The 119355-nt window shown below is 39.0% G+C and overlaps 6 protein-coding genes across 6 annotated transcripts; 2 read left to right on the top strand and 4 right to left on the bottom strand.

The window, feature by feature from the left end:
• Positions 1-1259: 1259 nt before the first annotated feature.
• HOPX (HOP homeobox) lies at positions 1260-18150 on the top strand. Its single transcript, XM_007427023.4, has 3 exons — positions 1260-1585; positions 13526-13698; positions 15665-18150. The coding sequence occupies exons 2-3, from the start codon at positions 13561-13563 to the stop codon at positions 15740-15742; spliced, it is 216 nt and encodes a 71-aa protein (XP_007427085.1). The 5' UTR covers positions 1260-1585; positions 13526-13560; the 3' UTR covers positions 15743-18150.
• A 4393-nt stretch (positions 18151-22543) lies between these two features.
• SPMAP2L (sperm microtubule associated protein 2 like) lies at positions 22544-50911 on the bottom strand. The gene is made up of 9 exons (XM_088147456.1): positions 50801-50911; positions 48724-48754; positions 45167-45220; positions 43358-43480; positions 40521-40658; positions 37151-37271; positions 25266-25397; positions 24077-24249; positions 22544-22917 (listed from the first exon to the last, which is right to left on the bottom strand). The coding sequence occupies exons 1-9, from the start codon at positions 50817-50819 to the stop codon at positions 22803-22805; spliced, it is 906 nt and encodes a 301-aa protein (XP_088003582.1). The 5' UTR covers positions 50820-50911; the 3' UTR covers positions 22544-22802.
• A 5642-nt stretch (positions 50912-56553) lies between these two features.
• On the bottom strand, positions 56554-64024 carry ARL9 (ARF like GTPase 9). Its single transcript, XM_025165932.2, has 4 exons — positions 63708-64024; positions 59971-60139; positions 59060-59235; positions 56554-57788 (listed from the first exon to the last, which is right to left on the bottom strand). The coding sequence occupies exons 1-4, from the start codon at positions 63885-63887 to the stop codon at positions 57609-57611; spliced, it is 705 nt and encodes a 234-aa protein (XP_025021700.2). The 5' UTR covers positions 63888-64024; the 3' UTR covers positions 56554-57608.
• Positions 64025-66670: 2646 nt separating this feature from the next.
• On the bottom strand, positions 66671-94837 carry SRP72 (signal recognition particle 72). Its single transcript, XM_007427019.4, has 19 exons — positions 94680-94837; positions 92600-92720; positions 89524-89647; positions 88025-88168; positions 84447-84558; positions 81903-81934; positions 79878-80002; positions 79730-79787; positions 79416-79547; positions 77528-77656; positions 74424-74496; positions 73710-73774; positions 72904-72999; positions 71763-71866; positions 70229-70306; positions 69862-69999; positions 69617-69654; positions 68879-69038; positions 66671-66945 (listed from the first exon to the last, which is right to left on the bottom strand). The coding sequence occupies exons 1-19, from the start codon at positions 94810-94812 to the stop codon at positions 66765-66767; spliced, it is 2043 nt and encodes a 680-aa protein (XP_007427081.1). The 5' UTR covers positions 94813-94837; the 3' UTR covers positions 66671-66764.
• A 2501-nt stretch (positions 94838-97338) lies between these two features.
• LEPROTL1 (leptin receptor overlapping transcript like 1) lies at positions 97339-104914 on the bottom strand. The gene is made up of 4 exons (XM_007427018.4): positions 104802-104914; positions 101930-102005; positions 100886-101072; positions 97339-100413 (listed from the first exon to the last, which is right to left on the bottom strand). Exons 1-4 carry the CDS (start codon positions 104815-104817, stop codon positions 100297-100299), a joined length of 396 nt encoding a protein of 131 aa, XP_007427080.1. The 5' UTR covers positions 104818-104914; the 3' UTR covers positions 97339-100296.
• Positions 104915-108564: 3650 nt separating this feature from the next.
• Positions 108565-117572, top strand: SARAF (store-operated calcium entry associated regulatory factor). Its single transcript, XM_007427016.4, has 6 exons — positions 108565-108827; positions 109915-110093; positions 110572-110992; positions 111754-111853; positions 113303-113433; positions 116499-117572. Exons 1-6 carry the CDS (start codon positions 108743-108745, stop codon positions 116522-116524), a joined length of 942 nt encoding a protein of 313 aa, XP_007427078.1. The 5' UTR covers positions 108565-108742; the 3' UTR covers positions 116525-117572.
• Positions 117573-119355: the final 1783 nt, after the last annotated feature.

Raw genomic sequence — 119355 nt, 5'->3', positions numbered from 1 at the left:
AGTGACTTCCTCCTTCCTTCTGAACCCCTTTAAGTTCTGTGTTGCTTCAAAGTTCAGCAATATACAAAAATGTTTGCATGTAACTCCGCTGGAAAAGGGAAAGGCATCAACTCTCCAGAAGGAGATGGAAGCAAAGGAGTTCTTTTCTGCAACCCTGGGAAAGTCCATCCATGGCATCAATGAGGCAATTTGATCATAGTTGCCACCCCTTCCCACATAATAGTGCAGAACATTTGACTGATTTGAATATGTGGAAAATCAGTTCTATGGATCCCCTTGACCCACATTTAAGGATCCCCTTGACCATTTTCCTGAGTCAGAAATCTTGGACTTCAGCCTATCCCAGATAAATTAAAAAGAAAGGTGTTCCCTTGCATAATACTGTCTATGTGAAATAAGTGGCTTGAATAGATATGCACTATTTGACTATAATCATTTGACCTCCTGATACATAATTCACAGTTCAGCTGCCCAAAATCTCAACCCTAAGGGCTGTAGCTCAGTAGGAGAGTTCCTGTTTGCAGAGAGAAGGTAGAGGTTTAATCCTTCAACATCTCCAAGTAGGTCTGCAGAAGATCCATGTCTGAAACCTTGAAGGACTCCCCCAGGCAGGACACACAATGCCGGGTTAGAGGCACCAATGTCTGGGATGAAATAACTTTTGAAAGTGTGGAATAAAAAGTGTGGAATAAAATAATTTTCCAGATGTCTGGCAAAGCCTCCAGACTCTGTATCAAAATGCCTCTTTTAAGTTGTCTCCTGGAAGTGTTACTCCATCCCGCTTGGAACTGAACCCTGTGCCCTGAAGCAGCCCACTTTCCACCTTGCTTGGCCTTCCTCTGCCTCGGGGGAGTGGGAAGGGTCTTCCCCTGCCCAGTGTGGAAGGGCCTTCATACATTCTGAGCAAACCCCTTCGCAACAGCTCTGCCCAGATAGTGAGTGTGGAGCAAGCAAGTCGTTTTTGTGTCGGAATTGAAGTTGCAACAGACCTACCTCCCCTCGGCGTTTGGCAAGCAAATGCTGCATCCCCAAAGGGAAGTGACTTGTGGTTTCATGAGGCAACTGGCAGGATGACACTGACAGTGGCAAAAGCCCAGCTCCCGAAACTGACTTCATTGGCAGCAGGACACTCTTGGAAGGACTGCAGCATTTCTGCTTTCGGGGAGGGAGGCCCAAAATTTGCCCCCACCCCCTTTGTACTTGCTCTTTCGTCCGCTCCAAAGCAAGCTTGCCTCATTGTAGGGAAGGAGTGAGGGAACTGCAGCTCAGAGGAGTTCAACAGACCGATTTGGAGATCTTTTTTTTTTTTTTCCAACACAGGCAAGCTGACTGCCAAACCTGAATTGCCAGCAGGGAAAGGGACTGAACAACTAAGCAACTGCTTTAAGTTTCAGCCTGTCTGTGGTGCAGGTTTTTCAAGTCACACACACCTGCCTGTCATACAGACTTTCTCTCTCTCTCTCTCTCTCCTTCATTCATACACACTCACACACCTCTAGGGATAAAGGTGCTGTCTGAGGTTCCTGCCTCTGTAGGTACATTCGTCTAGAACCTTGGCTGCTCAGAGAAGATCTCCTTGGCCCAGGTAAGTGCCAGATTGAACAGCAGACCTTGATGACCTGAAGCCTGGAAGAGTGTCTATGCTCCTGCTTCTCCAGTGCGGTGAGGCCTGGGCACCTTGTCTCAGGAAGGGAAGCGAGTTCAGAGTTCTCAAATTATCTATTCCAAGAAGAGGGGTTGTTTCCTCTCAACTTTGGCTGCTACTGCTGCTGCTGCCAGTGTTGGTCTATTTAAAATAAAACCTCACAGAGCAGCGCAAACAAGAAGGAAACCAATGCAGGTTTTATCTCGAGATCTTTGCCAGTTCAATTTTGACAATGGGCGAAGCAATGCGGGGAAGGATAGCAAACAGCAGAGAAAGGGAGAGGCGTGGGACACATTTGTGGATGTTTTTATAAACGTAGGGGTAGGAGTTACTCCAATAGAGTCTTTCCATTGTGCATGTGTATCCACGTTTAGTGTCTAATGTATTTGAGGGCTGATGTGCAAAGGCATTAATGTGATTCTTTACATTAGAAAATGTTGTATATTTGATGTTTGCAAAGACAAACAATTTCAAAGCATTCCCATTTGAAGAAGGAAATGTCCATTTCAAAATAGGGATTTCAATTTTCAGTTCAAAATGTCAAGGGTCTTCTTTTCAACCAGTTATATTTGAGTGGCAAAATTGGAGCTCTGCCATTATGCAGTTGAGAATTCAGGTCAGTTCCAGAATTCTGCTTGGTGTTATCTATTTCCCTGGCGACGTAAGGGCAGCCTTTCATCCTGGGGAAAAGAACCTGTAAACATTGTGGGATCGTTGGTCAAACAGGGTTCCTTTATGAGGAATCGGTTGAGGTGGGCGCTGGGTTAGGAAGCAAACAGCCATGATAATCTCAAAGCTTCCATTTTGTATTATAGTTTTCTGTCGGAGGTACAACTTGCCCTGACCTTGCTGACCTTTGCTTAAACAGAGCTGTTCTGGAGGACTTTTTTTAACGAGCTAGGATAATGCCATTGTGATTTTTAATTACTATAATTATATTTTCCCAATGTTAAATTAATGATTATGCTGTGTTATGATCATCTTACATTTTTTAGTATATTACTGTAAAGGCCATTTCACCTTGTACATTGCACTGACAGTCTTAAGATTGTGATGATCTAAAACTCATATGAGTCCTGCCTCCACCCATCCCAGTGCAGGAATTGTCAACCACAACTTCTTTCCAAAGGTTTCTTTGCAAAACTTAAACTTCTTTCTCTAGCTACGTAGTTGTGGCATCGAACACATTTTACTTATGAGTAGCCACCAGCCGTCAAATGCCATAAGTAAGTAAGCACCTTCATGTTGCAGGCGATTCAAAACCTTGAGTTGAGATCATTCGGCACACACAAAGAGCATCCTTTTGCCACCCTAGTCAGTGCTGTTGTAGAGAAAAGAGGGATTCCCCCATAGGCTGTGTGGTAAGAAGGGCCACGCAGGTAGAAGTTGATGTATTTCTGTTATAAAGCTTCTCATAATGATGGTGCTGGCCAGAAGCTTGTTCTGTCGAGAGTAACAGTGCAAGAAATAAACAGAGGCTAAGAATAGAGCTGGAGCAATGAGTTACAGCCTGATCCACAGACCACTGAAAGATTGTGATGATTGCTGCAAGGTAGCAGACGTTAGAGAAGGTTGTTTTATTCAGGCATGCCTGTGTCCACTTCTGATTCTGGGAAGAAGAAGACGAAAGAGAACATCTCAGGTTGGTTTTGCTTCCTGGGGAAATTAGAATCCTACCATTGTTTCTGCTAAACAGGAGCTGACTAAATACATGCTGATCAAATGGGTTTTTTGACCATCAATCTTATTCCTGCCCCATGGGCAGCCTCCTCAAGCTGTGACCATAAAGAGAAACTTAAGAAGTAGCTTTCTGAGGAAAGTGGAGGGCAGCAGAGCAGTACGCAGAGATTTCTGCAAATATAATTGAGAGGATTAGAAGTCTTTTTTCAAAATTGCCAATCTCTGCTGGGTGGATATGATAGGACAACAGATTGGGGCTGCAAAACTCCACTATCTGGCAATAAGAGTTGGAGGTTTTTTGTATTTTTTTGCTGTCCCCCTAGTTATCATCCAGATTTTGGCAGCTCAGATCAGGGAGCCCTAGCCTGTGCAGATTGCAGCTGGAGAGCCAGTTTCAGAGCCCTGTTCAGAGTTGCCACTAACAAATATATCTGGAAAATAAGAAGGTCTCCGGATATGCTCACCCTTCCTTTTTCCTTTCCTTCATAATCTGACATAAGTGTTGTTTGTAATCATGGCATTACTAGGGCTGAAACACTTCCCATAGTGGGGGAGGGCAATTATTGTACACCACGGAGAGTGAAGAGCATTTGTAGGAATGAATCAATGGCTAGTTCTAAGCCATTCCCCCCCCCCCCACACACACACACATACAGCCATGGGCTATTTTCTTCAACCAGTTCTAAAACGAATAGTATGCCTATCTCAGGGGAGCTGGACAATTGTCTGGAAAAAGGCATTTTCAGGAGGAGCCAGCAGGTCCCACTGCCTGCCTGCATTTCCCTTCAAGGACCTTGAGTTCTTGCTTTCCCCCAAAATTCAGTAAACATGAAGATCACCTTCTAGTCTAGATAATGATTGACCTTCAGTGGTTAAAGCCAATAATTTGGTTTAAGATTTGGCTGCTTTTCAGGAATCTTCTAAAACTCTTGTGTGTATGTGGGTGCTTGAGAAGATAGACAGACAGAGAGAGAGAGAGATGTCTCCCCATGCTGTCTCATTGGTTGGTCTCTGTGACCATTGCTGTAGTTGATGGAGATATTATGCCACCTGAACTGAATAGAATGTTACCATTGAAACCAGTTGCTATGTGTCTGTGTGTGAAATCCAGCAAAGCTCTTTTCCCCTGTAAGGAGTCCTCAAACAAGACTCATATTGCTCATATAAGCTGAAGGGCAGCTGCAGTGCAGCTGCACGCTGGGAGAAGGCTTTGGGTTGTGCGAACAATTGTATCCTGCAGTACCATGTTCCACCTCTTCCCGTATGGGTGACGGAAAGATGCCTGTTTTTAGGATGAATTGCTCTTGCTTGCAGCCACCCTGCCAGCCAGCTTACTAGTCAAGATCCTCACCTGCCAGCCCCAGCTGTGTGGCTTCTTGCTGGTTCATCCTCAGCCACCTTTTAGGCAAGCAAACACCTGTGGGGGCATCCCACACTGGAAAACAAGGCTGAGGATGAGTTGCAGAAAACCAGATTGTTGATGTCCCTTTATCAGCAGTTTGATCTGCTGTAATTACTAGGTTACTAGCTTAATGCCACAACAAGCTTCATTTAGCCCAGTGTTGTAACATAAAAAGGTTTGTTCTATAACTCTGCTTAACAAAAAGGGACAGAAGGCAGTCACACCATGTTTTTTTCTGGCAAAGCCCATTTTCCTCCTTCGGTTTCTCCTGAAACCTCCTTGGAATTCATTTCATGGGGCTGATTATTTATTTATTTATTAAGCAAACTTATATAGTTGCCAATCTACCAAAAGGAACTCTGGGTGGCAAGTAGAATAAAAACACAATATACTAAAAAGGACTATTTAAAACAATAAATAATATTGAGGCCCTGATAAAACTTGCATTCATCCACAACCACCCCATGCCAGTGCCATCAACATCCTGGCCCCAGTGCCTGGAGGAAAACCCAGATCTTCACTGCTTTCCTGAAGGTCAACAGGTTCAGAGCCATCTGTATCTCCAGGGGAGGGTGTTCCATAAGGCAGGCGCCATGACAGAGGAGGCACGCTTCTGAGACCCCTTTAGAGAACATTGTTTCACCGAGGGAACCCAGAACATGTCCACCTTGCCAGATCAAGTAGGACAGGCAGAAACCATAGGGGATAGGCGGTCCTGCAAGTAACCTTGCCCATGCTACGTAGGGCTTTAAAGTTGATGACCAGCATCTTGAATTGCACCCAGAAGCCTCCTGGGTGCCAGTGCAGTACATGCAGCGGTGGTGTTATATGGTCATACCGAGGTGCGCCCACTACTGCCCATGCTGCTGCATTTTGAACCAGCTGAAGCTTCTAAATGGGCAGCCCCATGTAGAGGACATTGCAATAATTCAGTTGGGAGGTGACTTTGACATGAGTGTTCACGAGCAGTGTCACCCAAGTCTAGGCAAGGGTGCAACTGGCACATAAGATGTATTTGTGCAAAGGCCCTCCTGGCCACAGCTGCCTCCTCTCTTCAAGTAGGATCTGTGAGTTCAGGACAACCCCTATATTGCACACCAGCTCTGACTGGGACAGTGTCACCCCAGCCAGAGTTAAAGATGGCAAATCACTGCATATGGGGGAACCCCAAAATCCACAGCCACTTGGTCTTGTCATAGTAGAGGTGAAGCCAATTCTTCCCTGTATAGGCCCGAACAGCCTTCAGGCACTGGGAAAGTACCTCTATTACATCACTTGGGCAGCCTAGGGCAGAGATGTACAGCTGAGTAGCATCAGCATGCTGTTGGGACTTAACCTTGTGCTGGTGGATGACCTCACCCAGCAGTTTCATGTAGATGTTAAATAAAAGTGGGGAGAGTTAAGCCTTGTGGCACCCCACTAAAATCCCACAACCAACACCAACTGCAACCATCCTTGGAGAAAGGAGGAGAATCACTGAAGAACAGTGTCTCCCATTCCTAACCCCCTCAACCATCTTAGAAGGATACTATAACTGATAGTATCAAAAGCTGCTGAGAGATCAAGTAGGGCCAGAATGGATACAACATCCACATCCTGGGTCCACCAGAGGTCATCCACAAATGTAATCAATTCCGTCTTGGTACCACACTATATCCTGGCCTGAAACCAACTGTAATAGGTCCAGATAATCCTCTTCCTCCAAAGCACTTTGAAGGTGTAGCCTCCCATCTTCTCAACAATCTTGTCCAAGAAGAGAAGATTGGAAACTGGACATTGTTCAGCGCTGTACTCTCTCTTTTGCCCCATCACTCTCCCCAGTCACTCCAGGAAGGAAAAATAATTAAATATATTTTATTTAATTAATTATGTACTATGTTACATTCAAGTATGGACAACAAAATTGAAAGCCATGGTGTCAGAGGAAGCTGGTTTGGTCTTGGCCCATAAATTAATACATAATAATAGGGCTACCAGATCTGGGCTACAAAAATTGGGTGGCTTCTAGAAGTCAGCAAAAAGATACAGAAAACCTAACTCTTTTTGCCATGTCAGGATTTTTGTAATCCTACCTTCTGATAATAATATCTAAAACAGGCTGCTTTACCCTCCACACGCCTCCCAGTCTTTCATTGCAAACTAAGCCGATCTCTGAGTTAGCTTTATTGAAAGAAGCCTTGACTGATTTCCAGGGCCCTTTTCGCAGGCACCACTCAACAAATTAATATGCAGAGCCCAACTTGGCCTAGTCATGTTTTTAAGTGGGGGTGAGGGGTGCTGTTAGTATAGCAAAGCACCCATTCTTTACCCAGGACACAAGGGCTGCCAACAACGCAAACAAGAGCAAGCCTCAGAGTTGTGTTCCATCAAAGACAAGTTGGACTAGGATTACATTTCTATTCAAAACTGGGACAGAACAACCCCAAAGCAGCATCTGGTGAATGGGCCCTGTGTACTTTCCGGCTCCGTCCCCAGGAGTGCCAAGGCAACTGGTTTCTGTGACAGGGAGCTGAGGATCATTGGCTGGGACTCAGAAGCCAGCAAAAGGTTATGTAAGACCGTCCGCATTTTGATTGGCCTTTGCTTGAAAGCAGAATAGCTGCAGAGGGAAGCTAAAATAGACATGGCATTAAGTCGTGTTTGCCTTTGATGTGCACTTTTTTTTTAACTGCAAATACCACCAAGAGAGGGGGCAGTGATTGATGATGGTAGTAAATGTAGCAAGTGGGGGGATGTGTCCACTTCCTTGCAGTCTTGGGAAAAATCATGTTTAGGTCTTTGTAAGGGGGAGGGCATCTCTCCTAGTGCAGATAATACCTTCCAACAGTTTTAGGATTGCACTAGAGGGCAAAAAACTAAGGCTCCTTCTTGCTTTAATCTGTTGGCTTATTTTAAAACTGTAAAGCTGTTTGGCTTTGTAAACACCTGTATCTTAAATGCAAAGATCATCAGATTTACTTTGGCCATGATAAGCTTGTCACACAGAACTATCTGATTCTAAGTTCCCTGTAGTCATGACCTGATGATTATGCCATGTCCCAATCTCCCTACTACTTCTTCAGATGGGGACATTATTATCCACCTGTACAGTACCAGTTATGAAAGAAGGTGGAGGAGGGAACATTGAGGGAAACGGTTAGCCTATAGACATCTTCCATAGGAAGGGATTCCTTCAGTAAAACTGGCTCCAAGTAGTGGTATCTCACTGAAGCCTTTAGAAGCCTTTAAGCTACCAGGACATTTGTATAGAAATAGGCACAGGAAGGACAACCCCCTCCAGCCCTCTTTTCTAGATCCATTTTGAAGCCACCATTTGGTGGCACATGTAGTGGGAGATTCTCAGCTTCCTGCATCTCTGTGGGCCAATGCTCTTGTATCTCTCTTGATTCAAATAGCTACTTCAACAGGAATCTGGAATTGTGATGAAATTACATAGGAATTGTAATGCTTTGGTAGTTACAACCTCTTATCTGGTGATATTTTGAACATTTCCCATTCTACGGATTTCCTATCGAGCTGTTTCCTGTAGTGGTTTCAATAGGGGTTCATATTTGGAATGCATAATAATGTCAAAATGTATTGATATGGTTAGCCCTGCAAGGTAGTCCAGACAAGAAGCACAACCAGGAGTACCAGCTCTATCTTTATAGTAGGGTTGCATTAACAGAATCTTGCAAGACTGAAAATATTTCTCCCTCCTTTCCTAGGAGGGAAACTAGGGAGGGCCCCTTCTGAAACGCTTCCCACGCCCTCCCTCCTTCTGTGGCCTGAGACATGTTTTACACACCGGTTGTCCCGTCTGCGTCTCTCCCTCCTGTCTCCCAAGGTTATTCCCACATACCATTACAGATGTGAACCTGGATGACCAATCTACCCAGGCAGGCAGATTGCTACAATAAATGAATGATGCTGATATAAAGTGAAGCATGAGGGGGTAGCTGGAGAGAGCCAAAGCTTACCAGCTGGCACTTTTCCTCCCCAAATGGCTTTTTCAAAAGGATATCTTTCTCCTGGTAGAAGAATTGGTTAAAAACGAGTACAATAAAAATTTTAGGTGGAAAAGGCCAAATAGGGTTGCTTCGCCATGCTGCAGTTTAAAGAGGGCCAGGCCCAGACACTTGCTGCTTGATGTATTTTGGACGGCATGGCGCCCCCCCCCTTCGCCTAGTCCATGTTGAAGTTCGAACCTGACTAAACCAGGGTTGCACAATACACTGCATTACCACTACCATCACCACCACCAATTTGTAACCTAGTGTGTAATGCAAACCCAACCACTGGGGCTAATTCATGATTCAGTATGTTGTTTAAATCTCGGAAAGTGGGTTACTTGTATTCAGACATGTATGGTCCAAGTATGTGTGGGCTAGTGTGTCATGTGCATGTGGTCTATATGGCTTTGGTGTTGGGTATAACACTGGAGGGCAAACATAGGATCAGAGAATTGGAAATCCAGCCTCCAGTTCCATTTAGTAATCCCATTTAAAATCTCCCTAAGCACTGTAGGCTATCCTACAGAGGCATGCAAAATTTTTCAAATTCAAATTTGAAAGGACAGCTTTGAGTTTGAGACTGCCTTCTACGACCTTACTGGAAATGTTTCAACATTTACAAAGTGTGCCGAGCAAAAAACTCCTGTCTCAAATTTGGAAGAGGTGGTTCAAACTTGAAATGAGGCCATTTCAAGCTCAGAACATTTGCAGAATGGTTAGAACTTTGCTAGAACGTTTCTAGCACAATTAGAATACCTGTTCCAAATTCAAAACAGGTTTGAAATGGGAAGCGTCCAGTTGAAATGTTTTGAATTGAAAATGTTTTGCACACCTCTGCTATCCTACCTCTGCTCAAGAGCATTCAGGGAAGGGAGCTCAACAGCCTTCTCTGTAATTGGATGGAAGGTAGAATCAGGAGGAACCACCAGCTGTACCACCTCTATGGCACCCAACATTTGTGGTCTGGGGCAAACTCTATCTATACTATTTAGAGCACAGCCCTGCTCTAAATTTCCCCTTTTTGCAGAAAAAGAGCTCAGCTATGTCCCCCTCTTGTGGTATCCCACATCTCAAATCAGGTGTAAGTCAGGCAGGTCACATAACACGCATTAACACCAACATTTCTCTTAGCACTATGCCACAAGGTGTGCCTGTGTTGGGGGCTGAGGTCAATGGCATCCATAACAAACTGTGATGCTAAAATGAGATCATATGCGTGTTCATGTCATCATGCAAATGCCACAAAGTCTTTGCCTCGCGACATCTCATACAAGTATGTAACTCATGACATTTGCCCGGTGATCTTATGTCACAGGTGTCACCATTTCTTCCCGAGGGATGTGAAGTCCCTTTTCAATGGCACCAAGATGTTTCCATAGCATTATTTTCATCACAATCTTTCTGCGGTGGGTCGGATATTGCTAAGTTGCATTCAGTCTGGTGATTTAGATGGAGACAACAGAAATAATTGATCTCTTTCTTTTTGTGGCTTGTTCCTCTCTAAAAGTTTCTTTGCATTTCTGCAGTGTAATTTTGTTGGGTCTGAAATACAATAAGTGTGCAGCAATACCTGCAGTAGCGCTTCCCGGTATTTATAGCCTCCTTTAAAGATCATGTACTGAGGGAGGGAGAGAGAGAGCCAGCAATGGCAAGCACTGATCACTCTTACCACTCTTATTCCATTTTCCAGCTGCTGCTCATCAGCACAGACTGTTTGATAAGTTCAGATTGCTAATTTGTGTATTTATTTATATATCAAATTTATATCACCGCCCAACTCCCCCACAAGGAGGGACTCTGGGTGGTTCACAACACAACAATTTAAAATCAGTAAAACCATAAATAATACAAATATTAAATACAATATTAAATACAATCAAATCCAAGAGATGGTGATATTATTTCAGCCTGTGACCAGATCATATCGGTCAAAGGGAAGACTAGGGAACCAGCCAACCCCAAAACTGACTATTCCCATCCCCACCCATGCGTGATGACAAAACCAGGTCTTCAGTTTCTTTCTGAAGTCTGAGAGGGAGGGGGCCAACCTCATTTCTGGGGGAAGAGTGTTCCAAAGGGCAGGGGCTGCTGCAGAGAAGGCTCACCTCCTGGGCCCCGTCAGATGAAATTCTCTTGCAGACGGAGTCCGTAGCATGGCCTCTCTGCTGAATTTCCTTTGAAATCTGGTATTTAACCATGTCAAGCATAATACAGGCAACGAGTGTATATGTTTTAAACCATCCATATAACAAGAATTTACTTACCCTCCCCTTCCCCCTCACCTCCCAGAAATATTTTGCTAACTTTACTAGCAAGTTTAATCCACCCACAGGCACTGCTTCCAATGCAAAGCAAAAGATCCCCCCTCCCTGATTGGCAGGCTTTGATTCTTTTTTTTTTTTTTCCTGAACGCATACCCTCTAAACCAGTGTCTCTCAACTGCAACACCTTTAAGATGTGTGGATTTCAATTCCCAGAATTCCCCCGCCAGCATGCTGGTGGGGGAATTCTGGGAGTTGAAGTCCACACATCTTAAAGTTGCTGAGGTTGAGAAACACTGCTCTAAACTGAAAGACCTTCTAATCTCTGATGAGTAGGCATGGGCATCTGCTGGGGGGGGAGTGTCTCAAAAAGGTCAAGAAAGTGGCTACAACTATGCAAATGAAGCCCCACCCCTTATGAAAAGGGGTGGGGCTTCCGTTGTGCCCTGATGGCCATCACCTTGACTTTTTCAGACTCCCCTCCCTCCACAGATGCCCATGTAAGTAGTGATTTTCTTGCTTGCAGACTTGGTTTGAATATGCATTTGACAGACCGTTTTGGTGCAGCTTTATGGAGAGCTGGCAGGAAACTCCTCTAGCATCAGGCCCTCCAGTTCAGGAGCTCAGATGTAGCTGCTTTCTTAAGGAATCATGGATGTAGTTAAGAACAAAGCTTTCCTGTGTGCTGATTAGTGGCCAGTTAAGACATCTGAAGAGCATTGACAGAGAAGAAAATATGAGATGATTCAGACTGTTCCATCCCATTACCTGTGCCTTCCTTTGGCCATTCTGAACGGCACTTTCCAGGCTATAACATCTCTACATTTTCTGTACGTCCCTCAATAATAGGCAAGCCTTTTCTTTGATCTGGGAAATCTCCTTTCCCAAGTACCTAATATTTATGGTTGTTTTTTTTTCCAGTGCTAGTTCTATTTCTTTTTAATCTGGCTGCCTGGTCTCATGGCTGAGATTGATGTGACTAATGGATGGATCCAGAACTGTATTAAGAGAGAGAGAGAAGCTTAGCTCTAACTATTTGGCCATGTGCTGCACATCCTTTTTCAAAATCTGAAATTTCTATCTGAGACTTTTTAAAAAAGACAACTACCACGCACCCAGTACTGAAATAGTCTGAGAAGCACCCACTTCAAAATATCAGGAGAATGAGAATAAGAAGTGGTGAGTGAATAAGGGACAATATTAGCTCTTTCACTACGTCATGTCAACCATGTGGTCAGACCACAGGAAATTCACACAGCAAAAACAAGGCACTAGTTCTCCACAGTTTATCACGGACAATGTGCGATTGCCCTGGGGCCTTCTAGCTGGAATTATTCTGTATTATAAACTTTATACAGTTTTATATCTATTTTATTTTCCCAAAGAATCTTGGAGATTTAAACTTTTTGAAGATGCTGAAACAGTATAGAACTTCTGAGATAGAGATACTTGTTCAGACAGCATGATCTACTGCAAGGGAAATTATTAATGAATAATTAATACTATGAAAATTAATAAAATGTCTTGATTTGATTTGTCTTTTGCACAGTTTGAAACAATTCACTAAAGTTCAGTAACTAAGGTTTTTCTGGAAATGCCCATTTTAGAGGTTTGTATAAATATTCTTGTAAACACAAACCCCTTTTACAATCCTTATGAACCTTGTAAGAAGATGTTAGGGTTATGATCTCCTAAGTATAGTCCTAATGTCAGATCAATCTATGATGAATTCCATCCCAACTACATTGCAAAATTCCTCAGAATTAATTTTAATGGATCTTTGCTGGAAGATCTGAAAGGCCAGGTTGGAGACAGGTCATCCTGGAGAAGGTCTATCTGGTCACTAAGCGTTGATGCTGATTTGATGGCACATAATCAATAAAAAAATCATTACACTATGAATATTCACAGGGCATTTAATATTAGTATTTGCACTTTCAATATTTAACCTTTGAGAATTGAATGTGGCAGCATTTGATAGTCGGCACCTAAAACTAATTAGCTTTTGACTGTATTTCAGAGTATGGCAGATATGCAATCTTATTTAGTAGTTCAATGCATTTGATCATTGGCATAAAATGATAGATTGCATTTCACAATGGACAGTTTGTCAGGTTTCTTATTTGACCACTGACAAAAGAAACCTCCCCCTCCTTTCTTTTTTTTTTGGTGCCCTCGAGTCAGTTTTTGACCACGAGTCCCTGCAGTTTTCTTGGCAAGATTTTCAGAAGTGGTTTGCCCTTGGCTGCTTCCTAGGGCTGAGAGAGAGGGGCTGGCCCACCCAGTTGGCTTTGTGCTTAAGGTGGGACTAGAACTCTTGTCTCCTAGTTTCTAGCCTGGTGCCTTAACCACCACACCAAACTGGCTCTCTTACTTGCTAGTAAATCTCTACATGGACTACATGGAAATGGTGATGGAAGGATTGTATATTTAAAATACAAACAGATCTTTTGCCAAGGATATTTGTTGTGATTGTATCAAAGAGGTCAGACGAGTAGTAACTTCTGCACAGAATCTAATGCTTTATGTTGATATGCCTTCCTAGCTCTCTGTTTGCTACCAAACGTGTACAAAGTGAAAATGTCCATGGAAAAGGCTATCAGAGAAGACCAGGTGGAGATTTTGGAGTACAACTTCACCAGAATCAGCAAGAACCCTGACCGTGCCACCCTTGACCTCATTGCTGCCGAGGCAGGGCTATCAGTAGAAGAGGTGCTAGTGAGTAACCATGTCTTTGGCCTCAAATGCAATCATTTGCATCTTGAGGAGATTCATTCATTTCTGGACCACCAATCTGTGAGAAATTGCATGAGATAAAGCCTACCCAGCAGAATGTGATACCTCTGTGGTGGAATTTTCTACTCACAGCCATTTCTTTCAGTAAAATGAACCCTACTTTCCATATCATTTCTGATTTCTCTAGTGCTGGTGTTGACTGTGATTTAGAGGATTTTATGTGATGGGCAGAAATCTAAGCAATAAGCAAATAATTTGGCCAGGGGGATGAGGGCAGGGATGAAACACAAAGGTGCTATACTGACTATAGATCCCAGGCTCTCTTCCAGATTTTGACTTCTAAGATTTCTAACAATACCTGTGAGGGTGGTGCCCTGAGATGGAGCCTCCTAAATGTCGAAAAGCTTCTAATGGCCAGTATTACTCTTATGATCCATTGCAGTGGCCCAGGAAGATTAGAAGATAATGGGTCAAGAAGACTCACCTTTGTCTCCCCCTCTCTCCTGATGTTATTTGAAAAAGAGAGAGGAAGCCAGATCCATATTTATAGCAAGAGAATATTGCTGGTACTAGGTTTGAAGAAGTAGAAGGTTAAAAAGGTGGTGTTAACTAGTGCTGCACACTTTCAATTTATATTTTACCTATATACATGTGGAGGTGGAATTGCTATCAGTGAGCTCCTTCAGAAGAAACTGAACCCAGGATAAGCAGTGGGATCAAGGTGACTTGATGCACTTTGATACTTTAGCCAGTGTTTTCACTGGCATCTCTAACTTTTCAGTGCTTCAAAGTAGGGATCATAGGTATAAACAGAACTATGCTCTTCAGCATTATTAGTGAAGTTCCAGATTTTTTTTCATCAGCCTTCATAGTTCATAATTATGACTATCTGAAATATACAAAATGTTGAGCTATATTGCATTTATTTTCTTTAGCTCTGCATCTAGATTGCTATCCTTTCCCCCTTTTGCACTTTTCTCCCACTTTTCTAAATAACCCACTGTTTCCAGTTGCCTCAATATTAATTTTCTAAAAACAAAACCTGCTGGCTTAATAGCCAATGAGCAATTTTCCTTTTCAACCTTCCACAACATTACTTTCAGGAAATCATAGATGTTATGGAATCATGGAGGCATTTGTAATATTAAAAGCAGTACAAGAAGAAAGGATTAACACCTCTCTCCCATGTGCCACTTTTCCAATTAATCATTCCTGCTCTTCTCCTCCCAGCATTTGCTAGGGCTAACGGGTGCCTAGCCTTCCAGAACATATTGGGGGGGGGGAGTGGGAATCAATCTATAATCCCCTCTGTGAATCAGAATCTTCTTACAGATGGAAAGAGACCATCTGTCTGTAGGGTGTTTATGATGGGACTAACCCTCTACGCAGTTTTACTCTCCTGATCCACAGTACAATGGAACGAAGTGGTAGAATGCTGCTGAGATGGTAGAATGAATCACAGCACTTTGGGCTACAGGTAAGAGACCTCAGTCTTGTTGGGTTTTTCTTTCTTTCTTCCTTCCTTCCTTCCTTCCTTCCTTCCTTCCTTCCTTCCTTCCTTCCTTCCTTCCTTCCTTCCTTCCTTCCTTCCTTTCTTTCTTTCTTTCTTTCTTTCTTTTAAAAAAAACCCTAACGAATCCTCCCTGAATACAAAAAACAAGCAGAGGAGAGAATGAACTGAGGAAGCATTTTTCTCTTTGGCTGCAAGCTTTTTTCTTCCTTTTTACTATGGATTCAAAACTTTTCTCTTTTACCTGTAGGTCAAAATGATAAGGTCCATTCCACACACATACTTTACCCAGATGGAATGACCATATTTTTTTAATGAAAGTTACACTCTCAGCAGCTCACCACTGGTTTTATCATTGCCTGCCAAAGTCTCAATGTCTTGTGTCAGGTAGCCCACTTTCCTCTTTATTCATTGAGCAACATTCCTTTGTTTCTCCAGGAGTGGTTCAAGAAGCGCCTGGGAGAGTGGAGGAGATCGGAGGGGCTCCCTTCAGAATGTAGGTCTGTCAGAGATTGACTAAAGCCCCCTTTTGGACACAGCTCTGGAAAATGGACAGCAGCTCAGTTCTTGCTTTCTCCGTGGAATATTATTGTCAAAAATATTTTTTCCTATTATTTAACCTGATGCTTATTTAAAATATATATAACTAGAGGTGGAAAATAAGTACATAAAATCATGCATACTAGTTATAATGTAATATTTTATGAAACTTACAAAGAGAAAGCTACAAACCATGCCTATAGCAGACACACTGATAACATAATGGTTAAATGTTTCCATTAATTCCAGCAAAATTAATAGGAAGGAGCAGAAGCAGGCTGACTATGTTTTTCTTGTCTACTATGAGAAATGGGTTCAGCACCAGAGCCCAGGAAAGCAATATCTAGAGTCAGCTGCATCCATTAACATCCTATGGGAACTTGATAAACAAAAGAAGTTGGGGCATGATCCATCTTGTGGTGTTATGAAGGCCTTGATGTATACACAAACAAGAGAACAAGTTACAACTTGTCTGAGTCGACACTCAGCAACTATGTACACAGAAAAATCACACAACCCATTGCGAATTCAGGGCAGATACACCAATGCATACTGTGAAACATCCTTCTGCAATCTTGAGCAGAGTACAATATCTTGAGTCCCACTACTGTGGCTTGCTAATAGTCAGATCATGTAAAGATCCAACTAGCCAACCCGGGAAGTACATAAAAATGCTAGGAATAAAAATATGCCAGCACAGCTTGCTTCTTTCTCCTTGCCTTTCCTCTACCTCATGTACTGCTGTCCATAATGCTTAGAAAAATCCCCCTGTCTTGGATACCTGGTGGAAAGCATTCAACATACATGTAGAGACTACCCAAATCCACCAAAAGGACTGGCTTATGTCCATAGTTCATTAGGTGTCAGCATAATTAAATGAATACAAGGGGCATACAGGTGAAACTCAAAAAATTAGAATATCGTGCAAATGTTCATTTATGTCAGTAAGGCAACTCAAAAGGTGAAACCAATATATGAGATAGACGCATTACATGCAAAGCGAGATATGTCAAGCCTTACTTTGGTATAATTGTGATGATTATGGCATACAGCTTATGAAAACCCCAAATTCACAATCTCAGAAAATTAGAATAGTGTGAAGAGGTTCAATATTCTAGGCTCAAAGTGTCCCACTCTAATCAGCTAATGAATCCATAACACGTGCAAAGGGTTCCTGAGCCTTTAAATGGTCTCTCAGGCTGGTTCAGTAGGAATCACAAGCATGGGAAAGACTGCTGACCTGACAGTTGTGCAGAAAACCATCATTGACACCCTCCATAAGGAGGGAAAGCCCCAAAAGGTAATTGCAAAAGAAGTTGGATGTTCCCAAAGTGCTGTATCAAAGCACACCAATAGAAGGTTATGCGGAAGGGAAAAGTGTGGTAGACAAAGGTGCACAAGCAGCAGGGATGACCGCAGGCTGGAGAGGATTGTCAGGAAAAGGCCATTCAAAAGTGTTGGGGACTTTCACAAGGAGTGGACTGAGGCTGGAGTTAGTGCATCAAGAGCCACCACACACAGACGGATCCCGAACACGGGCTTCAAATGTCGTATTCCTCTTGTCAAGCCGCTCCTGAACAACAAATGTCAGAAGCGTCTTACCTGGGCTACAGAAAAAAAGAACTAGTCTGTTGCCCAGTGGTCCAAAGTCCTCTTTTCTGATGAGAGCAACTTTTCCATCTCATTTGGGAACCAAGGACCCAGAGTCTGGAGGAAGAATGGAGAGGCACACAATGCACGATGCTTGAAGTCCAGTGTGAAATTTCCACAGTCTGTGTTGATTTGGGGAGCCATGTCATCTGCTGGTGTTGGTCCACTGTGCTTCATTAAGTCCAGGGTCAACGCAGCCGTCTACCAGGAGATTTTGGAGCACTTCATGCTTCCTTCCGCAGACGAGCTTTATGGGGATGCTGACTTCATTTTCCAGCTGGACTTGGCACCTGCCCACACTGCCAAAAGTACCAAAACCTGGTTCAATGACCATGGGATTACTGTGCTTGATTGGCCAGCAAACTTGCCTGACCTGAACCCCATAGAGAATCTATGGGGCATTGCCAAGAGAAAGATGAGGGACATGAGACCGAACAATGCAGCGGAGCTGAAGGCCGCTATTGAAGCATCCTGGTCTTCCATAACACCTCAGCAGGCTGATAGCATCCATGCCACGCCGCATTGCGGCAGTCATTGCTGCAAAAGGGGCCCAAACCAAGTACCGAGTACATATGCATGGTTATACTTTGCAGAGGTCCAATATTGTTCTATTTCCAATCCTTGTGTTATTGATGTCATGTAATATTCTAATTTTCTGAGATTGTGAATTTGGGGTTTTCATAAGCTGTACGCCATAATCATCACAATTATACCAAAGTAAGGCTTGACATATCTCGCTTTGCATGTAATGCATCTATCTCATATATTGGTTTCACCTTTTGAGTTGCCTTACTGACATAAATGAACATTTGCATGATATTCTAATTTTTCAAGTTTCACCTGTATTTCTAATAGTTCTAATGCTGTGTATGAAAAAGAGTATTTTCTCTGGATATGTTAATGAAGCACACATTTTACTAAAACTTGATGTGTGTATCTGACTGATTTCATTACTCTATTTATCTCTGAAAAAGCCAGTTCCAAGGAAAGGCCTACATATGATCTGTAGAAATAAGAACTTGTTTCTTTATCACAGTTGCACAATGCATTCAATTCTATGTACGGGATCTATCTGAATCACAACTACATGTGGCAAATAGGCCCTTTTTTCAAATGTAGCATGGAAGCAAGTACATCAGGTTCTACACATGGAAGGCCAGTTTGAAATACAGGTCAGTATATGAAGTGATCTTAGGAATTAGTGCTTAATCATTCAAGGCAGCAAAACTAACCAGTTAAAATAGAACCTCAAGATTTCTTTTAGTAATTTATTTTCCTACCTACTTACATTCCTGAGTGATTGATTTCAGTGGACAATACAATGGGGAAAGAAGGGGGAAGTAAAGCAAGAGGTGGGTGCTCAAGAGAAGCATTCTGTGCTGACAGCAGATGTATCATTATAATTCACTGAGAAGTCAATGGAGTTCAAGTATTCAGAGGTGCACAGCAGTTCTGATGAATAGCTTAAATCTGGTATGCTGAAATGGGTGGAGTGAGGGTCTGACCCATCCTTCCAGCCAAAATGAGAACATTGGGTAATAAATTATTTCAACATGTATACTGAAGAAGTATCTAATTTAGAAACACACATTTTAGTTGTGAATTCTTTTGGGGAAAGAATCTAAAAAGGGCAGTGACTTTTAGATTTAGTTTGACTGACTAAAAAAGTCAATCAGTTATGGAAAACCAGCAAACCATGTAACAGAGAACAGAATTAGAACAGTGCATGGGAAGGTCTATAGTTCAGCGGAGAAGGTCTCTGTGTATGCCCAAGGTCTCTCGGTTGGAAGGCTGCTGACATCTCCAGATAAATCCATTTACCATTTTGGAGAACTGCTGCTGTTTATTTTAGATAGGAAATGGTTAGATAAATCAGCAGTTTGACTTTGTATGTCCACTGCTATTCTGCAAGAACAGGAAAAACATAGAACAATTTTGACATTTCTTCACAACCTATGATTTTTATAAGGATATGATGTTTTACCCAAATAAAGCAATTTGTTTGGACATTATGAAACTCTTGGTGAAACAAAGTCATTCAGTGAAGAAACTTTCACGTTAGGTCATGAGTACCTCTAATATTGCTTGCTGTCTGGATGTAATAGATCTGAGTCAAAGTTCAGAAGTAGCCTCCTTTTAGTTGAACTCGGCTACTTCTGACCTCACGGGTGCAGCTCTGCAGCTTCCCTGACAGAAAAGGGTTGCCACTGCCTTTGTCCAAAACCCTTTTTGACCTCCAAATCTAATCTACAGCCTGAGGATTTCTTTCACAAGGCCACCTATGAGATGGTCATATAATTTCCAAGTATGAATAGGTCCAGACCTGCTTAGCTGTTGGAGATCAGCCAAGGCCAGTGAGTCTGTTGCAAGGTGTATTGTTTTAAACTAACCTTCCTTAGTCAGGTGTTGGCCAGATGAATTGAATGTAACTCTCATCTTTTGGACATTCCCTAGAGAATATGAATACTAATACTAAGGCATTACTTCATTCACATAACAAGGAACACGCACTAACAAATTCTTAGGAAGTGGTGTAATTGGGCTAGAAAGTGGTCTTCTTGCTTTCATCATGGTTAGTTCCTTCAAGTGAGCCCTGTAAAACCTGGCTTGTTTTCCCAGGCCTTGGGCTAGAGTGGTGCGGGTGTGTCCACTATGGGATTAGTTTTGCACATTTATGGTATATGTATGTTCTCCATTCGGGACATCTTTTTGGGAGATGGGGGTGGGGGTGTTATTCTATTGTATCGGATTGTTGTTTTAAACCTTGTATGCCACACAGAGTCATTGATGACGAGTTGGGCCATTTATAAATAAACTAATAAATAACAATACAACCTTCAGTGTTGTTGTTTGATCTTATGAAAAGTGGTAGGAGCTCCATAATGCATGTTTTTTCTTCCACATTATGATTCACCCCAAGGCCCTGGGTTATTATTAGCTGTTTGAGGTAGACCAAACTTGAACACTAAAGTCATGGATGCTAATACTACTTTTATTATAGGGTTATAGTAATAGAATCTTGCAATTCTGAATGTGCCTTTATCCTAAAGAGCATGAGGGAGGGTCAAATCTGAGATGCCTTCTCAAATTCCATGCCTGCTTTGGGCTCAGATCTCTCTTATCTGACCATTGCCACGGCGGCAGCTCTTCCTTCTGTTCCTCAAGGTTATTCTCATATCCCATTACAGTTATCTTTCTCTAAGGCACTCCCTCCAGCATCAGTTTCACTTCTCCTGAACTACATTCTTTTCCTGGAAATTTCCCAGATTTTAGGTTTTTCCTTCATCATATTGCTCACAATCCTACCAAGACAAAAACTTTTATTTCTCTGCCACTGACCTGAAATCTCCTGTCCAACTGCATTAGCTGTTCATGTATTTCATGTAACTTTTTAGCAGTCCTAATCTGGGTATTCTGTAGTTTGGCTTCTGTGTCAGCCTTGAGCCCTCTGAGTGGCTGAAGATGCAAAGTTCTCTCCTCCTCACACTAAAACTTTGCCTTCTGTATCTGTTTCTTGGGAAAGCATTTGCTTTTCTGACTCCAGATCTCATGTTTCTTCTTCAAGTCTTTTGGCTTGGAGTATTATAATACAATCTGCTGTTCATATTAGATTGCAGGTCCCCTTTTGACTGCTGTTGCAAGGCATCCATGTTTGCTTCAAGCCTGCCAGCTGATAGAAATCTGGGGTGTCAACTTGAATTGCTCCAGGATTGTTGCCACATATATATTCCATCCCAACATGGTTGAAGACCATAAGGTTGGGAAATTAATGTAGTATACAATTTCACAAAACACAGTGCAGAAAAATAATTAATTGGATGTCAGGAACTCTTCTCTCTATTCTGCAAGAATCACCTATTGTGTAGGCAAATCTTCCGTTCTTTCCATTCACCAGCGCAAACCTGGTAATTATTTAAACCTGGTAATTATGGTTTCAGCAACATCACAGCTACATTTCCCATCTCCACAGCACGTGAGAAATTGTTAATAGTCTTGCAAACACTGGGAAATGTAGATAACCTAATTCCATTCCATATATGGATGAGATGGAAAGGGAGATACTTTTCTATACTGCTGCTGTTGCCTCATTCAGAGGCAATTCAGCAGGGATGAGTGAGAGGGAAGGGCACCTTTGGGGAAATGATGCAGTCCAGAGTACAGGATAACATTACCAGCATGCTAAATCAGTATTCCAAACCAGGAGATTGCAGGGACAGAGAACATTAAATGTCAAACCTGCTTTGTGTCTTCCAGATTGTCCTGTGTGTGGTAGTTGCCTGATCAGCACTTGAGTGTGGTGAAGGAGGCAAGGAGTTTCCAAAGGTTGTGTATTATTTTGATTGCACCACACTGATGTAATGCAGATATCAGACATTACATGCAGCTGGTGTAGTGAGTTCATAGGTATGTACTCTTAATCAAACGAATACACATAATATTAAACAGAATGTGTTACTGTAGAAGAAAGTCAACAGTTTGGAATGTCAAGTTCAGTACCAATGAGATCATGTGGAAAATGACAGAGCACCACTTGGAACTTTGGAGATGCCTAGAATCTTTTGCTTCTACACAGACAACTTGTTTTGCTTCAGATTCCCTTCTTCAGTGCATACGTTTAGTAATGAACCTCTCTTTGTAAGGAGGAAACTGAATTACATGCATTTACAATGATTTAATTGCCTTACAGTTTATACAATACTTCTGAACTAAATCCTACCACTTTTTCCATCCTTGTGGTGAATTATCTTGCTAATGTATCCAGAAGCTCACGCTATCCAAAACCCTTCGGTTGTGAATGTTACTGGATTGATATTGATTGAAATCTATCTCTAGATGTCTCCAGAATTGGCGTCCATCCTTTTTTCTTGAGCAGAATATGTTAATTCCATATAGGCCTAAAGCAAGGGCAAGCTTTTTGGAGTTCTTGCATGGGCTCTAAATATTTAGGTTTAACTTTTTATTGTACTGTCTCATTATCTCTGTTATAAGGATATTACCATTTTGATGATAAATGTATTGGCTTCTATGGTACTATTTTTATTTCTGTTTATCTTTTATTGTTGCTTTTTTTTTTTTTTTGCTTTCCTATTTGCTTGCCCTAATTTTTATCTAGGTTTAAATTCTGCTATCAGCTGTTGTGAAAGCTACGTAATAAACATTGGATCAGGAGGAAATACAGATCAAACTTTAATATTTAAGAAGTCAGGCTCCCGCTTACATGGGAATAACCATGTTGTTGGTTCAGCTCACGATACTGTTCAGATGTTACTAAGCCCTTGTGGAAGTCAATACACGCCAGTGGAAAGAAGCAGACCAGGCAAGCCACTGTAGGTCTCTTAATTTATTGAAAATGCCACAGAAAGTTAGATGTGGGTGATCAATGTGATCAACGAGTAATTGGTTGTGCTAAGCGCTTGGTTCTTTCTGTACAGAATGCTTTCTTAGCAGACTCCTTTACAATAAAGGCATCTGGATTAAACTGCACAAGGTTGGTTGGGGCCCTGACAAAAGAAATTTTAAAAGAATTGTTAGCCTCGATGCTGCTCCTTTTTATAAAGCTGTCTGCAAGACTAACAAAGGAATTCAACTCCAGAGTTTCACATGCTGGATGGGAAAAAAAGCCACTACTAAAGTCTATGCTGTTTTTGCGGTGGAGAATTGCTCTGTCGTTAGGGTAATAACCTTCCTGGATCCCAGGAAGGTTATTAGCCTATCGACAGAGCAATTCTCTAACCAAAACCTGGCATGTGTTCTGTCTAATGGTTAGCAGAAACTAGGTTAGTTTCTGCTAACCATTAGACGAAACACATGCCACGCTGTCAACAACATAAACCGCATCTTTCTGCAGTTGTGTCCTGACGTTGTATGTAAGTCATGGGGTTTGCATTGTAAAATCATAATGTATATTTTGTTACTAGCTTCTTGCCCCTATCACCATGATACCACTGTGATGCCACAGTTTCTGTTTTCTGCCATTTTTGTCCCATTGGATTCAGCAGAAGGGAAACAATAGAAACGGAGATCTTCTATGGTAAAACAGAAAAAAAGCAATCTGTCTCTCCTCCCCTATATGCAATGAAGGCATATACTTGTCAGATGGTAGACCTTCCATCCACAATCCAACTCAGGAGGGCTCTTTGTTCTTAGTTTGCTGAATGGTTCCCACTGAAGTCAATGGGATGAGTGTTATTTATTCACCTGCCAACCAGATAACTGGAGAGGTTGCAGAAAGAAACATCCAGCACAGGCCACTGTGGGCAATACGAAGCAAAAAAATCAGGAACGCAGGGCATTGATGAGAAGTGAGCAATGGCAGCTATTGCCATGGGCTCCATATATAGAGGGGGGTCCATTCCAAAGGATTGCTGAGTTTTTCAAGTGAAGGCAATGTAACAAATATATTTTCACAACTTTCCACACACATTCCTCTTTACTGGGTCACTAATTTCAATGGATAAAAAACATGGAAAAAAATAAGACACTGTCATGAAATACAATGAAAAGTAGGATCTCTGCATGCTCAGAGGACCCTTCTGCCCTTAGATCTCTCACAGTCTTTAAAAGTTATCTTCAGGCCAAGGTAACTCAAAGACCCTTTCCCTCAATTGGAGAGTTGTTCAGACCACAAACACAGCCATCAAAACTTCTGGGAAACCCCACCTGCTGGGAGGCTGAGCGAGTTCATTGAGTCGAGGGGAAGCTACCGCTTGCTTGGCTGCCAATGACACAGGCCACTCAGGGGAACGGTCAATATTTTCAGAAGGGAATACTTTTGGTTTAGCCAGCTCAAGTAGCCTTGGACTTGCGACTACTTGCAGGGCAGTCAGGGGTACCTGCAGAAGAACAGAAGTGCTGGTTTTTGAACATGGGATTAATTCCAGAATATTTCTGAAAAAGCTAAGCTACAAAATATGTCCATCCCCAAAGGATTAGGACCTCTGAACTCTCCCCTCCTCTCAATAATGTCTGAAAGCAAAGTAGAGGCTAAGGTACAGAGCACCATACAAACCTTCTGGCAGGATTCTGAACCTTTTTTGCAATCTCTCTTCAAATTACACTCAATACAATAAACACTTTTATGGTGATGGTAGCAAAGTGGGACAGATAGGTTGATCTGATTGTTTTGGGGGGGGTGTTCTGTTGGCCATTGTCTGTAGTGCTGTGATAATCCCAAAGAGAGAAAGGACTAAGAAAGGAAGAGTGTAAATTGGGTGGCAAGCAATTATCCTCACCACACAGATGAAGTTACTGAATATCATCTCTTCCAGCAGTTATAGAAGTAACACAGCAAATCCATATATCTTAAAGTTGCCAAGGTTGAGAAACACTGATGTAGAGGTTTTAACAAAGTTTTCCTGTGTACACAATGACAACAATTCATCCCTAGCTAACCCAGATATTAAAAGATCTCTCCAGCTGTCAGGCTTCATACGTGAGCTCAGCAGTAAATCATAGTTCTCTAGACTTTTGACACTTTATTCAGCCCTTGGCTTGACTTGGCAGAAGATTCCCAGACTCAGCTCAGCTAAATTAGAAACTTTTATTGCAAACAAAAATAAGACTTAAACACAACAGTAGACTGCCCACCACAGTAGCAAGGAAAAAAAAAAGTCAGGGCCTTTATATACTGTAGATCTATGCTCTGATCTTTAAGGATTTCCCTCCCACCCTTCCAGTCAACAGATACTCAGCCAGTCTCTTGATGGCTTGGGAGGCTATTGAGATCTATTTACATAATGGTTCTCTCCAGCCTAGTAACTACTTGATCCTACCTTGCAGTCTCAGCCTTTACACCAACACAAAGGTATCAAAGTAAAAAAATAAAAAAAAAAATAAAATAAAAAATTACTTGGCGGATTGGGACCTCCTTGTATATGTTTTCATAGAACTGCATTTGTTTCTTAACTGCTGGCTGGGAAATCTGCTGTAGCCTTGGGCTGGCCTCAGCTCTTCTTGCAGCCCTTGAAATCTCTCTTTCAGGCTAGATAGGAAAAATAAACCAACAATAAGGTAAATTTGATTTTTTTATAAGATTTTTTACAAAACAAATAAACAAATAAATCCAAGTATGATCAGATGCCAAGAAAAAGACATTTCTTTCTCCCCCAGTAATATTTCCCAAGGTTCCCTTGAAAGAGGTAAGATCAGGCTGGATGTAAACTTCTTATCTAATCTCAACTCAAGCTGATACATCTTTATCTATACACAGCAGAACAGTAAGGATCTGTATCGACAAAAGTAGTACCAGTAGTTATGATACACAAGAAAATCTGCTTATTTGCACATTCTAATTTTGGGAGGAATATGTGAAAATGTGTTCTTATCAGTGATAGCATTTCTTCTTGAGTACATTACAGGCCAAACTCTGATGCCCATATGAGAGTACAGTAAACAGTCCAACCTTAGGAACCAAGACTTTGAAACCTGGATGTCAAAACTGCATGGTTCTGTTTCATCTCCCCACCTCTGAAAATGGAAATTTAGAGATCAGCAAATTTTTATTTTACCTCAAGGGCTGGTCAACTGGGAAACGGCCCATCTGGAAAATACAAAATGCTAGCATACAGCCAAAAATCAGTAGGTCATAGGCAAAGGTATCCACATGTCTGGTGTAATGTGTTTCCCAGGGAGATAATTGTGTCAGCCCTGGACAAGGATTATCTTCAGCTTTCCTCCCTCCCTCTCCCAGCCCCATGATTAGTTTTGCAATTTGCAGAGTTATGTGATTTGGGCAGAAAAGCAAAATAACAATTGTAACTGGCCCTACTGCTCCAAGCTTTCTTAGCAATGCCAACAGAAAGTTGTGAAATGCTCCAATAATCTCATGTTTTGTTCCCAATATTCTTTCTAGTTCAAGCATCCAGTGCAGATTCTTAGCCTTCAATTTCTTCTTCAACCTTCTTCTACCTTTCATCAGGTCATTCCCTCTACCATCATTCTAATTTAGGTCTCTTTCTGGAAGAAAAAAAAATCCTTTTCTAGGAAAAATTAATCAAGGGTGATGGGTAAATATAGGACAAGACTAGACTCATCATAATAGCAGGAGCTACTCAGACCAAAATCTCTCTAGCCTCTTCCTCTCTTATTCACAATCATTTCATCTCAGAGCTTCAGAGTTAAACCATTCTTTCACTGTTCATCTTATCATCCCACTGAGCAGTTTTGGCTCCAACTGGTGTATTTGGTTAGAGATTTGCTATGCTGCATATTAAAATTGTGCAAGGGTAGAGGTTTTGAAAACAATATTGCCTTTCCAAAAGAGAGCCAACAAATGTTATAGTACAAACTGGCACCAACATATCATCTGCCATGATATTACACACAAGAAGAATTTGAAAAATCCTTTTTTAAAATATAAACTACACAAGGACAGAGCCAAAGGCAGAAGGCTAAAGTAATATGAAAGGTTTTTTCAGCTTGCTGAAACGGCAGGTTCTTTAGTGTAAACAGGAGAGCAGGAGTGTTCAACAAAGTCAGCACAGACCAAGGACAGAGAACCTTTGGCCTGCAGGCACAATCTGAATTGCAGACGAACTTCATCTGGTGCTTCATCCATCCTGGGTATGGGAGGATCCCTGGGAGTCTGTGCTTAAAAACACTGACTCTTTGTCTTCCTCTCTTCTGAGGGAGAAGCTTTGGAGGTCAGATTTCAATCCTGTCTCTGTCACATCTTCTAGGGATCAACTTCCAATCAGTGGCCTGCAAACCTACTCTGCCAACAGATAGTACTCCTGATCTTGAATCTCTTATTTTTTGTCTTTGAAAGAAATGGTTACATATCACAATGATACCCAACTTTAAAATTGATTTCTTACAACCTGCAGCTTTGGCTTTTAAATTATTTATAAAGCTTCTAGTACTTATGGTATTTTAAGGGCTCTCTGCTTGGCAATGTTTCCTGAAAGGAAAACTATGTTTGACCAGACTTTTATGAAGTACATAATGTAGGTAACAGAAATAGATACTGAAAACAAAGCTGGCTTCCAAAGTAAGCCATAGAATGTTGGAGAAAAAAGCATTTTAAATATTTTGTTTGCCTTCTTTTCTACAGTCTGCAGATAATAATTCAAGCTATCGACCACTGAGCTCAAGTTAGAAAAAAGTAAAGGTACCCTGGACACTTCTAGAGAGCTGTATTAATTTCCCAGCAAAATGCTCTAACTGATGTTGGGTTTTCAGGGTGCTGTACTCCTTCCATCTGTAATATATTTATATGGCTCTCCCTTCCTTTGCCACTGCCCATAAAGAAGGAAAACCATCCCCACCTTTAACATTTGCTCACTGACAGCATGGCTCTCAATATCAAGAAGCTCAGCAGCCAATGGAAGAGCCCCATTTTCCACTGGAAGGAACTCTTGCTCCTTCTCCAATGCCTCCTGTTAGACCAGTGATGGCGAACTTATGACACGTGTGTCAAAGATGACATGCCACGATGTTTTGGGTCATATGCCAGCGTTCACCAACACCCGACAACAACTATTCTTCCTATTTGAGTTACCAAAGAAATGGAGTTTGTTTTATTTGTATTTCATTTTCGTAATTATTTGACATTTCTTTATATAATACATAGCACTACACATGATTGGATTGTATTTTTTTTAAATAAATGTATATATAAAGAATTGTTTCTTTTTTGTTTGGGTGTGTGTGTATGTGAGACACGCCAGCAGAGTCAAGTTAGGCATTTTCTGAATTTTTGACACACTGAGCCCAAAAGGTTTGCCATCACTGAGCTACACTGAAGAGCTCGTAGTCTAGGAAAACCTTTTGGCTGCAATGATGAGTGCTTTGGGACTGTAGGATCTAAGGTGCTGTGTATTCCCAAGTGGAAAAGAGAGGCAAAAAAAGCCATTTTAAAAATTGGTGCCTACCTCAATAAAATATTTTTTCCAGCCTTAGGAATAGGTGAAAGTTTCTAGGTCTATGAGCAATAGCTTGTTTCTTTAATGCCATGGATGGGGAAAAAAGAGCTGCCTTTGCCACACTTGGTGCCTCAGGCATTGCCAACTCTCAACACAATGGGAAATGGCTCTTCCCAGTTCCTTTTCTCTCATTATATCCTCTTTTTTTTTCAAGAGAAAAAGAAAGGCCCAGCAATGTGCTTTCTTGTCATTCTTGAGACACCAGTTCAAAAAACCCTGCATCCTTTTTGCCACACCTCCATGATGAGGCCAGCAAATGTGTGCGCGTGGTGCGGGAGCGGGGGACTGAAGCTGTTGGAGGCTGCTTTGGAGGAAGCACAGGTGCAAGGAAAGGGAGCAGAGAGGGCAAAGGATTCCTGTGTCTCTGGGTTTCTCTTTTCTCCAGCAAGTATGGAACCTTGATGGAGAAGAGAAAAATCAGGCAACTCTGGGGAACCGCATCTTTGTGGAATATCTTCCATGAGGTCACTCTTCCTACTTGAGTCTAACAAGAAAAAAAGAAAATGTTGGTTGTCCAGGAGATTCTGGTCTCTCTGGCAGCCCAAGCAGAAATGGCCATGGACAGGGATGATCTTGTAGCTGGTTAACTGGGGCCCGCACATTGCTGCCCTCCCTGAAGATCCTCCTCCTTGAAAATCAGAATCTCTGCATAGGAAGTTTTATTGAGTTTCCTCCAGAAAAACCACTTGCCTGTTAGATCATTTTAATCCAGCTTCAGCCTGCCTCAGTGGCAGGTTGCCACTGAGATGGAAGCTCGGTTGTGAGGACAGGTCCTCAATAAATGGTTAGCAGGCTACCTCACACTGGGGCAAGGAGGGAGGGTGGGTGGGTGAGACTTAAGCATGCTTGCAATAGAAAGGATGGAACTTTGGTAATCCATTTTGTAATATTTTAATCTTTTTTTAACATATGGGTGTTTATAAGTAAAAATCCATCTCTAGCTAAGTAACAACAAGCAAGTGCAATAAATCTTACCTAACAGATTAGGTAAGATCTAACTGACAGGATGCTAGTCATTACTACAGAACAGGCAATGGTTATGAGTCAATGAACAAAAGTGGGACTTTTTATGAAGACTCTGTGGGAGACATGTCATATAACTTTCACTGATGCCGAAACACTACTGGTTAGCAATCAGCTGACAACAGAATTGAAAAGGAAGTCCCATACAACATTCAATGCAACAACACAGCAGTCATCATGAGTGTTAATACAGTAAAGGGGAAGGAATGCCAGATTTTGAAACATAATGGTGGTGAGGTAGATGAGAAGGTCAAAGTTTCAGGAATGCAATTCTGTTTTCATATACCAATCCAAACAGAAAACAGAAACATTAGCAGCAAGGTAAGGATATGCAGGCTGGGCATAGAAGTTATCAGCTTGGCTTCTGAGCTTCTTCTTTCTTTATGACCAGTTGAAGCCAGTATTCTATAAACCTTCAGTTGGCTGTCCCCAATTTTACGACCTTTTTTTGCCATGGTCGTTAAGCGAATCACATGGTCATTAGACAAATCCGGCTTCCGCCATTGACTTTGCTTGTTGGAAGCCAGCTGGGAAGGTCACAAATGGCAATCATGTGACCCTGGGATGCTACAACCATTGTAAATAAATGCTGGTTGCCAAACACCCGAATTTTATCACATGGTCACAGGGATGCTGTGATGGTCTTAAGTGTGAGGACTGCTTGTAAGTCACTTTTTCAGCACCGTTGTAACTTTGAACAGTTGCTAAACAAAAGGTCGTAAGTCAAGGACTACTTGTACTGCATTTTGAGTAACCTCTGTTGTATATGCATAGCCAACAGACAAATCCTAGCAACATAATTGGTAACCTCCATATATTACTTTAAAAGGATATAGGTAATACATGCTTCCTCTGTTCTTCCTCCCAAGATCTCTATAAAAGAAGTTATACAAATTGGCCAAGGTTTTTTTTTTTTTTAACAACCAGGCATTGCAATAGCAGCTCTGTATAAGCTCTTATTTCATCTGGTTTTTCTTACGGTTTACTCTTTCTAACCCTTTATTTTATTTTATTTTATTTTATTTTATTTTATTTTATTTTATTTTATTTTATTTTATTTTATTTATTATTTTGCTTTTTTTTATGAATTTGAATTTCTGACCTGAAATATAATGTTCTTGTTGCTATGGTCAGGAAAAAAAAACACAGAATCCACCCTAGAACCTTGAAATCAGCAAAGGCAGCAAAAAAACTGAAAATAATATCCTCACCTCAAAGGCTTCTACCGAGGATCTAATTTCCTGGAACTCTGTGAATTCTGTGAACAGATCTGAAGTGTTATCCCAGCAATTAGATGATACACCAAACTCTACCCTCCCAAGTGAAGAGGATTGATTCCTATAGATTGATGGCTTCTAAGAAAAGCTTGTTTCTAATAGATGCACATGCTGGCTGGGGCATTCTGGGAGTTGAAGTCCAAGCATCTTAAAGTTGCCAAGGTTGAGAAACACTGTTCTAACTGTAAAACACTGTTGATCAACTAATAATTATTTCTGTAAAAATTGATGACCTGAGGGAAATATTGATTCCTGGCCCGGGCAGGGGTTGGACTGGAAGACCTCCAAATTCTCTTCCAACTCTATGGTTTTATGGTTCTATGATTTGATGCCCATAACGGATCCTTCTGAGAGAAACAGAAAGCACATCACCTTGAGGAAGATTCTCAGTCAGATACTTTACTAACTATTAAGCAAATGAAAATGATAATGATTGTGCTCCTTCATGTCCAGATAACAAAAAGAACTCTGCTCTCACACACCAACATGAAGAATTAGTTCTCTCTGTTCTTAATAACAGCATCAATGCAGGACGATGGGGTTCTAGAGCCTCTGTTTGCTTTTCTGTAAGCCAACTACTTCAATGCCAGCTGCATGCTATTGACCTTGTTCATATTGCTGGCTTTGCAATAGGAATGGCGGAAACAGGATTCAGCTGTTCTTCAGCAACTCAATAATACCACCCATACTCCTAAAAATGAGGATCTTCCTGAATGCTTTGGAATTTTCTCCATCCAAGTATTTATTGATGAAAACATGAGGTCTCTCCTAAATAATATTACATGAGCTCACGTATTTCAAAATGCTGTGCATCAAGTTTTCATCTCTGTCTTTGGCCATGGGAAGATTAACTAAACACTCCCCCAGAATAAGACCACCACTTGGTTCTTTTGAAAGTGAACTAACTCTTACAGCAAATTGGCTAAAGCTGAACAGTCAGAGGTATTATCCAAAGCTGAAGGTCTTGCATAAGTGGTGAAGTTGATCCAAGAGACAGCACAGATCCTTGCTGCATCAGTGTCCCTTAATGAAGTCATTAAATTTAGTCATTTACTACACCTAAATGACTAAATTAAAGCCAAAAAGGAAATGGCCAGGCCTCCATGGCACTCTCTCTCCATCAGTGAAAAACAACCCTGACCTTTGGATGGACAGCAAAAATCCTGGGGAAGAATCTCAAATGGACATCTTCTCTAACAACTGTGCACAAGCTGCCTGCCTCTCCCCAACTGATGTCCTTGAAATATAATTTATTTAAAAGAATTTCAATTAAAAAAAAATACAAGTAAAACAAATACAGGGAAAACAATATACAAAACAAATTAATTATTGTTTAGAAAAACAATAATATCCAACACATTAGTTACAAAATTGTAATACCAAAACAAACAAAAATAGAAAAAAATAAAATAAGCAGAAAAAAACCCTAAAAAGTAATATACTAAATTGATATAAATCACCTAAATATTACATCATTTAATTGTTTAATATTAAATTGGGCATACAAATTTTGTAAAATATTATGAAATCTTTCCCAAAGGAAAATATTGTGTCATTTTTTTATTAGTAGAAAAAAATAGCCTTTTAAAAAATAGATAAAATACAAATTTTTGAATCCAGTCTTTGATATCTGGAGTAATATTGCTTTTCCAATCTTTCAATATAATTTTCTTGGCTATTTCCCACAGATGATATAACCAATAATCCTCAAAAACAGTCAGATTTCACAATTTTGGAATGTATTTCAACACAACATTGACATCAATAATTTGGAAATGTTTGTTTATACATCTACTTATACATGTGACAATATTCTTCCAAAAGAAAACCAAAACCGGACATGACCAAATCACATGAGTTAGTGTACCCTCAGATTTCTTACATCACCAGCAGAGAAAATCTACAATCCATCCTTTTTGATATGTTCTTTGAGGAGTCCAATAGACTTTTGATGGATTAATTTCAATTTCAAGAAACAATCTTTTAAAACCTTGGATTAATGCTGGAATACTACCCTGTCAAGAATAAAAGATGGTAACTTTCTAGATCTAGGAGACCCCAAAACTCTATCATTCTATCTTGCTAAGGTTGAGTCACAGCCAATTCCTCCCCATCCAGATCCTCACAGCCTCCAGGGACTGGGTAAGTTTCTTCTAGGGCCCTTTGGAGCTGAGCGATTCCTACCCTCTCAACAATCTACTGTACCTTAAAAAGGGAAGGTCCAAGGACGGCCTCTTGAGAAAGGGAGTCTTGAGAACATTTAACATATTCGGTGCATAAGACAAATCCCAACATCTTAAGATTTATTGGTATCTCAGATCCCAAAGGAAACAATTTAGATACTTCCCAATTAAACTTATAACCTGAGTATTTTCCAAATTGTTGAACCACCCATTTCAAATTAGGCAATGATGTAGAAGAATTATCCAGTATTGCCAGGATATCATTAGCATAGAAAAAAAAGTTTATACCCAGTCCACCATTGTAATTCCAGTGATATTGCAAGATTGCCTAACAATAATTGCTAATGGTTCAAGAATTAAATCAAATAACAACCAAAAAACAATCAAGAAATCCCTGACAGGTGCCACTCTGTAACTCAATTGGTACAGAAATTAAATGATTTATTACTCTTGTTAATGGTTGCGAGTAATACAATCCAAAAGAAGACAGGAGACCATACCTAGACATAACTCGCTTTAAACAATTCATGTGAACTATGTCAAAAGTTTTTCCAGCATCCAAAGATACTAATTCAACAGAATCCAAACTACCTTGGAGAAATATCTAGAATTAATTTTTGAACTGGAAACTTTGTCAATTAAAGAAGAAGAAATAAAAACATAATCCATTCTAAAATAGGTCCTGTGAGCATAGGAAATAAAAGGATACTCTCTTTTTACAGGATACCTGCCAAATATCCTTCAGGTTAACTTCTTGCATGTAAGCTTGCATCAAACATGATTACAAATACATTGAAAATCTATAACAAGATTTTCTTTGTTGTTTGTTTCTACAGCAACAACTAAATGATCAAAAGACATGGTAAACAATTTTGAAAACTTTGACATGCTTCTAGATTATTTTTGTAGGGCCATAAAAATTTACCATAGGAATGAGACAATCAAATATCTTCAAACAAAGATAATAAAATATGCTTCATTATCTAAGCATTCTTGAACCATATCTATATTTATAGATATATTAAATAAAACCTTGACCCAATGGTCTTATTGCTATTACTACCAATATATGATAAATCCAGTCAACCAATATCAAACAAGAGATTTTTCATCATGTAGAATATGGGTCCCCTGCAAAAACATATTGCCACTATATAGTTTTCAAAAGAAATTTCTATGCTTAAAGATATTATGCATACCTTTAACATTCCAGGTTAGTAAGCATTGAAGTGTAATAAAAATGAATCCAAGAAGCATAAATCATACTGAAACCTTCCCTTGATGGCAAAATATAAAACAACCATAAATATAAACTTTCTGATCAATCTAACCATTACAACAGATACACTTAGGTGAATTTAATAACATGTAAATATAAAATTTCAAAAAAATATATAAAGAAAAAACATAAAACAAGAACAAAGCAAATGACTTCCAAGACTTATTCACCACTTAAACACCCACCCTCCTTCCCTAGCTTCATTAGGCAAACAACTAGAGACTGAGGCTGATCTGAATGTGGATCTGAAAATGGATTTAAAAATCCCAGACTACAAGAGTGATATGGAAAAAGATGCCACATGGGATTTACAAATAAAACTGGCTGATGTCTTAACAATTAAAGGGGACGTACAAATAATAATCAACCCTGATTGCTCATTGGAAGGATCGATAATGAAGCTCAAGCTCAGATATTTTGGCCACCTAATGCGAAGAGAGATCTCTTTGGAGAAGACCCTGATGCTGGGAAAGATTGAAGGCAAAAGGAGAAGAGGACGGCAGAGGATGAGATGGTTAGATAGCATCACTGAAGCAATGAGCATGAAACTGAGCAAACTCAGGGAGGCAGTGAAGGACAGGAAGGCCTGGCGCAGTATGGTTCATGGGGTCACGAAGAGTCGGACACGACTTAACGACTAAACAACAACAAATAATAAACCAGAAGAGTGACTTGGATAGCTTTCTTATCTTGGATTTACAAAAGAAATGTGTTAAACTAGTGAAGGAGTTTCTGAGAGAAGACAAAGAGAAAATGATAAGAAATCAACTTGTCGGACATTATTTGAAGGGATTAAAGGTCAAGCTTTTAAAAAGTAAACCGAAGGAATATAAAGTGGATTTATTTGATCAGGGTTAAAATATATACGTTGTGGTTTCTGGTAGCTCTTAATGGTACTTTTCTTTTATTAGGACTGAATGACGAGACTTTGAAGATTAGTTTATAGATAACAGATAAGATATGGGGAGAGATTTCTTTTGCTTTATATTTCAAAGAAAGTGATAAGCTTGAATATAAAATGGATTTATTTGATTAAGGTTAAAATATATATGTTACTATTTCTGGTAGCTCTTAATAGATTTTTGCTGATTAGGACTGAATGACAAGTTTTTACAATTTGTTTATTGATAAGGGATGAGATATGGGAAGAAGAGATTTTTTCATTGCAATATTAGAGGAGGTGTTAAGTTACTGAAGTTGTTTATACTTGTCTGGAGGGATGTGGAGTCACTTTTTTATATGTTTGTTTTTTCTTATTCTTTTCTTTTTCTCTGTATCTTTTTCCTTTTTTCCTTTTTATATTCTTCTTAGTTTGTATTAGTTTTTTTATCTTTGTATTTGTAAACTTTAATACAATTATTATAAAAAAACAAAGGTTAAAATGAAAAACGTTAATAGAGAGAACAAGAAAAAAAAAAGGAAAGGAAAGGATTAATCTTAACAGAGGATGTCTATACACCAATAAAAAAAAAAGTGAAAAACTATATAAACCATCCACTATATGTATATATGTATGTATGTATGTATGATAGGCATTGAACCCAGCATCTGCCCACCATTGAAAAAAATAATTATTACCTTATAGCTGCTGTGCAAAAGAATGGCAAGATTTGGAAAAAAAAACTAAGCATCTGCGGGAAAGAAGACAAGAAAAACAGTAAAAAAGATGGTGATTTATTGCATAGTAAAACATTCCAGAGCCTCTTCAGGAATTATACAGTGCTTGATTTGGCCAGAAATTAAAAGGCAAAAAATTGCAGGAGGAAAAAAAAACTTAGTAGATTTCTCTTTGGCTAAAATATATGTTGGATCAAACTGTTTCCTTAAAGACACTACAGAAGGTGGTATATCTGTGAGGATTTGAAAGCTATGATTCTTGAATTTCAGAAATTTCCCATGCTTTTCTTAAAATCAAGTCTCAGATGGTCAGTTTTGAAAAGTGAATGAGAGGAGCAGCACTTCCTACAACATTAACTCAAGTACATCTCAGATCTCTAAATCAAGGGATTTGAGCCTTCAATATCAGGGGGTAAATCAATTATTTTTCAAAAGCCTATACTGTAGGTTAAATCTTGTATTTTTATAAGCTTTCTCTTACTCTGATCAATACTCTTTGTGTATTTTTGAATTTTAGATTTAGTTGTTTTTATTCTTGACTCACAGTGTACTATGATCAGATCCTGGAATCTAAGACTCAAGCTTCACTTCAGTGTTTTATCATTTTTTTTCACAGAGTAGTTTTATAATTTAGTCAATTAGTTTTAAGTATTTAGATTTTTTTAGTATTTAGTATTTTTTAGTATTCTACAAGTAGTATTTATAGAGTTTTATAGTGTGAACCACTTTATTCCTATTAGTCATCCAGGAAATCTATTTGAGTCTTGTAACCTTTTTATATAAATTATATAAAATGACAGTAAAAAAATGTAGGAAAAAAAAGAGAGAAATTGTCTGGAATATCCTGTAGAACATGGAGGTATGACATGATCCACCAAATCTACTTTACCTAGAATGGGCCTAAGATTTTGATCACTTAGGTTATTATCCAATTTCCCCTCCAGTAGGGCTAAAGCACTGAACTGTGCTATAGTAACCTGTGAAGTTAAATAAAAGCTGGCCAGTAATACAGGTAGTCCTTGTTTAGTGACTGCCTCATTTAGCGACCATTCTCAGTTATGACAGTAATGAAAAAGTAACTTTGCAACCAATCCTCACATTTACGACCTTTGCAAGGTTGAAGCTGAAGTAAGATCATAAGCATAGCTGTGGTTTCACTTAGTAACCGCTTCACTTAATGACAGAGTTGCCAGTCCCAATTATGGTTGTTAAACAAGGACTACCTGTAGATGTCTCTGCTCCACACACTTCTTACAGATGAGGGGCTTAGATCAAGAACTAAGAGAACTCGCAGTTATGCATATCCCCTTCTATTGCTTTTCCCCTCTGGATGAATTAAAAGTATTAAATTAAATTAACACAGTCCTCTGCATCATACATGCAGAAGAATGTACTCAAAACATTGTTGTTGTCTGATTTTGTTTCACAATTACCTTTTCTGGAAAGCTAAACTGTGGATGTATACTTCTTGCTTGAGCAAGCGTCAAAATCCGTTCGGAAGCTGTACAACGAAGTGCCGAGGAGCTGACAGGCCACATAGGGGAAATTCGTGGCCTGCAAAGGAACAGAAGAAGGGCCAGTGAGATTTTTATGTTTCCTACTGGCCATGTTCATGATGCTGAAGAGGTCTCAGATCTGATTTATATGCTTCTACCATCCATTGTCTCTGCAGACAGGGTAAATATGATTTTTTTTGAACTGGGATGATCCAGCTTTGGTCAGGAAGCTCTTGCTGTGGTTTTGCAATACATGGGGCAGTCCACTTTCCTAACTGAGAGAACTGCCTCTTCCCTCATCCTGGGATCGAGTTCACTTATCACTCAGCAGCTTCAGTAAGCTTCACTCCCAGACCTCCCTGTCCATAGAGCAGTGTTTCTCAACCTTGACGACTTTAAGATGTGTGGACTTCAATTCTGGGGGTTGAAGTTCACACATCTTAAAATCGCCAAGGTTGAGAAACACTGCTATAGAGATTCCATTGTCTCTGAAACTTCTACTGGGCACGCATTAGAACTTATCTTTCTTTACTCTCTCCCTTTACTCAACAAAGTTGCCCAATACGATACTGCCAGCATGCCACTTTTGTAGACGGCAAGGTTTTAGCATCTGAGACAGGACTGGCCTTGGTGACTGAAAGATTGGAGAAGAAATATCAGATGAAGAAGCTTGCTTTTAATACTCATTGTTAGAAATCAACATTTAGCATTACTGAATGTATATGGTCCAGCCAGTGATGTGTCGAAAACCATACACAATTGTTTTCAATTTATGAATGCTAAATCAGTGGATTAAATAATAATTAGAATGGATCTAAATCAAACTTCTTTTGGCCATTTTGTAGATTGTAATAGACCACATCCAAATTATATACTCAAATTCACAATATTTTCCAAGACTATATGTGCAAATCTAATCAAATACCTCTCTGGTGAAAACACTTTCTTCTCTTTAGCATGTGAAACTGTTTTTTGGGGGATTATTTCCTATTCATCTCATTCTCAAGTATTTAAAATTAAAATATATGATATAGATACTGTAAATATTTCAGACCACATGCCTGGGAAGTTAAGTTTTGTCTGACAGTAATTTACACACATTTTTCAAACAGTCTTTGAATGTATCTTTTTATTGAGCATGTAGAGACAGATGATATTAGAGGCTGCAGATCACTTCTTGATTTTGTGATGGGGCCAAGAGCATGTTGGCTTGCATGAAAATTTTTAGAGATCTGAAGCTTACGCAGAACAGCCTGAGCATGCTTGGGGTAAAATATGGCTAAAATGTGCCAAAATACTTGGTACTATCCTCAAAGCTAGACTTAACATTTTTAAATATTCTCACAGTGTACTTATTCATATTGCATATCATTTTTTTTTCTTGAATGCTCGCATTGAAAGCATTCATTGCGATTCCATTCTTCAACCTATCACTATCATTCCCATGCATATCTCTGAAACTCTACTTCCAACATTCCTTCACTTCAGTTTCATCCCAAATCATCACTTTTATTTTTTACTTGATTTCAGCGTTCTTTGTTTAGCCTTTTCACCCATTTCCAAATTAAAAAAAAAAAAATTCTACCAAAATTTTCATTGCTTTTTTCATCTTAACCTTTTCTTGGGTTCTGTTATGACCACATTCTTTGCAGTTATCATTTTTCTCTCTGCATATGTTATACAATAGCTTTTTCATCCTCGTTTTTTAGAACAATCATTCTCTGATATTATTTTGTTTTCTCATCCACAGCCTTTTTCACTTCATAATTTCACCAAATGTCCTTTTTCGTATTTTCACATTAGTGTAGTTCCACGTGCTTCCATAGTAGTTTGTAATGTAATTTTGTATCAGTGATGTGCTGGACCTGGCTCATACCGGCTCGCGGGAGCTGACTGTTAAATTTGCAAGCCGGCTGAGAGCAGAGCTAAGCCACCACGCCTAGTGCACTGATCACCTGTTCCACAGCTAGTGGCACAGTGTGGCGGCAGCAATGGAACCAGCAGAGCCGGTTCATAAACCTTTACCAGCACACACTGCTCCATATCCTCTTTCTTTACATCAACTTTCCATTCATTCTATTTGGAAATTAATCTATATCTAAATATGTTTTTATACAAGCCTTGCATTCTCTTTACGTGCTATTTTCTCTAGTTTCTTTCACCATTTTTCTTCTTTTCTTCCACATGTGTTTTCCTCAAGATCCACTCTTGACACTCCCAAATAGCAATCTGTTCCACATTCAGAATCTCCCAAGATGCTTCTAACCTTTGCTAGTTCTTTCAATCTTTCATCATAAAGAATCAAACCAGTAACACTTTTTTTATTCATTTATTTACCAAATGTATGTATAGCTTAAACCACATATTCTAAAGAAGCAGATCCTTTTCTAAGCAGATATTCATCAAAAATCACCATTCACATTCAGTTTTGGGGCTCTCAGTAACTTTTTCTCTATTCTTTCATTTCATTCCCACCTCTCCATTTCATGTCACCAATTAGATTTTCTTTCTCCTGAATGTTGAAGAAAGAATGTTGAAGAATTTTTCAAAAAAATCATCCTTGGTTCTTCCATTATCACCATCTCCATAGACCCATTCACACATAGATAGTAATGTGAGAAACACCACTGTAGCACAACCTTTACAACTAATTACATAGCTTCTTCCCATTCAAATTTTGCCCAGCTGGAAAATTGGCTGCACTCTTCATATTAAGGAATCATATACCTGGAATCTCTCACATGGTATTTTCAGAAGCAGATTATTAATGTCCTATGTGACCATGTAATTCTTCAAGAAAATGCAGAAATTTTGCAGATTTCTAACACTTCATGAAATGTCTAATTTAGCTTTATTTACATTCATTGACCAGCTCTCAGAGAATATGCATACCAGATGAAGACAGTACAGAGAGTAACAGCAATAAACATTTGCACAATTAAAGAGTTTTAAAGAATGTAAAGTTCACAAGGTGATATTAAACAATAGTCAGATGTAGACTGTTCCAGTCTAGATCCAGCTTGCTGCTTAGCAAAACCCTTGTAATCATCCAATCAATTAATTCAGGTGTTTAGCATACACTTTACTAACTATACTAAAGGGATGAATTGGGCAGGAATTTGCTGGATCATATCTTTTTAAAGATTGGAACTGTTACTAAGACCAGACCTCAGGAATATGGAGAGCTGAATTGATCCTATGTTAGAATAGCAGCCCACTTTTCAAAGGCTTTCTTGCCTGAATTCTATATTGAAAATCCCACTGGAACGCGGCAATTAGAAAAAGCTCATTACTGTTAGGGCCTTACCTTTGTTTCAGATACGTTGTTGAAATTGGCCTAGGTTCTGCTAGCTTCAGCAATCGCTTTGTTGGCATTACAGAATATACTGCTGAAGAACGTTGCCAAATCTCAGACATTTGACCACAGCTGTACAAGAAGAGGGACCTTTGGAAAAACCACAAGGATGGATGAGACAGTAACACAAACAGTGAGTGAAAGTAGAAATGCCATTTTATGTTCTTCTTGGGTCTACTGCTGCCTTCTTCAACATGGAGCTTTAAAAAATAAAATGCTTTTCAACCAACATATCCATGCTGCACTTTAATTACAGGTGTGCTGCTTTTAATGTTTCTTCCATCTTTTATTCAATCGTCCCAAAGAACCTGAATTTGGGCTTATTAAGGTTTGCTGCATTTTTATGCTATTCTTCTGAATTGTGGCAAGTACCTTGCCATGTATATAGTTGATGTTATATACATACATATGCATATATTTCACATTTCTGCCCCCTAATGTAAACAGGATATTTAGAAGAAAGTCCAAGACTAAATAAATAAATAAATGTATTTCACAGAGCTGTGTTTAAATCATTTCAGGAATTGTTCCATTGTTGCTACTTGTATTGGTACTCGAAAGTATTCAGCGTCAGACCTAGAATTCAAATTAAAACATCCAGCCATTCCAGAATAAACAGATGATTATTCGATGAGTCAATCTTGTTGGCATTGGCAAACAAGACAAATGCTACACCCTTTTTGTTAAAAATAATAAATGTTATTGTTATGGTCCGAAACTAGCCTACACCCTTTTCACTTATCCTTCCTGCTGCCTGTCAATTGCTTCTCCAAAACTGAATTGTATATTGAACTAATTCATTATTATTAATCAAAGCTAATATTCTCCCAACCTTTTGCACTTGGTAGTTGAAACTATATCAGATATTAATAAGCTGCCACATGATAAGCATAAACTTTTTTAGCAATATCTACACTGGTAAGGGATTTTAGTCTTTCCCCAAAGAATGTGAGGACTTCAACTTCAGGTACGTTTGCCCTTTAAATTAGTAGTGCTGATGCATCCTGAAAAAACAGATGCTGATTTGAGCACAAAAGCAATGGCAGGGGAATCTGCTTAGGATCAAACACGGTGTTTACTGAATGGAAGCAACAGTAAGCAAAGCTACCAACATCTCCAATGTCCATAACAAGAGTGAACACCAAAGGATGGTTTGCTCCCAATGACTGGAGTGGGCGAGTGGTTATTTCATGTTTAAACTGCTCATTCACTGAAATCAGTGTGACTTCAGCACTAAACCTGGCCTATTTATTGAAACCTGGGTGGGGGGTGAAGAAGAGGGAGATCTTCTTTCAGAAATCTGCTCACCCAGATTTCAGGTTTGGCATGGATGGATCCCTCTCTGATTGCCATGGAGCTCTGCAATGGCAACTCCCCTATGCACTGCCTCAGGCCCTCAATAAGTTGGATCAGGTCTATATTTGGATGATCTGTTTACCAGTTGGTGTGGTTCCTGCTGCCCAAGTGCTAAATAACCAGGCTTTCCATCTGCCAATCCTTCTATCATGCTCAAGATGGAGCACTGGGCAGGCAAAAAAGCAGCATGCTAACTGCCATTTCCTAAATGGAGGGACATCCGTTAGTTGAGAAGTTTCACCTTCTGTATCCAACTTAGTATACTGAACTGACAGTGAGTTTTGTTGGTGGCTAAAGTTATGACAGCTGGTTGATATAGCTTATTATTTGATTACCCCTATTCAAGCCTTTCTCATAATAAGGATAAAGTATAAGACAGTGATGAAACATTAACTAATCATTCTGAGTTCCTAACAACTAACTAGTAGTTGTAACTTTGTTTAATTAACAGCTTTATCCTTCTACCAAGACCTTTTAGTCAAGGACCTTTTCTCTAGGACAGTGTTTCTCAACCTCAGCAACTTTAAGATGAGTGGACTTCAACTCCCAGAATTCCCTAGCCAGCATACTGGCTGGGAAATTCTGGGAGTTGAAGTCCACTCATCTTAAAGCTGCTGAGGTTGAGAAACATTGCTCTAGGAAGTAGAAAAGCATTCCCTTTGTATGTGGGATTTTTTTTTTCAAAACTACAAATTAATATGGTCTTTCTGGGAACCTCAAGAGCTATTTCAAACAATCTCTGCTGCCTAGCACCTAAACACTGGACTCCCCCGTGCCCTCTTCTACCTGGTCCTTTCCTGCTGGCTTCCTCTCCTGGCTACTACATGTCATGTTTAGATCTTAGAATGGTTCCACATAAGTCCTCCACAGAATCTCAGGAGTACCAAGATAATGTTGTCTTCCATTTGTTAATAGTACAGTGTTTTTTCCACCTTTTTTGCCAACTCTTTTCCCCCCCCACTTTTCTACACACCAAAGAACTCCATTCAGGAGAGAAAAGTGAAATAAGTGCACAGTGATACACTGATTGCCACAATGGGCAGGAGGTGTGAGAGATGGGCAGCTATATAAATGTGATGTATAAATAAATTACATAAATAAATAAACCAGAGGGGATCAGGTAAGGAAAGTAGCAGCTGCCTTGTGTTCTGCTGCACTGGGACATGGAATGCGAGATCACAATTCTTAAATATTTGACTTTTGTGCAGTCTCCATTCCATAGCACAAGCTGCATTTAAGGAACTTTCCTTGGACAAAAACTTTCCTTGGTCCTTACTGAACCAAAGATAACATTTCCTTGGTTTCTAAAGAAATTTGCGATATAGTATAAGTAGTTACTGTTCAGGAAATGTGGCTAAAGCATTTAACCTTAGTGGCACTGAAGGAGGAAAATTAAGACAGAAAGAGAAACAGAGACGGACATGAAAACAAACCTCTGCTGGTTATCAACTCTCTCCTTGGGTGCTGCTAGAGCCAGAATTCTTGGGTTTGGCCGTCTCAACGAAGACCTTGAGGAAAGGGGCCATAAGGTCTCTTGATTTCCCCAGACTAACTTGCTATTATGAATACAAAATGCAAGTGCCAGTTAAAATGAGTACACAACCATATAACCTGATAACATGTAAATAATAAACAATAATAAAATACTATATTTATTACAGAGCATAAGATCTATGCCTGATACCTACAACTACCTCTCACATTATTAAAAATGTATTATACAGTATATCCTTAGATTGTGCTTATACATACATGCTATTGTATGTATAAATTATGGTAACTATTCCTTTTTAAACTATCTGTAAATTAAAACTATTTGGGCAGAGAATATGACAAAGATATGTATAATGATGAGGTTGGCTTGTTGTGAGCGGTAAATTCACTAACACAGTTCACAATTAATGTAAACTCACCCTCATGAAACCCCCTCACCATACAAGTATTAGCAAAATGAAAACAGACCAAAAATATTATTTTTATAAATTTCTGGCCTCAAGGCAAAATGCCTCACAAAACAAGACTGTCTGGGGAATTCTGGGAGTTGAAGTCCACACATTCTAAAGTTGTCAAGATTGAAAAACACTGCTATAAACGCTAGAGCAGCAACAGTCCCATAAATTGGGAGTTGTTAAATTCTGCCCACACAAAAGCAAACCTGTTAGTAACATTGCAAAATGAAAGGGACTATAGGAAGAGCAACAATTGCCAATAGCACTGTATGATTCATCTCCACATATTAATAAACTAAACAATTCTTGGTATGTTTACACTGGAATAATCTACCTGAACTGATCTTGAAGATGTACTAATAAGGGTGGAGTTTCATTAAGTTAAATTTTAATATACCAAAACCATAATTTTATTTTTCTTTTTTTATACTAATGAGGCCACTGCAAGATGGCAGGGATCTTGAACCAGGCACTTTAGCAGAAAGATTGATATGTCTTACTATCTGCACTAAGATGGTAGCTTGGCATGAGAAGTAGCTACTAGCCTGTTCTCTACTGGTGCTCAGTATTACTAGTGCAAAGAGCCTTTTGTAACTAATTAGTTAATTCACCAGGGAGCAAGTGAGACAACTGAATAAAACATCTGAATTGCTCTGTACTGTACCCACTAAGGGTACAGTAGGGACAGGCAAGTTGGCAACCACAGTCACTCAGGTGCTCACTTATATTCTTTTGATGCCCAAGCTCTCTACTCCATGTGGCTGTATTCTTATTTTTAGATTCTTTTAATTAAAACAAATAGAGTGCAGGCATGCTGCAAAATCAAGCCCCAGTCTCTAATACCATCTGAACTCCATATAGACCAGTGTTTTTCAAACTTAGCAACTTTAAGATATGTGGACTTCAACTCCCAGAATTCCCCAGCCAGCATGTTGGCTAGCTAGGGAATTCTGGGAGTTGAAGTCCATACGTCTTAAAGTTGCCAAGTTTGAGAAACACTGATATAGACCCTAAAGCCACTTTTAGAAAATGGTAATAGTGAATGACAAAGGCCAATGTTTTCTTTGCAAGCGTGCTCTGAAAAAAGGCAGAAGTAAATTGGAGTGGTAAGGAGTAACCTGGAGAGCTAGAAGCATGATTAAGAGCAGGCCACATCTACCCTGTGAATAGGCAACACCCACTGGCAGCCATTTCATTAATGTACTTACACCATAGTTGGAAAATGTCAAATGTTCTGACAACTTCACCTAAACCACACTATAAAGACTATCAATATCTTGATATCCAACTCACCGATGAAAATTCCATACATCTTTTGTTGGCTTTGGTTTTGCAAGCTCTTGTAACCTGGAAAATGCAAATTTTAAAACATTACACACTGTTGGGGAAAACTACTGTGCATGGAAACTCAATTCGGTACAATTTTACAGCTTGACAAACCTCCCCAACTTCACTGAGCAACTTCCAACCATGCACTGCATCTAATTATATCAAGTGCAAATGCCACAGTTACATTCCTCCAGATCTTTAACTTCCATTACTACTGATTTGCCCTGGGAGCACTGAGAGAGAATAGACAAGGAGATTATGTATTATTACTGCAGGTTCATTAAATACAAAAACCCAGGTAATACATTTAGCTAATTACATTTAATCTCCAATATTATTCTATCATGTATAAAACTTGCTTCTAGGCAAAAGCTTCATTGAGAGGCACTAATGCATTGGGGTGGTAGGCCTTCAGTTCAAGCTAAGACATGTTCAAGGACAAAAATTCTTTGCAAGACAAACACCACCCTCAAGTTCATAATAATGTTTTCTTAAAAGAGAAGAGTGTGAGAATAACTATCATGAAAGGAGGAAGAATCTCTCTCCCAGCCAGTGACAGAGACCATGAAAGAGAGAAAGTTCTTCCTCCTTCAGCCATTAGCCACATAGGCAGTGAGTTAGGGCAAGTGAAACATTGCTAGGACTAGGCCAGGACCCAGGGATGTGCTCCATCCTTGGTGACTAGTTTCTAAGGGTGTCTCTCTGTTGACATAACAGCACAAAGGTGTGCAGTTGTGCCAGAAGCATTAATATCAAGCCTAGTCAAGCTTGCAGCTCCAGGTTGTATATCAAATATAGGGAACCCTCTAGTGCCTGAAAGAATTGGATTTGTTGCTCACTTTTAGGGTTCATTTGGACACCTACTTTCCATCCTGGAGTCAGCAGCAAAGCATATTGACATTACTGTACTTCCCCCAGGGATGAGTGTTATTGCACTCCAGGAACAAGGCTAGGCAGTGTTGTAGTCTTACAAATTTTAATATGGGACAGTTTCAGGGCAGCCACCGGTGGGTTCCCCGTTGCCCTTTCCCCTCCCACCCAGCATCACTTCCCAATGGGAAAAACAACCATCCATTGCTATACAAAATGTGTGGCAGGGCAGAATTTAGGGGACTCTGGATACTGCCTCCCAGAGTACCCAGTTAATTTTTTTTTAAAAAAAATTCCCCATACATCTATCCATTCCCTTTGGGATCAACTGTCCTATGTAGAGAAGAAAAAAGGCAAAACCAAAAATGCAAATATTTCTCACCCCACAAGTGCAATTCCATTCACTAAAATGCCTTTATGTATAACAGCCAGGAAAAAAAATAAACTGTATTTATTAAGCTTATCCTGCCCTCTTACAAGACTTTTCCATTGGATTATGGATCTCCTTGATTTAAAAAAAAAAGAGAGAAAAAGGGGAGATCGTCCAGACTGATGGACCTGTCAAAAATAAACAAAGAAAAAGACTGGATAAGTCAGGAAACTGCACTACTCTTCTTCATAGACATGTTTACAAGGGCAGTGGGCCAATCAGGGGGTTAACCCTTGGCCTGGGTAACCATTTAAAAGCCTCTAAGCTGATGAGTTTACATCATTAAATGAGCTAACAGGCCATTTCCTTCCTTCCTTCCTTCCTGCCTGCCTTCCTTCCCTGGACTTACAGGCTGCTCCAATTGTGAATTATTCTCAATAGCATACACCCCACCACCATAAACTGGGTTTAAAATAATACAATAAAAAGAAACACATCAATAATATCATACAACCTACAATACATATAGCACCAGGAAGAATCATCCATATAACCAAGGGTCAAAAAACCCCTCCACTACCAGTGGGAACAGGATCACAACATTCTAGTCTTCAAGGCCTGGTGGAGTAACTGTATTGTAAAGGCCTTCCTGACAACCAGGAGGAAGGGAGGGAGACACAGTAGAGATTTATAAGCAGAGAAGTCCCTTCCGTTACAATAATATTCTTTTATAATGACTGGGTGGAAAGTATGTGGGGACCCTATTGGATTTGCTGAAATGGTTGACACGGGCATCCACAGGAAGCCAACAGGGGGCAAATGATGAAATGCACACTGTGACTTCCCTCTTCTGCATGCATGTTGCGATAGTGTACAAATATATATGAAGACCAGAATTTGCCTTGTGATGTCACTATGCATGCTTCATCATTTTGATGAAACTTCTGGATCCTGCAGAAGTTATGATGCAACTTATTTCTAGGAAGTTACTTCATTAAGATGAGAACATGACCACTAACTTGATTGACTTTTTAGATGGTTAGGCAGTCATACAACACAGGTTTATTAACAGCCCTCAGTTATGATAGCCTGGTAAAACTTTCATGTTTAAAGAAATAGAGTTCTGGGTATCAGATGCTTGGGACAAATTTTTGCCCATCTTGTCAGCCTCCAGGTACTATACTGAACATTATAGCACAATGGCAGTTAGGCCAAACTTTGGCACACACTAGTTGCAAGTGCAGGTAGCGGCTGTCAGCGACTTCTGGTCTTTACAAGAAAAGAGCCAATGTTAACAGACTTCAATTTCCCAGGGGTATCTAGCTGGCTTCTCAAAAGAACAAAATACTGAACTACATTGATCACTGTCTAAACCTGAGAAAGCTCTGGTTTTCTTACGTGCAGCAATTTAACTGTAAAGAGATCACCTATGCAATTAATGTTCAGTCCAAATTTATGTCAAACAGGAACTGTGTCAAAATTCTGACACATCCTTTGCTTTGGCTAATACTGTGAATCCTTCCTTATACACATTATATAGCTGTTATCTCCCAATTAATATTAAAATTGATAGTATTTCTTTGTTCCTGACTCTCCTGCGCAATCTCCCTGCCCCACACGCATAAACTAGCTACAGGAGAGGTAAATATGGATAAGCTGGCAATGATGGAGAATCAGCAGCTCTCTCCAGTTCTGCTTCTGCTACAAGGGCTGATATGTTCCGTTAAGACTGATTGACATCTATGAGGATTTTGTTGAGGAAGAAAAGATTGTGAAGTCATCCTCAACCTCCTTAACCCATATAAATGTCATTACTGTAATATATTAGGGGTAGAGTATATGTTTACTGGTGTCATTGTATTTTATTTTTCTCATTTTTAATTTCTTTTCATAGGATCAAGATAGTCTGCAGGCCAGACACTGCAAAAAGATTTCAAGTGATTGACTAATTATGACCGTTGATGCAAATCATACATATTGGAAAGCCTACTGGCTACCTGAGAAGACAAGATAAGTAAATGTATTCAGTTAGTTTCTCACACCGACAGACTATAGGAAGAGGGAAGATGATTTTTTGTCCTCTCTGGATGGAATTCCTACATATCCTCAAACTCAGTTCCACAGACTCTCTGAAGCAAATATTGGGGAGGAGATCAGAAAAGGAGAGGAATGTCCTGTTTTGCAAACTGAAACCTGGATGTATGACTTTGGATATCACCCTGGATTCCAGAATTTATTTATATAGCTACTCAGAGATGGGGGCTTGATGATTTTATCTTACCTTTCACTTGAATAAAACCCATAGGAAGTAGCTGCAAGAGAAGCAAAATAGAACAGATGGATCTGAAACCTATGTCCACATTCCATGGTTAATTATATATTCTAAGTAGTTCAGTAATGTTTGGAAGTGGGGTGGGGATTAAACCAGCAAGGTGGCACATGGAGTGTCACAATACAATCTCCACCCTTTTTCTACCTGTGTGCGATGTTGCCAAAATGGAAACCAGGAACTGCAGTCCTAGAAATGAAAATTCCTACTTGATAAAGTGCTAAGAGGGCTCAAGATACAAAAATGCCATGAATTACAGCAAAAATGTGGCTTTGCTTAACTGTACAATCTTAAATGTTTTGTATAGTATTGCACACTTTAGAACTTGGCCAGCATGGGAACTTCTGGGTTTGGAGGACCAAAGGGCACAACTAGTTTTCCTTAAACATCTAAGAAACTTGTAGCATCCTGAATGCTAAGAAATATATTCTTGCATAAGCTAAGAAATATATTCTTGCGTAAGATTATAATTTGTTTTTAAGCCTTTTGTTTTGTGCTTTAAAGACTAACATGATCCCCTATACAGTACCTTAAGCAGGACATACTTTACAATGCAAGAAAAGGCATATTACCCCCTATGGATTTATATATATGGCCATGAGAAGTGCCATAGCACTCTGTCCCCTGTAATATGTCCTTTGTACTTTTCTGGCATGGCTACTAGTATTGCAATTTATTTATTGTGTTGTCTACTATGATTGTATTTCTGTTTGTCACACTGATCATTGAATAATAATAATAATATTCTGGGATTCTAGAAATTAGGATCACCTTAAATGTTCAAGTACCCCACATAATGCTGGGATAGTGGTTTTGTTCTGCAAATGATGGATGTATTTTTCTTCTTCTTTCTTCTGGTTTTTACTGTTTTTATTCTTTGAATAATTTTGCAGTGAGCTGTAGCTTGAAAAACCTTATGCCTTTTAATAACATGTGTTAAGTCATAAAAGGTGCTACCAGTCTCCTTCTGATTTTTGGCTACCTCCTATATTGTTTTTGAAATGTGAGGCCCAATAAACTCATATTCTAAAGGGTTTTCTGGGTGATGTCTGCCCCACGGGGGTGGGGGGAACTATTTTATTTAGTTATACCAGCTGGTGGTAAGTGGCAAGGGTAGTTCCATGTGCAATGTGAATTCTAGCTGCTGCAGCAATAAAATAATAATAATAATAATAATAATAATAATAATAATAATAATAATAAATGGGTATAAATAAGACAAAAGAGATAAAAAGACTAGCTGTTATCTCTAGTTTTCAGAGAAGAAGAGCTTGTTCCACAGAAGCATTAGCCATCTTCCTGGCCCTCCTCAGTTCACTAAGAGTAAAATATAAATAACTGAGCATTACATGGGTTGATACGTAAACTATAAAAGGGATTTTTAGAAAGTTACAGAATTGTTTTAAGTACAGCATTAAACACATTAACTGCTTAATTTGTTGCACTTCTTTCGTTCCCAATTTGTAAACACTGAGAAATGGCATCTTCGTTCAAATGGTAAAGCAAAAGATGGATGAAGTCCCCATAAAATCCATCCAGCTGTGCAAACAGCTCCCTTGCAATGGAACTGTTACTGTCTTACTGTCTTAAAACAAAGAAGAAAACATTAAACTGTGTTTCTCAACCTTGGCACTTTAAGATGAGTGGACTTCAACTCCCAGAATTCCCCAGCCAGCATGGCTGGCTGGGGAATTCTGGGAGTTGAAGTCCACTCATCTTAAAGTGCCAAGGTTGAGAAACACTGCATTAAACGATTTCCCCCCTAGAACGATCTATGTCACCTGAGTGACCTATTTAGCCCTTTCCCGGTGGAGGCAAAGCGCACGATCGTGATGATACCTTTTCCTTCAAGCCCTTTTTTCCTGAAATCCAAAGTCAAACTTAACGCCTTGGCTTCCTCCTCCCGCGGACATCCATTCTGTACCTAGCGGGATCTCACTCTGCGAGGTGCCATAACTGCAGTGCACAACTGAGGGCAGGTTCCGCCCGGAAAGAGGGTGGCATTCAGACGGTCTTCCCTTTTACCCACCTGACTGCGGCTCGCCCATCCTGCACGAGGAGGAAGCTGCTTCCCTCAGCTCACGCCGCAGCCTGCAGTGGTAGAAAAGCGGGCGCTCGGGAGCGTCCCTTGCGTTCGTCTTTGTTTCCGTCGCCACGGCAACCTAGGGAATTCCCGCCCCCCCCCTCGGTCTGTTTGTTTCCCTCTCTCTGAACTTCCCGCGCCGCGAGAGGGCGCGTGGGACCTGCGGGTTCCGTTCCTAACAGTGCAAAATTCTCTTCGACTTCATCACTTTCCTATTCAAGAAGATTCTGTGCAGTTGTTAACCCTGACTCTGCTGCCCTGACCTTTGTGACTATATCGCACATGCAGATTCGCTATCCTTCTGTTTGCCGTGCTCTAAAATCTGAAAACCGAGAAAAGGGAGCCAAACATTTCCACCACCTTCCTGAGGGTGCAATCTTCCTTAACTTAGTCCAGAAAACAAGGGATCATCGCAGGGAACCTGGTTCAATATTATGTAAACAAACGCACAATGGAGGAGGATAAAAATATTTTGGTTTAATAAAAAAGGAAGTTTTAACATTCGAGCAGGAAACACTTCTAGAAAAGTTTGGTAGTTTTTGTTCTTACAAAAAGTTTATAAGATATACCTTTTTCTTAACACAAAAAAAGCTGCTTGTGTCGCCTTGTGTGCCACTGTATGTGGTGCTACCACCACCACCAAAGATCTCTTTCTCAAAAATGAGAAAGAAGAATTTTGTTCCATTGATGTAGCTGAAAGTACCTCTATGCTGAAAATTGCAACAATTCTGAATGAAATTAGATCATGGGAGCCACCTTGCCTCTCTAGGCAAAAGCCATCACTCTTAAAAATTGTGAAAAAGGATGTCACGTGGTGAAGCAAAGAACGAGAGGGTAACACCAACACCTTCCTCCACTGTTAACATTTCTCCGGAAACCTTTCTCACCAATTGTCCCTGCCCTCAATTCAGAGCAGTATACTTTTACTCTGAAATATCTAGGCTTTTGTTCTTAGACAGAAAACGAAGTGGAAGAACTGTTTTAGAACGTTACCACCCCATTTTAAAAGATGACAACCCATATTTGAAGGGAGGGTTTTGGCCTCTTGTGTCATTCTGGCTGATGCTTTCAAAGTGAGAGCTGGCTACGTGAAAATCAGCAAAGGGAGGTGCTGGTGGAGGCCCTCGGTATTGCATCTGAACTGGCTGGAAACATGTAAGTACAAAGCCAGATTCTCGCCAGACCACATCTTTTCACAGCAGCTTGTGGCCACAAGTTTTCTGGGTGGACTACAAAGTTATTACAAGAATAAAAACACTAAAAACAAGAAGTACACCATAAGAAGAAACTCACTATCCCAGTGTTATGTGGGATATTTAAACTTTTCAAAATAATCTCAATTCTTCTAGGAATTTATACTAAGACTATTAGTATTATTAAATGACCAATCAATATGACAGAAAGACAAAGACATGAGACAACAAATTATATAGCACATTATAAAATTAGGAGATAAGAGCCATATGAGCTATCTGAAATATATCAACCAGCTAAGGTCTAAAATCAAATTAAATTGTTAATATCGTAGAACTAAAATAAAATAAAACTTCACCAACGGGAGTGTATCTAGGCATACTTGCAGAACCAAATTTGACTGTTACAAATGGAACAAAGCAGGATAATTAGCAGTCTAGTGGACATTACAGGTGGTCCTGGCTTAACCACCACTCGCTCAGTGACTGTTCAAACTTGCAATGGTTTTGAATGAGTGGAACTTGCGCCTGGTCCTCTGAGTTCTGGCCAATGCAATTTCCCGTGGTCATTTGGTTGCCATTTGCAACCTTCTTTGCCAGCTTCTGACAAGCAAAGTCAATAGGGAAGCCAGCAGGAGGTCGCAAATGGCAACTACGATGTCCTTGCTTAATGACCTGCGGTGATTCGCTTTAATGATGGCAACTGGGAGTGCCAGAATTGTCGTTGTTAACCAAGGACTACCTGTATAGATTTGGTGACTGCCTCAGTGTGTTGATGTCAGCCAAGAGCTGATTTTCATACTGTAGTCGCAGAACAAAATTCTTGGCTGCCAATTATGGCTAGGCAACAACTGATATAAAATGACAGTGTCCAGCATTTTCCATGTCATTTTTAGTACATGTCAAAGAAACCTGAGTCATGCAATCAGTCTGTATGAGACTTTAAATACAAGAGGATTTTTTTCTGCTCCTCAGTCTAGAATTGGTAAAAAATTCTGAGTTTTCATCAGCAAATAAACTGCACTATTTCAATTGTCCAGATATCCAGAAATAAAGCAACAGGTCAAATTTTGCAGTGGTTCTTCCTTCTTCCTCTCTTATTGCCTTTTCACTGATGTGACTATCTTTTCCTCTTCCTATCTTCTCAATACAAGTAATTTTCTTATTAGAATCTTTATCTGAATCTTAATGAAGGATATACTTCATTCAGGATTTGAATGCAAAAGCAAAAGTTGTATGAGTTACATAATAATCATGCATTGTATAAATCCTTCAAGAAACACTTTTTTGTATAAGGATTCTTTGGATTAAATTCTGATTAATTATATACCATCAGGTCGGTGTTAATTCTTGGCAATCACGTAAATAGACCTTCAGTAAAACACACACATACAGAATTTAAAACAAACCAATAACATTTAAAATACAGAACAAAGAAACCCTTAAGACAATAACAAGAAGAGGATACCACCTGGCTTCTGCAAGCCATAGCTATTGCAAGAAACTTGGCAACTTTTGTAGTGGTTGTCCAAGTTAGGTCTTCCAGAAAGAAGATAATTTCTTGATCAGAGTTTAATTAAGGCTTTGTCTGGGCCACGAGACCATACCCTCTGGAGTGAAATGCCACAGTATATTAGATCTGAATCAATATGCCTTCTCATAGATGAGGAAAACCTAACCAGTAGAGTGAGGTGAACCAGAGACTCACCCCAATGGATTTGTTTCAGCCAAAACCTGAGACAACAAATTCTCAGGTGGGCCCCAAGAGAAATGCAGCCTAGCCAAGCAAGGGTATTCAAAGTTGAGTGTGGGACACGGACAACAGCTTTCAGAAACTTAGAGTGAATGGCTTCTAAAGTTCAGGCATCCTTAGAAACAGAGAATTGTGCACCGCATAACAGCAAGCACAAGACCTTTGTTTTTTACCGCTGCAGGGACCAGCATATTTTAAGATCGCATTAGAAACTTTTTGAGCTCTAATAGCAAGTTCATTCAGTTGGTTGTTCCAGGGGGTAGAAAGTTAAAAGTGGATGCCTAGGTACTTAAAGTCCTTGACCCGATCAATTGGTTAATTTTCCATTTAACATGGGACTTAAGGTGCATTCTAGAGAGAACTAAAACTTTAGTTTTGGAGTAGTTGATTTCAAGAAATTCCCTAGAACAGGACACTACAGCAGCTAGGCATCTACGAAGGTCCACTTGTGTTACAGGTAAGATGGTTGCATCATCTGCATACAGGAGGATTGAAACAGGATGGTGGGCAAATGTTGGGGGTGGAATTCTGGTCACAACAATGTCATTTATTTAAAAGTTAATTAGGGGGCAAGAATACAGCCGTTTGACCCCTTTGAGGATAGGGATGGTTAAACTGCCATTACAACTGCCTCTAATCTGTTGCAGTATTTTGATGTAGCAAAATTATCAATCTGAGAAGGTGATGATCAATGGATGTTGCAGTTAATTTCCTCATAGACTCTCACGGGGACTTGGTCAAAGGCTGCCTTAAATCAACAAAAGCAGCACTGGGCTAGGAATATTTTTCAGCTAAATGATGCAGAATTGCACACTGATCCATGGTGGAATATCCTGATCTAAAGTGTGCTTGTTTGGGGGCTAAGATATTCTCTGGATACAAGCAGTCTATAAAAGTTTATGGTATAAAAACTGAGCAGTTTACTGATAACTGACATTAAGTTAATTGGGCGATAGCTGATTTTATCTATTACCTTTCTTGTATAATGGAAGTGTAGAATCAACCCATTTGATGGGGAGCGATAGGTTATTAATGGCAGTAAATGGGGGGGGCTAACAGAGGCTTACCAATCAGGATTTGTTTTCAACCATTTTGGCATAATCATATCTTTACCTGGGAAAACTGGAGAAATCGGTTTTTGGATTTCTAATTGTGTGAGACTGGGGGCCGATCTGGGTATGGATCAGATATTTGGGGGGGGGGAAGAGAATTACCACTAAAGGGAGCACTGAATAAGTTACCAAAGTATTTTATCTGGGATTCTAAAGATATTACATCATTAGCACTGGGGCTAGGTTTATCTGAAGAGCATGAAATAAGATGCCATAACAGACAACCATCCTTATTTGTTACTGCCTGTTGAAACCCTATCTCACTAATGAATAGTTTTGCTTTTTTTCTCTCAGGAGCTTTTTATAATTCTTTTTTTTTAGTACCAGAAATGTTTCACAATAGGGAGAATCATTATGGAACTGGGCATTTCCATAAGCTGAGGTTACCATAATCTTGGCTCGAACACAATCCTTATCAAACCAAGGTTTGGAGTGCTTATTTGAACAGTATGAATTGGAGTTTGATTAGACTAAACTGTTCTGAGGTAAGTGTGGGTCTTCCGGGCTGTGTGGCTGTGGTCTTGAAGTCTTGTTTCCTAACGTTTCGCCAGCACCTGTGACCGGCATCTTCAGAGTGCAGGAGCACAGACAGGAGCAGTTCTCTCTGTGCCCAGGGTGAAGTGACCCTTCTGTGGGTATTTATAGAGATCTGGGGGGGGTGTGTGGGGGGGTTGGGTTGGGGTTGAAGATGCCGGTCACAGGTGCTGGCGAAACGTTAGGAAACAAGACTTCAAGACCACGGCCACACAGCCCGGAAGACCCACACCAGCCATCGTATGCCGGCCGTGAAAGCCTTCGACAATACATTGTTCTGAGGTAAACCAGTAACTTTTTTGAAGTGTGGCAAAAATGTCATGAGTATCATTGATTGTACCAATAATTTGTTTCAAATGGTTGACTTATGAAGATTCAAGAAATTAATCTACAGCAGCTAACATTTTACTAGTATTAAACTTTTTACTCTCAGGATCCTTTCCCACTTTTAAAATTATGGAGGACCCCAAAAGAGCTTTCGTTTGTATGGGTTACATTTATTGGTATTTACTTTATTAAAAATTAAAATTGATGCATTTGCTGCCGCTACTGCTTCTCATGGTTTGATGGGATTTTAATATTGTATTATTTTTCAACATAGGCTCGCAAATAATTTTGATTTTGTGGCCATGAGAGGGTCTTGGAAGACCCCTGGGGTCTTCGGATCACACTTTGAGAAACACTGTACTAGGCCATATTGACTGATGTTATCTAACAGATGACGGGCAAGACTGAGGGGCAGTTGACCTCGCTCTGTAGATTTTAGGAAAAGGAGCCTACTAATGGTAAGTGATTACTGTCAAGGTGGAAGCTAATACTAAAATTTAAATAATATGGGACAGAATCAATCTCCATTCTACCTCCACTCCTTTATTAATGCCTTTATCTTTAGATGTCCAATGAACCAACCCAGTTAGAGAAGCCTGGGATGTTAAAATGCTGGAGCAGGGCCCCATTGTTGGTTCCTATCCTAGCATTAAAATCACCTATTATTAATACTGGGCTTGGAAACTTGGTCATTTAATTGAAAAGCCAGTTTTCAAGGCAGTCCCAGTCCTTGCTGATTTAAGAAATAAGATTATGAGGGAGTAGACATTAATGAAGAAATTGGTTGAATCAATTTTTAAAGTGGAAGCTATGTCTAACTGATCACACATTAAAGCTGGTGAAACATGAGCATGCAATTTAGTGGAGATTTAGGTGCTTATCTTCTAAACCTTCTCCAGGATGTTCTGTCCTCAACATTCAGTCCTTCCAATGGTGCGCCCATCACTTCTGTAATCAAATCTATCCACTCTGTTGTTGATCATCCTCTCCTCTTTCCTTCAATGTTTCCCAGCATTATAGACTTTTCAAGAGACTAAGTCTTCATATAATGTTTAAAATACGGTGATTTGAGCCTGGTCATTTGTGCTTCAAGTGAGGTCTCTGGATTTGTTCCATAATCAATTCACTTGGCTAAACATGATATTTTCAGAGGTCTTCTCCAACATCAAAGTTCAACAGTATCAATAATCTATCCTGTTTTTTAAAATTCCAGGATTGGATTCTGCAATACTGAGATAATATCAAGAAAACTGTAGAGTAGTTCTGTTCAATTACTGTTCCTTGGAGTATTCTAAGGAAAGATCAGGAGTAGGTACTCCTCTACATGTCCTCCAAATTTTCACAGTAAGAAATAAGTACCCCTACAGTTATTTGAATATGAAATCTCTAGTCCCTAAAACACTCATTTAAAATAAGATACAGTATTTTCTCTATGCCCTGTATATCAGAGGAAATCATTATTTAACCAGGCCTAGCAACTTTGGCCTCCTCGGAAGTGCTACACAATAGGTTTTTGTTTTAAAGAAAGCTGATGCAGGAATATGTATTTAAATTAAAAGAGTGATTGAATATAAATAATCTCCTAGTAAAAGAAATCAGTTTAAGAGAAATACATATGATTTTTTGAGATGTACCAACTGTGGGCCCCTATAGATGCACTAAATCCAAGAGTGTACTGGCCTTTTTTGCTAAAGCACATTTAAACAAAAAATGATTTCATTTTCAAAATCATTTTCATAGCAATTCTGTATCTGAGGGATGCCACCAAGTTTTGAAGTGATGCTACTCATAGTTGCTACTGTATGTCCTATTATGGTATTCCATTCCAGTTCCCATCACAGAATTTCTGACACCAGCTGTGCAATCAGTTCCCGGGTATCTTTCAAGCTGGAAGAGATCTCTAAGCCATCTTTTGCCACATGTGTACCAATCAGAAATATCTTCCTTTCATCTCCAATTTCAGATAAAGCCAAAGCATCATGAATGTCTGTGATACCATATGCGCCTTCAAGATCCTGTCCAACAACAACAAAACAGAAATGTGTTAATCTACTCAATTCTGTTTTTTCAAAGCAGGGTTGCAATCTCCCTCACAGAGCTGTAAAAGCACCTAGTAATACTGTAAATAAATAATATTATTTGGGGCAAAGAATTAACAGCATTTTATTAAATAAGCTTTTCCTGGGATGGGTCCTTCACCCCACATATAAGTAAATTAAATTAAAAGACCAAAAAAGACCAAATTTACTGTTGACATTTGGGCCAGCCTTGCTATCATGTCCCAGCAACAGCACTCCTCTGTGGTTCATGCACTGGGGCAGATCTATAGGAGGATTGTTGTAGACCTGAAGGAAGACTGCTCCAAACTTTAGCTACCATATCTGTTTCCCATTTAAATAACAGAAGCAATATGCAAACAGTTGTCAATGCCTTTTTCTATTTTTTTTTTCAACCTAGCTTGCAGCTTTGGGATTTCTTGATGGTTTCTCATCCAAGTATTAACCAGATCCAACTCTGCTTAACTTTCCCATATAAGATCAATGTTCGGTACATGGAATCTTTTCATAATGGAATCTTTGTCATTGTTTTTTTCTCCACTGAACTGTAAAAGACAGGCTTGTCAGGGATTGGCAGCCACAGTAATATAGTACCACTATGCTACTATAGAGAGAGCTAGGGTGGTGTAGTGGTTAAGGCACCAGGCTAGAAACCTGGAGACTGTGAGTTCTAGTCCTGCATTAGGCACAAAGCCAGCTGGGTGACCTTGGGCCAGTCACTTTCTCTCAGCCCTAGGAAGGAGGCAATGGCAAACCACTTCCGAAAAACCTTGCCAAGAAAACTGCAGGGACTAGTCCAGGCAGTCGCCACAAGTCAAGACTGACTTAAAGGCACAAAACAGAACAAACAAAAAATACTACTATATACTGCTAGTGCAGCATGATATACATGCATACATACATGCAGCATGATATAGCAGCTAGAGTGCTGACTTGGTTGGAGAACAGTTGGGCTCATATTCTGTTAGAAATGAAACCCAGAAGGTCTTTGTTTTGACCAAACCATTAGTATTGCTTACAAAAAGGCAGCATAAATAGTGATGTCATTAATAAGACAAATGTATTATAATCAATGACCGCTACTGCATGTCACAGGTCCTTTTTTTCCTGCAGTGACCAATTATAGGGATTATTGAATGACACTTTTGTTATAGTGTTAGGATTTCACACACACTCATCAGGAAGCTACCGCTAGCAATTCTGCTCTCGGTCCTATAGCTTATATTTACCTGCTTATTGGCTAGAATCATTACAGGCAAAGTTGAGTTATTCTGGACCAACTGATGAAGATGTTTTTTTGCAACTGGGAAGCGTTCATGATCTGCTGAGTCCACAACGTAGATCAGCAACAGGACTCTTGGCATATACATCTTCCAATACTCTCTTAAAGACTCACTGCCCCCAACTGTAAATCAATAATATAGGAAGACAATGAATCAGCAATTGTCAATTAAAACTCACAACTGCTTACTAAAACTTTCAATAGGAGGCAGCTGGTTTCAAACTGATTTCATGGAAACTCTCAGGAAAGGCCGAAGTACATGATAGAAAATCTTTGCAACAATTATCATCCACAACTGAATATACTGCAGGAAAACACTGAGGTTAAAGCACACATATATAGAATAAAAAAATAATATGGTTAGAGTTCTATTTAATGAGCAATGGGATGGATCTTACAACACAGCAACTTTTAAATTGAACATATATATGTTTCTCCTTGTTGTTTGACCCAAATCATATTTTTCTAAAAAAAATTTTCATTCCATATCTTAATCCTTTAAATGAGAAAAATGAAGTGTAGGAACCAATACCCAACAAGATTATATAATCTACTGAGTTCTGTGTATTCCTGTCTTCATTAGAATGGCTTTATTGCAATAATTATAAAAATGTAACCTGTTATAATACACTTTAAATTATTCCTAGTATTTTGGCTCAATGAAGAAAATAGGTAAATTATGCTAGATATACAGTTTTGACTTATGTAAAGTAGTTATGTTTAGTGGAAACAAAACTTTAACACACCAGTATTTTATCAGGGAAATGGAGGGGGAGATTTTTAACAGCAGTGTTTCCTTGAAAAGACCTAAAATAGAGGATTAAAAAAAAATGTTTCTCATAAGATATATATGCTTACTTTCTAGAAATTCCATCTTTGTTTCTTCTGTATTGACACACACTGCATTGAAGCCTTTGGTGGGAACTGTGTTGTGCTTTACTTGGTTAGTTGCTAGCGAACAGAGAACACTGGTTTTTCCAGCCCCATCTAAGCCTAGAACCAAGATTTGCTTGCTGGATGGTTTATCCTACAAAATATAAGACCACACAATTACCAGTGAAGACAGATACATTAAAAGTAAAACCTCTATGGAGCCATTTTTTAATATTTAGTAGAGGGAACATTTGAACAAATAAAATCATGGAGTTATGAGTGTGGTGGTAAACTTAATTTACTAGTGACTGACCATACATACTATACTGATTGTACATAAACTGGTATAGCAAATCCCACAATTCCAGGTCAGCGTAGTTAACATTATTCAATGTAAATATTGAACCTATTCAAGTTTTTTTTATTAGATTTGTTTTGGCTAATTTAGCATAAAACTATTACAAGTGGCTAAAAGTGTTTAGCAACTGAAACAGCTATTTTTCCAAATGTTGCAATAGCAGTTCTTGAATGGCAGTTGACTGTTTTTGGTCTTGAATTGTGGCTCTTTTTTTTTTTTTTGACAGATGCTCACAGTTCTCAGCAGACAAGTGAAGGCAGAAATGTACTGGAAATCTAAACATTAGAGAACTACACAAAAGGGACTATAATTACAGACGAGTCTATAAACAGCTATCCAAAATATGCGTATTATTCTGAAAATTATACTGATATTATCATATATAATGCTAACAACTTTATAGCTGGGATGGGTACCTTGTGGTCCTCTAGTGCTTATTAAACTTCAAGTCCCAGCAGTCTCAGCCAATATGTCAAGGATGCTATGAGTTATAACTCTGCAAATCCAGAATCTCCTTTGAGTTGGGTTGCCTTAATAAATCCAATAAATTCAGAGGGTCAAATGTTTCCCATTTGAACAACACTATCAGCAGGAATAGCAGGTATGGACAGCCACCTGACGATGGTAAACTCCCCCCCCCCCCCAGAAATCTAGTAGTAAAGCCAAATCCAAAACAGTAGTGGAGACAGGAATAAAGGCAAACTCAGTTACCTAGAGCTGCTCATGAACAATAAACTGAGCTGGTTTACATGCAAATACAAAATTATTTCTTAGTTATTACACAACATGTGGGGAAACAATCTAACAAAGAAGAAAAAATAAATTTGTTTTCACTACTTCTTAAACAACTGAACAACATTGGGTGGAAAACTTTTGGTGATCTGGATTAGATCCCAATCTAGCTTCTATCTATTTCTGAGCTACAGTTGTTATTTATTTTTCCCTAGATAGAAAGAAGGCATGGATACTCTTGAACTGGTAACAAAGAAGCCAGCACTTGCCATTTTATTAAAATTATTAAACTAACAGTCTGATTTCTTATTCAGAAAAATGGTGGATTCAATTTACAATTCCTTTTTATGAAGACTCAATTTAATTATTTAAATTGCAATTTATTTACTAGTCCGGAAGATTCTGTCATCAATTCTAGCAAAAGTGCACTCTTGTGATTGTTATTATCTCAATACACAAGCCTCAATACTCTGGGAAAGATGTAGATTCATTTAGTCAGAATTCATTCATAAAAAAAAAAAAATAGAAGTGATCCAAGAAGTCATTTGGAACTGAATTAGCTCCAGTTCAATACTGCAATTCTTGTGGATATTTGGAAAATATTTTTGCCATTATATCTAAAAAAACAGCCAACCCCAGTTTTTAAATTGTGCTAATATTCTTGTCTATTTTTGATAGAATAAGTGTGTACTTTTTCCATCCAAATAGTAGATCAGTAGGACTTTTGAAGGACAATAGTAGGTCCTTCAAAAGTCATCAACATTTGTTTTATTATATTTTTATCCCATATATAATAAAACATATATATATATGAAGTAACTCAAGAACAGATTTAAAATTATTTAGACGGTCTGAGAAAAATTTGGAGGCAAAGAGAAATAATAATGTCCTGAAACTATTACAACAATAAGGGACTTAACCTCATTAGTCTCTCTGCCAGAACAATACCATTTTGCTCATATCAGAGAATCAAGAAATTCAAAAAGGCTGAAAAGTCACTCTGACTTTAAATGGGCAAAAATGGTAGAGTTCTTAAAAATATCTTGAAGAGTACCAGGTTCTTATTTGTGTGATTTTTTAAAAATAATCTTAAAATAAATGACATAGCTATTAAGCTAAGTTTAATCTTCTGGAGTTTCATTTCATTGAGATAGCTCTCTGTTCCAGTTCTTAAGAACATTACTTACCAAGCGAAGAAAAGGATGTGCGTATACAACAGCAATGAAGCAAACCATTCCAAATGGCTCACCACAAAGTTGGTCTGGCACTCAAATTGCTAAGATACCAAGGTAAAACAAAGGTGGGAGGGCTCGTCCTCTGGAGAGTTTCTATTCTTATCTCTTTCCACTCTGCATTAATAGGATTCTACCTGGTTGATTTTAGTCTAAGCCTTCCATGATCTCAAAGAGCTGAAGAAGTCTGTAATGGTTAAGATTTATGCCTGCCTTCAGATAATTAAAAAGTACCAGGAGGTTAGAAAATCTGGAGTTAGATCCCTGGCTACTTTTCTCCCTCAATGTATTTATTCCCAAAGCTAAGTCTGTATAAACTTACTTAGGCTAGAAAAACTACTAGTCGATGGATAGCTTTTTAGTAGCCCATCTATTCATATAATTTATTCTAATGCAATCAGGTTGTAGCCAAGCCTGCAACAGAAATAGTATCACTGAAAAACAAAGTGCTTACGACCACACTTGGTGGAACATTGAGATGGAAGAATTATTTTTTGGTTTCCAAAGCCTAGGGGGAAAACCACAACAATTCCCAAACAGAGCATGCCCAGCAATAATAGAAAGCAATGTGCCCATTGGGAAAATTTATGGAAAGCCAGAGTTGAGGCGTGACTGCTTGCTTCAGTTTTTGACACCTGTTCTAGAGCTGGACCTAATTGGCAGACATCCTGAACATGAATGCTTCTATTGGGGGCAGTAGTATGTTGCATGTTTGCTGCAATTCCCTAATTAGATCTATAGTAACTATTCCTACTATCTTGAAATCCTTAAAACTGCCAATTACACCTTACAAAACCCTCTAATTGCTCCAAGTGACTGTTGGAACCAAAATCAATTGGCTGATTGTAAGCCTGTGATAAAACAAGATTAATTTCAATTATCCTTTTTTTTAAAACCATGCATCAACAGCGTGGTCTGATTCCACCTGTGTTTACTCAGGAGCAAATGTTCTGACTTCAAGAGTGCTGACTCTCCCAAATTTCAACCCAGCACCTAATTTTAAGCCAACAGCCATCATTAAAACAACAACAGCAACTTTTACCAGGCCTTTCCTTGCTATCGTTGGTGACTTTGGGCCAGTCACTCTCTTATCAGCCCAACCCACCTCACAGGGCTTTTGCCGTGGGTAAAAAAGGAAGAGGAAGGAGTATTATGTATGTTCACCGCCTTGAGTTATTTATAACAAATAATAAAGGCAGGATAAACATCTAATAAATAATAATAATAATCAGAACCACTTTTCCCTGTTTTTAAAAAAAACAGCAAACACTTTACACACCATTTTAAAAAAATCACAGATCGTTCGAGTTTACCCGTTCGACTTGTACTGACAAGAACTGGGCCTCAATGCACGGAACTCTCAGCTGAAGCCTCTGAAGTTAATTCCCACGTGCCCTTACCTGTCCCGCCGGCGGGCCTGCTCCTCTTTCTTGCGCCCCGAGCCGGAGCCGAGACTGCCGATCTTCGCGCCCCGGAGGCCCTTTGGAGGACAAGTAACTCCGCCAAAGAGCGTAGGCGACCCCGCCGGTGACGGCAACCGCAGTGCCCACCAGCGCGAACTGCCGCAGGCTGCCCGCCATGGCCCCAGAGGAGAGAGCTCAGGCGAGCCCGGAGGAAGCCCGACCGGCCCAGCGCCGTTTCGCTCCAGCGCGGGGGCAGAGCCCGGCTCCAGGCCCCGCCCCTTCTCGATGGGGCTCCGCCCCGCTGGGTCCCCAGCGGCCGCTGCCGGAAGGCGGGTTCCTGGTGTTTCTTTCAAGCGGAGTGGTCTTACTTCCGCGTCCACGCGCGTGTAGCTGCTGGAGCCGAAAGCGTTGTTCTCTCTGCTCGTTTGCGGAGCAGTTATCCCCGGTGAAGCCAGCGGGATGGATTTGTGATAAAGTATCTCTGATCTTCTGGGCAGCCAAAGGATCGCAGCTGGCAAGAGATGGCGTTCGGCTTTCAGTCTTTGCAGCAGGTCTGTGCAGTTTGCTTTTTTTTTTTTTTTTTAATTTGGCAAGGAATCTCCTTACGATTTGATTCAAGAGCTCCAGCAATGCCACCGCCTGAGAGAGAATGCAGAACACAGATCTAGCGTCTTTCTGAACACCTTCAGAGTACATTTTCTGCCCACCAAGAAATAGCCATTGCCAATTAGACATTAAAACGTTTTTTAAGTACTTCTGCAAGATTCACCTTGTTTTTTTACTGATGATACAGCAATTGAAGGGTGCATTGGCACTTAACAAACCTCTGTCCATTCAGCTTTCCTCCCCTCCCTTCTTTTTTTGTTTGCTTGGAACTTGCCAGGAGCAACACAGTATTGCTGTAAACTGGATGGATCCCTTATTCGAACATAATTCAACTACTCTTTTAATAGTGTGTAAAAGTAACATTAGGTAATATAGAAACTGATCAAATGCAAAAGCATGATATAGTACTTTAAAATGTTACTGCAGTAAAATGCTGGATGTCAATATTACAGCTGAAAACGACTATTTTTTTTTCATTTTGGTGTCAATTGTTGAATATTTGACCTCTGAACTCAATGTCCAGTTTTGACTCCCGTTTGTATTAATGGTATGCAAGTGGTAGTTTTCAGTATTTTAACAGTATCTAACAACTGATAGCTTGAGATTTGGGTTGCAACTTACCAACATACTTATGGGAAAAATATGATGCCCAAGAGAGCTTGTGTTTTCAGGGAAGTTTTACACCCCAGATAGAAGCTGAATAAGTGGAACTTTGAATTGTTTTACAATTCAAGGAACAGTTCACTAAAACAGTCCAGAAAACAGAAGGGAGCATTACCATATGCCATGGACAGGTCAACCTGTTTTCTCTCATGCTATATATGCTTATATCTCATTCTTAATGCATGCACACACCACTAGTGTAGTGAGCAATGCTTTATAAGTGCTTCATACAAAGATCAACTATAGCCTTGAATATGTGAGAATGTAAACCAATCTATCCTGAAGGTGGGAAACCCCTTTTTCCTTTGGCAGCATTTATCTGTGGTACTCCTGTGTATCTAGCTCTGCAACTTTCTGATTCTAGCTGCAACAATTGTACAGTGCCCCAAAAAACTGGGGGGGGGGGGAGAGAGAAATTTTAAGTTGCAGTGATGGAGCTGACACAGTGCCCAAGCGGTTAATTTGTAAATGGAAAAAAAGAAGATTCAGACAGAACTGGAAGGAGTTGTCATTCCAGATTTCTTCCTTTTCTATAGTTTCTCAGGTTTAAACTGTTAGCACAAGAGAGGAACTGAATGAAGTCTTGCTATGTCTCCACAGGCACAGGCAATATGTAGCGATTTAATGAAATCTATGAACCTAATGAAAAATGCTTTTTGAAAGCCAGAAGATTAGGGAGCAATTATTAGCTTACTAAAAAAGAAGCGAAGAGCAAATACACAAATTTACTCCATTCACATATAAGTATAATGGAAGTATAGTGCAATTCCTCTGGTGGAAAGTGAAATAATGCAGCAGAAATGCTAGCTCCACGTCCAATAAATAAATGAAGAGCTTAAATACACTTCGAACCCTTTCGTTCTTTGAAATCTATGACCTGCAGATTTATGAATCTATACATCATTATCCTAAGATCTTATTTCCCTTTAAAAGTTTGTCCTTTCTTATGATTAACTCTTTGAAAGCAGTAGATGTATAGTTAAATTAGGACTGCCATTTTTAAGTGGTAGATCAACAAATGCTTTACTGGATGAATGATAACATTCTATGAATGTATACTCAGTGGAAGTTATCCCTAGGCAAATGTATTTAACAGTGTAATCTTAGGGAAGCAGAGAAGCAAGAGCACATTTTTTCTATTCTGTGTTACTATAAAACAAAATGGAAAAATGAAATATTAACAAAAATTAGGAGTGCACAAAACAGAAAATATGTTTTGTTTTGTGTGTGGAACAAAACAGTCGCAGTCTAAATCTTCTGTCAGAATGTTGTAAATTGGCTGCATTCAGTGAAATAAAACTTGAAATAGGTCAAAGATATAATCAGAACAAACTCAAACTGTTTTGAGTGTTCTAATCATAGGAAAGAATGGAATTTCAGTATGAGTCCCTTACTTGCTTGTCTTTCATGCAATACCATAAAGGTAGGTGGACAGCAATCTATGCTCATTGCTACTGGCCAACCAACTTGCAGAAAAATCAGCTGAAGAGATTATGTTAAAAACATTTTACGTTAAAAAAAAAAAATCAGAACCCAATCCCCTTCTTAGCATTGCTATACAGTCCTCATTTAGTTAAATGTCTCCTTGAAGTACTCAGTTAACACAAAAATAAATAATGCCACCAGCAATGGGTTCCAATACAAAAACAAAAAAGGAGTTTCCTCTGTAAAATTATAGAAACCAAATACAATTTTGAAAAATTCACCTTGTTTTTGTTTGACCTTTATTATGCTCATAGCTTTCATAAAAAGAAAAAATATAGCAATTTCAGCCGCTTGTCCTGATCACCAGCCTCCTTTCCCACTTTTCTTTTTCTTCTGTTGCTGCTTCTTCTTTGTTGCTGCTGCACCAGGAGGCTTTTGGTGCCTTGGTGGTATCATGTTGCTTGTTGATGCAGATGGCACAGCTGTTATAGTGCCAGGCCGTGGAGATGTAGGTGGGCTACTAGCAGTTTTGCTAGCATCCCTGCAAAAAAAAGGTAAGAAGGATAATTGAGTTCAGATATATAGTGTATTTTTAGTTTACAGCCTATGAATAGACTCCAGCATGTTACATGTAAAGAAACTACAGTATTCTCATATTTAAGATATAAGATATCTTTAAGAACTGAAGAGGGCATCGAAAATGGCCTTGAAGGACAGCAGGAAGAGCTGCTACCAAGGCAACAATCAGACAAGTGGGACTTGAGTCCTTTCCAAGAAACTAACTTGAGAAAATGCTTTAGACAGGCCTCTCCCTAATTCACACAAAGATAAAGCGAGGGAGGAGGGAAGCACATTCAGACTTGCAAAATTCTGTTACTACAGCTGTCATAATAAAAGAGGTTTTAAACCAATATGGCATTGGTTTCTTAGTCTGGTCTACCTTATTGGGCTGACAAGAATATAAGTAGTAGCCACGGCTATTTCCCAAAATTTAAATTCCATCTATCTGCATCCTATTTATACATGAAGCTATCTGGCAACTTACTACCTTTGACAATCTGTATCTGAGTTCCAAATCTAATCAAGCAATCTCTAAATAACTTTGTTATTAAGTTGTAGAATATTTATCTCAGAGACATACAGCAATATATGTCTTGACTAATAATGCCTACCAAGTGGTGGGAAAGTAAACAAGATAGTTATGATGGTCTGCTGCTTGTTATACCAAATTTCTTACAGATCCTTTGCCCCATAATCTGAGGTGGCTAAAGATGGAGATAAGTTCAGGGTATGATGCTACCACTCAATGCATCAAAAACTTTTCAAAGTTTTTTAAAAAGCAACATTTCTCATGCAGTTCCCTGAGGATAGAAAGGTAGTTCTAGATTTCCCCACAGGTAAAATTTATCGGTTTTCCCAAATATAGCTACAACTTTCCATTCTCTCCAACTTCTGCCAGAACTGCTCAGAAGAAAGCAGACATAGCTGCAGAAATGGAAATATAAGGGATGTATGAATAGAAAGTCAGGCTTCAAGGAACAGATCCATCCACAAAGTCAAAATGTTCACAGATCCTGCTTTTTGCAACCTGCTTCACAGGCTCTTACTTTGGGAACAATAGATTCCATAAAGACTTGTCCTCCTGCCTTCCCTGTTCTGACATCGAAAAGGCAATAAGCAAACTCACAAAAGCCTCATCTGCTTCATTATGTGCATTTGTAGACAAAATATCTCCAGGAAGCCATACTACATGATTTCAAACTGGCAGCATCATCTCCCTGAGCAATCTCACGCCACAAAGTGTCAATGGATATTAAGGACAACACCCAGCAGCAACGCTTTTGCCCTACCTCCTGTTTTCAAGGACAGTGCAAAGCAATTTTTGAACAGCATGAATGATAAAATACATAAACAAGTATATCTGCAGATTGGTATGTGTAACAATATTGTGTACACAAGTAGCCATGCAATACTCCATGGCAAACCTATGCATGCAAATGAAGCTCTGTTTCAGGAAGTAATTCGGAACAGCCGCTTGTTGTTTCATTACCTACTTTTCCCCTTCTCTACAACATAAAACTCCTTGCCTTCCTTTCCTCTTCTCAATCCACTGCATATACTATAGCTAGCTATATGCTAACTATATACAACTATATATATCAGTGTTTCTCAACCTTAGCAACTTTAAGATATGTGGACTTCAACTCCCAGAATTCCCCAGCCAGCATGGCTAGCTGGGGAATTCTGGGAGTTGAAGTCCACATATCTTAAAGTTGCTAAGGTTGAGAAACACTGATATACATAATGTAAAACTATTTCTGGTTCCTGTTACCTGTGCCGGTTTTATCAAGGCAAATAATGACTATCTTTTCTCCGAAATGTGAAATATCTACCCTTAGATCTTCCTTTGCTAGATCTTGAATAGTAGGGAGCCCAAAATTGAAGCCCACAAGTTTAGATAACTAGTTACTCACAATTCAGAGGAAGCGGCTGTCATTGCTCCCTGAGTTCCTTTTCCAATTTGGTCCTTCTTCTTGCCTTTTTTCCTCCCGCGATAGTAAGAGCGTTCTCGCATTGGAAGCCACCGTTCAGGATCAGGCGTCATTTTAGGATCATAGTTCTTTGGCAGTTTTCCTGAATAGTATTTGGAATGGAACAATTACTTGTATGCTCCGTTTAAGAATAGCTGCATTGCAAAATTCATATAACCCAAAACCATATGACAGTTTCATGGTATGGGACAATGACCTTTTTGTTACTGTAGGCCATATATACAGATTTTTTTTTTAAATCCCTTTCTGCAGTAATAAAAACAAATACTACTACAACTAATATACTATGCAAAAATGAAACTGGCTTGTGAAAATTAGCTTTGTTTCAAGCATGGAAATCTTTTTAAAAGTTCAGAGGACACATAAAAAACTACCAAAAATCTATCTAATCTTGCCACCAATTGTGGCTAACCAACTGCCTTTGGAAAGCAGGACAGTGGGTCTTCCTTGTTTTATCCAGTATTTAGACTTCAGAAATGTATTATTTTCTAAATAATAATTTGGTCAGGGAGGCTACAGCTAATGCTGCTTTATAAAATTAAATCAAATCTACATTTTAAAATTCTATGTTTAGTTGGCATTTAGATCCTTTATAGCCTTTTTATAGTCCCCAAAAGGACTTTCTGCAAAAAGCTAGTATTGTAGCAATAAGACACTCACCCTTCTTCTTCTTCTTCTTCTTTTTAACATCTCCTTGTCTAAAAAGAGAAAGAAAATGTTTGAAATGAAATGATCAGAAAGGTTGAAGTTAATCGTTGCCAAGAGAAAAAATTTAGGACTCTGATTTAGCATTAGAGCCAGAAAGAGAGAAATGTTTGACCAGTGTATTTATTCTGGTTATGGAACTGCTTTCTTCATATCCCCTTTGCCTGAGATTATAATTCATTTTAGAAAGCTTAACTTACCCTTGTTCTTTTTGCTGATTCTCGGGTGTGGGTTTCCCGCCCTTCTTCCGAATGTATGTCGCTCCATGTGAGTTTTCCAGCGCATCTATATCTACTTTCAAAGACATTGTGTCTGAAGAGGGCAAGTGTTTGCTAAAACTATTCAAGGAAAGAGTTTAGGAACAACAATATAGGTGGATAAAATATATAAAAGCAAAGGGATGATTTAAATCATGAAACAAAGAATGTGAAGGTGAATAATCTGAAAAATAACTTGGCGTGTAGGAAGGAAAATAATAAAAAGCATCACTGTGCAATCAGGCCTACTTGATGGAATGGCCAGAGAACGCCTCTAGTCCCATCTTCCTCAGCCACGTATGAAGGATACACTTTGGCTTTCTCAGCATCAACCAGTGAGTAGGCAGAGATAAGCTGAGCCAAGGTATGGACATCATCTGGATTTTGTCTATGAAAACAAAGAGCTGAATTAATCAAATAATCTTTTCCACCAACACCAGAGGAAGGGTTTCCGCATATCAGCAACCATGAGGTATCCCGCTGCTACAACCCATGGGAGTTACAAGCAATACTTCAAGAATTATGTAGCCTCTTTATTTCTTGTTTCAAGGATAGCTGTAGCTCAGAGCTGCTCCAGTCACCTATCTCCATATCAGGAAAGAGACAGGAGAATCCAGCTGGATTAAGAAGGTTGTTTATAAACTTTATGGCTTTATTATCCCAACCCTCACTTACTTTAAGGCTTGCTGAAGAATCAGTGTGCCTACAAACCTAAGGTTTTGCTGGATGAAACAAGTTTATCCAAGCTACAACTGGAAACCACCTTGAGAAGTCAATATGGTACCCTGAATTGACCGAGGCTGAATACTGACTCAGATTTAAGACCTGTATCAACCACCAACCACTATGGAAAGCACTGTTTCTGCTCTACCAAATATACCGAAATACCTCAACTGGGACCAGTTCCACAGGATTATTGCAAAGATCAAATTTCCCTCAACAATAGCAGATCAGTTAATATAACAAAAGCATGATCATTGTATAATTATACAAAAACAGTAAGATGGAAAATCTAAAATGCATCCAAAAATCTATTTGTTAGAGAGCATTTAGTAAAGTGGCAGTGCCCTAAATCAGACTTTAAAATGTATTCATCAAATGCATGCAGATTAGAAAGAGTCACAGGGCAGCTAATATGCTACACACAATCAACTCTCCAAGAGGAAGATTAAAAGCTTGCCCATTCCCACAAGTTTAGTTTGAAGACAATGACAAAATCCAATGGAGGCTATAGGGATAATGTTTCCATTTTAAATTCAGTAGACTGTCCATTGAAGTACCGAGACACAGATATGAGGCAAGGAGCCATGAGGCTATGTGTTTAACTGAAGAGACAGAATTAATGCACGACCTTCTCTAACAAAAGAATTGCTCTGGGGGAAAAGAGGGAAGGTCTGGAATCTGGATCATAAAACACCAAAGGTAAGGAAGCTTTATCTGAATGTTGGCTAAGAGGTTATATTTGTTACTTGCAAAATTGCTTTTAAAACCTGTCAACAAGCACACAGGCCAAACCCACATTTGTAGAGTATTTTTCTTTCAATATTTACCAAGGGACCCTTGAAATTTCTTTCGTGAATGATCTTTCAGAATGCTTCTAGCCAGGCTCAAATGCTAGGAGAATCATTATTTTTGTCTGTCTGCCTCAACATTGTACACTGTGACTTTAGACCATGTCTTATTTTGATCTGTGCTCCAACCGCTACCATATTTGGATTTAACACACTTTATGTTATTTTTAATACATTTGCTCAGGAGCATACTCCTGAATGCTACTAAAGTTACTGTCAATGACGTCTTTGTTACTTCCTGTAAGCCTCTTTTTTGGGGCTTCTCAGACTTACTTCCACAGTTCCTCAAGGTCACTGATGGCTTCCTTCTTTCGGCCATGCTTTAGCTTGAAATTAGCAGCTTCTCTTATTAGTGACAAAAGAATTGGAGACTTGGGCTGAAAAAATACAGTATTTGTTTACAGTTAACTTGAAAGTAATTAACATGCTGATGTGAAATGGTGCATGCTCTGGCTTTCAGAATTTTAGGGGCCTCCAAAGTCAATGATGTATCTATCTGGGCAGCAAATCTGTAATCCCAACATGAAGCTCATGTCTAATCTTCTTCGGTTATACTTATATTTAACCTTGTTAGATGTCATAAGTTGGCAAGGATTTACGAAGGCTGAATATAATTGTTGTTATACATAAATATTTAATGCAGGAGCCTATAGAACCCTGAAAAGAATTACACCTTTGAAAACTCAAGTTTTTAATTCTGAAGTTCAGGAGATAATTTGGAAGCAGGCAGGAAGTTTCTACTAATGGCTAAGTCAGATGTTAGCAGGTCAAGGAATTATATTATTATTGGATAGGATGGGTATTTTTAAAATAATGCATTGATTTTGGTACCTCCCAATTATCAATAATCTTTTCCCTGAATACACATTTCTGTTCCTCATCAATTCTGTGCCAAATCAACAAAGCTATAGCTATCTCATAGCTATTAATATATATATTTGTGGAATTACTCCAACAGCTAGCAGAGTAATCAGTTGAGATGGGGATATAATCTGCATAATTCTAGGCCATAGAACAGTACTTCTAAGACCTCTGGTAATTGAGGGATATTTTTAACTTAATAATATTAATTTAATCAATGTTTTTTAAATGTTAACTATAACTGGAGGTACACTTCATCTATCTATGCAAAAGAAAGAACAACTGTATATTTCTGCATGCACTTTTTCAATGGCAGGTAATTCTGCTGTTTCTTGGGATTTTCCACATCTCACATTACATTCAACCTGCCCCCAAAGCTTGATGGAATAACCAAGACATTGCAGACTTTTTGTAAGTCAGGAGGGAAGAGGTCATTCAAACACCTGGGGGTTACTATTCTATTGAAATAGTTGGATTTAATTTGAAAGAAGCCCTTCACTCCTATACATTGCACAGCTTATCTCTTGCATCACATCTGCATTCTGCAACTTGCCTGGAATTCTTGATACCACTCAATGGCTTGTGCCAAGACTTCTATGGCACTATCAATATCTTCTTCGTGGCTATACATCGTCACCAGTGCGGAGACCTACAGCCATTCAGAAATGGATGGGTGATAACAGAAATATAACATTTACTTAAGTAGTAAACACTGAAACAAAGAGTATCACTGTATTTTAATTGTAACTTTCTTACTGGGTAAATTGAGTCTAAAAATGAACAGGATCAAGACTAATAGAATCAAATGGCATTTCTCAAGAAGTAAAATAGCCCTCAGAACTACAAATAAAATCAAACAAACTAATAAATAAATGGTATATATTTTATAAACAAAAAAGCAATTCTTGCTAATAATATTCTTGCCAATAATATACCAAGATAGGAGTAGTCCCACTCTCTTAGCTTTCCAGAAGCTTGTAAAAACCTGGCTGATCCAGAAGGCCTTTGGGAGCAGAGTGCTATAGAGTGCTCTGTGCAAGGAATATTATAATTATAATTTTTATTGTAATTGTATATTGTATTTCTATTCTTTGTTATTGCTATTATTGCATTGGCTGCAACTGTTGCTCTTATACACTACTTAGAATCATCCTAACGGTTTATAAATTCATAAATTCATAAATAAATCAAATAAATAAATAAATATAACCTATTGGCCATGATTATCAATGTCGTTGCTTTTAGAAATTAGTTGTTAGTTGTGCTTGAATGACTTCAAAAGCAACTTTCTGAACTTCTTGCTTTATAATGGAATGTATAACTAAGTTCCATATATGCTTAATTTTATCTATAACTCACCATGCCAGGTTTATGCCTTAGCTCATCTATACTCCTCAGGATGATGCATGCTTTCGTGACACTGCCTTTGATTGAGAAAAAGTGGCATAGTTATCAATATTTTTACTCAGCCCTTTACTAGACATTAGTTCTACCAACTAAACAAGAAGAAAGAGCGTGACACCAAGCAAACCTTCAGTTAGGGCGGCAGGTGTGCCACAGTACCACAGAAGCCAGCTTTCTGGAAATATCAGTCATTATTTAAGCAGACAAAAATTAATAAAAAAAAATTAAAAGGCTTCTGGCCTTGAAGAATGCAAAGATAGGAAATGTCTTCTGAAATCTTAGAAGCCCAAGAGGTGGCAGAACACAAAGGTTGTTATCATAGGTGAGGTTTCATATAATTTCCTATAATTCTGTATCTCTCCCCCTGAAAATCAGAACCACTATCAGGCGAAATATTAAAAAATGCACAACTACAAAGAGCATTCAGTTTATAATGCTTCTATAGAGCAAAGAATTCAGCTGACTCTTAAGCACTAAGGAAGCAATTCCTGGCTTAAGTGTTTCCCAAGAGCAGATGCTCAATTAATTGTTTTCTTCTAACACTGGTTTATTCTTACAGGAAAACAACAAGTTTCACAGAAGTAATAATTGAACAAAAACAACATAACATCATAACAGCGCTACTAACGGCATACAAAAAGTTCTTCAAAGAGTCGGGGGGCAGAGTACCTTGAGCAACTTTCAACTGTGCCATGGTCAGCTTAATCTCTGCTGCTTTCTCAGGATGCTGATCAGCAAACTCCTACAGGTCAGAAACAAGAATTCAAATCAGACTTCCAGTTAGCTTCAAAATCTACAGAACAGGAACCTTATAATGAGTGACTATCACATAGGGGAATATTTACTTCCCAATGATCAACTCTTAAATGCGAACACACAGAGAAGTAATCTAACCGTAAAAGCCTAAGAAAGCAGTTCTGCTGATCAAGCTGATTGCTCACCTAGCTAAGCATTTTGTGCCCCACAGTGGCCAATCAAATGCACAGAAGAAGACTCATAATAGATTTATTCCACTGTTTCTCCTAGTAGCGGTATCCAAGACATGTAGCCTATGATCTTAGAGGCTGCAAAGTAGTGTTAAGCCTAGTAGCCACTGATAGCAAATGGTAGCCTTTATAGCATTACTGACAGTTTAACTATGACCTATGCAAAAAGTGCTTCTTTTTATAGGCTTTGAATTTCCCTCAAAGTTCAGATGTTGTGAAGGAGGAACACTTATTTCAATCCCCATTTTCCACACCACAAGTAATGTTACGTATCTTCATCATGTCTTCCTCTATTGCCTATGCTGCAAGTTAAAAAAAAAGAAATCCAGATATAGTAATCTTTTCTTGTAGTGGAGCTGTTGCACCCCTATTAATTCTGTTTGTCCTTCTTTCCACCTTTTGCCACTCCACATGTTTTTTCATTTTGGTGGCCAGATTTAAATGAGAGTATTACAATATTAATTGTGATACTACCAATTCCTTTTCTAATGATCCAAGCATGGAATTTGCTTTTTATAACAGCCAGACACCAAGACAGCATTTACACTGAGTTAACCCCATCATATTCCACTTCTTGAGTGTACTAACATATATGTAGACATTTTATGCCAACGTGCATCAGATGCTACTTCTGAACTACACTTAACATTCTGAGGCCTATTCACTTAGTTTGGAGCTTTTCTCAATCTGTTTTTGATTTCACTACTATGAACAGTTTGGTATCATCACCGAACTTGGCTACCTCACTATTTACTCTTAATTCCAGATTATTTCTAAATAAAAAATACTGGTCTCAACAACAGGGCCTGGGAGAGCCCGCTTTGAACACCTCTATCATTCGCAAATTATTCATTTATTCCTATTCTTTCCTGTTCTTTTGCTATTTTCTAACCCACCTGTTATCATATTGCTACTGAATACCATCAAGACTCTTTGGTGAGGACTGACTGCATTTCTTCTGCCAAAGTTAAGTTTTCTTCTCATCTGGATAAGGGACTTGAGTCTGATTGCTAGCTACGTTGATGTCCATTGTGGCACCTTGAGCATCTATTATTGTAGTTTTGAATAATCTCTAAGGATGCTAGAGAAGCACAATCCTCTTGTTTTTCCTTATAACTTACTGTCAACTTTTCTTTTTTTTAAGTCAAATGTGATCATACTGAAGGGTTTTCTAGCATATGTCCATTAATACGCAAGTGATCATAGCAGCATTATGGTTATTTCCAGTTGGTTCCATATAGTGACTTTTTCTAACCTGGACAAGATCCTGAGATTAAAACTAGATTTCTGATCCTAAACTACAATTTGACAATCTGTACTAAGACACAATTACTTAGGGTATCTAGAAATGTGGTGATTTTATCACATCTAGAACATGGTCCTTCCCAATCTATATGAGTATAATAGAAGTTACCCATTATTACATCTTTTTCTCTTTCAGATACCCCTGCTTACTTTTTCCATTCTCCTTTACTTAGAGGCCAAGTACTACTTTTACGGAAAAATGGTTTGAAATGCAACAAATTAATAAAATAAGCATAATGGAAAGAAAGAAGAAAAAGCCATAAGTTCCAAGAAGTGTCATAAATTTCAGATTGTAGGTTGTCTCCATCCAGAAACATAGGAAGACCTATGATAATGCATTACAACATTTAATAGTTCTAGAAGAAGCAGGTAATAATTTATTTCAGTCATTTACCACTCTTAAATTACAGTACTTTTATGGAGTCCCACTTGATTGTTCTCCATTATGCCCTGAGCTATTTTTATGGATGAAATGCAAACTTGGATCTAAAATCATTGTCTGTGGTTTTGAAATGATGGTTTAACTATGTTTAAGCACTGTGTGCTTATTAACAAAATCATAATTAAAGCATTTATCCTGCCAGTCTTAACCTCTCACTGCTGGCAATACATCAACAGATCTTGCAATTGCTTTCTCAATTGGTGTATATAACTCCTGTGGGAAAGTAAGCTTATAAAGCTCAAATAGTGATTTGATTTGTTCATAATTACATAAACAATGATTTATAGTTACTACTTCAAGCTTTGATTCAGTGAAGATTCAAGCACTTTTTCCTCTTCCTTCTCCTCCTTTCACACAAAGACTAACCTAGGACTTCTAAAACCAACTAAACTAGGACTTCTAAATCAACAAAATATAGTGACCTGGTTCACAGATAATGTTAAGCTCTAAATGGGTGAGTTCACACATCACACTAAGCCAGAAACAATAAAAGCAAATAAAGTGTGAAATAGACCAGCACAAACATTATTTCCCCCTCCTTTTTTGAAGCTAATCAAAGTGCAGAATTACATTTCTGTTAACATTATTGTCAATTAACATTAATCAATACTGTAAATGTTCTGCTAGCTAGCAATTGCTATCAGGTACAGTTTAAAGCTATCCATGAATTTTAAAAGCCACACAAAAAATAGTTCTGACTCATTCTCAGAAAGGAAAAAAGGAATTAAGCAAGGATGGGAGAAAGATGTTAGTTGATAAAGGCCTCTGTGAGACGTTTAACAGCATTAAATCTGTACTAATTCTTCTGAGCCTCTACCAGAAATAAGATTACAAATATAGTTAGTGCTAACAGTAATCACGAATTATGTTTGCACTGGGTCATGATTATTAGAGAATGAAATGATTTTTCAGTGATATACTGAAATATCAAAATAAAAGGTTTTTTTTACAGGAAAGTATTGGGTAAAATTGTATTGGAGTGTTGAGTCATCCCCTTGGAAGAAATTTACTGCACTTTTTTTTCAAGCAGCCAACTGTACCTGTAGGAGCTCTATTGCCTTAGTATGTTGTTTCTCTCGACACAACTGAGCTGCATGGATTAAAACAGGAAGGAGGTGTTCAGGACTTTGCGACTGTAAACTTGATGCCAGTTTGCGGCATTGATCTGCCTAAGGGGTAAGATTAAAAAATTGGCAAGTTCAGAAAACCAACTTAATAGAAAGAAGGCTTAGACATACATGTAACAAGTTAACATCTTGAAAACTACAGCAATAGCACAACCAGCTCGTAGCGACTTCTCACAACTTTTTTCAAAACAAAATATAACATACGCATAGCAATTATAATAAAGAAGCTGGTGAATTTTATGTAGACTCCACATTGTAATTTTCCAAACTAGCATATTAGCAAACTGTTCCCTGATGATGCTTGCCACCTTTGAATACAGTATTGATTATAGCTAGCCAGGATCTGTGGATTCCTGTGGCTCAGTTATTGAGTTCTGCAGCAAGAAAGCAGTTATGGCAAACAGCCATCCTAAAATACAGCTCTCCCATCATTACTGCTGATTTTCCATGTACAGCTGCAGAAACAAAATTTGCAATGGTGATGCCTAGCACAGTGAACAAAGTATTACAAGAGGAATGGAGAATCTGTGGTCTTCAAGATGTTGCTGAAGTTGCCCACTTCACCACTAGCTATGATGGAGTTGTTAGAAACTAGTTCAGCAACATCTGGAAGGCCATAGTTCTGCACTGCTATCTTACAACATGACCCACAACCCTTTGCAATGCATGGAATTGTATGATAGATATTAAAAGCTTTTCTAGGGAAAGAAAAGCCATTGAGAAAATAATTATTTACAGATAGATATTTTAAAATCCACTGGATTGGAAGAACTGCACAGAGGTGCAGAAATGTTTTTATCACGATTTTTTTATAATAGCAGAAGTTAATGTAAAGATATTTTAAGTAGAGATAGCTATTAAATTTCTATAAATGTGAGCAGAAACTTCCAGAAAACTTGAAGACTAGTTAGAAAGTTAACATTGCTATGGTCTTATAATCATGTTCCAAATTGGTGGACAGACTCCAAAAACAGATTAAAGTTTCAAAATTTGAACAGCCTCAATTCCCGTGGAAGGTTACTTCTTTTAATAATTTGCTGAAGCTTGCAATCATTTTGCAAAGTTAAGTTCTCATATGATTGCAATGCACTGGATTTACAATGCTTATCCTTATTTATTTATAAAAATTCTAGCCCATTTTTAAAATTAAAAATGATTCGTAAAAGGATTATTTAGGACAAGCTACATACGTCATAAAATTGTACCACTTCAGCATGGGAAAATAAAAATCTCATCAGTACATTCTTCCTTGTATCACAAGCCTCCTTCTAACATAAGCTCCCTGCTTTTTAGGAAGAAGCTGCTGATCTAGTCTTCCTTTAATGTTATAATAATATAAAATAAATAAATAAATAATATAAAAATAATATAAAAATAATAATATAATAATCTTATGCGCATGGATGTTTACTTTCTTATGTGGGCTAGTCACTGCCTGTATTTTTAAGTTGTATATTCTTCAGAGCATTGTGAAATAACACAAGTGATTTGATTCAAAGCTCAGGCAAGCTATGCATCTATATAATTAAAATCAACACAACACAACACAACACACACACACTGCCTTCAGGTCAGCATTGACTCCCGGCGACTGCCTGGACAAGTCCCTGCAGTTTTCTCATCAAGATTTTGGAAGTGGTCTGTCCTTGCCTGCTTTCTTGGGCTGAGAGAGAGCGACTGGCCCAAGGACACCCAGCTGGCTTTGTGCCCAAGGCAGGACTAGAACTCACAGTCTCCCAGATTCTCCTGGATTCTAGCCTGGTGCCTTAACCACCACGCTAAACTGGCTCAAACACATTACCTGATTGGTATACATGGCCAACAAAGCTTTATTGAATTCTATTGCTTGGAGTTGCTTCTTGGATAGTTTATGTTCAACACCTTCTGCGTTGGTCAGTTTCACTTTTTTCTTTGAATCAAAGACATTTTGGTCCTGTGAAAGGTACAGAATGGAATGCTTCATTAACTGAAAGGTAGTATTTTATAAACCCTTTGTGACAATCTTTTCATCCACTTCTTTGCAAGCAGAGTGCAGATCTTTGCAAAAATGCAGTGTAATTCAAAATAATACCATTTTACAAAGACATCTGAGGTATTGTGAGGAAAATTCTATACCTTGTTAATAGTGATGATGTTATTGGCAATGACAGCAAGCAATCCTACATCTGTGGGTCTGTAGAGAATAGGATATATACACTTCTGTAAGTATACATTATTTTTAAAAGATGCTAAAATCACCATCATAATACGCAGAAACACTTACTTCAGTTTGATTATCTGATTGTAAAGTTGCAGTGCTTCCTCTGTATGACCCTGGAGTTGCAAAATGTAAGCCATTTGTCCATGAATAATGGCCAGTTCTGCCTCAATGTCTTCTTCTGTCACATCCTAAAGCAAATAATATGCCACGCATGATTTATGGTAACTAAATCCTTTTAGCTTGTAATTTCAATACAACAGATATATTTTTGCTACAAATCAATAACTGCAAGTATTTTAAACATGTACTAGGGAATAAATCACATGAAGAGTTATTTCTGAGTAGAAATGCAGTCATTACACTGTTGATCTCATATATCTCAACAGAAGTTACAAAAACATCTATATTTCTCATACCAAATATCAATTTAATTTGACTGTTACGCTTGATACAAGTAATATTTAAATAATTATGGCCTTTTAAGAAAGTAATAAAAGCATGGCAGTTTTTACTATTTATCTATTAAAGACCTTGCTACCAAGCCCATATAGCTAGATTTTGGTGAAGGAGTCATACAAATAAGGCATGTTGCTACTTATAGGCACAACAGAAAGAGTGCTGTTTCAGAACGCCTCAGGAAGGACTCTTATGAACGGCTTATCTCTTTATTAAATTTCTATGCTGCTTCCCATTAAAATAAATGTTGATATGGTTTATAATTCTAAATTAAAATTCAAAATAGGCACAAAATAGTTAATAAAAACATATATTAAAACATGTTATAACAATACAAAACACAAATGACCAGAAATACCCACAATTAAATAAGCATTTAAACAGTTTTAATGGGAGAAGGCCTACTCCTGGCCACATCAGCACTGGGGAGAGCATTCACATCAAACCCTTTGAAAATGACCTTAGGTATAGGTAGGAACATAGGTGTTTTTTCAGATATTGTGATCCTAAACCATGAATGACTTAACAGATTAACAACAGTACTTTGAATTTGCATTGGAAATTAAGTGGGAGCAAGTGAAGGTCATAAAGAATTGACATAATGAGTTTATATTGCCCATTTCCAATCAGTACAAGTTTTGTACTAACTAGTTTTTGAACCTTCTCTGATCGTAGTCTCATGTAGAATGCATGACAATAATTTAAAAGAAAAGTGAGCAGGGCATGAATTACTGTAGCAAGAAGCTCTCTATCTAAATACGGCCATACCTGGTACATGAGCCTGAGCTGGTGAAAGGCATATAATGCCACATTTGTGTCTCTAATATGAAAGATGGAGGAGCACCTCCAGGCTACAGGCAGTCCTCGAGTTACGACTGGAATTGGAACTGGGATTGCTGTCACCAAGTGATGCCATCACATGACGTTGCACTTTACAACTAGATCGCTTAGCGACAGCAATCCAGGCAGTCCCAGTTGTCGTTGTGACTCAAGATGCATGGCTTGATAAGTGGGAAGCGGAGGGAATCCCTGGTAAGGAGCGCGGGGATGCCACAGGGGGGTGGGAGAGGCCGCACACAACTCAGGGAGGGGGAGCTCGGCATGGCGCAAGCTCAGAAAGGCCAGGGAATGAGGGTACAGGGTACATACAATAACAGGGGGCTGAGGAAAGAAGGAGCGGGGTATGTGCATGTGTGCAATCGCAGGGAGGCCATGGAAAGAGAGCGCAGGGTACAGGTATGCATGTGTGTGATCGCAGGGAGGCTGCGAAAAGAAGGCGCAGGGTGCGTGCAAGCTAAGGGGGGAAGGAGGGTCTGGTATCCCAGCGACTTGCAACCTTCTTTGCTGGCTTCCCATTGACTTTGCTTGGAAGAAGCCAGCAACTTTGAGGACTGACAAAGTCTCCTTTTTCAGCACTGTCGTAGCTTTGAACGATCACTGAACAAATGGTTGTAACTCAAGGATTACCACTATAAGTATATCCTCGAAGTGGAGGGCAACTCCATCCAGCACAATGAATGCTTTCAAACAGCATTCAAGTTTTGAGTTTATACATGTCGCAAATATAAATCGCAAATATCCAAACATATTTGGCACAAGAAATATATTGCTCAGTTTGACTGAAACCCTTACCGAGTCTTCAGAGAGAGACTGGCGACACAAATCTATAGGGAAAGTGTAACAAATTAATTTTAGAATAGACAAAACCACAAATCAAACATCAAAGGCAGTGATAGAATGCTAGCAAGTCAAAATGTTACGATCCCCCCCAAACCTCACAACATTTGGATGCAAGATTTGCATGAAACAGAGCTATACTAAAGACTTGTAAATGATTGCATGTTGCTATAAACAAAAATTCCAGAGAATCAGGCTCTGGATATGTGAACAAGATATTGCTGTTTTGCATTCAAACTAGTAACAAGAATAATGAAGAACTAATGAGAAAGTAAACCATCTATACACATCAGAATGCAGTTTATTCATGATAGGCCAGGATTCTAAGGATTTCCTCAAGCTGGTGCTCACTGTATGCTTTGCAGCGGCAGCCTCAACCTGAACATCCAAGACAGTGGTCTGGAAAAATGGAATTATATTAGAAAACATTTGGTGGGTACTGGGCTGGGAAAACTGGTATCATTATTCTCTGTCTAATTACCAGTTTGCCCTGAATATGAATGAATACATATTCATATACTTAAATATGTGTATGTGTATATACAGTCAGATCCAGAAATATTGGGAGATCGACACAATTCTAGCATCTTTGGCTCTATACACCACCACAATGGATTTGGAATGAAACAAACACAATGTGCCTTAACTGCAGACTGTCAGCTTTAATTTGAGGGTACGTACATCCAACTCAGGTGAACGGTGTAGGAATTACAACAGTTTGCATATGTGCCTCCCACTTGGTAAGGGACCAAAGGTAATGGGACAATTGGCTTCTCAGCTGTTCCATGGCCAGGTGTGTGATATCCCCTCAGTACCCCAATTACAATGTGCAGATAAAAGGCCCAGAGTTCATTTCAAGTGTGCTATTTGCATGTGGAATCTGTTGCTGTCAACTCTCAAGATGAGATCCAAAGAGCTGTCACTATCAGTGAAGCAAGCCATCATTAGGCTGAAGAAACAAAACAAACCCATCAGAGAGATAGCAAGAACATTAGGCGTGGCCAAAACCACTGTTTGGAACATTCTCAAAAAGAAGGAACACACCGGTGAGCTCAGCAACACCAAAAGACCTGGGAGACAACGGAAAACAACTGTGGTGGATGACCGAAGAATCCTTTCCCTGGTGAAGAAAACACCCTTCACAACAGTTGGCCAGATCAAGAACACTCTCCAGGAGGTAGGTGTATGTGTGTCAAAGTCAACAATCAAAAGAAGACTTCACCAGAGTGAATACAGAGGGTTCACCACAAGATGTAAACCATTGGTGAGCCTCAAAAACAGGAAGGCCAGATTAGAGTTTGCCAAACGACATCTAAAAAAGCCTTCACAGTTCTGGAACAACATCCTATGGACAGATGAGACCAAGATCAACTTGTACCAGAGTGATGGGAAGAGAAGAGTATGGAGAAGGAAAGGAACTGCTCATGATCCTAAGCATACCACTTCCTCAGTGAAGCATGGTGGTGGTAGTGTCATGGCGTGGGCATGTATGGCTGCCAATGGAACTGGTTCTCTTGTATTTATTGATGATGTGACTGCTGACAAAAGCAGCAGGATGAATTCTGCAGTGTTTCGGGCAATATTATCTGCTCACATTCAGCCAAATGCTGCAGAACTCATTGGATGGCGCTTCACAGTACAGATGGACAATGACCCAAAGCATACTGCAAAAGCTACCAAAGAGTTTTTGAAGGGACAGAAGTGGAATGTTATGCAATGGCCAAGTCAATCACCTGACCTGAATCCCATTGAGCATGCATTTCACTTGCTGAAGACAAAACTGAAGGGAAAATGCCCCAAGAACAAGCAGGAACTGAAGACAGTTGCAGTAGAGGCCTGGCAGAGCATCACCAGGGATGAAACCCAGCGTTTGGTGATGTCTATGCGTTCCAGGCTTCAGGCTGTGATTGACTCCAATGGATTTGCAACCAAGTATTAAAAAGGGAAAGTTTGATGTATGATTATTATTCTGTCCCATTACGTTTGGTCCCTTAACAAGTGGGAGGCACATATGCAAACTGTTGTAATTCCTACACCATTCACCTGAGTTGGATGTACATACCCTCAAATTAAAGCTGACAGTCTGCAGTCAACGCACATTGTGTTTGTTTCATTCCAAATCCATTGTGGTGGTGTATAGAGCCAAAGATGTTAGAATTGTGTCGATGTCCCAATATTTCTGGACCTGACTGTATATAGGTGGCTCTTACAAGTATATTAAATAAGGACTCCTTCCAATTGAGGTCAACACTGGTGAAGTCCTGGAATTTCCTGGTTGTCTCTACCTACCTGTTTTTGAGACTGGCTATGTACTACCATCTAACTAGGCAAAACAGATGGATTAATCAATGAATTGGGAACATAAGAATGATCTTTGTTATGTACTTTCTCTGATTTATTTTTCTAAAGGAATTGAATACCACTACTTCTAAACACAAAACAGGGAAAATACTTTTTTTCTAAATATGGAAAGAATAAATTAAATTTATTAGTCATTACCTTCAGCTTTCTGTAAGGTCTTCATTGCCTCATTCAACCTGCCTTGTCCAATCAAAGCACAGGCAGCATTGTAACACAGCTCATAGGTAGCTTCCTGAAGGCCCAGATCTTCCTGAACAGAGCAAAAATAATTAACAATGAGAAACTTAGTTTGAATAAGTTTAAATAGCATTTGCTTGTTTACTTATTTAAACTAATATGAATGGGTAGTTTCAAAATGCATCTTTTTGATTACCCGAAGGAAAGGGTGAAATCTACCTCATCTAGTTAGGAGATAGTGGTTCTTCCTATCACATGAAGAAAAACCCCTCACTTCAGTTGTTGTTGTTTTTTAGATTTTTTACTCCGTCATTATTATTTTTATAAATAACTCAAGGGGGCGAACATACCTAACACTCCTCCCTCCTCCTATTTTCCCCACAACAATCCTGCGAGGTGAGATGGGCTGAGAGTGTGTGACTGGCCCAAAGTCCCCCAGCCGACTTTCATGCCTAAGGCAGGACTAGAACTCACAGTCTAGCCTTTCTAGCTTGATGCCTTAACCACTAGACGAAACTGGTTCTCTGCATGAACATACTTCACCTAAGTGTGGTCGAACTCCTCCTTTACTGTGTATCCTCTTGTATTCACTTGGAACAACCAAGATATAACTGGTAAGATAGATGGACAATGTCTAACGGCTAGCATAATGCACTAAATAACTGACACCTCAACTTTGGGTCACAGGGATGGTCTCATAAACTACTTCTCTTATACAACGTGGGAGTGTCAGGTCCATCTTCCAGTGACAGAAAGGTGTTTCACAGTAAGTCCAATACCATTCTTTTCACCAATGATGAAGCTGACAGGAGAGGGATATACAGCAGTATTTTAAGGATACATCAGTGTAACTCAGTGTAGCCAAAATCCTAGTCTATACTTATCTATTTTATGATGTTTTATAAAAGTAGGCAACTCCATCTCAGAACTGCCCTATAAATGTATATTAAAAGAACTCCTGCCTTTAAAGCTGCCAGTGTAGTTGGTCCCCTACAGAGTGTTGTGAAAAGGCAGCATCGTGCTGGCTATGAATATCAACATAATGTATTCCCCCACCCTGTTAATTGCAGAATGGGAAACTTGTCTCCTCTGATTCCTATTGATAAGAGGATAACAATCTACCAGCCCTTTGCCTCTCTAATGTATATTTGAGATAGATCTTCAAGGTCTAACACACATTACTTGAGCCACATGTGTTCTCTGGGGTGGAGTGAGTCCAGGCAGAAATTGGGAAGCATAATGTATTGTGCTTGAAGGAATTAGGTAATGACTATGGCCATTAAATGTTGAGGATTAGTGATGTGCCATGTAGTGAAATGGCATAACACTGGGGTTGAGAGAAATGCATCCCTAAAAGATTCATTCATACAAGGCCTGAAAGTGGGGTCCTTTGCTTAACCTTCAAAAAAGCCTAAAGCAGCTGCCTGTCTAAACACTTCTAGCCCCTTCACAAGCCCTGCTTGTAGGAAGCCCAACTGTTCAGAGACTCCTTGTCTTGTCAATGCCACAAGTTCTGTCTGTTGCGCCATTGTTTAAAGAAATATCAGGGCAACTGACAGATTTTGGTAGCTCAGGTCCTTCTGGGGACAAGATGGTCTCTATCATCAAATCTGAAAGATCTGTAGAGAGATTTCTGTATTCAGTTTCCAAGGGCATAGTTGTAGAATCAACTGTGCCTTGACCAGTACCATGTTGATTAGAAGACAGGAATATGTACAGCCATCATTTCAGCCACAGTGCCATCTGGTCATTGATCTCCTCTGCTCTTTGAACTGAAAGAAGTGCTTCACCTATCTGTTGCCTGCTCTCATGAGAAGTTAACAGAGGGGCATCCCTATCTTGTTAAGATCTTGTGAATTTCTTTGAATGCATGAGTTCTCAGGGTGACATTCCCTTTGCCAAGTTGGCTGGGACTAGCCACCAATATAGGGAATGGATAACTTTGCTTGGTGCCATTATGTGCAAAAGGATTCTGCTGATGATCTGATCTGATCCTGAAACAGGAAAAGGAGCTACTGTGGTAGTATACAGTGGAGATGGGTCCATGGGACCAAGTCCAGTGCTGCAATCATTGTGCCTTGTAATTTTGCCAGCTTCATAAAATTGGTCTTCTGGATGTGAGGTTTCTTTGCTTGGTTCCTGAGAGCACTTCTTTTCCTCCTGATGGTGACTTTAAATGCAGAACCTGCTTTGATGGTGCCAATATGCTCTTTGTTAAGTTAACAAAGCCCTGTTCCTGGTAGACAGTTAACTGAGGTAACTGACAGCTTTTCCCACAGAGATAACTTAGATAAGTAGATTGCCTAGGTAGGCATAACCTTGGACCCTCTGCATTCTTAAATGGCTCGCAAGAGCCACCCTCACCCCAGTGAATACTCTGGGTGCTGATGTCAGATTGAAAGACAATGCTCTAAACTGAAACTGATCATTTCTGGATGCAAACCTGAGGGACCAATGATGAGGGGAGGAGTGACTCGATTGGGATGTGTGATAGGCCTCTGACAAATCCACCAAACCTAAGAAGTCGTCCACAGGAAAACTTCCACTAATACAGTATTTCCATTCTAAACTTCAATGCCTGGCAAAAATATTTTGAGGTCTGACAGTCTGCATGGTTTTCCAATCTCCATCTTTCTTCAGCACCATAAAAAGATGCTGTCTCTCCAGCACCCATCTCTTTTGGCAGGTATCTTTCCAGCTTTGGTAGAATTTCTGAACTTGTGTGCTTGCTTGAAAAATAATGGTGTCATGCTAAAGGACATTTGCCTTAGTTCTTTGCTTGGCTATTGGAGTAGTGCTTTGGTTGTTAAAACTAGAATTGATTAAATTAATAAATAAGTCCCAGACTGTGCTTCCTTATCTGCTTCCTGTCTGAAAGAAGGCAGGAGATTTGGACTTTGATATGAAAAAGCAATGCTTAGTCCATGTGCTCATATCTTGAGGCTGTTGATGGTAGAGATGACTGCAGCCTTTATTCTCAAAGTGCACACCTAATGGACTCTCCTTCACCACTAGATTCTGCAAGCATCTCTCCATCTTCTACTGATTTTGAAAGACAGGGCTATCATTGGGTCACTGATGGCTATAACTAGCCATTGCACAGTTCTCTTGGGTAAGAGGTACAACTTGTTTACTACTAATGTAGGTACTCTGGTCTCAGTTGGTTTTGCCACTCCCCTTTGGCTATGCGGATCTGAGATTCATGGATACCACAGTTGGAGAAAAAAATCCTGCTACCCCTTGGGATACAATAGAGACATGGCACTTTTATGCAGCAAAAGGATGTGTTGATGATCTTTGTTTTCTTTTTTAATTTTGCTCCCAAGATGGAGCTGATGAAAAGGCAGAGCTTAAGACTATGGGTCAGGAATAAATCTTAATCCCTCCATTCTCATTTGATCTGATGACTTAATCCTGGTGACTAAGGATCCTGTATGGTTACACACTTTATATAATTAATATATTGCAGAGTGACAGAAATGAGGCATGAAAGGTGGTGATTCACATATTCTATATATCATTACTACAAACTTACTTACTGGCACCACTTTCTCCCAGGTGCTCTGTGCAGCAACTACTGCAGAAAGATTAGTTTTCCGTTCTTCTTCATAATCGTCCTGTGAATTACGGATGAGATCCCGATACACAGCCAAGCAGTCATCATAACGCTCCAATCTATACAACTGAAAAGGAAAAATTAGTATCTTGATAAATCAGGTATGTAAACATATAGTATAAGCACATATAAGATCAAATCACTGGATAAATATGCTGTTACTGTAATTCATTTTATTTAGCATAACATTTTAGCAATTCCAAAAGCATCTGAGAAGGCTTCTACAAGTTTTGGGACAAAGCTAGCTTCTGACTCTGAGCCAAGATAATTCTAGCCAATAGCAGCTAAATTTTTATCTGCTCTGAATTCACAACCTGCAAGATTTTTTAAAGCAAATAGAAGAGTAAAATGTCATTTTTTGCTCTATAGTTAAAAAGAAGGAGTCTACCATATACATATGAATGTGTGATGTTACCCCAAATGAAAAAAAAAATCACTTGGTCATAATGACATTCACAGCGTTTAAATACTCAGGTATAAAAAGCTGTTTCATGAAAAAATCAAAATACCTGTAGGGGAAAAAAGGATTTCTTTAAAATTATGTGCACTAATAATATGAAAAATCCTGTTTCAAAGCAGTTGCCCCAAATTAAAGATGATTTTAAAAACCAGTTAGTGGTTGATAAATTCCTCTTCAGTATCCACAAATTACATGATAATATTTTACACTATTGTAGTTTTATATTGTGCCAAACATTGGCCTAGCCATTGGCTATGTTCATGCACTTTATTAAGCTAAAGAGTAGTTTGTTTGTGTTTAGTGTACTGTGTAAACCTAGCCATTTGACTTACTCAGTTAGCCATAGTTAACACAATGTGTGAACCCACCCAGTATTTTCTAGCCTAGGAAAATGCAGAGCATGTACTCTACTAATGAACTAAGGTTTTCTTCCTTTGCAGCAGCTGAACAAAGGTTCTATTTTTCATTTTGTATTTTCATTATTGTAAATGAGAAACAAAAATAGTTGCAATATAAACTGCATAATTTGGGGTCATAAAGTATACACATGGAAGCATCTCAAACAGAAGTTATGATTTATTTATTTATTTATCCATTTCTTTATTCAAACAATTGTTACAGCTACCCATCTCGACAGTGACTCTGGGTGGTGAATAATAATAAAATAAAACAAACAGATGTACAAAAATTAAAATACACAGCAGCCGAGAAAACAAACCATCATCCACATAGCCAGGAGACAGGTCCCTTCACACACTCAGGGCCCCAGGCCTGAGCAATGGACACATAATGTCCAATAACCTTTTCAGTTTACACCTTCTTATGATATAAGAGGGCTATAATATCAAATTCAGTGCTACATGTGGTACAGTGGTGGCTGACCTCCAGTTCTTTTACTTGCATATTCACTAAATGTATACCAAGCCAACAGGTCTCTGCATTTGAAACAAAGGAGTAATTACCACTTGTCCATAGAGCTCCTTTAGTTTGTCTGTCTGCTGGCTGGCTCCCTGAATGGTCTTCAGCGCATTTTCAATCCTGTTCAGCCTGTACTCACAATAAGCCTTCTCAAAAGCTATCAAGTCACTGCAACACATAAATGAAATACAGAGGTCTTTTCTCACTATTCATTTTCCCCAAAGCATTGATACATATTGTATTGTATTGCTTGACAGTTTCACCTCTTGGGGTACTTACTTTACATTACATTATACAATGGAGAATACAGCTTAAGTTCTAGCAATATATTTTGGAATTGTTCAAAGTTGCAGCATGTAAAGTAACAATAAGTGATTAATTATAATTGATGCAATTTTACATATGAACCTAATATGTTAAAAGTATTCTATGTTGAGCATATTGATTTAATGAAATATGATCACAACATCCTAGAATTGTCACTGGATTATGAATTGAGGTCATTTTACTGCACTTTTAAGTATTTAAAGTTAACAAAATCCATCTGTTTCCCCCCTGAATAGTAAATATATACATTAAAACCTTGCAAAGGATGTTAACAGAGGTTTAAGACTGTCAGTTTAGGGCCTTAACTCAGGTCCATATTTAACACAGCTAAGGCTTAGCAAGAGGATGACTATGTCTACAGTGGGGCAAAAAAGTATTTAGTCAGCCACCAATTGTGCAAGTTCTCCCACTTAAAAAGATGAGAGAGGCCTGTAATTTTCATCATAGGTATACCTCAACTATGAGAGACAAAATGGGGAAAAAAATCCAGAAAATCACATTGTCTGATTTTTAAAGAATTTATTTGCAAATCATGGTGGAAAATAAGTATTTGGTCACCTACAAACAAGCAAGATGTCTGGCTCTCACAGACTTGTAACTACTTCTTTAAGAGGCTCCTCTGTCCTCCACTCGTTACCTGTAGTAATGGCACCTGTTTGACCTTGTTATCAGTATAAAAGACACCTGTCCACAACCTCAAACAGTCACACTCCAAACTCCACTATGGTCAAGGCCAAAGAGCTGTTGAAGGACACCAGAAACAAAATTGTAGACCTGCACCAGGCTGGGAAGACTGAATCTGCAATAGGCAAGCAGCTTGGTGTGAAGAAATCAACTGTGGGAGCAATAATTAGAAAATGGAAGACATATAAGACCACTGATAATCTCCCTCGATCTGGGGCTCCATGCAAGATCTTACCCGTGGGGTCAAAATGATCACAAGAATGGTGAGCAAAAATCCCAGAACCACATGGGGGGACCTAGTGAATGACCTGCACAGAGCTGGGACCAAAGTAACAAAGGCTACCATCAGTAACACACTACGCTGCCAGGGACTCAAATCCTGCAGTGCCAGACGTGTCCCCCTGCTTAAGCCAGTACATGTCTGGGCCTGTCTGAAGTTTGCTAGAGAGCATTTGGATGATCCAGAAGAGGATTGGGAGAATGTCATATGGTCAGATGAAACCAAAGTAGAACGTTTTGGTCTAAACTCAACTTGTCCTATTTGGAGGAGAGAGAATGCTGAGTTGCATCCAAAGAACACCATACCTACTGTAAAGCATGGGGGTGGAAACATCATGCTTTGGGGCTGTTTTTCTGCAAAGGGACCAGGATGACTGATCCATGTAAAGGAAAGAATGAATGGGGCCATGTATTGTGAGATTTTGAGTGAACACCTCCTTCCATCAGCAAGGGCATTGAAGATGAAACGTGGCTGGGTCTTTCAGCATGACAATGATCCCAAACACACCGCCTGGGTAATGAAGGAGTGGCTTCGTAAGAAGCATTTCAAGGTCCTGGAGTGGCCTAGCCAGTCTCCAGATCTCAACCCCATGGAAAACCTTTGGAGGGAGTTGAAAGTCCGTGTTGCCCAGCAACAGCCCCAAAACATCATTGCTCTAGAGGAGATCTGCATGGAGGAATGGGCCAAAATACCAGCAACAGTGTGTGAAAACCTTGTGAAGACTTACAGAAAATGTTTGACCTCTGTCATTGCCAACAAAGGATATATAACAAAGTATTGAGATGAACTTTTGATATTGACCAAATACTTATTTTCCACCATGATTTGCAAATAAATTCTTTATAAATCAGACAATGTGATTTTCTGGATTTTTTTCCCCCATTTTGTCTCTCATAGTTGAGGTATACCTATGATGAAAATTACAGGCCTCTCTCATCTTTTTAAGTGGGTGAACCTGCACAATTGGTGGGTGACTAAATACTTTTTTGCCCCACTGTATCTCTCTAACCTAAGTCCTAATGGGCAGCTGACAGTTCTTCAACTACAAAATAAAGGATTTGAAAGAAAGAGCTCATTATTCCTAAGGCTTATATTACTATATTTGATCTTTAACAAAGGTACCAGTTAGGGAGAGGGGGATTACCATGGATCTGATAGGAAAAAAAACTCCTAAAACAAGCATGCTGTGGCAGTGGGGGAAGCAAACTAAAGCTAATAACATCAGTTATTTCTGTCTCCATGGACAATTTCATATTTTTATGCAACTGAAACTCTGGAATATTTAGCACACTTACTAATGGATACAATACCTTGTTGGATTGATATTAGTAGCATTCTAGAAATCATTTTATATGAGCAGATTTATTTCAAAGCAACTGGACACTCACTTTAGTAGGGTTAGCATATGTCAGAATATCTAGCTGCAGCTGAGTTCTAAGGCACCTTCTTATGTTATAAGAGAATAGGGCTGTCTGTGCTTTGATAATTATGTCTGAGCGAGCCTGAAAAAAGACACGACTGCTTCAACAGTCTCATCAGTAGACTTATTAAGGCAGCCATTTCTTTCTCCAGGCTCACAAAGAAGACCAAGAAAAGATCAGGCTGCTTTAAAAAGTAACAGAGGTACAGTAATTGTGTAAGTTCAGAAATACTTCCTTTAAATCCTTTTTGAAATAGCTGCAGCCCTAGGAAAGAACAGCTATCTTGTTTTCTATAAATGTGCGTGTGTGTTTAAATTTTACACATCCATTTAATTTTTCATATTTCAAAAAATTCAAAAAACATAACAGAGGTATGCTGTCTAATAATATTTAATACTTAATACTTACCTAGTTAATACTTTGACATGGGTGTGAATCACACTCAGGGCTTCTTTAAAGCTTCCATTTTGTATAAGACATACCACTTTGCAGTGTAAAGCAGTCACATCATCCTTACTGATTTGTAGTACTAGAAGCAAATTCAATGCATTAAGCTACAGAATGAACAGTACTGAAAAACTGTACTTGTTACCTATTCACACCTACCATTTTGTAAACTTAGCTGGGTTTATAAGCTGAACGTTCTGAAGAATATATGCTCTTGTACTGGTCAATTTTGTTTTTGGAGAGCAATGTTTTTTTTGGGGTTTTTTTTTTTTGGTGGAAGGTTTTCATTTTGGACAAAAATCACCAACAGCATAATTATTGTCTTTCATGAACTACTATGTCTAACTGAAACAAAGTCTGTCTTGATTTTCTCCAAATAATTTATCTTTAAAATGGAACTGTGTTTTAAATTCACTGAGAATATGATAAAGGGGACAAATGAGTATTTTTCTAATACAGTACTACTAGGAAGTGGGATCATGATAAATATTGGTTAATTTTTCTTTTGCCTAATTACAGATAGGCTGTGCCTGGAAGCATTGCAAACAAGTGGCCATTCAGGGCAATTGTGAGGAAAGGCCAGCTTGTTGCAGTAATTACATATGCATTTTCCATGAAAGGCTGTTACTTTCTATTTTCCCTATGCCTTTAAAAGCTGTACACCAAGGAGCCATTCAACAAAGGAAGCATTTTCTTAATGGAGTGACAAGAAAGACATGTAATGAATTCCTACCTGTCACACAGCTGTTAAAGCCATCAGAACTCTCTTGAGATGAACACACAGAAAGGAGTTTGTGCAAAGCATATGAAATTGATATTTTGCAAAGCATGTTAATAGACTTGAAGCACTCTTTGTTGAAGCATTAGAGTAGTAACAGCTTTTGGAAGCTTCTGTAACCCCATAAAAGGCTATGCCTGGTTGTCCATATACACAAACAAGCAAATAGCTGGGAATTGCCTCTGAAGTGGCTGTGTGAGCCTTCCAAAGGATATTGCTGCTTTAATATTTAGAGGAGAGGTGCTCTGCTTGCACTAATGTAACCCCCCCCCGTTGAGTTTTTCTTAACTTAGGTCAGTGGGCAGGGTGAGGTGGAAAGGAAAAGTTTTGCAAGCTGGCAAGAGACAGATACAGTAAGAATGAATGTTGTGATTTACAGACTCCTGTATTAATAGTCTGACCCTTTGCTTGAGGCCACAGATACTGTGCTTTGGAATTTAACTCCTATACAACAAGGAACATCAATGAATAAACATCTTCAGAGGACCACTCTGTCTGAAAATAGTTATACCAATAACAGCATTCCTAAGAATAAGGAAGAATTTGGACTCTCACCTTGGCGATAGTAAAGATAATAGTTCTTTTTTGTATTAATAGGAAATTTGATGGCTAAATGTGTTTCAAACTATATAGCTAGCTGTTGCTCTGCAAATTCTCTTGTGGCTCTCTGAGCTCACAAAGGTTACACTAACACACTTTGGGCAGTTCCCAATTCAAATGCTTTGCCCAGCTGTCTGAACACTTCAATACTTATACTGTAGAACGTTTTTGAATACAGTAGTGGGAGTCATTCTTTCACACTAGTTTTACAAAATCCCAGAAAGGAAAAACCACTTTATCACTACCATTCCTATGTCACAGATCTTGGGGTGAAAAGAAGCATTGATAATCTAAGACCAAACCAAAGAAGCCAACAACCATTCTCAGCAGTGAGGTTTTTACATGACGAGATCAGCATAAAAGCAGATGCATTATATCTTTAAGCTAATGTAGAGAAGTGGAGCAGCCCAGAATAACAAGCTCGAGTTAAATTTCACCCCAGGCAGGGCAAGCTGTTACTCCCTTGGTGCTGCTCCACCTACGGCAAGGGAAAGACAGGTATCCATCTACGTTACAAAGTCGGAAGAACTCCACTGAAGACAACTGCACCGTCACCGGTGTTGCTGCAACTGTCTACAACGGAGGGTTGCCGGTCCACACTGATCCTCCTCTGCCTCGAGAGAATACAGAATAACCGCAGATGAGGCGGCAAAGCTCACTCACTTTTATTGACGGACTTCAGCGCGCGCCCGAAGTCTCCATTCTGGCCGCAGCGATTCACTTCGCTCCAGAGCGAAGCTACGGAGGCAGCTCCAGCCGCGCCAGAGCCGCTTCCGCTACCCGCACCCGCCGCCATCTTGGCAGAGGTAATCAAGTAACCGAACTTCAGAGGCAGAGGAAACAGCTGAACGTGCCCCTTTGACACCGGAACTAAATCTAGGTCCACGCTGTGTTGTCGTGTACAGTTCTCTATGGTGCGTCGCGATGTCTTACAGCAGTTCTATGGAGCAAGCGTGCTCAATGGAGGCTGGGTGGCGAGCTGGGGGTTGGCTTGTTCACTGTCGGACGTATTTTCTGACGCCTCGAAAATTTTCTGATACGGTGAATGTGTGATCACTTTCTTTTTAGGGCTAGCCTAATCTGGAAACCTCTGAAAGAGTCAGTAGAACTCCAACCTTCAAAGTTTTGGTTCTGGAAGATCTTTTAAAGAGTATGTAAGTACGTATGTATGTATGTGTTTGTTTGTTTGATTTTTATCCCGTCTTTATTATTTTTTATAAATAACTCAAGGCGGTGAACATAACTGATACTCTTTCCTCCTTTTTTCCTCACAACCACCACCCTGTGAGATGGGTTGGGCTGAGAGAGAGTGATTGGCCAAAGTCATTTAGCCGGCTTTCATGCCTAATTTTAATATTAGTGGGGAAATGTAAAGAATTTGGTGCATTAGCAGGTTTCAAGATTAATAAACAAGATGAATATGTTAACAAAAAATATGAAAATAGAAGATCAAACAGAATTGATAAATGAAACAGGTTTTAAGATTGAGGAGAAGGTAAAATATCTGGATATCACTGTGACAAACGTGAACTGTATGTTATTTCAAAATAATTATGTTAAGAGAATGAAGTTTAAAAAGACATGTTAAGATGGGAGAAACTACAACTGTTGCTGGGGAGAATTTCTGTGATAAAAATGAATATCTTGCCTAGGATGTTTTGTTTCAGACAGTACCTGTTTTGACAACTGATGGGGTCACCTTGTGGATTTTTCCTCTTTTGTTTGGAATTCCATCCCAAAATCAAATCCACTAATCCAGGCAAGGAAATTGGGCGAAATGAGGAACAACCTCAGTGACAGTGAGAGGCAGCCTTACAGCAACAAAGCTATTGAGCTGATGGAGAAATATGAGGAGGAAGCTGCAGCCGCCGCAGAAAAAGGTAGAGGAGGAAGAAGACGAAGAGGAGGAGGGGGGAGGAAGACAAACACATGAGAAACTGTGTATAATCCTTGTTTCCATGTGAATACCATAGAGTAGGGAAAACACCATTCAGAAAAGAAAAATCTGGTGCCTCTCACTTCAGATGGTGCCTTACTTGCTCTTTATTAGGATTAATGACGCAAATTTGGATTTTGATCATGATACTGTAACCTTTTTGGAAGTAAATAAAGTAAGTAAATATGTAAAAGTGCTCTAGGAAAATACAATGATTTTTCTTTCCATAACTGGTTTACGTTCAGTAGCTAGGGGCACCTGCCAGTGCCCTGAAACTGTAACAAAGTTGTACATATTTCAACATTTTTAAAACAAAAAGGGAAAAAATGGAAACAGACGCCCTAGTGTTCTCAACTCCCTGCACTTTCCTGTCAGTATAACAAGGCATTTAAAAATGTTTCAAGCATCGTATTTTTTAATTTGTAAGGTGGTATTTAACTGTATGGTTATTGGCTAGAAAATCCTGGGTTATAAACTACGTATCTATAGTTTGTAAAAACTAGACAAATTCTTATAGTTCTTGCTTTGGTGACCCCTGAGAAGGGAAAGGCTTTAGGAAAAAGTCTCATTGTTTTCCCTCGGAAAGGGCTGTCTCAAAGCGTGCACTGCGAAGGTAGATCTAATTTACACTACAGTGAGCGTACATTTAGCTTAAAAGTTATCTTTTTGTATATAGTGAAATAGCATTCTGCGACCATTCTTAGTTGTGAAAGAAGGGATTCCCCCATTCAGGTGGCATGAGAAAAAAGAAATTGTATGGAATCTTTTCTCTTTCTTTTAGTTTAAAATGGGGTAGTTCTTAAACAGAAGCTGTAAGTCTCCTTCATTGTCAGCTTAAAAGTGAGGAGAGGGTACAGAAAAGTTCAAAAACACCTCTGTACTTAAACAAGAAAATTTGCAAAAAACGTCATGTTGTGGGCTTTTGGTATATTTAGAATGCTGAAATGTTTTTGAAGCAAAAATAAACAGTATTACATTAAAACAAAGACAAAGTTAAAACACCTCAAAGTGGTTTTCCTCTTTCCTTTTTTCTGTTTTGGTTTTTAAATTTTAAACTTGCAGGAAAGGATTTGTTTGCTACTAATCTTTTAAAAACTGTTATTCAAATCTTACTAATACATTGTAATAATAATACATTGGTAGCAGAATTTGAATGGTTGAATGTAGCATTACATGTATGTGTAATAAAATACATGGAATATATGTCAAGAGCCAAATATAAGACCAATAGTAATCTTAAATAAATTCTTTATTTAATAAAGGAAATGTTAAATAAATAAATAGATAAATTCCTAAAGAATGAAGCAGTTTTTTCTTATAGAAAATCTTGCTACTAAGGGATGCTAATTAAAAATCCAAAACCATCTGATATTTAAATTGTTTATTGTTTTTTCATCAAAATTTCTGCCTGTAGGATGGCAATGTTTCTCAGTGCATATTACATGGGAAAAAACATACATCTCAAATATCTAACACCTGATAATTGGAGACAGCAGTATTTCTAATAGGCTCTGTAGCCACAATGCTGTCCACAAATTAAGCAAACACTACTGTAAAATATAATAGAGTTGGCACCCTTGAAGAGTAGCCTGTCATTATCACAAAGCAATAGTAGTACCGGGGAGAACCCATTTTGGTACAGTACAGGATTGGGAGGATCACAAAATGAGTTTGCATCTATCTACAAGTAGTCCTCACTTAAAAACCATTCGTTTAGTGACCGTTTGAAGTTATGATGGTGCTAAAAAGTGACTTATGACCAATGCCTGAAGTTACGACCATCCCAGAACCCCTGCAGCCATGTGATCGCAATTCGGGTGCTTGGCAACCAGCTCGGACTTATGACGGTTGCAGCATCCTGGGGACATGTGATCTCCATTTGTGACCTTCCCAGCTGGCTTCCGACAAGCAAAATCGATGGGAAACTCTGTGATTCACTTAACGACCACAAGATTTGCTTAACGATCAATGGTGATTCGCTTAACTACTGCAAAAAAGGTAATAAAATCAGGCCCAATTTGCTTAACCACCACCCTGCTTAACAACCAATTTTCCGATCCATGTGGTCATTAAGTGGGGACTATCTGTATATGATGGCTAAGACTATTCCACCATCAGTGCAGTGCAGGAAATTTCCAAAGGAGTTTCAGGGGTGTGATTGCATCAATCTCAGTATCATGCAGCATAAGTTGCATTTCTAGTCCCCAAGACTTATATGGGAACTGTTCAGACATTTAAAAGTTGAAATGGGATGTAAATACTTGTGCAGGTTCTGCAAAATATGCTTGTACTTGACCATTTTCTGTCTTTCAGGAAAATAATATATATTTTTGAAGATTCAATACAGATATAACTGTAATGATTACCAGGCTTTAGAGATAATTTTCTGTTTGAAATCTATCACACAATTTTAAAGAAGGGCATAGGAATCCTTGTTTTTATATAATGGTCCACTGATAACTATTACAGTCTGCAAACATTCCCTTCTTATGTCTGCAAATGTAGGCCATGATTCAGCTCTACTCCCCTGGATGGAGTTCTGTCGGTAGAAAGGGACCAGCAAATCAATTCATTGTCTTCTTCCCTCCTTTCTCTACATGCTGTATATTGCTGTGCACCAAGTGCTATTTGCAACTGGAGACCCATGCACAGTACCCTTGCATGCATTCACCTGTCCTTTATCATCCCATGGCACACTGTGAAACATGCATATCTATTGAGTAGCCAAGGAGGGAGGAGACAAGGCACTCTGGACTGGGCTAATAGTGGAGAGGACCATGTCACTAGCATTGTTTTAAAAAAGGGACTATGTTTAAATGACTATATCAAATCTTGCCTAGTTTGCATAAAATCACATGCAAGCATAGACAGACACTTAGGTATCTTACTAAGGAGTTACCAGGAAAGCATGACTACAAAAGAATTATATCTACAAAACATGGTAATTTATGGTTAATAGAAACAAAAAACCCAAGTGGCATGGAACAGATATTAAATATCGCAAATTACATGTATTATATTTTAACAGAACTACAGTTATGATCTAACATTTAATACATTAGTGCATAAATGAAACATTAACAAAATTACTATAAAATCTTCATAGTCAAAGATTTGCAATGCAGCCAAGCTCTGACTGTATATTTATACAGTAACTAGTCTGTCAGGTAAATGGTTACCTACAGTGGAAATGTTAATCTACATTTGAAAAACCTTTTTATACCATGTATAAAGTAAAAAAAAAAAAAAAAAGGAAGCAGAAATTATCTTTTTATACTTTGTACATACAACAGGTGCAAATGAATGGGAAAGGAGCAGGATCACTTATTTCCACATGTCTGGTGCAGAGTTCCTTTTGCTGGATTATAACCATAATCAGTAGTTTCATTAACCTCTCCTTTGGTAAAACTTAAAAAAGAATTGATATAGAATGTTGAAGCACACAATACATAAACACAAAGTTTTCAGAAAAGGTTTTAAAATGTCCTGTCTTCCACTCCCCAAGGAAAATTAAAATTCCATCTTCCCCCCTTTCAGATCATCAAAAAATAAAAATTGGCAAAGTATCTGTACACTGGTCAAACTTTTAAAGTAATGAACACTTAGGTATCCCATTATCATCAAGAGTTTTCTCATTCTCATCTAAATGGAATCACATATTCAGCCGCACATATAATAAAAAAACCTACCAGCCAGCTGCTGAATGCTTTTTTCAGCTCTTTTCCAAAATCCCACAACAATATACATACCTGCTCTTTAAGGGCGCAATCCAGTTTCTAGAATCTTTCTTATTTTCAAAAAAGAATTAGAGTAGTGAACACATGGTTAATTCTCTGACTAAAATCAACAGGCCGTGTGTACAATTCTGTGCATCACCATAATCTTTGCTGAATTCAGGAGCTTGCTTCCAAACACATGTGCCTAGGACCCAGTCAAAAGCCTCATACTTTTGATTGGATTGTGCCCACAACTTCTTTTCTTTTTCTCAGTTTCACAACTGCACATTACAGTTTTAAAATAATCAATAGTCAAAAGTTCAACTTTATATTTAAACACAGCTATGATGTTCTTCAAACAAGAGACATTTTAAACATCACATTTAAGCATTTTGTTCTCACATCAAAATAAAGTATTAAAATAAAACAGCATCAACAAGTTAAAAATGTTTAAATCAAGCAAAATGTTAACATTGTTTGTGAAAAGAGAAGAAAAGTGGCTACAGAGTGTCCTACGCCTAGGATCCCCTCTGTGGAAACAGTACATTCACTTTATTGCCCATTCTTTCTGTAGTATGGATGGTCACTGAATGACATGAGATGTTGATAGTTCTCATTCCAACTCTTTTCACCATTGTTGCCAGCTGAAATCATCATTGCTGCCGAAAACCAAGAAAAATCCTAAGATGGTAGCAAATATGACTGTGTTTCCTGTGAGGACAAGTGCACAGGCACCCCACTTAATCTATGGAGAAAGGAAAGAGAGAGTTATATGCACAAAGAAATAAACAAATACCTAAATAGAAGCTGCATTATTACGTTATTTCAGTGATACACCCAACATAATTGCTCTGTGAATGGGGGAAACTCCATCCTTTCACAAAGTAGTTCCATTTAATGCAAACTATTTTTGAATTGTTAATATTTAGACTTAATGGGAAGGTAAACAACTTGGTATCCTCTGAATTTCAATACCCTCAAACTCTACTTTTATCAGGTAGTCCCCATCCCCCACTGACTGAATATTATATATCAAAAGGGATTATGGTATGTGAACTTTTCACAATTCATTTTTTTGCATTACAACTCTTAATGTACAGTTTTCATAAGTTAACAAAATCTTATTAACTTGTGCTTTGGAGGCTTGTGCGTCTTATTCTAGAAGCAAATATGAAACACCAAAGGAAAAGACATGTTAAAAAGAAGGAGTTACTAACCAGTTCTGCTCTGGCAAATACAATTGGAAGTCCAAATGCTGAGACAACAATGCCTGTTGTAAGAAATATGGCAAGTTCCTTGCAAGCATTACTTGCAGCATCTGTATCTTCAACAACTCTTCTTGCTATGCAGTATGGAATTGGAGAGAGGGTGTAGAAGAACAGAACAAACAGTGGCCAATATTTGCTGGAAGCAAATGAAAAGGCATGTTTTTATTTTTTATTCTTTCACTTATATTTGCTTCAAAAATCACACTTCCCTTATATAAATATTTATATCGGTTTCCCCATTTCTATTTATTCATTGGGCACACATGTGCATAGAGAAACTTAAGACTTTTCTTGTTTTGTCTAGTTTTAAACATACTTCTGCGTATGATAGTCAAAAATACCACACAAATACACAGCATTAAGTATGTGATAGATCGGTAGGGATAGGGCTCCCCACCTAAAATGCTGATCAAGCTGTGGTAGCTTTTTGGAATAGGCTCTCCATAGGTGAAGAATCCTTATGAAATACTGCACAGAGAGCACAAAGAAGAAATTGATCAGTAGGCGAGATTTTGGCAGGCAAGTGTAATACATTGAGATTAGCCTGAAATCTAATGAGAACGTAGCCCTTTAAGTGCTCCTTAACCAAAATAGCAGAAGTGATTAATTGAAGGTAGTGGGATTAAAATATTATACTTCCAATCGCATATAATTATAGATCAGGCTGAAAATTATAGAACAGATTGAAATTCTGTTGTCACTTACTTTTTCTATGCGTCTTCAAAAGATTTGTTTGTTACATGCCAACCTGGGAGGCTTTCTAATTATGAATCTACATGCTAGATAATCTAGGTATAATGTTCTGAAAACCGTTCAACAGACATAAAACAATAATTTCACACAATGCTTAAAATGGCTATTCTCAGCTTGGAAAAACTGCCTTCTTTCTCCCTCTCCCAGCCTCCAAGGGGTGCTAGACCTTCACTGCAATCAGCATTGGTGTTCTGTGTTTATTTAATTTTATAAACTGCAAGAAAAAAGGAAATACAACACCTGTAGTCTGGAAGGGCACAACCAAGCATCAGGAACATTAGTCCAACAGCTCCCCCAAAGGACAAGCTGATTAAAGCTGTAAAGGCAGATGTAAACCCTTATCAGTCTCAAAACTATATGATTCCTCATCAAACACTAATTATAGGTAAAAGAGAAATCAATGTTTTGCTTCTGTTTTTTGAACTCATTACCTCTTGTTAATCTACTCTGCACAGCTGGAATTTAGAACACTTATATTTTTACCATAAAAACTCCAATGAGCTTGAAGGAAGGGTAAAACATGTTAATGTAAAATGCCCTTATCTCCAAAAGTATAATTTAGATTATACTTAATCTACAGTGCTTTAGTATTTTCTATATCATATTTACACTCATATAAGTAATCATTCCCTAAGATGAGAAAGAGCTTATACATGCACATTTATGCTTTGTAACAAATATGATTATTGATAACTGATCTTGTGGCCATTCCCTTTTTCAATTTGCCTGCTTTCTGCTAAATTGACACAGGTTTTATAGTTACATTATTGCTGCAGATTTTCAAATGGAAAATCAGCACATTCATAAATAGTGTATTAATTGATCTTCCATTAAGTATCATGAATACAGAAACATTTAAAACTTAAAAACTTTTCACTGATGCTGAAAAGATTTTACAGGCAATACTTCAGTCATCTTTATATTTCTGTTATAAAAATGGGAGGTCAGGGGACAGAAAATTCATTGAGTTGCTTGAGATTACCCAATGAATTTATGGAAGAAGCAAGATCTTGGAGTCACTGAAGCTTATGTGACTAACTTCTGAGGAGACAGGTAAGGATTGTACTATGTTGTTAATCAACAGAGTCTATACCACATTAGCTGTAACCTAGCAAATTGCTAGCCAAATGTTTATGATCATTTTCACTTTAATGTTTCTAGCTTCTGAAGAAACACAGTGAACAGAATCCAGTATGTACTTTGCTATGCCTGAAATATACTCAATACATCTTCTTTCTTCAAACATTCTCTTCACTGTTATAATAGCCAATGACTACAATTACTTCTGCTTCAATTTCATTGGTGCTTTACTGGCACCAAGTCTTTAAAGGATCATCCTATCCTTTAGTTTAGCGCTGCCACATTGCCATCAGTTCCCAGCAGGAGGAATCCAACTAGATTTTACAACAGGCTTGACAATCATTAGCCCCAGGGCTGCCACAAGCCGCCTTTTTGCAGCCCTCAAAGATCCCTCTCAGTAGGATAATTGAAAACCAACAGCATAGTTTCTTGCCATTTTCAGGAATGAAACAGATGAAAATAGGCATATTGGTTAAAAAAAGAAGAAGAAACCTTTTCCCCAAAGTGATCTCATCTAAGTGTCTGATGTGGTTCCACCCACTTTGCAGCACCCCACTCCCACCAATTTTGCAACTGGGCTCTAGCAAGTTCTGCCTGAGAAAATTATTATTTCTCAGGCAGAAATTATATATTCTGCCTGAGAAAAGAATTATTAGCCACTCCTGGCTAAAGTTCTTTTGCCAAAACAGTCTTTTCCACTTTGGACAATAAACACCTGACAGGATACATTGCATGATACAAAGACTTTACAGGCATTACCTCAGTAATCTTTATAGTTCAGTGAAATAGCGTATTACTATTTAAATAATAATAATAGCATCTTAACATTTCACATTAAGCTATTTTTATGGTCCTTGTAATATTCTCCTAAATTGCTATTAAGCACACTTCTTTCAGCCCTTTTCCATGTACGCACACATGCATGCACAAACATGCATAAATACTGCTATGGGTGTTCATAGTTATGGTTAATGATTCAACCACATCAAAGAGGGATAAAAGTTCAAAATAGATATATATATTTTAAAAATAGAGTTATTAAATGTACAGTAGTACTATCTTTTTTCAGTCTTGTTTTTTAATACAAAATATGAAGATATTTCTACCAAACCTATCTGGAAAAGATAGGCAGTCAAAACCTATACATACAGTACTTATTTAGAATTATTAGCCATTTCTACAAAATTGAATAGTGAAAAACTCCACAAGAGTAGCTGCATTAGTCTATTTCACAAATATAACTAGGAACAATATGCATTGTACAGATTTACAGTGACGAGTTCATCATACTGTATTCTACTCCTGCCAAGCTTATCCCACCAAAAATCAGTTTCGATTTAGGATGCTGCAAGTATGAGTACAGCGGGATCCACGTTCAGGCAGGGGAAAAATAATGGGATAATGGGGGTTTCAGTCTGATACTTCTGGAGAGCATGAATTTAGTGAAGTCAAGCCTAAGATTTCATTCCCTTCCCAACATCCGCCAATCAGCCTGTCCTTGGGAAGACGAGACAACCCTTCGCGTATGCCGGTATCTGACACAGATTTCTGCAGCCGGAAGTTTTATGCAAGCTGCCATGACTAATAATCATGTATATCTATCCGACCACAAACTGAAACTCAGCCGTCTAGAGCTGCCATCCTAGACCTAATAGCTTGAAAGTTGAGTCCAGTGAAAACCACAGGCCCCGCTACCGAGTGAGCCCTGCGGCGGTTGCCTCGCCACGCAGCGCCGAGCCGAGCTGAGCGGGCGGGCCTGAGGCCACAGAGGCAGGGGAAAGAAGACAATAAGGGGCTCTCCACAGGCGCGCTTTCCAGCCTCAGCGGCGCAGCCATGCACCGGGGCAGACCGCCGTTGTCATGGAAACGCAGCGCGCCCCCCATGAACATTGCCGGCATACGTCACCGTCAGGGTGGGGGCGACGTCCCTCCCCTCCACCAACGGCCTGGTCTAGGGGGGATCCCGTCCGCCCTCCCCAAGCAGCTTCCCTCCTCCCCGTGCCCTCGCCCGAAACCAACTCAGCAAGGCTACCTTTGATGCCGGCCATGATGCTGCTACAGTATTACTGTCGCCCAGGCCGCTCCCAACCAACCACCAAGGGCAACAAATGCGGCTAGACAAGCCCCGGAAGTACGCGCTCGAGACATCAGCAAGACTTCCGAGGAGCTGCTGTTCCTGAAACGGCGGACGTAACTTTGGAACAAAAGGCAAAGCTTCGTGTATGTATTTTTTTTTTTTCCTTCCCAGGGAAGAGGTATTTTCCGAAACAGAAGAAAAATCTTGGGACGGTAACGCATGGGGCTGGTCGCTGTTGTCTCCGCTGGGAAACAAAACTCGCGACTTTGGGGCGGGGTTTTCCCCTATGAAAGCAGATTTAGGGGAGCTTTCACTTCAGTGGAAGTGATTCTCTTTCAGGCTCCCCCCCCCAACCCTTCACCAAGTTCTTGTAATGCGCCGTTTATAGCAAACCAGTCTCTCACGGGAGAAGCCCCCAAGACACAGACGTTTTAACATGGTTCTCTTACATACAATTCATGAATTTCACGTTCATTTATTATTTTTTCGTATCAGTGATAATACAACAAGAACCTACAGATGTTACGGTGATTAAAATAAACTAAACATGAAGGGAGGAAAAAAAAAAAACTAAGAAAAAGATGGAAGACCCGTTGATTGATTAAGTACCCTCAAGTCATTTTCAACTCCCAGCGACCACATAGATAGATTTTCTCCATGACAATCTGTCCCTAAACTGTTCTTTCAAGTCTCCCAATGCCACTGTAAATGAGTCCATTGACCTTGCTGCTGATTGTCCTCTTCTCTTTCCTTCCACCTTTCTTAGCATTAGAGCCTTTTGATTTCAATATAAAGTTAATTCAGTCCTTAATACTGAATCTTGACTATATAGAGACATATTGTTCCACTTTCTTCCTTTTTCAACAAGGCCCTTGTCTTTTTAAAATTCCTTTTTAAGGTTATTGGACAAAATATCCAGCATCAAAAATAGTTTTGAAAAGTTTGTTTACTGTTGGTTGGACTAGTAAGAGAGATTTCATCAGTGATTTGCTAATATATTAATGTACTTGTATAGTTGCAATCATTTTATAAGTGGACTGACTGATGAAAGATTTTTTTTCCTGGATTTTTATTGCAAAACAATGAATTAGCGCAACTAAAGATAATGGCCAGATATTATTAAATAGAAGTTATGGTAGATCTACTAGCTTATCTTGCTGCAGACACAAGTCAACACCAGAATTACTTTCATAATTTCACAATCTTCTCCATCTAGTATTTGTTTATCATGCCACAAAAAGGCCTTGTCTGTTCTGAAAACCTGATTAATTGTACAAGCACATATACCTATTTTATCTAGAAAAGGTCAGCTTCAGCAACTAATTATTCAGAATACTGCTTATTCTCCTTTAACGTTGATTCTAATTGCTCTAGCAAACCACAAAATTTGAGGAGTTGCTACACAAATATACAGAAATAATTTTCATAAATATTTTTTATAAATTATCTAAGTGTTGTAAGATATATTCAGAAATAGTTGCAAACAAAATATTAGGGTTTGTGTTGAGAAATTATCAGTGTTATGAATGCTATGTAAATGAACTATTTGAAATAGTAAAATAAATCATTGTGACCAATACACATATACACATACACATCCTATAGCCCATCTACTCTACCATTCTGTGCCACACAAAGCTTGGCCAGAAGTATTCAAGAAGCTCACAAATAATAATCGTCTTTCATGGTTGCTCCCAAGCAGCTGGCATTTTAATAATCAATCTTCATGGCTATATACTGTATTTGGGGCAATTTCTCTCTCTCAACCCAATCCACCTTACAGGGTGGTGGTTGTTGTGCAGAACATACTGTAGAAGGCAAGAGCATTGGGTATGTATGCTGTGTCTTGAGTTGATTAAAATAAAGGTGGGGTAGAAATTAAATATTACAGTCCTTCATTAATATGTTCAGTCCTCTTTGAAATCCATCCAAATTGGTGATGGTCATGACAATTGATGGCAGCAGATCCCATCATTTAACTCTGTTATATAAATGTTTCCTTTTATCAGTCCTAAATTTCTCTTCATTTAGTTTCTAAGGATAATCCCAAATTCTGTGTAAGAGAGATCATATGAATGCATGTAAATGATATAACCAGTAATTTAGAGTGAAAGAAACAGTGAAGGTGTAGCTGTTTATTTATATTATTTTTTAAGAGCTTCAAATCCCACTTTATAACATCTATTGTTAACTCTTAAAGCTACACATGTATTGAAGAATGAATGTTCTGTTAAACAAAATGAGTAAATACATACCACAGGACTCAGTTGGAAGGCTATAAATCATTACATTTTTTTTTTTTAAAGAGTCAATTCCCTTTTATGGCAGTTGATTTTTTTTCTACTATTTACAATTACAGTTCATTTGGTAGCAAGTCATATTAGCAGAGTTTGCATGACATAAAACTAGAAAGCTTGGATAACTGTCATTTTAGTCCAAACAGTGTCCATTTCAGCTTCAGATGACACAACAAGCAACAAAACTTGGTTAAATGCTATTTTGCAAACTCATCCAACATTTTTAGGTAAGCACCTAATCCTTATGATAGAAGGTTTCAAAATCTTTACGAGGGCTACCAGGTCTGGGATACAAAAATCCAGATAACCACTAGATGTCAGCAACGAAATTCAGAAAATACGAACTGGTTGCTTCCATCTAATGATTATCCCGATTTTCACAGTACTATCTTTGGAGTCCTTGATGTTCTCTGAGCTTGGTTGTTTTCTTGCAAACGTTTCCTTACCCAGTTGGTGCAGAAGATGTTACCTAGCTGGGTAATGAAACATTTGCAAGAAAACAACCAAGCTCAGAGAACACAAAGGACTCCACAGTTCAACCCTGATCTACACATATTCTCTTCTATTAGTCCTGTTTTTGTTTTCTCAGAAGTCCAAAAAAGCACAATTATGCTTACAGTACTTCCAAGTGAACATGCATACCTCAGATTGATAACCGCAATAATCTGATCCCAGTTAGTCCTAGGTTTAATTTTAAGGGCAACCATGATGTTTATTAACGGCCTTTAACTATAATTAGCTGTTTACATTGAACTTTGGTTTTTGTCTGTTGCACTTTTTTGTACCTTGGTCAGACTCTGTTGGAACCGGGGAGGGTTATAAAGATTGTAATATAAAGAAATATTATGATTTAAAATGTAATGTCCTTTTACTCAGAAGTAATCTACTACTCGATAGGAAGCATTTCGAAATAAATGGCGTTTGTTCATTCAACAAACTGTAATCAAGCGGCTGTTAAAAAGTACAGGACCGATCTTCCCTAGTCATTTAGCAATCTTTACATCGCGACCTCGTTCGAAATCCTAGCCTTGACTCACTAGGTTCTGGCTAATGAAAGTTCTTGCCACGACGCGTTTGTTATTTAAGAGGCTGGAAGATTTTCTTGTTTGGGTTCAGAGAATAACTTAGATACTCTATCAGAACAGCGAACTTGTTTTCAGAAGTGCAACACAGCTTTGAAGTAAAAACATTCTTTGCTCCCGATGAATCACCGGAAGAGGGCAAACCGATGATAAGCATCGATCACCCACTCCATTGGTTGCTCTGGGCGTACAGTACATAGATTCTGTTGTTACGCAGATTTTCGTGCAGCGGCGCCTTTGGACCAATAGGATGGCTGCCCGAGAGCGAGGCTTTCCTACAATTCCATTGTCCTCATAGGAAATTCCTCCCGTTCAGTAGCTCCGCGCGCACCGAACACGCCCCTCTCCGAGATGGCGCTGCCGGGGCTCATCGCCAGCTGACGAAACGGTCGCTCGCCCTGGAAAGGCAATCCGGAGAGCCAATCACTGTCGCCGAGGGCGGAGTCGCGGGGCCCGTCGCCATAGGTGGAGGAAATGCGAGCGGTGGCGTTTCGCTTCGCTTCGTGCAAGTGCTAAAATGGAGGCGTCGCTGGGGCGGCTGCTTTTGCCGCTGTTGGTGGTGCTGACGGGAGCACATTTAGCGCTGGGCAGGGAACAGCAGGGTAAGGCCAGGCCAGCCATGGGCTCAGCGGGCGAACCTCTTTCGGAAGCCTGCCTCTCGGTTCACGAGGGTCGGGGAGGGGTCGTTGCTATCAGCGTCAGTGACTTGACGCTTGTGTCTAGTTCGGGGGGGGGGGGTTCGCCGCTGAAACAGCAGCTTTCTGGGGAGGAAGGGTCATTTCCTGGCAAAATAGCGTTTCCGAGAAGCTTTTTATGGGAAGTGCCATGAACTAATGGGTGTCGGCCTGATTACTAAGACATTTTGGAAGCCATTTGTAGCTGTTGTCATTTGCAACCAAATGCTGCAGATTTCTTCGAAGACACACTGGCTAGGTTCACATGTCACATTAATCCATAAACAACACCCTTGCAGTATGTTTTTAACCACGATTAAATGGTTAATCGTGTTTCAGGGCACTATTGCAGGGGATGTTGAGTAACTGGTGTCTGTATTTTCGCTTTCATTTTTACTCTGTTGTGAACTGCCCAGAATCAGTGGGTTATGGCAGGTTACAAAAGATGTGAATGTTGTGGGCTTGGCCTAGTGCAATGTGTAAATATAGTCATTTGGATGTGTAAACGCTGATTTAGGATTTAACCATTACTGTACTTGTGGTTTATTCTGTAAAATAGATTTGAAAGAAAGTGTGATTTGTGGGATGTGTGAACCCAATCACTGTATCCACTGGGCTTTTTTCCTAAGCAAGTGCAGAGGACATGACCAAATGGAAGCTCTTTATTCACAAATTCCTGAGTATATATATTAAGCAAACAGGGAGAGGTAGCTATGTATTGCTTGTGAACTTCTGAAAACTTCTAGTTGAATACTTCATTATATGAGATATTTGGTGAACCAACAAAGCAAAATTAATTACAGAGCATAGATGTTAACTTTTCTCAGATATATTCTTTGTTAAAATGGCTTTTGGGATTACTACTGTATAAGGAATCAAAATATCATACAACTTAACAGGAATTATTCTGAGAACTTTTTTATTAGCCATTAATAAACTCGCAAAAATCCTAAAATATATATTCATTATCTTGCATAGTGTTCCTAAATCTATTATATAACTTATATTCTGTCAGAGAAAATCCTATTGCGAGAAGTCCAAGCCCTGACACTCCACCGGGGCAGGTACACAAATTATCGGAGGACATCTCCAGTGCCCCAGTTGCAGTGTACGGGGGGCTCAGCTGGATGCACAGCATACACCCCTGAGGTTGTTCAGTGTTACAACAAAGGCTGGGATGGCTATGATGTGCAGGTATGTTTCCTTACATGAAGGAAAATGTGTTATCTTCTGGAGTGTTTTTGTATAAATGCAAAATTGACTAAATAGCTGGTTTTTAAGGGGAGAAGAATGATCATGGATGAGGAGGCAAAACTCTCTGACTCCAGGAAGATGCAAGTAGTTAAAAATAAAGAACTGTTGGGACAACAACCTGAAAGTACCAATCACATTGGCAACAGGAGAAAACTAAAATAAATCCATATTCCCTCAAAACAGGTTTATGAAACAAGTTTTTTCAGTTAGAGTTCTTGTCTGGCAGTGTTTTCATGTGCTGTCTTTCAAGCTCTATTAAGTTTTAAATCTTGCTTGGGAGGCTTTACAACTTTTTAGAAAAAAGGAGTTTTATTATATTTTAATAAAATTACTAAAATAGTATATCATTTTAAGTCAGTGTTCAATTTTGTTATATATTTTATTGTAGAAAAAATAATAATTTCTCTTTTATTTTCAGTGGGAGTGTCAAGCACATTTGGATACTTCATATCACTTTGGAAAAATTGAAGTCAGCTGTGAAGGCTACGATTACCCAGATGACCCTTTCATTTTAAAAGGATCATGTGGCTTGGAATACACATTAGAGTTAACTAAGGAAGGACAGCAAAAAGCTAGCACCTTTGCTGGGACCCACTATTCTGCAATTTCTCATTCATTTGGTTTGGGGTTTGGAGTGATCCTGGTAATATTATTTGTTGTCTTTGTTTTTGGCATCTACAAGCTATTCCTCTGTGATAACCGACAACAGTATAATTTCCCTAATGTACATTCAGGAGCCTATGAGCAACATTATCAAAACCCACCTCCACCAGGATTTAAAACAAATAGTCAGGATTATCAAGTACCACCTCCACCAGGATTTAAATCAAGTTTCACAGGTAAACGTTTCTTATATGTCAGAACAAAAACATTTAAATATTTATTTATTACCAACATTGATATGTCATCTACTTGTCAGACTCTAGGAGGTTCATCATTGTTAATGGAGTCACTGAATTGTTTTATAGAATTTTGTACCAGGTCTAGCTCATGCTCTGGTTTATAGCCTGCAGAAGTTCCAGGGGCCATTTCAGTGAGAGCTCCTTGCATTTCTAAGTTGATCCTTTAGTCTAAACTAAAGTCTAGGAAATATTATACCAGCCCCTTTAGAAAATAAGGGGATAAAGAGTGATAGCCTATAGTCTGTTTCTCCAGTAAAATCAGTAATTCCATAGAATTACACAGCAATGTTTGATTTAAATCTTTGGAGAGCGTGTCAGACTCTACTCGACTCTACTCTATATGCTAAGGCAATCAGCCTACTTACATATTTATTTTATTTTTATTTATTATTAGATTTTTATTCCGCCTTTATTATTTTTTTATAAATAACTCAAGGCGGCGAGCATACCTAATACTCCTTCCTCCTCCTTTTTCCCCCACAACAACAACCCTGTGAGGTGGGTTGGGCTGAGAGAGAGTGACTGGCCCAAAGTCACCCAGCTGGCTTTCATGCCTGAGCTGGGACTAGAACTCACAGTCTCCTGGTTTCTAGGCCAGCATCTTAATTAACCACTACACCAAACTGGCTCATAATTTTTAAAAATTATAAAAGAGCTTTGATTGCAATATAAATCTATATAATTTTATTTAAATTAAGGAGCTGCTGGTAGGTCCAACCATGATTCTAATTCAGGGCCAGGTTTCTGGACTGGATTAGGTGCCGGAGGACTTCTTGGATACTGGCTTGGCAACCAAAGGTAATCTTGTTTTCTCTTGCAACAATCCTGATTGACAGAAATGGGAATTGATTCTCCTAAGGGAAAATAATTTTTGTTTGCTACTAGTAATACTATAAGTTGTAAACATGGGATTTTTTGGTTACATGTTGATTTTTAAAATATGAATACATTATGAATGTTTTGAGAAATAGTTACCCCACTTTTCCTTATGCAGTCAGCAAAGCCATCAGCCCACCTTTGTATCTGGTAGACCCAGATACAAAGGTGGGCTGATGGCTTAGCTGTCTATACCACCCTTAGTTAGGATAAGAACATTTTTGCCCATGCTTAAAGTTTTTTAATAGTTGTCCAATTGGTGGGTATCTCTAAGGGTTTTTCTAGAACAGCTAAGAAATACTGAAGAAGTAGGTTGTCTCTCACAGTACACAGAATTCAAAACCCACCATCTGTAAATGGATTGATCTTTGTAAAATACAGAAAATGGCTGTCATTGACTCATACAATACTCTTTCAGTTATGCCATGTAGTTGCTTAATATTGCATCATTAGTGAAGAAACTCCTGCAACAGTGTTAAAAATACAAGCTGCAGTTTCCAGAGAATAAAGGTATAAACGGGTACCAGTTTTAAGGTGACTGCTTCAATAGTACCTGTTTTTCAAATTAAAGGTTTTTCTAAATGTTTGTTTGTTTTGTCTTTATCTTTGTTTTAATGACAGTGGTTGTAATGGAAAAGAGTGTCAGTATTTTAATAAATATACGAATTTAAGGCTCAATTTGGTTATTTTCATGCTGTTAAACAGATCTTCACTTCTCTGTATTGTAGTTTTGCTGTCTCAAATTTCTGTATACAAATATGATCATGTTTTTCCTCTTGGCTATTTCTTTTCCACATTGAATTTTGCTTTTATTACTTACTTTCAAGGTATTCCATTTCTAAATCACCCCAGTTTTTCACCTGAGAATTCTTGTGTTATGTTCTTCCAGAATTATTGGATTCTTACTATATTTTTAGAGAGCTTTATTTTGAGTTAGCTTTTTTAAATCAGTTTTTAAGCTTCTTGCATATATTATGCTGTTTATATGACTTTTGTACTGAATTTGTATGAAGTTTGAATGTAGCTCTAAATACATTCATTTTTTTTCCTAAATTTGAAATCTTGTTATAGTTCCTAACAGCAATGCATACCTTAATGGTAAATATATATTTTCTTGGAAATATTCCTTTTGAAATAGAAATAGAACTATAAAATTGCTGAAGAGATATCCTCATTTTGTTGGAATAATTAATATATGCAGATTGTTTATATATGTGTTGTACAATTATTTGCTCATTGCTAATGAGCAACTTTGCCTTAAATGGTCTTCTACTTCCTTTCTAGATTATCCAACTGTTAACATTTTAAATGTTGTACACATGCAAAAACACTAAAATGACCAACAAAATAGTTTAAATCATTTTCTTCCAGGTCATCTTCACATCACAGGTATTCTCCTTCCTACAGCACATGGGCTGGTCCAACTGCTCCATTGGCTGGTTCATTTGGCACTTCATATAACCGTACAACATCTTACAGTTCAGAAACAAGACCCACCTCTGGTACGTTATAAGCCATGTTCTCCTTACTTAGCCTATATTTATTTACCCAAAAGAAAATCAGTTGAACAGTGACTTCCTTCTGATGAAACTCTGCTATTACTGTAGCCTCTTTTTGTTTTGGTGCTAAATTTTTTGGTCTATGTTGAATTGTTACAGATGTTTCAAAAGAGGCAAGTAGAAAGGAGATCAGGATCTACTAATAGATCTTTGGTGATTTTAAGTAGATCATTGAACATTTCTAACTTCCAATAGTCTAACAGCATCAGAATTTATGAATTTAAACTGATTGTACTGCATATTTGATGTCTAACATCTCAGAAGAAGATTTGCACATATTTTCAAATCATCCCTTAAAGCAGGGTTTCCCAAACTGTGAAGTGTACCTCCCTTGGGGAGGTGCAGACAGAGTCCAAGGGAGGTGTGAAGAACCTTTTAGTTGTACATTTCGTTGTATTGTTTTCATTGTTCATTTTTGTTCATTCTAGTGTTTGGTTTTTTAGGGAGGTATATACATTAAGATTACACAAAGGGAGGTGTGATGGCAAAAAGTTTAGGAACTCCTGCTTTAGAGTAGGGAATTTGGTTCAGTAGGTATTCATCTCCAACAAGCAGCGACTGGTTGGAACGTGATTCTTGTGGTTGGATCTTGAACATAGGATCCAGTGTACAGTACTCAAGTTTTCCAATACAAAATTTTAGACTACTTGGAGAGTATTAGTGGGATTTAACAGTTTTGAGTGGCCTGTAAACAGTTCATAACTGGAGGCTCTTAATTTTGAGTGCTCTGCCAGCTAGCTGGGAGATCTTTCAGTATTCTCTGTCACTATCTTTATCGGTGAGAATGAAGGAGAGGGTGAGATTCAAGGGCAGAGGAAGTTAAGAGTTTATTTTGTTCTCAGAGAAACAGATACCTGAAGAAAAGAGGTTTTATGCAACTGGGTTTCCAGATTTGGGCCTAAACTTACAAAACTCTGGGAGAGTCCAAACTAGTAGTGTAAAGTCGGCAGGCAAAGTTTAGTCATGTGAGGGTTTGTTTTTATTTCTGTTCAGTGTAATTTGGTCAATTTCTCTGATTTTGTATCTGCTTCAATCCTCTATTTTTGTTTGATTAGACTATTTACAGATTACTGAATACTAGTTCTGGAATGTAGATCTCAGCCTTGTGTAATTTGTTGCACTTAAACTATTCTGTCAGATTTCTATCTTTTTTACTTTTATTGAAATAAAAATATTTTCTTGATTACTGCAGTGTTGGGTTTGTAATGTATCACCACCTACTCCATCCCACTCAAGTTTTGTGTGGCCCCCACCCTGGCACTGTTTTAGTGAGCCTTTAAAAACCTGGTTCTATCTCCAGGCCCTGGGTTAGAATATGTGATAGAAGTCTTGTGGGATGTTTCAGTTGTTTAATTGATGGGTTTGTTTCTCTGGACTTTTCTTGTGGATTGTGTGTTCCGCATTTTTATAATTACTGTTGTGTCTTGTAAACCACCCAGAATCATACAGATTGGAGTAGCTTATAAATTTGGTAAATAAAAAAACACTTGGGTCTGGTAATCCTGGAACCATTCATTTAAAGCTAATGCCTGGAGGAGGGGGATTTCCTATTCTGCCCCATCCAGTTTTCAGATTTGAGCGCATCTCCCCATTCAAGAACAAATAATGGCAGATAGCTATTTTCCTGATGGAATTCTTCCACCTGGTGTTATAGTCAAACTGACACCCAAGAATTCAAGTAGTGGGAAAGTGAAGTTTGAGGGGGGCAGGGGGCTGGCAGGCTGGTGTGGGTGTTGACTATATCCTTGGCAGGGGCTGATACATCTCTGTCCCTGAGACTGCAGTCATATTCTCCTCCATCTGCAAATAAGTCTTCCTGGACTCCGTAAAACTAAGTTTTGAATAGACATATGTAGGTTTGCACTATTATATAAATTATAGTGCAAGACATTTGATTTTAATCAGTGAGCCATTCCCTAAGTAATAACATTAAAACACAGATATCTTTCCACTAATGTTAAACAGAGTAGGGTCTGGATGATCTGATAGGCTATCCGTTGTTCTAAAACAGCAGTGGAATCTTCTGATCGCTTCATAGGCATAGTATAAAGGAGGGATTAGCAATGCACTCACCACATCTCAAGTGCTTTCAGCAAGAACCTCCTCCCCAGTGGATGAAATCTCACAAATACAGTGGTACCTCGGGTCACGAATGCTTCTGTTCACGACCAATTCGGGTCATGAACAGCACCGTTCGCAAAATTTTGTTTCCGTTCGCGAACTCCGCATAAGGTGATGAACAGGATCCGTGGCCATTTTCCCTGCTGATACACGTGGTCATGGCTTCCTGTAGGGAGGGGGACTCTCCCTCCAAACAATAACCGCCTCCCCACCCGCCTTCCTGTCCTCCACGCCTCAAGCAAGGTTAGCGTTCTCTCTCTTCATAGTGTACTGTACTGTACTTTGTGTCATATTTTTGTGGTTTTAAAAAAAAATACATATGGTTCAGAACGGATTAACTGTATTTACATTGAACCTTATGGGAAAATTTGATTCAGGTCGCGACCAAAATCAGTTGGCGACCAAATTCATAGGGGTCAGAACGGATTAACAGTATTTACATTGAACCTTATGGGAAAATTTGATTCGGGTCGCAACCAATTCGGGTCACAACCAGAGTCGCGGAACGAATTAAGTTCGTGACCCGAGGTACCACTGTATTCTCACTTGAGACCTTCAAAGATTTTGGGGCTAGAGTGCTGAAATCTTGCAAGATTTAGCCATCTCATATTTCAGCCATTTTTAATTGGGGGGTTGAGCACTTGTGCCATCTTGCAGAATCACATTACATTACTTCATGTCTGAACAGGTTATCAGCCCCTACTGTAGGAAAATGAAGGCGCTGTCTGATTTGCTGTGATTCTTCCTCAGTTAAATATTGTTATAAACTAGCTCATAGAGCTGAATACATTTATCTATTTTACTATTTCATTACATCATAGATAATTTTAGAATTAGCTATTGATTAATGATAACTTTTTTTCTCTTTCTCTATCCCTATTTCTTAGGTTTTGGAGGTACAAAAAGGAGATGAAGTTTGGCTCCCACTCTGCCTAAGCAAGTGAATAAAAGCAGCATTTCAGCAATTATGAAACTTGTATTAACCCTGTTTGCTAGAGTTATAAAACTCCAGTTTTGTATTCAGCTGAATATGTTTGTATCTGTGCATCCTTAATAATGTAGTTACATTTATTTTGGAACAGAAGCTTTTGACAGAATAGGGAAGTTTCTCATCTCTAACAGGGAACTGTGTTCTATAAAGAAGGGGGAGAGCCTTCTGCAATCTAGTGCCTTTCAGATGGGTTGGAGTATCACTCCTGGAATTAACAGCTTGCCATCACGTTGGGGACTGGAGATTGGAATATTAGTAATAATTAGATTTTTTTAAAAGTTGGAAATGCCACTTTTTAAGGCCTCTCTGAAAATGGCTGTAATTTGTTATAAAAACAACAAAGAATGAAATATTACTTTCTGAATAGTGTTACTCTATAGACTAGACAGAGTGATCTAAGTTTGTTATTTTCTTTACAATAGTTCTTCAGAAAGATCTGAGACACGGGAAAAAATCCGCGAAGCAATCCTGTATATGTCAGTTAGTAATTCCACTAGGTTCAGTGGAATCTGCTCCCCAGTAGGCATATATTGGATTATATGCCTGACCCCAACCATTTCTACTAAGGGGCTACTAACTACATTCAGCTCATTTGATGGAATCTGGTACAGATCATACTTTGGAGTGCATTTTCAGGGATGTCAGGAATTCCTATAGAAGGCTAGTTTGTATGCAAAATTGTCCTTTATTAGATCAGCCATTACATTCTTGGCATGATGGGACATAAATGATAATGCACGGTGAACCCATTTTTTATTGGCATCTTGTTTACGTCCAGTGGCTCAGGTAAAGGTAATGCTTTCTCTCTAGTACTTGCTCCTTTCAGATAATCTTTCTTCCTAGCTTTTTAATGAATATTTTCTTAGTTTCCATTCCTCTATCCACTGAGAGGAAACAAACAGCAATCTCAAAAGTTTGTATTTAAATTTCAAAATAAAGTAACAATGCCTGAAAGTATGTCATAACTGAATTTTAATCAAGATTTATTTCTTCATTAACACTTTTTAAATATTTAAAACAATGAGTGAATGAAACAGCTATGCAAAGAAACTCTCTGATAATTGTTTAGTAAGCAAATTAATAAAATTCAAATACATAAAATCACATTAAAGAATCAACACAGTCACAAAATTATAAGCATAGCAATACAGTAATAAAAGGCAGGGACATTTTGATAAACAGAAGAACTCCACAAAGATTGAAGCTCCCTCATAATAGTTGAATTAATTTAATCCAAAACTCTGGTGTCTCTTGTATTGCACTGACAATATTTATGCATGTAATACTATAATGCCAGAAACTGATTTTTTAAAACAAGTATGTCTTGCTCTATAGTTGTTGAATGCTGAAAACTAATCTATTTAAGGAACATAATGGAAACCTCTGGAGTCTTCCTGCTGACATAGCTTTGGCTCTGACAGACATAATATTAACATGAAAGCTACTCTTGGATGCTTTCTGACTGAAGAGCAGGGTTGAGAGACAGAGAGAGAGAGAGGTATACATACACACACACACACACACACACTTATTTATTTCAGGGTGATGCCCCATGGGAATTGAATGTTACTAGATGTTATTCAATGATAGTGGTGGAGATACAGTAACTGAGTCAATGGCTGAAATGATCATGGCAGTACTGTCGGGGAGCAAGCTCCAATAGAGTACTGAGTTATTGTAGACTGGAACAGAAGTTTGTTCAGGGAGGCCTGCCCTGCTGAAGTACTGGGAGGTACATGTCACCTGCAGGCTGCACTGAGGCAATCTCCTGGGTGGCGCTTTGATCCAAGATTTATGTATGCTTGTTGGCATCACAGGAGAGGAGGTCTGGTTGAAGGTTTTCCTGCTTGGGAATTGCAGCAGCATGAATTTTGGCTCCTGAAATACAGCCTTCCAGTAGACCTGAGAATGATGACCTGAGGCATGGCAGTGAAGTCTGGTCAATGGGAGTGGGGTCATGCTAAAAGATACATGTGTTATTGGTCTGTACTGTAAACTAACCTTGTGGCTTCCAGGTGTAGATAGTTTTGTGTCCACGCCCGAATCTTTCCGAAAATCAGCCTGGAGGATCTGTGTTATGTGCTGACAGCTAGGATTGTCTCTTGGATTGCTGCCTAGTTGTTTGATCTGGAATACATCCTGGACTGGACTGGGGATGGAGATTGGGAAGTAGAAACAGAATTGTGTCAGTTAGTGGCTCTGATAGCTTGGAGCAAGCAGGATTGAAGTGGACTGTGTGGTTAAGTAAGTGATTGGAAAACCCACAAGAGCCAGACATCGCTAGAGCTGCTGGCTGACTGTGCAGAAGCAGCTTTTGGGATGCTGTGTTCTGATGGAGGTGGATTGTGCAGTTGGATGTAGAGTGGAATGTGAAGTTGGGGGCCCTCATGGCCTGGGAGGGGGAGAGCAGGGTTTGGGGAGAGGTTGAGATGGAGGGGGGTGAAAGGCAGGAGGAGACCTCACAGGGCTTTGTGGGTGGACCACCCATGGGAAAACAGTTGATGTCTGTGACTGATCCTGATTTCTGGCCTCTAGTATTCACTTTTGAAGCTCTATTGCTAGATCCCCAGTGGCCTGGTATCTGGCTGTTGCTACTAAATCCTATGATTTGATTGTGGATGAGTTAGCTGACCTGGCATGGATAATCTAGACCTGTTAGCCTCCTCTCTCAGATATACTCACTTGGGTTTTGAGTTTGGCAGCAACCATGACCCAAGGGTAGGAGAGTGAGATAACAGTTGTCATCTGGGAAG

The sequence above is a fragment of the Python bivittatus genome, unplaced genomic scaffold (assembly GCF_059951505.1).
Source record: "Python bivittatus isolate LINGU-HERP-01145 unplaced genomic scaffold, Pbiv_v1 ctg000520_np1212, whole genome shotgun sequence".
NCBI lineage: Eukaryota > Metazoa > Chordata > Lepidosauria > Squamata > Pythonidae > Python > Python bivittatus.
This window is presented reverse-complemented; position numbering and strand designations above follow the sequence as displayed.

What these genes read in the sequence shown, in the direction of transcription:
- ARL9 (XM_025165932.2), bottom strand. Translation starts at nt 63,887, where the DNA reads ATGGCGGGCAGCCTGCGGCAGTTCGCGCTGGTGGGCACTGCGGTTGCC. An exon ending in CAGGCCCGCCGGCGGGACAG is followed by an intron (nt 60,140 to 63,707) that starts GTAAGGGCACGT and finishes TATATTTTGTAG; the next exon opens with GATAAACCATCCAGCAAGCA. An exon ending in TGATTCTAGCCAATAAGCAG is followed by an intron (nt 57,789 to 59,059) that starts GTAAATATAAGC and finishes GTTGTTGGACAG; the next exon opens with GATCTTGAAGGCGCATATGG.
- SARAF (XM_007427016.4), top strand. Translation starts at nt 108,743, where the DNA reads ATGGAGGCGTCGCTGGGGCGGCTGCTTTTGCCGCTGTTGGTGGTGCTG. An exon ending in GCTGGGCAGGGAACAGCAGG is followed by an intron (nt 108,828 to 109,914) that starts GTAAGGCCAGGC and finishes ATATTCTGTCAG; the next exon opens with AGAAAATCCTATTGCGAGAA. An exon ending in TACTGGCTTGGCAACCAAAG is followed by an intron (nt 111,854 to 113,302) that starts GTAATCTTGTTT and finishes ATTTTCTTCCAG; the next exon opens with GTCATCTTCACATCACAGGT.
- LEPROTL1 (XM_007427018.4), bottom strand. An exon ending in TGTGCCCTTCCAGACTACAG is followed by an intron (nt 101,073 to 101,929) that starts GTGTTGTATTTC and finishes ATTTGCTTCCAG; the next exon opens with CAAATATTGGCCACTGTTTG. An exon ending in TATTTGCCAGAGCAGAACTG is followed by an intron (nt 100,414 to 100,885) that starts GTTAGTAACTCC and finishes CTTTCTCCATAG; the next exon opens with ATTAAGTGGGGTGCCTGTGC.
- SRP72 (XM_007427019.4), bottom strand. Translation starts at nt 94,812, where the DNA reads ATGGCGGCGGGTGCGGGTAGCGGAAGCGGCTCTGGCGCGGCTGGAGCT. An exon ending in CATGTCAAAGTATTAACTAG is followed by an intron (nt 89,648 to 92,599) that starts GTAAGTATTAAG and finishes TATGTGTTGCAG; the next exon opens with TGACTTGATAGCTTTTGAGA. An exon ending in ACATCATCACTATTAACAAG is followed by an intron (nt 79,548 to 79,729) that starts GTATAGAATTTT and finishes TACCTTTCACAG; the next exon opens with GACCAAAATGTCTTTGATTC.
- HOPX (XM_007427023.4), top strand. Translation starts at nt 13,561, where the DNA reads ATGTCCATGGAAAAGGCTATCAGAGAAGACCAGGTGGAGATTTTGGAG. An exon ending in TATCAGTAGAAGAGGTGCTA is followed by an intron (nt 13,699 to 15,664) that starts GTGAGTAACCAT and finishes TTGTTTCTCCAG; the next exon opens with GAGTGGTTCAAGAAGCGCCT.
- SPMAP2L (XM_088147456.1), bottom strand. An exon ending in GATGTATGGAATTTTCATCG is followed by an intron (nt 43,481 to 45,166) that starts GTGAGTTGGATA and finishes TATTCATAATAG; the next exon opens with CAAGTTAGTCTGGGGAAATC. An exon ending in AGTTTAGCTTTCCAGAAAAG is followed by an intron (nt 25,398 to 37,150) that starts GTAATTGTGAAA and finishes TTTCCTATCTAG; the next exon opens with CCTGAAAGAGAGATTTCAAG.